At 43.5% G+C, this 113,205-nt stretch overlaps 8 protein-coding genes across 11 annotated transcripts; 4 read left to right on the top strand and 4 right to left on the bottom strand.

Annotated features, from left to right (window-relative positions):
- The first annotated feature begins 1,344 nt into the window (after positions 1-1,344).
- Positions 1,345-19,340, top strand: LOC139217325 (polyserase-2). The gene is made up of 10 exons (XM_070848652.1): positions 1,345-1,399; positions 9,923-9,943; positions 10,193-10,355; positions 11,329-11,597; positions 14,330-14,475; positions 14,558-14,813; positions 15,148-15,319; positions 15,555-15,808; positions 15,970-16,067; positions 17,393-19,340. Exons 1-10 carry the CDS (start codon positions 1,345-1,347, stop codon positions 17,705-17,707), a joined length of 1,749 nt encoding a protein of 582 aa, XP_070704753.1. The 3' UTR covers positions 17,708-19,340.
- Positions 19,341-23,716: 4,376 nt separating this feature from the next.
- Positions 23,717-27,297, bottom strand: LOC139217377 (keratin-associated protein 5-5-like). Its single transcript, XM_070848719.1, has 5 exons — positions 27,258-27,297; positions 26,482-26,522; positions 26,275-26,385; positions 24,902-25,039; positions 23,717-24,128 (listed from the first exon to the last, which is right to left on the bottom strand). The coding sequence occupies exons 2-5, from the start codon at positions 26,506-26,508 to the stop codon at positions 24,042-24,044; spliced, it is 363 nt and encodes a 120-aa protein (XP_070704820.1). The 5' UTR covers positions 26,509-26,522; positions 27,258-27,297; the 3' UTR covers positions 23,717-24,041.
- Positions 27,298-28,172: 875 nt separating this feature from the next.
- eif1 (eukaryotic translation initiation factor 1) lies at positions 28,173-31,011 on the bottom strand. The gene is made up of 4 exons (XM_070848047.1): positions 30,826-31,011; positions 29,897-30,060; positions 29,592-29,693; positions 28,173-29,471 (listed from the first exon to the last, which is right to left on the bottom strand). Exons 1-4 carry the CDS (start codon positions 30,854-30,856, stop codon positions 29,427-29,429), a joined length of 342 nt encoding a protein of 113 aa, XP_070704148.1. The 5' UTR covers positions 30,857-31,011; the 3' UTR covers positions 28,173-29,426.
- A 2,437-nt stretch (positions 31,012-33,448) lies between these two features.
- On the bottom strand, positions 33,449-38,205 carry srsf2b (serine and arginine rich splicing factor 2b). Of its 4 annotated transcripts, XM_070848301.1 has the most exons (5): positions 37,597-38,205; positions 35,918-36,218; positions 35,314-35,595; positions 34,413-35,176; positions 33,449-33,668 (listed from the first exon to the last, which is right to left on the bottom strand). In XM_070848301.1, exons 1-2 carry the CDS (start codon positions 37,956-37,958, stop codon positions 35,939-35,941), a joined length of 642 nt encoding a protein of 213 aa, XP_070704402.1. In that variant the 5' UTR covers positions 37,959-38,205; the 3' UTR covers positions 33,449-33,668; positions 34,413-35,176; positions 35,314-35,595; positions 35,918-35,938. The 4 variants fall into 4 exon arrangements, with proteins under 4 accessions (XP_070704402.1, XP_070704401.1, XP_070704404.1 ...); XM_070848300.1 differs by having other exon boundaries at positions 34,413-35,595; XM_070848303.1 differs by lacking the exon at positions 35,314-35,595 and having other exon boundaries at positions 34,413-34,485.
- A 1,597-nt stretch (positions 38,206-39,802) lies between these two features.
- On the top strand, positions 39,803-45,265 carry mfsd11 (major facilitator superfamily domain containing 11). The gene is made up of 13 exons (XM_070848174.1): positions 39,803-39,967; positions 40,067-40,122; positions 40,884-40,991; positions 41,080-41,159; positions 41,249-41,345; positions 41,450-41,508; positions 41,636-41,795; positions 42,987-43,030; positions 43,130-43,195; positions 43,618-43,743; positions 43,877-44,051; positions 44,723-44,858; positions 44,988-45,265. Exons 1-13 carry the CDS (start codon positions 39,872-39,874, stop codon positions 45,147-45,149), a joined length of 1,365 nt encoding a protein of 454 aa, XP_070704275.1. The 5' UTR covers positions 39,803-39,871; the 3' UTR covers positions 45,150-45,265.
- Positions 45,266-49,704: 4,439 nt separating this feature from the next.
- On the top strand, positions 49,705-65,512 carry LOC139216280 (glutamine-rich protein 2-like). Its single transcript, XM_070847370.1, has 16 exons — positions 49,705-50,088; positions 53,466-53,546; positions 54,325-54,402; positions 55,315-55,428; positions 56,371-56,746; positions 57,231-57,316; positions 58,267-58,389; positions 58,802-58,870; positions 59,247-59,411; positions 59,549-59,667; positions 60,793-60,861; positions 61,514-61,615; positions 62,130-62,280; positions 63,202-63,313; positions 64,307-64,438; positions 65,142-65,512. The coding sequence occupies exons 1-16, from the start codon at positions 49,705-49,707 to the stop codon at positions 65,255-65,257; spliced, it is 2,277 nt and encodes a 758-aa protein (XP_070703471.1). The 3' UTR covers positions 65,258-65,512.
- Positions 65,513-70,963: 5,451 nt separating this feature from the next.
- ubald2 (UBA-like domain containing 2) lies at positions 70,964-83,538 on the bottom strand. The gene is made up of 3 exons (XM_070848450.1): positions 83,343-83,538; positions 77,453-77,509; positions 70,964-71,332 (listed from the first exon to the last, which is right to left on the bottom strand). The coding sequence occupies exons 1-3, from the start codon at positions 83,460-83,462 to the stop codon at positions 70,973-70,975; spliced, it is 537 nt and encodes a 178-aa protein (XP_070704551.1). The 5' UTR covers positions 83,463-83,538; the 3' UTR covers positions 70,964-70,972.
- A 7,715-nt stretch (positions 83,539-91,253) lies between these two features.
- Positions 91,254-94,666, top strand: foxj1a (forkhead box J1a). The gene is made up of 2 exons (XM_070848642.1): positions 91,254-91,814; positions 93,800-94,666. Exons 1-2 carry the CDS (start codon positions 91,254-91,256, stop codon positions 94,664-94,666), a joined length of 1,428 nt encoding a protein of 475 aa, XP_070704743.1.
- The last annotated feature ends 18,539 nt before the right edge of the window (positions 94,667-113,205 follow it).

Raw genomic sequence — 113,205 nt, 5'->3', positions numbered from 1 at the left:
CAGTATCAGCAGCAACAGTGCCATATGTACTGCAGTATCAGCAGCAACAGTGCCATATGTACTGCAGTATCAGCAGCAACAGTACCATATGTACTGTAGTATCAGCAGCAACAGTACCATATGTACTGCAGTATCAGCAGCAACAGTGCCATATGTACTGCAGTATCAGCAGCAACAGTACCATATGTGCTGTAGTATCAGCAGCAACAGTACCATATGTGCTGTGGTATCAGCAGCAACAGCACCATATGTGCTGCGGTATCAGTAGCAACAGCACCATATGTGCTGCGGTATCAGTAGCAACAGTACCATATGTACTGCGGTATCAGCAGCAACAGTGCCATATGTACTGCGGTATCAGCAGCAACAGTGCCATATGTACTGCGGTATCAGTAGCAACAGTACCATATGTACTGCGGTATCAGCAGCAACAGTGCCGTATGTACTGCGGTATCAGCAGCAACAGTGCCGTATGTACTGCGGTATCAGCAGCAACAGTGCCGTATGTACTGCGGTATCAGCAGCAACAGTACCGTATGTACTGCGGTATCAGCAGCAACAGTACCGTATGTACTGCGGTATCAGCAGCAACAGTACCGTATGTACTGCAGTATCAGCAGCAACAGTACCATATGTACTGTAGTATCAGCAGCAACAGTACCGTATGTACTGCGGTATCAGCAGCAACAGTACCGTATGTACTGCGGTATCAGCAGCAACAGTACCGTATGTACTGCGGTATCAGCAGCAACAGTACCGTATGTACTGCGGTATCAGCAGCAACAGTACCGTATGTACTGCAGTATCAGCAGCAACAGTACCATATGTACTGCAGTATCAGCAGCAACAGTACCATATGTACTGCAGTATCAGCAGCAACAGTACCATATGTACTGCAGTATCAGCAGCAACAGTACCATATGTACTGTAGTATCAGCAGCAACAGTACCATACGTACTGCAGTATCAGCAGCAACAGTACCATATGTACTGCAGTATCAGCAGCAACAGTGCCATATGTACTGCGGTATCAGCAGCAACAGTACCATATGTACTGTAGTATCAGCAGCAACAGTACCATATGTACTGTAGTATCAGCAGCAACAGTACCATATGTACTGCAGTATCAGTATAGTTGCTGCAGGTGAACATGAGAGGAAGAAGTGTGAAGACACTCTAACAGTTAGTGCACAGAAGCAGTGGCGTGTGTGATGTCAGGTGGAAGAGGTGATTTGCAGTGAGGTGTTGGGCGTGTCATTGGACAGGTAAGACTGTTTGTCAGGGAGGGAGGGGGGAAGAAGGTTATTTATGCCGGAGCAACGCTGCTGATTTGGATATTACCGTCATGGTTCTCTACAAAGTGATCTGTGTGGCCTCTCTGCTGACCATCCTGACACAAGGTAAGGACCCTGCTCACTGCTCACACACCTGAACCAATCATGTCTGAGCTCTGCTGACAGCTGTGTGAACAGGAAACACTGACTGTGCTTACATGCACACTGATGTGGAACTATTTAATACGATATTTAGAACTTAATATTGGTAATGTTGGAGAGACCTCATTATTCTGAATGGAGCATTTCTGTGGGACGTGCTGATGTGATTCAGGTTTTAGCAGCATTCTTTGGACATGTATACGGTGCTTTCAGAATGTGCATCTCAGTTGCAACACACAGCTCCTCTCCTGTTTACGGTCAGCGCTGTGTGGTGGAAACAACCCAACCAGCCAACAGTTTGCAGGGCTGCGGGTCCAGATGCTACATGTCCAATAAGAAAGGCCACAATTCTGTCTGCAAGGAGAAAACATATCCACTGACAGACATCAGCAGCTTTTTATACACTAATCCTGTTCTGATGCAAAGAACACAAATGGCCCAAATGTCTCCAACCCGTCCGCCACATTTTAACGTGATGAACGTTATCTGAGTGTGTTCAGCTGCATGTGTGATACTCATCGTCATTAGCTGTGTCAACAGTTCAGTAGGAACACGGTCCTTCTTTGTTTAAGGGCAAAAATCTGAATATTCTGTCACACTGACTCAAAATGTGCATGAATGAAATGTATGTAAATGTGTGTAGAGCACAAAAACAAGCATTGAAAAAGCACCAATGTGCCCAGTGACCATAACCTGCAGCCGTCAGGTGAATGAAGAGGAATAAAAAGTACAACATTTCCCTCTGAAGTGCTGCAGAGAAAAGCAGAAAGAGCTTCAAACTGTACTGGAACAAACGTTCTCCGCAGGAAACCAGGTGTTTGTTTTCCAGTGAACTCTTCATTTAGTCTCATTTTACATAACTTTGCCTGGAGCCATGAAAGTGAAATGAGAATATCTTATTTTCTATTTAAGGCAGAGAGCAGCTGCTGCTTCAGCTCATCATACGAGCTGAGCAGTGAAATACCTGCAGCTCGTCCCGTCATTACCGCCTGTGATTCTGTCTGGGACTATAAACCACAACATCTCCACTGAGATTAGAAACCCATTCATCTGGTTTGTTTGTTAAATTATAATCCAGTTTGACCTCGTGCAGCCTGATCTATACACCCCGCCACACCTGGAACAGACGCAGAAAACTCTTAAATAAACACTGATTAGTTTGGAGTTGGTGCGGAGCTGAGATTGTTCAGTGTGCGCTGAGCCTCCTCTTCATCTAATCAGACCCATTAACGTCTATGAAACCAGCCCTGACTGTCACATTCAGCTGTGCTCCATCTAAAGTCTGTCAGAGACACCAAACCTCTTAATAACAGCATAGAATCGATGAAACAGCCTCCTGTGTGTCTGAGCTTTTCATTCCACTAGAGAGTATCAGTCCTTTAAGGGGAAACATGGTCCCACTAATGTGTCTCAGTTTGTTACTGCTTTAACCAACTGGAAGGAGGTCTGGGCTTAATTAAGGAGAACTTCAGGTAAATATTCACTTATTCTAAGGGCTCTTGAGGGTTTGAAGAGGCCACCATGTTGTTCCCTTCAGACTCAGAGGAGCCAAGGATCAGATTAAACCTTTCACCTGGACATCAAGGTGACGTGTGCACAGAAAAAGCCCCTTAATGGGTCCAGATGTGGAATTAGATGAAGCTATTTATAGACCCTTAGTGGCTATTAAGGGGTGTGAGGATGGATTAAAATGTGATGAAGGCATTTTAAAACCCTTAAAATCAGAAATGTTGTTGTTTTTCAGTTTAAGGAAGTTTCTTGTATGTCTGAGTATTCCCTCATTTTAAAGTATTGGTTGTTTAAAGTAAAGTCATATAACATTAATGTATCCTAATCCCCCTTTTATAACTCTTTTAATAACATTTCAAGGAGGTTTGGCATTCATTAAGTTATTGATGTGGTTTGGTTTATGTGGTTTAAACCTCAAAGCCGCCTTGAAAAATTCACATAAACATGAATGTTGGTGATATGCTGATTGAATAAGTCATCTTAAAGGGCATAATTATGTCATTTGATCGTTAATGGACCAAAAGGAAGTCCAGCCTGTCCTCCTAAGATTAAGGGGTTTGTGTAAGCATTATTTCTGGTTTAACTTTAAGCCACTTAAGGGCGTTTCTGCTCTCGCTGCTCAGAGGAACATGAGCAGGCTCCAACATGGAGCCACACCTCGTTGTGTCCCCGACTGAAAAACTGATTCTGATCATAAAAATGTATCACGAGTGTTTGATCAGGTGGTCACCGATCGGCAGACATGTTGGCCATTTCACCAGCTGATGAACCTTTTTTGTCATAAATAATGTTTTTGGATTTCAGTGCAAATTAATTTCAAGACTGTAGTATTGTTAGACTAATGTGATATATTAAGACTAGTATGGTTAGACTAATGTGATATATTAAGACTAGTATGGTTAGACTAATGTGATATATTAAGACTAGTATGGTTAGACTAATGTGATATATTAAGACTAGTATGGTTAGACTAATGTGATATATTAAGACTAGTATGGTTAGACTAATGTGATATATTAAGACTAGTATGGTTAGACTAATGTGATATATTAAGACCGTAGTATGGTTAGACTAATGTGATATATTAAGACTAGTATGGTTAGACTAATGTGATATATTAAGACTAGTATTGTTAGACTAATGTGATATATTAAGACTAGTATTGTTAGACTAATGTGATATATTAAGACCGTAGTATGGTTAGACTAATGTGATATATTAAGACTAGTATGGTTAGACTAATGTGATATATTAAGACTAGTATGGTTAGACTAATGTGATATATTAAGACCGTAGTATGGTTAGACTAATGTGATATATTAAGACTAGTATTGTTAGACTAATGTGATATATTAAGACTAGTATTGTTAGACTAATGTGATATATTAAGACTAGTATTGTTAGACTAATGTGATATATTAAGACTAGTATGGTTAGACTAATGTGATATATTAAGACTAGTATTGTTAGACTAATGTGATATATTAAGACTAGTATTGTTAGACTAATGTGATATATTAAGACTAGTATTGTTAGACTAATGTGATATATTAAGACTAGTATGGTTAGACTAATGTGATATATTAAGACTAGTATGGTTAGACTAATGTGATATATTAAGACTAGTATTGTTAGACTAATGTGATATATTAAGACTAGTATGGTTAGACTAATGTGATATATTAAGACTAGTATGGTTAGACTAATGTGATATATTAAGACCGTAGTATGGTTAGACTAATGTGATATATTAAGACTAGTATGGTTAGACTAATGTGATATATTAAGACCGTAGTATGGTTAGACTAATGTGATATATTAAGACTAGTATTGTTAGACTAATGTGATATATTAAGACTAGTATTGTTAGACTAATGTGATATATTAAGACTAGTATGGTTAGACTAATGTGATATATTAAGACTAGTATGGTTAGACTAATGTGATATATTAAGACCGTAGTATGGTTAGACTAATGTGATATATTAAGACTAGTATGGTTAGACTAATGTGATATATTAAGACCGTAGTATGGTTAGACTAATGTGATATATTAAGACTAGTATTGTTAGACTAATGTGATATATTAAGACTAGTATTGTTAGACTAATGTGATATATTAAGACTAGTATGGTTAGACTAATGTGATATATTAAGACCGTAGTATGGTTAGACTAATGTGATATATTAAGACTAGTATGGTTAGACTAATGTGATATATTAAGACTAGTATTGTTAGACTAATGTGATATATTAAGACTAGTATGGTTAGACTAATGTGATATATTAAGACTAGTATGGTTAGACTAATGTGATATATTAAGACCGTAGTATGGTTAGACTAATGTGATATATTAAGACTAGTATGGTTAGACTAATGTGATATATTAAGACCGTAGTATGGTTAGACTAATGTGATATATTAAGACTAGTATGGTTAGACTAATGTGATATATTAAGACCGTAGTATGGTTAGACTAATGTGATATATTAAGACTAGTATGGTTAGACTAATGTGATATATTAAGACTAGTATTGTTAGACTAATGTGATATATTAAGACTAGTATGGTTAGACTAATGTGATATATTAAGACCGTAGTATGGTTAGACTAATGTGATATATTAAGACTAGTATGGTTAGACTAATGTGATATATTAAGACTAGTATTGTTAGACTAATGTGATATATTAAGACTAGTATTGTTAGACTAATGTGATATATTAAGACTAGTATGGTTAGACTAATGTGATATATTAAGACTAGTATGGTTAGACTAATGTGATATATTAAGACCGTAGTATGGTTAGACTAATGTGATATATTAAGACTAGTATGGTTAGACTAATGTGATATATTAAGACCGTAGTATGGTTAGACTAATGTGATATATTAAGACTAGTATGGTTAGACTAATGTGATATATTAAGACCGTAGTATGGTTAGACTAATGTGATATATTAAGACTAGTATGGTTAGACTAATGTGATATATTAAGACCGTAGTATGGTTAGACTAATGTGATATATTAAGACTAGTATGGTTAGACTAATGTGATATATTAAGACTAGTATTGTTAGACTAATGTGATATATTAAGACTAGTATGGTTAGACTAATGTGATATATTAAGACTAGTATGGTTAGACTAATGTGATATATTAAGACCGTAGTATGGTTAGACTAATGTGATATATTAAGACTAGTATGGTTAGACTAATGTGATATATTAAGACCGTAGTATGGTTAGACTAATGTGATATATTAAGACTAGTATGGTTAGACTAATGTGATATATTAAGACTAGTATTGTTAGACTAATGTGATATATTAAGACCGTAGTATGGTTAGACTAATGTGATATATTAAGACCGTAGTATGGTTAGACTAATGTGATATATTAAGACTAGTATGGTTAGACTAATGTGATATATTAAGACCGTAGTATGGTTAGACTAATGTGATATATTAAGACCGTAGTATGGTTAGACTAATGTGATATATTAAGACTAGTATGGTTAGACTAATGTGATATATTAAGACCGTAGTATGGTTAGACTAATGTGATATATTAAGACTAGTATGGTTAGACTAATGTGATATATTAAGACTAGTATGGTTAGACTAATGTGATATATTAAGACCGTAGTATGGTTAGACTAATGTGATATATTAAGACTAGTATGGTTAGACTAATGTGATATATTAAGACCGTAGTATGGTTAGACTAATGTGATATATTAAGACTAGTATGGTTAGACTAATGTGATATATTAAGACCGTAGTATGGTTAGACTAATGTGATATATTAAGACTAGTATGGTTAGACTAATGTGATATATTAAGACTAGTATGGTTAGACTAATGTGATATATTAAGACCGTAGTATGGTTAGACTAATGTGATATATTAAGACTAGTATGGTTAGACTAATGTGATATATTAAGACTAGTATTGTTAGACTAATGTGATATATTAAGACTAGTATGGTTAGACTAATGTGATATATTAAGACTAGTATGGTTAGACTAATGTGATATATTAAGACCGTAGTATGGTTAGACTAATGTGATATATTAAGACTAGTATTGTTAGACTAATGTGATATATTAAGACTAGTATTGTTAGACTAATGTGATATATTAAGACTAGTATGGTTAGACTAATGTGATATATTAAGACCGTAGTATGGTTAGACTAATGTGATATATTAAGACTAGTATGGTTAGACTAATGTGATATATTAAGACTAGTATTGTTAGACTAATGTGATATATTAAGACTAGTATGGTTAGACTAATGTGATATATTAAGACTAGTATGGTTAGACTAATGTGATATATTAAGACCGTAGTATGGTTAGACTAATGTGATATATTAAGACTAGTATGGTTAGACTAATGTGATATATTAAGACCGTAGTATGGTTAGACTAATGTGATATATTAAGACTAGTATGGTTAGACTAATGTGATATATTAAGACTAGTATTGTTAGACTAATGTGATATATTAAGACTAGTATGGTTAGACTAATGTGATATATTAAGACTAGTATGGTTAGACTAATGTGATATATTAAGACCGTAGTATGGTTAGACTAATGTGATATATTAAGACTAGTATTGTTAGACTAATGTGATATATTAAGACTAGTATGGTTAGACTAATGTGATATATTAAGACCGTAGTATGGTTAGACTAATGTGATATATTAAGACCGTAGTATGGTTAGACTAATGTGATATATTAAGACTAGTATGGTTAGACTAATGTGATATATTAAGACCGTAGTATGGTTAGACTAATGTGATATATTAAGACCGTAGTATGGTTAGACTAATGTGATATATTAAGACTAGTATGGTTAGACTAATGTGATATATTAAGACCGTAGTATGGTTAGACTAATGTGATATATTAAGACTAGTATGGTTAGACTAATGTGATATATTAAGACCGTAGTATGGTTAGACTAATGTGATATATTAAGACCGTAGTATGGTTAGACTAATGTGATATATTAAGACTAGTATGGTTAGACTAATGTGATATATTAAGACTAGTATGGTTAGACTAATGTGATATATTAAGACCGTAGTATGGTTAGACTAATGTGATATATTAAGACCGTAGTATGGTTAGACTAATGTGATATATTAAGACTAGTATGGTTAGACTAATGTGATATATTAAGACCGTAGTATGGTTAGACTAATGTGATATATTAAGACTAGTATGGTTAGACTAATGTGATATATTAAGACCGTAGTATGGTTAGACTAATGTGATATATTAAGACTAGTATGGTTAGACTAATGTGATATATTAAGACTAGTATGGTTAGACTAATGTGATATATTAAGACTAGTATGGTTAGACTAATGTGATATATTAAGACCGTAGTATGGTTAGACTAATGTGATATATTAAGACTAGTATGGTTAGACTAATGTGATATATTAAGACCGTAGTATGGTTAGACTAATGTGATATATTAAGGCTAGTATGGTTAGACTAATGTGATATATTAAGACCGTAGTATGGTTAGACTAATGTGATATATTAAGACTAGTATGGTTAGACTAATGTGATATATTAAGACTAGTATGGTTAGACTAATGTGATATATTAAGACCGTAGTATGGTTAGACTAATGTGATATATTAAGACCGTAGTATCTATTTTAAGTATTTTTCATGAACAATAGAAACAAAAAGGGCCGCTAATCTGAGGTAATGAGGCAGAGACTTCTCAAACCCAGATGTTTTGTTGTGAGCTGAACCTTTAATCCATCCCTTCACACAGCGGCTTCAGCCCGCCTGTCCCCAGTCACACACGATGACGCACTCAAAGAAGAAGCTAAACTTTGCAAGTGAAATGAGTGGAGTGCCCCTTTAACTTCTGCTACTGTGCTGCTTTTATGGCGTTAAGTCATCATCATCATCTTCATCATCATCAGGGACAGAACACACCGTCTATTTTGATTGTCATGGTTGAACTGTCATTGAGCTTCCGTCTGTCTGTCTGTCTGTCTGTCTGCCTGTCTGTCTGCCTTGTCTGTCTGTCTGCCTGTCTGTCTGCCTTGTCTGTCTGTCTGTCTGTCTGTCTGTCTGCCTGTCTGTCTGCCTTGTCTGTCTGTCTGCCTGTCTGTCTGTGTAAGACACATACTATCTGAACAAAAAGGACAAAAAACTTTTGAGTCGTGCAAACGTTTTCAACATACTTGGCAGCAAAACCAGTTTGATGAGATGCCGCGTCGCCGCACAATCCGTTAAATCAGCATGACAGAGTGTAAAAGGTGTGTGATGACAGACGAAGACGTGCAGAGGCCGGAGGTGCCATCAGTGGCAGAATTAAAACACAGACCTTTATTGGGTTTGCTTTACTACTTTCTTACTACCAGACTTAATGACACTCTGAAGCCCTTTCTGGTGTGTTTCAGTGAAGCATGTGTTTGACCGCATACTGTATTTCCACTGCAAACAACCCATATGTGAAGACTGAGTAGGAGGGTGGAGGTTTGACGGTGTTAGAAACAGCAGTGCCACCAAAACTACTACAGAAACAATTATATTATTTCTTTATTAACATGAGACAGATTTTAGCCAGGGTTATTTTGTGTCATCATCATTAGTTAGAAAAGGCACATAATAAAAAGTGATGTTGTCATACATGATTGGACAAAATTATATGAAAAATTACAATATTTATGTGACATTACAGTCATTTTACATGTGTTGTGTGTGTTCCCTGATTCATGGCACTGCATGTTTACATGTGTGTGTTTCTCTGTCTGCGTCTACACACTTGGTGTTTAGACGTGTGCAGACGTCACTTTGGTCTCTGGGAAACTGACGCTCATTTTTCACGGTTCCTCCTCTGTACATGTCACATGTCAGCATGGCTCGACACACATCAGTACACATGAATGAAGAATTGTTTCAGAAGTGTTTTTGTGTTTGTTTTCTATTTTTCAGAGTCTCGTGCACAGCTGGATGGTAAGTCTGTTTTTTCTACATCCTGCCCCCCCTCATTTGTGACGTTTTAAACGTGTTGTTGCATCTATGAAACATCCAGACTGATAAGGAAATGAGATATAGACCTACATGTATTACTCAAGAATGATGGATGAGCATCCCAGGATCATAAACCTCAACAAACAGTCAAAGTTTATAATCCTGGAGGGGTGCACAGTGCAGGGAGGGGGCCGCTGCTCACTCTGTGTTTTATTGCCTGCCTCTCTCCAGTGTGTGGTCGGCCTGCGCTCAACACCAGGATAGTTGGAGGCCAGCCGGCCCCTGAAGGCAGCTGGCCCTGGCAGGCCAGTCTGCACAGATTTGGGAGGCACTTCTGTGGAGGATCCCTCATCAACAGGGAATGGGTGCTGACGGCTGCTCACTGCTTCTCAAGGTGAGCACTGAGGGCGGAGCCACGACAAAAACACAGCATGCTGCGATGCAAACAAACTCTTTGAGGCAGGGGTTTCTCAACCTGGGGGTCGGGGACCCCTCTGAGAGGCCGCACCATGAGTCTGACGGGTCTCCAGATGATGAAACAGGGCAGGAAAGAGGAAGAATGTTGTTCTGCTACTCAGATTTAGATTCTTTGTTTGGGCCTCTAACAGACATTCAGATGAAACAGTCTGAGGGTTCCAGGTTTAAATCTTTGAAGTCACTGCAGGTGCATCACACATGGTTTTTATTTGCAACTACAGATTCGCCTTTAATCTGAGCAGCTGTCTGCACCGGCTCCATGCAGGCTGTCGTCTCAGTCCCATCCGTGACCTGAGACGTTTATTTAGGCTTCAAGTCTATTTTTTATATGTTACGCAAATTCACTGAATAAATATATTTATCAACAGGACACGTGTTTCTGGCCTGCAGGTCAGATTCTGGGTCATGTGGCCCACTCAGTGTGAGCTGTAGTGTTCACCCCCTCCTGCCTCTGGCCCAGCCGGGCTGGTCATTGGCTCGTACTACATCATTCAGCAAGAAAACAACTTTTCTTGGCTTTGGGAACGTTTTGCAAAGATTAAACCCCCCTGGCTTAAAAACGTACAACAGAAGCGGTTTGTAGCTGGAGGTGTCCTGTCCTGCTCCTCTAAGTCAGCTTCGATTCCTCCTGTGTGAATGAGGACGTGATGTAAAAGCGCTCTGAGTAGTCGAAATGACTAGAAAGGTGCTACACAGACAGACCATTTAATATCTTAATCATGACTGATTTGAATAAGCAGGGAGGATATACATTTGTAGTGGTGTGTGTGTGTGTGTGATGCGTAGGTTCCCTCCATGTTGTAACATGTATGAAGCTCCAGACGCGGCCTTAAAATGGACTTGACTCTGCTTCTCATGTCTTTGCTCTGTTTCTCCTCTGATTACCTCAGCACCAGCACAAACAACCTGCTTGTGTATCTGGGTCGCCAGACTCAGGAAGGATCCAACCCCAATGAGGTGGTAGCGACAGTAACACAGATCATCAATCATCCCGACTACGACGACGCCACCAGTAACAACGACATCTCCCTGCTGAGGCTCTCCTCACCGGTGACTTTCACCAACTACATCCTGCCCGCCTGCCTGGCAGCCTCAGGCAGCACCTTCTTCAGCGGCACTGACTCCTGGGTCACCGGCTGGGGCAACATCGGATTTGGAGGTGGGTCAGAAAGCCTCTGGATTACATTTGTAGAGATAATGTGACTAATAATAAATAATAAAACAGTGTTGGACAGAACAAACAAACATCATTTAACTTTTCTTGGAGCTTTTGCAGTGAGCACTTTGTCATTAATGGTTTCCTGTAAACGTAAAGTTATGTTTCTCCTCTAGGTCTGACATACAGGCTCAATGTGTCATCTTCATCCCCAAATATGTGCAAAACTGATCTTGGAAAATGTCTAAAATATGTAATGTGTACATCTGTGTTTAGCTGCTAACAGTCTTCTTCTTCTTCTTTGCACGTTACTGCCACCAACTGTTGATCACAAGAAGAGAGTGAAACTTTCCCTTTAAAGTGCGCAGACATTGTAAAACTGATAGTGTGAATATTTCGGCATCTTTAGGCCATGCAGTTCTGGGGGCTCCCAGAGAGGAAGTGCCCACTGGGGAGCTCCTCTCAGAACTACTTCCTTTAAGGGCTTTTTGTCTGTTGACATCCACCAGAGCGCAGGAGTGGGTACAGCAGCATCACCTCTGAGTGATACATAGACAGTGGGTACAGGAAGTATTCAGACCCCTTCCCTTTTTCCACATTTTGTTATGTTACAGCCTTATTCCTAAATGGATTAAATTCTTTTTTTCCCCTCATCAATCTACACACAACACCCCATAATGACAAAGTGAAAAAAGTTTTTTAGAAATTTTTGCAAATGTATTAAAAATAAAAAACTGAAATATCACATGTACATAAGTATTCACACCCTTTATTCAGTACTTTGTTGAGGCACCTTTGGCAGCGATTACAGCCTCAAGTCTTCTTGGGTATGATGCTACAAGCTTGGCACACCTGCATTTGGGGTGTTTTTCCCATTCTTCTCTGCAGATCCTCTCAAGCTCTGTCAGGTTAGATGGGGAGCGTCGCTGCACAGCTATTTTCAGGTCTTTCCAGAGATGTTCAATGGGGTTCAAGTCTGGGCTCTGGCTGGGCCACTCAAGGACATTCACAGACTTGTCCCGAAGCCACTCCTTCGTTATCTTGGCTGTGTGCTGCGGGTCGTTGTCCTGTTGGAAGGTGAACCGTCGCCCCAGTCTGAGGTCCTGAGCGCTCTGGAGCAGGTTTTCATCCAGGATGTCTCTGTACTTTGCTGCATTCATCTTTCCCTCTATCCTGACTAGTCTCCCAGTTCCTGCCGCTGAAAAACATCCCCACAGCATGATGCTGCCACCACCATGCTTCACCGTAGGAATGGTATTTGCCAGGTGATGAGCGGTACCTGGTTTCCTCCAGACGTGACGCTCGGCATTCAGGCCAAATAGTTCTATCTTGGTTTCATCAGACCAGAGAATCTTGTTTCTCATGGTCTGAGAGTCCTTTAGGTGCCTTTTGGCAAACTCCAAGCGGGCTGTCATGTGCCTTTTACTGAGGAGAGGCTTCCGTCTGGCCACTCTACCATAAAGGCCTGATTGGTGGAGTGCTGCAGAGATGGTTGTCCTTCTGGAAGGTTCTCCCATTTCCTCAGAGTAACGCTGGAGCTCTGTCAGAGTGACCGTTGGGTTCTTGGTCACCTCCCTGACCAAGGCCCTTCTCCCCCGATTGCTCAGTTTGGACGGGCGGCCAGCTCTAGGAAGAGTCCTGGTGGTTCTGAACTTCTTCCATTTATGAATGATGGAGGCCACTGTGCTCTTCTGGACCTTCAATGCTGCAGAAATGTTTCTGTACCCTTCCCCAGATCTGTGCCTCCATACAATCCTGTCTCTGAGGTCTACAGACCCTCACAGGTCCTTTGACTTCATGGCTTGGTTTCTGCTCTGACATGCACTGTCAGCTGTGGGACCTTATATAGACAGGTGTGTGCCTTTCCAAATCAAGTCCAATCAATTGAATGTACCACAGGTGGACTCCAGTGAAGTTGTAGAAACATCTCAAGGACGATCAGTGGAAACAGGATGCACCTGAGCTCAGTTTTTAGTGTCATAGCAAAGGGTGTGAATACTTGTGTACATGTGATATTTCAGTTTTTTATTTTTAATACATTTGCAAAAATTTCTAAAAAACTTTTTTCACTTTGTCATTATGGGGTATTGTGTGTAGAGTGATGAGGAAAATACTTCTTTCCGTACCCACAGTACATATATGCTCAGTAAAGCCTGAACTTTTGCTAATTTCTCTGTGTTTTCCTCCACTTTGCTGTCTGTTGTTTACACGACTGTTTTACACTGGTTTATAAAAATAGTTTTTGACTAATCGCAGCGCACTCCTCTTGTGCTACCTGCTGTGAACCAAGATTATTATAGTTAAGCATTTTTTTCATTAGATTTTATGTTTATTTCATTTAATTTTCAATTCCAGTTTAGTTTAAATGAGCTTTTAAAGCAGTTTTGGTGGTTTAATTTCGTTTTTATTTTTTTTAAAAAGCTTAGTTTTAGTTTAGTTTTTATCAGTTTTAATGTTAAATAAAATAAAATGTAATAAAAAGACAAAAACTAATTTTCTATTTTCAGAAGTAGTAGCCAAGAAGACCCTGAAAGCAGCGTTCTGACATCCACGACTGTTCACAGCTCTTTCAGTGTGGACGCAGTAAAGGGGGGTGGGGGTCCTCCACCTGTTCCTATGAATATGAACCAGTTTCTCTGGTCCAAAACACCTTTGAATAATAGCTGAGGTGTGCCATTTTGTGTGAAACCACCACCACTCGTGTTGCTTATTAAACTGAATTTGTGTCCCTTTAGTGCCCCTTCCTTCCCCCCAAACCCTCATGGAGGTGGAGGTGCCAATAGTGGGGCAGAGACAGTGCAAATGTGACTATGGAGTGAATGTGATCACAGAAAACATGATCTGCGCCGGCTTACGTGCTGGAGGGAGGGACTCCTGTCAGGTGATCATTTTTACACCTGTGTTTCTGTCAGATCTGACTGTCAAAGACTCCTTCTGTTAAATGTTTCTTCTTCTCCTTAAAGGGGGATTCAGGCGGTCCGCTGGTGAGCAAGCTGGACACTCGCTGGGTGCAGGAGGGAGTCGTGAGTTTTGGTCGAGGTTGTGCACTGCCTGAATTCCCAGGAGTCTACACCAGAGTGTCCCGCTACCAGTCCTGGATCAACAGTCAGATCAGCAGCAGCCAGCCAGGCTTCGTCACCTTCACGTCCACTGGGACTGACAGTGACCTCGGCGTCACCTGTCCTGGCCTGCCGCCACCTCCGACCGCCACCCCCACACGTGAGCTCCCGCCATGTCCAGTGTCACATGTTCTGTATCAGCGTGCTCCAGCTCGTCAGTGAAGCTGTGTGACGTTCACACTGAGGGAAACATTCAAACCAAACACTTACGGTCTCATCAAACTGAAATATCCTACATGTTCACGCATCATTTCATTCACATGTCTATGTTTGGTATATTTGGGGACTTTTGGGATCTCCAGTACAATTAAAATAAAGCTCTGTGGGTTCATGACATTGTACCGATGGATCCACAGTATCTGGTCCAGAAGCTCACTCAGCTTTACACTCTTAAAACAACACTTTGACTGACTGCCTTTTCCTTTTCCCCCCAGCTGTGGTCTGTGGCCAAGCACCCAGGAATTCACGTATTCTGGGGGGAGCGTCTGTGGCCACCGCCGGTGTGTGGCCATGGATGGCGAGCCTACAGAAGAATGGAAGTCACATGTGTGGTGGGACTCTGGTGGCCGTGGACTCTGTGTTGAGCGACGCCAACTGCTTCTCAAGGTGAGACACCTGGAGCGGTGTCACAGATGGTATGATGGCAGCCTGTCAAAGCTGTATAATAATAATATATTAATATATACATATGTATATGAAGTTTGTAGAGGATTGGATGAAAGCACTGTCCTTTGAGCCTCACTCCAAGGATCTGTAAAGGTCCGATCCTTATCCTGAACCAATCAGATGTTTTGAAGTTCTGAATTCTCCTCAGTCCTAATTGAGTTCATGTCTCCCACAGTGCACCTGTGCCATCTGAATGGACCGTCGTGTTGGGTCGTTTGAATCAGAACGGATCCAACCCCTTTGAGGTGACACTGAATGTGATAAATATCACTCTGAGCAACCTCACTGGGTCCAATGTGGCGGTGCTGCACTTGGCGACCGAGCCCACCCTGTCCGACTACATCCAGCCCATCTGCCTGGACAACGGACGAACCTTCTCTGTGGGCTCGACGTGCTGGGCTGCTGGCTGGAGTCCCGAGCGAGGAGGGGGTGAGTCCTTAACACAGAGTGACGCAGTGATGATAACTCTGCATCATGTCACCTCATTGGGTTAAACATTTGGGCTATTGCACATTTTGGCATGCTTCTGCCACCTGGGTTTGATTCAAATGTGTCATTTCTCATTTAATGTCTTATTTTTCCCATTGTAGAGGAACAGGCTCTGCAGGAGTTCCAGACCTCGGTAGTAACTTGTGGAAACACGTCAACGAGTGACAGCATTTGTACAACATCTTTTACACTGGAGCAGGTGAGAAATGATGAGGGTAACCCGTTAGTATGCTAACGGTTAGCTGTCAGTACGCTAACGGTCAGCTGTCAGTAAGCTAACGGTCAGCTGTCAGTACGCTAACGGTCAGCTGTCAGTAAGCTAACGGTCAGCTGTCAGTATGCTAACGGTCAGCTGTCAGTACGCTAACGGCTAGCTGTCAGTACGCTAACGGTCAGCTGTCAGTACGCTAACGGTCAGCTGTCAGTACGCTAACGGTCAGCTGTCAGTACGCTAACGGCTAGCTGTCAGTACGCTAACGGTCAGCTGTCAGTACGCTAACGGCTAGCTGTCAGTACGCTAACGGTCAGCTGTCAGTACGCTAACGGTCAGCTGTCAGTATGCTAACGGTCGCTAGCTGTCAGTACGCTAATGGTCAGCTGTCAGTATGCTAACGGTCAGCTGTCAATACGCTAACGGTCAGCTGTCAGTATGCTAATGGTCAGCTGTCAGTACGCTAACGGTCAGCTGTCAGTACGCAAACGGTTAGCTGTCAGTACGCTAACGGTCAGCTGTCAGTATGCTAACGGTCAGCTGTCAGTACGCTAACGGCTAGCTGTCAGTACGCTAACGGTCAGCTAATGCTAATGGTCAGCTGTCAGTACGCTAACGGTCAGCTGTCAGTACGCTAACGGCTAGCTGTCAGTACGCTAACGGTCAGCTGTCAGTATGCTAACGGCTAGCTGTCAGTACGCTAACGGTCAGCTGTCAGTACGCTAACGGTCAGCTGTCAGTACGCTAACGGCTAGCTGTCAGTACGCTAACGGTCAGCTGTCAGTACGCTAACGGTCAGCTGTCAGTATGCTAACGGTTAGCTGAAGTCATGCTGAAGAGAAAGTCTGTCTTTTCTAAAGAGCTCCAGGAGACTTACTGCTTCTTTTCAAAGTATCCGAGAACAAGAATGCTGCGTTCATGGTGGTAAAAAGTGCACTTTGTAGGTGTGCTTAGTGCTTAAATAATTGTCCACGATCCTGCTTAAGCACATGCATGTGTGTGTGCGCATGAATGTGGCTTAAACATAAGGGAGCTGGTTTGGGCGTTTGAAAACATGGTCACACTGTGTGGGCAAAGGAAGCAATTAATAAGCCATTCCTACATGTGAATTGTTACACATAGTACCTTTAAATGTACTGTTCAGACATTAGGGAGGCACCGAACTTTTCACCCACCTCTCAGTGAGAAAGTGAAAACGCAACATATTGTCCAAAAATAGAATATTTGGTGAAAAGCGTATTATTTTCTGTGGCTTCACGGTGGTTATCAGAAAAATCCCCACCTGAACATGCCCATCCCGTCTGTTTGCTCAGGCTGATTCTGGTGGTCCGATGATGTGCAAGCAGGACGGCTCCTGGTTCCAGGCAGCAGTGTTATCAGTTGAAAACAACTCCACCAGCCAAACACGGGCGGACATGATGGTCTTCGACAAACTGAGCAAATTTGAGGCCTTCCTGGCTCGGACAGTGGGTCCCTTCTTATCTCCACCCTCCTCCACCAGCAGCCCCACGGCCGCCCCCACCCCGGCCACCACGGCCACCAACAGTGGGGACACTTTTGCTCCCCACTCACTGCTTCTCTTCTTCCATCTGCTCACCTTCTTCATGTGTCTCCACCTCTTCATATAGAAACTTTATCTGTAAATAAGCATTTAGCTGTACATGATGTGAGAAGCACAAATGAATGTAAACAACTTGAGTTTAAGAGACAATATAGGCTTTAAACCTGGGCCCTATTTTTACATATTTTAAATTTGAAATGACTGGTGGGCATAAAAATGTCAGCTGGCAGTCAAGAACAAGAGGAGAATGCTGCAACGTGATCCTTTGGCACAACTGCACCTGATCACAGTAGGTCCACTAAAAGAGCTTGTTTGATCCACTGACAGGCTCAGAGTGTTATTCTAAGTGTGTGACAGCATCATGGAAAGGATCCCTACAGAGAGAGACCTGGAAGATCCTTTTGGTTTAACCACAAACAGCACACACACCAGACTACATTCACTAAAACAGGGATTTTACATCACAGACCACAGGAGTCGCTGGTCTCCTGCTGCCTCGACTGGTTAGTTTGTTTGTGTTATTGTGTGACTTTTGGCATAGTTCATATGCAAAACAATATTTGTGTAACTCACAACAGTGCAAACAAACAAACTGATCGAGGCAGCAGTTGACTAGCCACTCCCAGGCTCTGCGAGCTAAAGTTGCTGTGTTCGTCAATGGAGTGTGGTGGGTTTGAATAGCTGGTTCTGGTTAAAAAAAGGATCTATTGGTCTGTTGGTGACCACGAGGAAAAGTGTTGTGACGTTGGTGGGGTTAGCTGTAATCTCTGCAGTCTTTTTATTAAACTTTCATTAATGCAGAACTGTTTTTTCTACTACCCAGACATCAGGTTGCATCCCTCACAGTATATACCCCATTTTGAGTGATTTTCTAGTTAGAATGAAACATTTAGGCAAACTGCCTTTAGTCTGAAATGAAGGATGTGAAATTAAGATATTTTTTAAGCTGCACTGAAATGTATGAATATATAGTCTAGCACTCTAGCATTTCATGGTTTTGAAGCATTAAGCTACATGGACCATAAGGATATCTGCAACTTGGTTTTTATTATGACTGTCAAAGCAGTACAAAGATCAAATGTGTGAAATCTGTGATTTTTCATACTTATTGAAGATTATTTTCCAGAACAGAATGATTAGTAAATGGGATCCCAGAGTGCAGTTCATTATATCATAGTCAGAGCACCTGCCCTTAAACGGTAATTTGTTATTTACATAAACCTGCCTTAAAAAGAGATGGTAGCATAAGCACAGCAGAAGAAGTGTACTTTAGGGGTCTGAGGAACACACTGACAATCAACCATCTACCTCATATTACAGCTACTGAACCATAATACACATTTCTATCTGAAGCAACACAGCACTTAATGTGAGTGCACAGCCTCTTAACTCTTAACATACTTCGGATGCACTTTAAACAAATAATTATTTTGTTTGAGAGATGAATGCCAGTCTTGTCATGCTTCGCCATGGAAAACAGTGGACATGTAACCGTGAAAGCACTGAACAGTTTTTCTGTTTGTCTTTGAAATGAAGTGAAAATCCTTTCTGTTTGCCCAGTTCACTTACATTTTCCTTTACGCTGTGTGTGCACGTGTGTGCTACTACGCTCAGATTCATTTCTGAAAAGTGGCACATTGATATTTAGTTGTTTGGACTAACAGCTACTAAATTAAAGGTATACGCAGTGATGTGTTGTATGTGTGTGTTGTTTTCTCTAATACATTTATGCAGTTGGAAAGGCATGGATGCAGCAGCTACACACACTCACTGGCCAGTTTATTAGGCACACCTAGTTAAAACTAAAGCAGTCTAATGCAACAGTCCTGCAGTAATTCCAACCACCGTGAAGGTCATTATGTTTTTAAGGTGTTAAACTGTTGTGAAACACTGGCTGCACGTGTTTTATTTTACTTTTTGTGTCAAAGATTAACACTGATATATCTTTACATATACAGTATATATACGTATATATAAGGACAACTGCACCTGATCACAGTAGGTCCACTAAAAGAGCTTGTTTGATCCACTGACAGGCTCAGAGTGTTATTCTAAGTGTGTGACAGCATCATGGAAAGGATCCCTACAGAGAGAGACCTGGAAGATCCTTTTGGTTTAACCACAAACAGCACACACACCAGACTACATTCACTAAAACAGGGATTTTAGAGAACAGGACACAGGAGCTGCTGCTCTGCTGCTGCCTCCATCAGTCAGTGTGTCTGTGTTACTGTGTGACTTTGGTGTTTCAAAGGGTTAGTTTGGATGCAATACAATATTTGTGTGACATACTACAGCACAAACAAACAGTGGACTAGCCAGTCTCTGCGGGGTTAAATTGCGGTTTTTGTCAGCTGTGACTTTGAATATGGTAATGCAACAGCTGGTTCTGCTTAAATAAAGATAAGATAAGATAAGATAAGATATTCCTTTATTTATCCCACAATGGGGAAATTTCAAGTCAGCAGCAGTTCTGATTCACACATACAAGATACAGTTCACACATACAAAGAAAGGGAATAAAAAATATAAAATATATATATGTTTACATGTACAGTATATACAAACAATAATGTATGGTGAAAGAATGAAAGAATGAGGTGATAGAAAGGCTATTACACATGGGGAAAATATAAAATATATAAATATATATGAAATATTGCACTTGGTTGTAAAGTCTGATGGCAGCAGGGAGGAAGGACCTGCGATGCCTCTCTTTGGAGCATCGTGGGTGACGAAGCCTGTCACTGATGGAGCTTTCCAGGGCTCTTACAGTCTCATGTAGGGGGTGGGAGACATTGTCCATGATTGATGACAGCTTCGCTACCATCCTCCTGTCACCCACCACCTCCACAGGATCGAGGCTACAGCCCAGGACAGAGCTGGCTTTGTCCACCAGTTTGTTCAGTCTCTTCCTCTCTGCTGCCGTGATGCTGCTGCTCCAGCAGACCACACCGTAGAAGATGGCTGATGCCACCACAGAGTCATAGAAAGTCCTCAGGAGGCCCTCCGCCACTCCGAAAGACCTCAGTCTACGCAGCAGGTGGAGTCTGCTTTGGCCTTTCTTGAAGAGTGCCTGAGTATTAACAGTCCAGTCCAGCTTCTTGTTGAGGTGAACACCCAGGTACTTGTAAGAGTCCACAGTCTCTATGTCCGTTCCCTGGATGTTCACCGTCTTTGTGCCGACGAAAGTCCACTACCAGCTCTTTGGTTTTTCCGGCATTAATCCGGAGGCAGTTCTGCTGGCACCAGTCCACAAAGTTTTTGTTCAGCTCTCTGTACTCCCCCTCGTCTCTGTTGTTGATGAGACCGACGATGGCTGAGTCGTCAGAGAATTTTTGAAGGTGGCAGTTTGTTGTATGGTGTGTGACGTCCGCTGTGTATAGGGTGAAGAGGAGAGGAGCCAAGACGGTCCCCTGTGGTGCCCCCGTACTGCAGACCACCGTATCAGACACACAGCCTTTTGTCCTCACAAACTGTGGCCTGCTGGTCAGGAAGTCCACTAGCCATGCTGTAAGTTGGTGGCCCACTCCTGCACGGTCCAGTTTGCCCCTCAGGAGTTCTGGCTGAATGGTGTTGAAAGCACTGGAGAAATCATAAAACATGATCCTCACAGTGCTTCCGGATCCCTCCAGGTGAGACAGTGATCTCTGCATGAGGAAGATGACAGCGTCCTCGACCCCAATGCTTGGTTGGTACGCAAACTGCAGCGGGTCTGCAGATGAGCTCACTAGGGGGCGCAGGTGGTGGAGGACCAACCTCTCTAGGGTCTTTGACAGGTGAGATGTCAGGGCCACTGGACGGTAGTCGTTGAAGTTACTAGGACGAGATGACTTGGGTACCGGTACCACGCAAGATGTCTTCCACTGCTGTGGCACCTTGTGCAACCTCAGGCTCATGTTGAAGATATGCTCCACGATCCTGCACAGTTGCCTAGAGCAGGATTTGAGGAGCCTGGAGGTGACGCCATCCGGACCTGTTGCCTTCTTGAGCCTGGCCAGTTCTCTCTCTACCTGGGCTGTGGAGAGCACCATGCTGGGTGGGGGGGCAGTGAGTGTGTGGGGGGGCTGTGAGGGGGCCACAGGGAGGGGGGTTTGTGGAGTAGAGGGTAGGCAGGGGGGTCGTAGAGAAGCAGCAGGTAGGGGTAAAAAGGATCTATTAGTCTGTTGTGAAGTTGGCAGGGTTTGCTGTAATCTCTGTAGTCTTTAATTAATGCACAAATATTGTGTTGGATCCAAACAGAAACAAACTGACCAATCAAGGCGGCTGTGGTGTTCTGGGAGGTAAAATGACTGTTTTAGTTAATGGAGTCTGGTGGTTTTGGAGAGAGCGATGTAATGGTAAATGTACTTGAATAGCGCCTGTCTAGTCTTTAACAGTGCACTGACACTCAACCATTCACACTTTTGAACCCCAAATGTGTATGAATAGGGCCAAGGTTAAAAATAACAGCTCCCCATTAAAGCCAACATGGAGCAGAGCCTGTAACATTAAAGCAGGGGGCATGAACTGTGGGAACAGAATAAGACAAGAAGAAAGTACAATTTAAAGCCTTTTCAAAAGTATAAAGTCATAATAATAATCAGGAATACTCAATTACAGGACCTCAAAACAATGAGGAACCACAGTAGACAGTAGTGCCAACATCGTCAGGGGAACAGGATTCTTTCTAATTATGCTAAATGATCTCTGGCCATGTTGGTAATACATGAATCTACAGACAGCTATGGGGCCGATTCATGGACAGAGCTCAGGTGTTCCAGGAGGCCAAACAGGAGACCATTTTTAAAACATTTCACATTTTAATAAAGCTTTAACAAAAGCCAGAGTGTATAAAACCAAAACGCCATTTCAGTCATTTTCACATCACATTACATCACATACATCATTCTCTAACATTAAAGTAGAAGTCTGGTGATATTCTATATTTCCATAGAATTTACACACACCAAATGTGGATTAGTCCGCTGCTGAAAATAGTCCCCAACATATGTACTATTGCTTGGCGGACTGACACGTTGCTTCCAGTCCGCACATGAGACTTTTGGAGTCAGTGAGCCCTCAGCTATATGAGCCATTCTCAAGTTATGTAATAGAAAAGGCTCTTCCAGCATCATCATCATCATCAGTTTGATCACACTGGTGTCAGACTTTCCACCTGCTGAATGCAGCACTGGGAAACAAAATCAGTCAGTCAGTTTCACCATTTCATCAAAAATAACAGCTATCATGTAAAAGGCCTTTCATGTGCTAAATGAAATGTTCTTTCTGAGTAAAGTTCTGACAGGAAAAGTGAACACGAGGGTTGGGTGACCTGACAGAACACACTGTGAGGTGACATATGTGTTATCTAAGCGATGAGTGTGTAAAACACACACACAGCTGAGTCCAAAGCTGTTACCAAAGACAGTGAGGTTAAGAAAAGGTACAACAATTCGAGCCAAGAGGGGCTCTTCATCAAGTGCAGAAGAATCAACAGTGTTGTACTTTGTCTGATGTAGTAAGATTGTGGTGCTACTGCTGCTTCGACCGGTTAGTGTGTTTGTGGTATTACTGTTACACAAATATCGTGCAATGTAACCCCTGAAAACACCAAAGTCACACAATAACACAAACTAAATGATGGAGGCAGCAGTAGACCAGAAACTCCAGTGTTCTGTGAGGTAAAATGACTGTTTTTGTGAATGGAGTCTGGTGTGTCTGAAGGCAGTGATAGAATGGCTGTTTGAGGTTTATCTCTGTGGTATCTAACGCTTTAATATCTCCTGGTGTATTAGACCAGAGCAGGAAATTAATCTTTATAAAAGTACCTTGAGTTTATACAGGCACCTTCATTTGTCAGGTATTTAATTTTCTAGATTTCCTGCCTGGATATTTCACCCATTTCCTCAATCAGTTTTCCATAAAATCACAATATGTACTGATATTTCCATACAGAATAATATAGTGCGATAGAGGGTTTTATCCATTGCCCACCGCTACTGAACGCTTTGAATTATTTGGTATAAAGCAGCCAAATGTACAGATAGTGAACAACAGCAGGACAGTATCTGCCCTCAGCAGCTGTGATTCAGAGACCCTGCTCTGTTTAGAAATGCCATCTGATGGCACTGACAGAATCATTTTCAGTCTTATTTAAAGGTAAAAGGTCGAAAGAAGAAGTAACAGAGGAGCCGTAATGTATACGCTCCCTGTAGGCCCTGGTTTAAGGTGCTGAACATGAACCGAAACACGTCCAGCTCAAGTCCGACCGGAGACGTTTGTTGCAGGTCATTCCCCATCACTCTCTTCCTGCTTCCTGTTATCTCTCCACTGTAAACTCAAACAAATAAAAGCACACATTAAAGACAAAACAGGTCAGTCAGCTGACGATGGCATCAGTGCACGCCCTTCCTCCTCTTCTACTTGATCCTGATCTCGAAGCAGAGACAGTTGCAGGAGTCACACTCAGGAGGCTGACAGGTGCAGGCACAGTCCCATTTGACACACTGAAAACAAATCAGACAATCAGAGAAGTTCACTGAGATCATGCATTTAAACTTTCTAAGGTTAGCTTTTAGCCAAGAGATGCTCCTGAATAAAACTTTATCATTTATCGTGTGTTACACAAATATTGTATTGCATCCAAACTAACCCTTTGAAACACCAAAGTCACACAGTAACGCAAACAAACTAACTAACTGAGGCAGCAGCAGAGCAGCAGCTCCTGTGTCCTGTTCTCTAAAATCCCTGTTTTAGTGAATGTAGTCTGGTGTGTGTGCTGTTTGTGGTTAAACCAAAAGGATCTTCCAGGTCTCTCTCTGTAGGGATCCTTTCCATGATGCTGTCACATACTTAGAATAACACTCTGAGCCTGTCAGTGGATCAAACAAGCTCTTATAGTGGACCTACTGTGATCAGGTGCACCTATTAGTTCACCTGTTACTCTTTGAGACATCAAAATATGTAGAAACTGGGAACAGGTTTAAAAACACTGGAGTTCTCCTTTAACATTACTGAGAGGCAGAAGCTTGAACTCCAGTTTGTCCTGCCCACCACTGCAATGAGTGAGACTGGTGTTTTCACAGACCGGTTTAGGTGGAAACCACTGGCTCAGTTTGGACAAAAGACCAAAATGGAGAGGAAAGGTGAGACAGCTGTCTTAAACGTTCTATTCTACGCTGATTCTCTGGGGACTGAAATAAATACTTTGGGAAATGCTCAGCAGGAATGTTGAGGGAACATGATTTGATGAGTGGTTCTGTGTTTGAAGGTCACTTACAGCTGGAGCAGGACACGAATGAGGCCGACAAAAGCTGAGGTTTTGCAGGTGACTGTCACACATTTCGGCCAGTCTGAAGCACTGCTCACATACTGAGATGTTTGGACAGCAGTCACCACACTCAGAGGAACAACGGCCCTTTTGGAGGAAAGCTAAAACATCAGCATCACAGACTTTCACAGACTCTATTGTTTTAAACAGTTTGTATTTTCATTCAATTATAAGCTGAACCAAAACCAACAAATACAATGCGAGCATAACGATTAAGACACTTCCAGTGACTTTATGAACTGATTCAAGGTCAGCACCTCAAACCTGGAGGAGTTTAAGATGCAGGTAAGTGTCTAAAATCATACATGTGCAGCAGGTGGATCTCTACAGACATCCCTGTATACTGATATCTGCTCTAATCCAGGAACACTGTAGGAAACTGTGTAAAATATTGTTTTAAGAGGGAACAGACAGGAATATTATTTCTCATTACTCAGCAATAGCTCCATCTCTATATAATGCATCAGATTTGTGTATTAAAATATATGTTTATCATATCTGGTCCCTTTACTTGTGAATAAAATAAAAAAATATGGTGTTCTTTTTGTATTGTTGTTTGTTTGTGTAACTTTATGTCGATGTCATTTTATATAATCGTGATATGTGACCTAAAAATATATTAAGAAGGAAATTTGCCCCCTTCAATCATCCCTGAGTTTTTAGAAATGCACTAAAAGACATTAAGCTGAATCAAATTACCAATTAAAAACATTAACAAAACATTATGTACATAAGTATTATGCAACTAAGAGATTAATCATCTATCAATTAAAAAAGGTGCAATAGATAAAGTACAGTTTGATATTTAGGGTTTATTCCATCAATAATACATTTTTAAGAAATGATCGTCCCGTATTGTCAAGACAGACGGACTATTTTGAATATAATTCTATATGACTGTAGCGTCTGTATAATGATTCTGTCAGAATCACATTGTGGTTTTAGAAGGAGACAACCCCCAGTGACCCTGATGAATGTTCCAAACACACCTGAGAATGAACCTGCATACCCTCGGACAACTTTCCTGGAGCAATGGCTTAACGACAGATCACTAAAACAGTGTAGGAAATCAATACATGTATCCCAGCAGTCCCAGAGGGCGCCAAAAACAAAGGCTTTCAAATTCCCCACATAGTGACTTGACTTGATGTTGATGGTCTGATTATGAACCGACACCTGGAGGTCAGAGCCTACATTCCTATTCTTTTTTCCTCTACATCTTTGCTTTTTGGTTTAGTGCAGGTTCCTGTAAACGACTGGTTTTTATCAGTTTTACATTTTATTAATTGTAGTAAGGAGGAGGGCCTCACTGCAGCACAGACCTTGAGGCAGGATCGGATCCACAGCCCAATCCCCAGGACGATCATGTACAGGCTCAGAGTTATCATCAGCACCGCGGGGAGGGGGATGGCAAGCCCCCATATGGGCAACACCTAGAGTACAGAGGAAACATACAGTATAACTCTGTCTAACAGAGCAGAGCAGAGCTGAGCTGGTGTTTCATCAGCGATGACAGAACGGTCTCTTACTTGCGTTGTCTCTTTCTCAGAAGACATTGAGGCTCACATCTCTGGGAATCATGACAGGGAAAATAAACAGATTCAGTCAATCATTTGAGCTTTCCAACAGCCTTGACGATCCTCTTCTTCTGTGAATGTTGTGGATATTCTGTTTAAACACATTATTTCCATGCAGAGAGTCGCACAACAAGTTATGAGTAGTATATGTTAAAATGTTGTTTAGTGTAGCCACTAGTGGAAAGAAACCAAGTCCATTTATTTGAAGTGCTGTGCTGTGTCTCCATTTTGTGCTGCTTTACTGCACTTTTTACTTTACCGGCTGTAGTTAAGCATCTCATCAGAAACATGTCATGAGCTCACAAAACATCATCAGCTCTGTAAGCAATAATCAAATATTATACATTATGTGGTAACAGAACACTCAAAAATACTAAATATGCATCAGTTCTCCTACTTTTGATACTTCTGTACTTTTAGCTTGAGTAAAACTTACCTTAACACTTAGAATGAATGAACGTTTACTAGCAGTGGTGTAATTCTAAAGTATATGAACATAAGAAAAGGACCTAGGTTCACAGCATCACAGGTACTGCTAATAAAACTAACTACAGTTAGTTCATGCTAGCTAACTCCAGCTTTGTAGGCAGAAACAGAGAAGAACTGACAGCTAACAGCGCTAGCTAACGTCTCACGGCTCCGCTCGGTCCGGTGCCTTCATGAATGGCTCTCCTGTGACACTATAAACGATTATATATCAGTAATAAAGTCACATTTTCCTGTTTTACCGTTAGCTGTGGAGAAGGAGCAGCTTCTGCCTCCTGCAGCTGGAAACAAACGGGAGATCGGATATGGCGGCAGCAGCGTTGCCATGGAGTCAGACGGGTCCCCAGAAGGGACAAAATAAGAGCCCGGAAAGGCGAACGGGTAAATAAAGGGTTTTACTTTACTGGCTGGAATAATGGAGCTATAGATATATTTAACAACAAAACCATTGGAACATATTCACAGATTTAGTCTTTGATATGGTTTGAGTTTATTTTATTTTAATTTCCAGCTACTGTGTTCTGCACAATACAACACAAAATGTAGGTACTTGTGCTTTACTTGAGTATTTTATTAAACTTTTTACTTCTATTCATCTACATTTCAAAGGCAAATGTTCTTTTTGCTTCGAATCACTGATACCAAGTAAAATCACCCAATAAATTGTTTTAATACAGATCACTTAGCCTGCAGTACATAAAGGAGTTGAAATAGGCTCCACCTTTACCAGCTGATATTAGTGATGCTTACACTTGAATGCACCACTAAATTATTAAGTAGTTTAGTATGTTATTCTGTTAAGGCCCCTTTCTGCAGGATGAGTACTTTTCGATGCCAAAACTGATGTATTTTTACATAAGACTGTGAATGGAGCACTGTTACTACTTTCTACTGCTTTCATACTGATATTGCAACTTTTATTACAAGATTGCAACGTACATGATTACCAGGCTTTGCTTAGATTCAGTTCAGCTCTTCTGAAATACGCTGGTGTTCATACTGATCCACAGTATTTATGTCACTATATCACTGTTAATATTTAAGAAAATATAACATGTAACACACAGCAGTGATTAATCATCAGTATGAACCAAATCACACCTTCTGCAAACTGAAGACAAGTAAAATCACTCACATGTACAAACACCAGGACGTGCTTATCAACTGCAGAATTTTTTATTGAACCAAATGTGGATTTTGCAAAACAGGCTTGCTCTCCATCAGCTTCAGTCACAGGAGCACAGTGTGACCTGGCCATGGCTTTGATTTTTACTGTATTAATTCAGCATCACTACTTCGTAACTCGTGTTTAGAAATTATTGCATTATAGTAATGTAAATTAAAGATTCAAGTGTCTATAACCACAGGTCCAAGACCAGATTTGTTTTAGGACCAAACCACAGAGCTGGTCAAGTACCAGAGTAGGAAACTCACATCATTTACTGGTAAATCCAAAATTAAACTCAAGTATACAAATTTACCACTTAAAAGAAGTCATACTTGAGATACATCCAACTAAACTAGAGCTAAAGATTACCGGCATTTGACGTCATTTCCCACTCTGGAGGATTCACCTGATCACATAATGAACTGACTCAGCCTCCCACAGTACAGGCCTCGCTTTGGCCAAAAGACCACCACTGAATGCCCATGTAGTTTTAATACTGGGATTGGCAGCAAAAATAAAAATAAAATAAAAATTAGAACATGTGCCATCAATCAAAAAGAGCAAAACACACATTTGCTGGATGAGGAGGTGGAGATGGTAAGGACTCTAAACCTCTGCTCTGTAACCTGAGGCAGGCAGCTGGGAATGTAAACAATACCAGAGGGATGTTGAAGCAGCTTGAAGAGACTTCTGCAGCAAAAGCCTCAACATAAACCCCCTTTAGCCTTCCTCCCATCTAAAGCCTTTGTTCTTCCTTAAAGACACCCACTTGAGCACACCCAGCCCCCACCCCATTCCCCATGACACCACTCCAACATATGGAGACTCATCGTTTTATTGAAACACCTTGAAGTACAAAACAAAAAAGTTACATGAAACGGCGCCTCCTTGATGTGGAGACAAGACCTAAAAAGAAAAAATTAAAAAAGGAAATAAACAAAGGGGAAAGGGAAGGAGGAAGTGTGTGTGGGAGGGTTATCACCACTCATCCCTGATGTTGTGTGGAGCTGCAGTGGTGTGCCTTTTTGAGAGCGAGCCTGCCCCCTGGTGTTGTAGGGGGGCGGTGGTGTTACAGAGTCCCATGTTTGTCAGAGGTAATTCACGTGTTAGCTAATAGGAGCTGGTGGGGCTGCAGGGGGGGGAAGGAAGAGCAACAGCAGCACATAGGAGGAGGGGTGGAGGGGGGGACGGGGAGTCAAATGGCCTTCCAGGAGAGAGAGGGGGAGAGGGCTGCTAGCAGCTTCTAGAAGCCGTGGACTTTGAGCTGCTCCTCCTTGGCTAGGCCAATCTGCAAAGAAGAAGCAAGAGACCGATTAATGAAAACAACCACTGACCTCCAACCCTGTAGTCAGACACCCTGGGAAAGTGTGGGCAAGTACAGACATTTTGAATGTGGCACTGGACCTACCTCAATGAGGAACTGGCAGATATTCTTGCGCTGGTCTCCCTGAAGCTGGATCACTTCACCATACTCTGGGTGCTCAATCACTGTCCCATTGCACGCAAACTTCTGTTAAGGTCAACAAGAGCAAAACAATGAGTCCGTGTCAGCAGATGTCTTGAGACAAAACAAGGACACCGCCTTAAATTAGCATCTGGTAGAGCTGGCAGCTAACCCTGTTAACCACCAACCAATGCTGCACGTTTAGGTTGAAAATGTGCCTGAAGTGCACGAGGAGCATGTAGACACCAGACCCCACCCCAGAGCAGTACCTTCTTGAAGGCCTTGACTAGCTTCTTCTTGTCATAGTCGGCAGAGATGCCCTGGACAGTGGTGAGGGTCTTCCTGCCGTTCCGCTGTTGGATTCTTATGTGGATGTAGTCCTCTGTCCCGGCTGGGAGGCGGTCATCACCCTTAGTTGCATCAGCAAAGGGGTCTGGAGGGGAACAGCCGTGCATCGGTAAGTACAATAAAAATCAAGGATTATGCTCACTGAATAAAGCTCAGTTATCTTCTACCAGCCATTTTATTTTTTTACATAATTATCGATGCCTCTCCTATTTAAAAATTTTTTTAAAAAAAGACAATACTGTGGATTTATCCTCGCCGTGCTGTCATCTGGCAGATCTTTTTGGAGGGGTCATTTTCCAGATGAACTGCGCAGCCGTGCTAAATTTACAGCTTAACAGCTTACTGGAGTCTGGCAGCGGCGGTTAGCCACTGCTAAGCGGCGCCGCTCAGCCAGCAGCCCGGACTGGGTGCGTGTGCGGGGAACAGCAGCGTCATGACACGGCAACTTTCATTTACACCCACAAGAAGTGTCGTATAGTCGAATGAAAGAAAAGCTATGTTGGGCATTTCCAGCAGTAATACGATGTCCTTCTGTACGCGGACAGATGTGAGAACTAAGCTAACGCTTTTACAGGCAGCATTTAGGCCTAATGGCGGCGGTTTTAATGTTAGCAAAGGCCTGCCAGTCGGCCATCACCGCCAGCCCAACTAGACAAAATTCGACACACTAGATATAGCTGTGGTTACACGTCAGACTGATTGTAGTGTGGAACAAGCTTTGTCATAAATAGTCAAATCAGCTACAAAACAGGTAAAACCTCGACGTGAGTTAGAAGTTCCACGTTAGCTCCGCTAGCACTCGCCCTTCCCCCACCTTGTCTCACGTTTCGCTTTGATAAAGATGACTTACCAAAAGTTTGGAGGTTCTGGATACCGGACATACGATAAGATTAGCTTTCCTTTCGGATAATAACTTGGTTAGCGAGCGGTTCGTCGGCTAACTTTGACTTTTTTTTGTCGTTTCTAGGTTTCGCCTGGCTCACTCGGACGACACGGCGCTCAGCTTCCACAGCTCTCACAAAATGGAGTCCGTCAAGCTGCTCGGGACTGCAAAAACAAGCCTATATAGCTCCGCCCCGAAAATAACGTCACCACGTCGGTGACGCACGAATGGGGCGCCGCCGGCAGCCCCGCCCCTTTATTTCTCAACACTACTGGTAAGTGTGACGCCATTACGTCGTAATTTTGAGTCATCTTTGCAACCGGAACATCAATTTAATGTTTTCACTTAAGTTACTCTCTATTTATTTATGTTGACACCCGTCATGTTTTGTCTTGTGTAATTTAATTTTATGTCCATCTCTTCATTAGCCATTTTGTATATTTGCCTAAATATCTGTTCAAAGTGGTCTTATTGATTATTTGAATCATTGTATTGTTCAGTGAATAAAAATGACAAAAACATTAATGCACTTCAGTAATGTTTGTTAACATTTATCTTGAGATAATTTATGCTAAAATGGGGTAAGAATACAATAGGATTCTCTAACAGATGTTGTTCCTAATTTATACAAAAATGCTACACTTGGTCCAGTATCCATGTTAATGTTTCGACTCATGCAGAGGGTATCAGGTTGTGCTGCTATCTATCTACTGAGCCCTCTGACAAGCGACACCATCCTGAAACCCTGATCTAATGTACCTTTAAGTCCAAGAGCACTTACTCTTATCTGCAGCTACTTCGCTTTAGCGAGCATAAAAGCTTAAATTAAGGCAGAACACTGTCTGACTTGTGATACATGTGTGTTTCAGTGTAAAAGCTGAGACAGTTAACATCCTTGTTACATTTTGCAAAAGAAGAACTGCAGTCCAGACAGCTCCAGATTATGATAACTGCAGACCGATGATTAGGAAGACTGGAGTTGGAGTGCAACATCCTGAGGAGAAAGGCTTCTCAGTCGCTGACACTTAGTTCCTCGGCCCTCCTGTTCCTGGTTGTGCTGCAGCTCGGCAGGTTCACAGAGGAAGAACAGCTAACTGTAAAAATAATGCAGACGACCTTCAGCAGAGAGGCTGCACACCTCAACGTGGCCCCATTCACAGGAGGAGATCTGAAGGCCGAGGGAAGGTCCATGGAGGAATTAATCAGAGCAGACCCAGCTGACTTCATGTGTCTCAAGCAGGATTGGATCAGATTACTTTGAAATGTGGTCAGAAACTGGACGCAAATTACATGGCAGTTTTTCTAATCACTAATATAATCCACTGAATTAGAAATATAATCTAAAATGAGTACGTCACTCAGGATTAATTCAGAACTAAACACTGAAAATATTGCACCTTATACTAAAAATGAACACAGAAAAACACAAATATTCTTAAACATTTCAGAGCAATTTTAGTTCAGATAAAGTGCTTTTTATTATATTTAGCGTTTACGGTTCGTCAGATCAAGTGGCCCTCACAGAAACAGCACAATCTAAAGATGTACTGTGTGTATTCTGCCACATGAGGGATCCTCTCTCTGTTGTCTCCCTTTGTGCTGCTGCTTTTTGGAGGAGCACTTAGGCCTCCTTGAAATGTTCATCTTCCATTTTAAGTGGGAATAAGAAGGAATAAACACTCCATTATCCATCAATCAACATCAAAACACAAAAGCGAAAATTAGTTAGGTCATCATTCTACCTCGAAATGTCCACTATGTTCCACTGCATATCAAACTACTCAAACGATCACCTGTGCTGCTCCTTTTCCTTTGTTTGGTGCACTTGTCTGAGAAACTCTGTAAATCAGACTCACTTTTCATGAGTTAACAGCATCGGTTATCATGACAAAAGATGTTTTCAAATGTAATGAAATCAAGTAACAGTGATAACTATAATCTATTATAGTCACTTGTTTTTCCAATCTGTTCATGTAAATCTGATTCCTGGTTGTAGGGACGTACAAGTGGGAACTTTAAAAACCTCCAACACCTCTCAGTAAGGTGGAAGACGTCCTGTCCTTTTGGGTTGAAACAACAAAAATGTAGACGTCACTAGTTCCTAAATGAGGAGGAAATGCCATTTTAAGAGACTTCAGTTATTGAACTTGCATGTCAGACACAAGTGATGATTCCAAGCAGAGGATTTAACATCTGTAAACTAAAATGTTTTTAAGCTGGTGGCTGAGCTGTGGGGGGCGATCGATTGATCGATCTATAAAATATTCTACTTATTTGCCATAAAACACTAAACGGGTGTGTCTCTGTATCACTTCTTATGGAGTATTCTATTTGATTTAACTGCATGTGTATGTTAGGTCACTTTCTCAATTAATCAATCAATCAAAATTACAGTTACATCCTCAAACCAAATGTATTCGGTTTAATGTCAGAGGAGTAAAGGAACCAGGAAACACTCACATTTAAGAAGCTGGACTCTGAGAATTTGGTAATGTTGCCTTTAAAAATGTCTAAAAACCATTAATTGATCAAATATCTGGCAATTAATCCAATACTTACAACAATTCAACAGCAAGAAAGACAGAGACCATTATAGACAAAACAGCAAAATCTTTATTGAAAGTCACGTTTGTCGTCCATGACCACATGGGAACAAACATTTTATTGTACAAAGGGTGAGACTGTAGCAACCGTACCACTGGCAGTCACAGGAGTCATTCTGGAGAATACTGGATACATCCAAGCACTCAGCAGAGCAACACGCCACCTTAACAGCTAACCAGCAACACTCAATCGCTACACAACTGCGCCTAGTGCACAAAAAAAGACATACAAGCAGGATTAGCATCAAAAAAACATGAACCAAAAACAAGACAGTGTGTAGAGTCCAGTAAGTGATGTCCTGTAAAATTAAACGACCTTAAAATGTGATGACCTGTCACTGAAGTCTTTTAGACCTCAGTTTACGTCACTCCAGGTGGTCACTGTACTGTACTTGTCACAGGAGTTAAAATGATCTGCTGTCCTGCTTAACAAAAGACACCCTGAGCTCTGGCAAATGCGAAAACATATCTACATTTTCACACGGATGAAAAGTACTTGTACTATCAAAAGATAAACCAGCAAACATTTGGATAATTGTTTTAGCGTTTCAAGAGAAAAGCATTGACATTTTATAGACAATAACATGGAGTTGCCTTAAAAATGTTCACACATGAGTATAAACTCTGCTTTCTGTGATAATTTGATCAGAAGATAAGAGATCTGCCGATGTTACACGTGATTGGCCTGTAATTATGCCACAGGTGATAAAAAGGATCAATGTGAGGCTGAGCCAGGCCCAGAGAGCCAAAGAAAACCAGCACACACTGGTACATAATCCTGTGTAATCATTACCAAACCAGGTCAGAACAGAAACGCCTCTAAAACACTGTAACAGGTCTTAAAAATCATAAGCACGTTATGAAAAAGAAATAAAATCTGAGCACAGCAGTGAAAGAGAAAAGCCCTTTCGTGGCTACATGAATAAAACAAAACCAAGCAACAATAATGACCTTTGACAGCGGCACACGTTGCTCACACGGGATCCAGTCTTGGACATGAAGTTCCGACGTCTTCACCTGAAAACTGTCAAAACAGAAAGTTAGGAAACTTGGACGATGTGTTTTCCAACCCTGCCCAGACACAACATCACCTAACACTGGGCCTGACCTGTCTGACTGATTATCTCCTCTGATCTGACACAGGAAGGATTCAACCTGGACTCATTCCACTCATTTTTAGAATGTGCTTGTTTTATCTATCTGCATCATCAAAGCCTCAAACATCCGTAAGTACCTTGTGTCAACTCGTACGCTCATTTCGTCCTTTGGCTGTAAACACAGAGGACTTTTTTTGCACACACCTGCAAACACTTCACACAGCTGTAGTTACCGACATGCACAGCTCCTTGCTTGTGTGTTTTCCAAGTGCTATTTGTGAACTGTAAACCTTTATGGAACCTTTTCACGGTAGATGTTTTGACTTGTTTAGGCAGAAAAAAAAAAGCACAGGAGTAATTAATAACATTAATGATGGCTGAATTCCATTTAGGTGAGTCAGTTTCAGGCTCACCACTGACATTCCTTAAAAGGGCGGAGCCATGGTTAATGTTACCACTTTCACCTGTGCTCTTCCTGCTTTGATGAGTCAAAACGTCTGCTGTGAGAAGTCACCAGGTAGAGAGATGGCAGAGAGTGGAGGAGGAGAGATGCGGGGAACGACATGCAACAAAAGGTCCTCAGCTGGGCTCGGTGACGTAGCGGTTCACCGTTACCACCTTAAACATAAAAAGGTTCTTGAGTTGGCGATGTTTAAAGCTGTGTGTTGTTTCAATCTGTACAAAAGTAGATATCAGCAGGAAAATGGAACTGAACAAACAAAGTGGGACTGACATGGGATGAGAGTGGGACAAACCTCAGTGCCCCTCCAGCACCAGCGACACCCCCCGCCCCGTCTGGGGGATGCAACCTGGAGGACTGTTTTATGTCCAGTGGCGGACAGACAGACGTACCTCAACACCAAACCCCAACACTGACTGCCTCCACCCTGCTGCACAGAAACCCTCAGCAGAGGCGGCAGCAGCAGCACCAGCAGCAGCAGCAGCAGGCGGCCTGTGGGCAGCTCACCACACACCTCCTAACTGCTCATACTGCTCAGCTCAGCTCAAACTCCACTTTAGCAAACAGGATGCCGCAGCTTGGGAAGGAGAGAATTCCAGATTTGGTTTATCATCAGAACTGTTCTCTTAAAAAAAAAAAAAAAAAAAAAACTTGTACACTCTGTATGAGAGAAAAATTGAACAATGAGTTCAAGATCTTGTATGTAAAGTCTGCAGGAAAAAAAGACCCAACGATTCATCTCTACTAGTGCAAAAAAAATGAGGTCAGAATAGCTGCTGAACTGGCTGCTGAAAGGATAACGACCCTGCCCCCCCCCTCGTCCTGGTACTAAACACACTGAAAACAGAACTTTCACAAAATAAAAGTCTGGGAAACAGACACATCTTGTCCAAACTCACCGGTTTCTGACGTGCTGAGCTCTATGGAGAGTCGCCTCCATTTTCTGCGGCTGACTTGGGCTGGCTTTTAGATCTCGACCTGGAGCCTCTTTTGGAGGACAAGGTGCGGCTTCTGGACCTGGATCTAGATCTGGAGTGAGACTTGGACTTGGCCTTGGCTTTCTTGTTCCTGGGAGAGTGGGACTTGGATCTGGAGTAGGACCGGGACCTGGATCTGCTGTAGCGGGATCGGCTCCGGGAACGAGAGCGACTCCTGCTTCGGGACCTGCTGCGCCTCCTGTGTCTCGGGCTGGGGGAAGAGCTGGATACATTCAGTAGGTTCAGTTATCGTCTGCAATGTGAAAACAGCTGGCACTGGATTGAGGACAGTGTCACAGGTATCAGACGGCACCAACACAGAGGAGAAATGTTTGGATCCGGGCTTGTTAACATTTTTACTAGAAGGTTAAACAGATCAGTAGATACTACATCCTGTAGGACACGGGCTGCTCTTACTACTTTTGTTGTGGCTGTTTGTCTCTTAACAGGAAGACGTTCAAACATTACTTCATAACCGACAGAATAGACCTGGTGTACAGTTATGGATCAGCAGGTTCTGACGGCAACTGATCCATTAAGAAGATGTTAATTTACAGGGACATACTGGAAGGTTACAGGTGTGTTACACTACTGGCACGACCCTAAAAAGTTAACTCTTTAGTAGTAAAAATGATTTTTGAAGTTTTGTCGTATTATATATTGTTAAAATCAGGCCCATCTTGTCTATAGATGATGCAGAAACATTGGTCCATGCATTTGTCACTTCTAGGTTGGACTATTGTAACTCCTTATTATCAGGCTGCCCCACTAAGTCCTTAAAGACTCTCCAGCTGGTCCAGAACGCTGCTGCTCCTGTTCTGACGAGAACTAAGAGAAGAGACCATCTTTCTCCTGTACTGGCTTCTCTTCACTGGCTTCCAGTAAAATACAGAATAGAGTTTAAAATCCTTCTCCTCACCTACAAACCTCTTAATGTTCAGGCTCCATCATATCTTAAAGAGCTCATAGTACCGTACTACCCCACTAGAGCACTGTGCTCCCAGACTGCAGGTCTACTGGTGGTTCCTAAAGTCCTCTAAAGTAGTGATGGAGCCAGAGCCTTCAGCTATCAGGCTCCTCTCCTGTGGATCCTCCTTCCAGTCTGGGTTCGGGGGGCAGACACCCTCTCTACATTTAAGAGTAGACTGAAAACCTTCCTTTGTTATAAAGTCTATAGTTCAGGACTGGCTCAGGCCTTAGACCAGCCCCTAGTTATGCTGCTATAGGCTCAGACTGCTGGGGGACTATCTGATGCTGCTCATGTGGGGATTCTTGAATCCTCCATGTTGAAGTCCTGAATCGTTGGTCTCTCTCTAATTAAAGAGTTTGGTCTGAGCTGCTCTTTATGGAAAGCGTCTTGAGATAACGCTGTTCTGAATTGGCGCTGTGTAAATAAAGATTGATTTAATCTGTGCCGAATAGTGGAGTGGAACTTGCTGGTACACAAAAATGCCGTATTTTAGTTTTACGATTAAAGTGTATTGTCCGTTAGAATAAGGACTCCCTAAAAAGGCTAATTCTTCAATGGAGTCTGGCGCAACTGCACGAGTTCGTGCAACTAATGGGGGCTTTCTAAGTCGCAGTTACGTGCTTATTCTTACCTTCTGCTTCGGCGTCCGTGGCCGCCATGCCTACTGGTCTGCCCTCCTCGCCGCCCTCCACCGTAGTGGGAGTCGGGGGGTCTGCCGTACCGGGCCATCTGGACCCGCAACTCCCGTCCATCCAGAAGCGCGCCGTCCATGGCGTCCATGGCGTCCTCGGCGTCTCGTTTGTCGTGGAAACGCACAAACGCGAAACCTCGACTTTCTTTGGTGTAGCGGTCTCGGGGAATGTAGACGTCCCCTACGCGGCCATACTTCTCAAACACACGTCTGAGGGTTTCGGGCGCTGTTCGGTACGTTAAGTTGTCCACTTTGAGGGAAGTCATGCCGTCGACGTCTGGCGGAGGCCTACCGTAATTCATGGTGGCGGTTAGCCTGAGAGGTCCTGCAGCGTCCCGCTAAACAGTTTCTATCTCGGCTACGGTGGAGCCCCGCTGTCTGTAATAGTCCACACACACGAAGGGATGATTTATATTCAATCACCTTGACTGTGGATGACTTCAAAAAAGCAAAACAACCGACTTCTTCCACCACAACTCCGCCAACGTTGTTCCCAACTGCCTCAAAACAACGAGCTGACTTACTTTTTTCTTCTTCTGCACATATTAAACGCGCTCCATGGCGGAAGTACTTTACATCTATCCTCTTCCGGCCAACAAAATAAAAGTATTACGTATTTTTCTGGGAGGTTCACATGATAATATGGATGGATAATACCAGACAAATAGTGAATTAAAAACTAAATTTACACACAATACACACTACATTCAATAAATAACATACTGGAAATACGGAATAACTGTTGTGCTTTCTATGGTCGAATGTGTAAAGACCCAAATATGTGACACACAATCAACCAATGTTATTATCAATATGTAGCCGTTAATTATTTTTTTCCTCCACCTATGAATTATTTCTCATTAGTATTATTATCTAATATTTGTATTCCCTGTTTATTCTTTAAACTTGTATTCTTGTATGCTACTGTCATCACAATTTGATTGTTGAATGCAATGAAATTGTAAAAAAAAAAAAAAAAAAAAATTTTTTGTTTTGTGTTTTTAAAACAAGAAACACTCCATACAGAGTTATAGACAGATGAATACATGTGGTTTAAAATTAGTTAGCTTCAAGTCTGATGTACAATTACGGGACAGCCGCCCGGAAGTAGAATCAATTTTCCCCAAACAAACCAAACGTGTCTGGACCGGTGGAAGCAGGTCTGCTGGCAGCGCAGCTCCTCCGCGAAGAGCGTTTGTAGATCGACGGTTTTATGCTAACAGCGTGCTAGCTAGTCACAACACCACAGTCAGCTGATTCATTCACATGACCTGTCGGAAAACTCCTGTTTACTGGGGCTGTGAACCAGGGAGGCTGTTTTACACGACCGTGACCGTCATGTTAAAGTTAGTTTAGGAGCCACACGGAGGAGCTGAATGGCTGAAGGACATCGGACGTTCTTCATAGAGCTAGCTATGTTGCTAACAACACTCTGAGTCCGCACAAAGAGGAGCAGCAAAGGGGTTAGCTTAACACCCCAGCGTGGTTGGTAAGTTGTTTCCTGTGTTAAACTACTCATTGATGTGCTCCTCTTTATCCTGTCCTCTGTCTTCGGTGTAAGAAACAACCACCCAGACAAACCTCTTTTAAAAATCTGCCAATTAATAGATTATCTGCTTATAGCCAGACACACTGTCTGCTAGATCATCTTATTTAGGTTGTTCTGTAATCCAGATGATCCACTTCATAATTCGGCATTCAATTAATTAAGCAAACAGCACTCAATTTAAGGCTAAGGCTGTCATTTCCAGGCTGCTGTCCCACAAAACACATCGAGATTGGTAGGAAACAATCATAAAAGTCTGAATAAAACTATTGTTTCATCGAAGTAAAGTTGTTGTTGTATATACGTGTGTGTGTGTGTGTGTGTGTGTGTGTGTGTGTGTGTGTGTGTGTGTGTGTGTGTGTGTGTGTGTGTGTGTGTGTGTGTGTGTGTGTGTGTGTGTGTGTGTGTGTGTGTGTGTGTGTGTGTGTGTGTGTCCCAAGTCAAAATGTCGGGAGGAACTGATGACTTGTCTTTTCAGTGCCTTCCTGTCCACACTTTGAGCATTAAAGGAATTATAAGCTACTTTTGAATGTGTTGCAGTGACTGCATCAGTTTGGCATCACACTGACTTCTGCCTGTCTTCTTCTATTCTCAGACGTGCAGATCACTCCAGTAGGTTCTTTTTTTTTATTATTCACTTCCTCAAGGAATCTACAAATATCCTGCAGAATGAGTCCAGAAGGAAAGAAGCTGTTGAACATCATTATCCTAGGCTTCGGCTTTATGTTCATGTTCACTGCTTTTCAAACATGCGGCAATATAGAGGTAGGTTGGGTTTTCACTGATGCACATTCCAGACTGATCACATCTAAGTTCAGTTTGGGTGTTTTCAGTCCTAATGGGGCTCTTTCGTCATCTTTCCAGCAAACCGTTATCAAGAGCTTCAACAGCAGTGAGTTCCATGGGAGCGGTTACACGAGGTGAACCTCACAGCCACATACACTTACTTATGCTTTATGTTTTGGCTTTTAGCTGATGTCTCAGTACACAATGTCTGTGCAGACGAAAGGTAGCATGCCGTGGGTTTGAGGACGTTCCCGGCATTGATTCAGACCTGATGGCATCCTCCATAATTAAATCTGTCGCACTCAGAAATCCTTGAGGGATAATTAAATCGTAGGTGAACTATTTCAGGGGGCAGGGTTTACTCTGAGTTCAGTGTGCACCATTTAGCCAGTCTTCATGTAAGCAAGAGGAAATCTTTGAGAGTCGTGGAGGAAAAAACACCAAAAATGCATCAGTCTTTGTCTAAATGATAAAACATCTTCTCTGAGGGAAGCTGTGCATGGTCTGGATCGTGTATACTGTATATGTTAGGGGATAACTGTGGTACTTTTTAACCTGGACCATATTTGGACATATGTTATTGTGTAAATGACTGTTAGGTACAAAAAGCGGTGGAATTGATCTAATAGATCTTCTCAGTCAGCAGCTGCAAAACATTACACAACAGTGTAATCCTGATCATAGTAGGTCCTTTTTGTTTAACCACTAACAGCTGTTATATCGCTCTCTTCAAACACACCAGACTCCACTGACAAAAACACAAATTTTACCTCACAGAACTCAGGAGCTGCTGATGCCTTGATCAGTTAGTTTAGATAGTTTGAGTTGTTGTGTGAATCTGGTGTTTTTAAAGGGTTAGTTCCTCCTTTAACTGCCCTCCATGTGTCACTTGTAGCATGGCCATCATCTATGGAGTTTTCTCTGCATCCAACCTGATTGCCCCTTCAGTGGTGACTGTCATTGGACCCCAGCTATCAATGTTTTTTAGTGGGCTTTTGTACAGGTAGGCCAGCACTGGCTAACACAGCTCTCACTCCATACTGTTCACTCAAATTCAGCCTTCTAACGTCTCTTCATGTTGTTTTCTACAGCGGCTACATTGCTATGTTCATTTACCCGTACACATGGAGCTTCTATACAGCGTCTGTGCTTGTTGGAATAGCAGCAGCAGGTACACACACGTATTCACACTCATTCTATCTGATGACCACACGTCCTCTGTGCAGTTACATTTTCTGATCTTCCCTGTCTGTGTGTCAGTCTTGTGGACGGCTCAGGGAAACGTGCTCGCCATCAACTCCACTGATAGCACCTCCGGAAGAAATAGCGGCATATTTTGGGCACTGCTGCAGTTCAGGTGAAGCCTGTTTTGCCAGCATGTACCAGAATCTAAATGAGTTTTAGGTAGGACGGTGTGTGTTTGAAGGCAGAATAATTCTAACACCCCTCATCTCTCTGCAGCTTATTCTTTGGGAATCTCTACATATACTGTGCCTGGCATGGACACGTTCACATAACAGGTAGGAAGAGAGCTGTATTTTATAAAATCTCCGCCTCAGATGCTTGTATTTAGTTGCTCTTCACAGGGCTCGGCTCCCACTTCTCATAAGCAGACGTCAAGCGTGTGACTCATGTTGTGTGTCCCAGACAAGGACCGTCGGACGGTGTTCATCTCGCTCACGGTGATCAGTCTGGTCGGCTGCTTCCTCTTCTTCCTGATCCGGAAGCCCGACCCCGAGCCCTGTCCCTCCGAGGAGTCCGAGTCAGAGCAGCAGGCTGAGTCCACGGAGAGCTGCTCCGTAGCTGCGTGAGTGTTATCAGCTTTTGTCCTTTTCAGTAGTGTTTCTTTTTTTTTTTTTTGTTTCAGTTTCGTTATTAATGTTTAAAAATGTTCAGTCTTATTTAAGGTTTTTTAGTTTCAGTATTACATTTAGTTCATTTAATTATAATATGGGGGGCAAATTTAAGGGGCAGATTTAAGAATGGTTCAAGTCCTAGTTAGTTTTAGACTTGGCTAACTTATGATCTTCTTCTTCTTCTTATCCATTTTCAGTTGCAGTTCGGTTAGATATAAGCATCAAAACTAGGAGCATGCTATAAAAAATAAATAAATAACAGCTTCGAGAGAAAAAAGGTTTCGATACATCCCAATTACCGTATGTACTTCCGGGCCTCGGGAGGATGAACACCCAGTTAGCACCTGCCAATGTTTTTTCACACCTGGTTTTAGGTTTTATTTGATAACCTTGATCAGGAGTCCTAGGAGACCTGGAAAACCTGGAATTCTGTCATTGTGATAGAGTGGATGTAAAGATGGACGATATGACGGCTCCCCAAAAGTGAAGCTGGACTAATTCCAAAATGTTTCCTACCTACCAGCCATTTAGACACCAAAAATATATTTAGAAAATACCAAAGTTATCTTTAAATAGTGCGCTTATGTTTGATACATGGATCTGACTGGTTTCACTGATGTATAATTTGTGGCTCTCCGCGGCATCCATGGATTAAAAAAACATGTTGCGCTGCGAGGGGGTGACTCCTAAATAACCCACTGTAGAGGGACCGTGGAATCATGGCTGTTGGTAGGAGGCAGTGCCCCGACTCCTCAGTCTCATCGGCAGCATCGAATAAAGCACCCTGGAAATGTCCTGGAAAAAATATGTTTTAAAAGACGGATGGGAGCCCCTGTGTTCCCACTCGGAGCAGGAGTGATAATCTTTCCTAGCAGAACAGCCCAGAATGAGACAGGTGACCTTTTAACTGTAAATGCTATCCTTTGTTGTCTTTTTCTACACGTTCTCTTTGAAACTGCCGTGATACGGTCGGCACGGCAACCAAGTCCATATTAGGGATGAGTCGGAAGGTGAAAATGTCCGAGAAAAGAAAATATGAGCCCGTGAAAGGTCAAGGGAGAGAGCGCTCCAAGACCAAGAGATCCATGCAGTTAATATCAGTGTCACGATACCTTCATCAGCTCTCGTCCTCCTCTTTGCAGCTCACTCCGACCAAGCCTCTGCTCACAGGCTCTGGACGCTTTTTGTAAGTTTGCTTAAATAACCTCCACTCCATGAGCTTTCAGCCCTCTGTGTAACAGAACTGTCTCATGTGTTGATGTGTACCATTTTTTCTTTTATGCAGTTAAAGCGTGTAAAATGTTTGTCACCAAAGAGATGCTGCTGCTGAGCGTCTCCATAGGATACACAGGTGGGTGAAACCTGTGCTGTGGACTCATTGGAGCGCCAGAGTAAAGAGTAAATCTGTAAAGGAATAAGAAAATAAATGTGGAAATACAAGGAGGAATAAATAAATGAGGAAATAAGTAATCAAAAAATAAAAATCTTTATACAATATTAAGACAAATTACAAAATAAGCATTTGCATATACAGTATTTTCACATTTTTTTGTTAATTTAGATCTGTATGTATGTATTTATATATACGTGGCTAATATAAGGTAATAGGAGAAAGACTTACAAAAGGACATAAAGAAAAAAGAATCAATTAATAGGCAATAGTTAAAATCTCTATTCTTTTACAGATGTGTTCTGTTTTTAATGACTCCAGTGTGAATGTGTGTCGTGGGAGGTGGAGGTCAAGCTAACACTCTGCTCTGTCTGCTCCGTCAGGCCTGGAGCTCACTTTCTACAGCGGCGTTTATGGGACATGCATCGGCGCCATGACGCGCTTTGGCCACGATGCAAAGAGTCTGATCGGCCTCTCTGGCATTTGTATCGGCATCGGCGAGATCTTAGGTGAGTCCTGTCTGTGTGCCTCCTGCACCTTGTTTTCTGTTACAGTTTGTCACATGACTGTGAGGAGGGAAGTCACAAGGCATTTATCATTATTGTTTTATTTGCCCTTCCTGCCTCTTCTCTGTCTGGCCAGGAGGGGGCATGTTTGGGATGCTGAACAAGTGGAACCGGTTTGGGAGGAACCCAGTGGTGCTGCTGGGCCTCATCACTCACTTTGTCGCCTTCTACCTGATTTTCCTCAACATTGCCAGCGACGCCCCCCTGGCCCCGGAGGCAGGAACAGAGCTACAGGCCTACATCACCCCCAGGTACACAATCAGGAATACCTCATTGATCCCCTTTACCGATATTTTTGAAAGTAAGAAGTTCCTCCGTCACTTGTAGCATGGCCATCATCTATGGAGTTTTCTCTGCATCCAACCTTATCGCCTCCTCGGTGGTGACTGTCCTTTTGGTTTAACCACAAACAGCCATCATATCACTTTCCTCATAGACACCAGACTAACGGATCGAGACCATGTTCTGTTCTGAATCACTGTTAGATTGACATACGTAAAAAGACTGAGCCACAAACCACCGTCATATTGCTCTCTTCAAAGCCACCAGACTCCATTGACTAAAACAGTAATTTAACTCACAGAATGCAGGTCTACTGCTGCCTCAGTCTGCTGGATGACTTTGGTGCTTTTAAAAGCTCAGTTTGGATCCAAATGAACCCTTTAACCCTTGTATGGTGTTCAGGTTTGTGGGATCCGATTTCATCCGTTTTGATGTTCTTTATCAAACGATTATTCATTTTTTCAAACTCAGACTCATCAATATGAGCCAAGGCCAATTAGTTTTTCTCTTGACAACAAAATGAACACCATACAAGGGTTAAAACCACCAGAGTGCTTTGTCCTGCGAGGTAAAATTACTGTTACGGTTTAAAAATGCCAGAATGACCCTTTAACTGTACCGTTTGTGTGTTGTGGCCCAGTGTCGGCGTCGCGTTGCTCTGCAGCTTCTTGCTCGGTTTGGGCGACAGCTGCTTCAACACTCAGCTCCTCAGCATCATCATCTTTGTGTTCCGCAACAACAGCGCTCCCGCCTTCGCTGTCTTCAAGTTCATACAGGTGAGAGAAGGAGTTCAAACAGTCACCAGCGAGTGTTACCAGAAGATATGTGGAGTGTGAAGATGTTGTTTTGCAACTACATAGAACCAGTTTCCTCCTGTTTGACGTCTTGTCGTGTCTTCTCTCCAGTCCATCATGGCCGCGCTGGCCTTCTTCTACAGTAACTACCTGCTGCTGCACTGGCAGCTGCTCATCCTGGTCCTGGTGGGGTTTCTGGGCTCCGTCACCTTCTTCATGGCTGAGTGGATGGCCGAGTCCAACAGGCGAGAATCGGACTACGACAGCATCTGATGTGCTTCTGGTGAGGATGAGGAGGACGCAGCAGGAGGAAAGATCACCGGAGGAGGAGGAGGAGGAGGATGATGATGATGATGATGAACGTATCCCAGCCTACCACAGTGGTATGTTTGGTTTTTACAGAGCCATCCTGTGGGTACGAAGCCTGGCATTGGCTGCAGGAACCAAACATTGATCTCAAACTCAACATTTATCAATATTAAATCAAAATGCATGAGGAGGTACTGTGTGTACTCACGATATACCTCATTTTGGTTAATTCCTGGCCTTGCTTCTATTATTCTGTGCACAGAAATATGAAGTTAATCTGAACTAATAGTTTTAACAGGCGTCACTGAGGCTTGATGGAGAGAGATTTGTTAATCAGATAAAAAGCACTTTTGATTCGAGGCCCATTAACAGTGGTCTTCAGACGGGTGTGTGATGGGTCCCACTGCTAGTGCCTCTAAGAAGAAATACGCTGACTTTATTGTGAATCCAGTGTCGGTTTTAGCTCAAACATTTCCCCAACACCCTGTTTGTGTGGGTGCAGCTGCTCCGGCTGCCTTTACTGACTGAAAGGAGAAGTCTGGTGTTTTTCTTCATGTGAACAAGATCCCATGAAAAGACCAACCCAACAATGAATGTATCCCACTGACTGGTATCTTGTGTGTGTATGCAAAGCCTGATATATCTTCCTCCTGCGTGCCATCGAGCTCCATCGTGGTCCAAAAACTATATAAATCACATAGATGAGCCGTACTGTTGCACTGAGGTGACATGTTGGCTTTGGCATTTTCATGGGATTTGATGACGGTAACAAATGGAATGATGCCAGCTTTACCCTTTATCCTTACACTCACAAAAGCATGTCATGCGCACAAATTCAACCTTGATCACACTGAAATGCTGACAAAAACGGCCCCACACGTCTGTTATGATATTGTTCTTTCTCATAATGTGTACGAGACGCTGTCTGAGACTGACTCACACCACATGAAGCAGTTTGTCCCTCATGCTTAGATGTAGTCACGAGGAGATCACAACCTTAAAATTAACTCCCACGACAGGTTTTCTGTCATTTCAAGTTTACCTTTACCAGCTAAGTCCTCCTCGGCTTTGGTCATCTGACTGGGAGTCTAAAGGGAAACATTATCAAGTAACTGAACTCTTTCTTTTCGTTTGTGTTTAATGTGCCATTATGCTGTTGCTTTTCTTTTCTTATTCCTTCGACATACACTAAGTGCTCTGTAATTGGTTTAGTTGTAATAAGATCTTGAGGATGACATGTGACTCTGCATTCCAGGAAACTTTCCAAATTACAAGTGGGTGACTTCTTTTAGTTTAAATGAAATTAAAGGACAACTCTGGTGTTTTTAAACCTGGGCCCTATTTTTACATATTTATATTATACATTTTGGGCTCAAATAACTAATAGGTAGTAAAAGTGTTGGAACTGGTCCAGTAGATCACCTCAGCCAGCAGCCACCAAACGGGCTGCAATGTGATCCTTTGGGACAGCTGCACCTGATCACAGTAGGTCCACTAAAAGAGCTTGTTTGATCCACTGACAGGCTCAGAGTGTTATTCTAAGTATGTGACAGCATCATGGAAAGGATCCCTACAGAGAGAGACCTGGAAGATCCTTTTGGTTTAACCACAAACAGCACACACACCAGACTACATTCACTAAAACAGGGGTTTTACCATACAGAACACAGGACTTTGTGTGACCAAATCGCACGATATCACAAACAAACTAACCGGTCGAGGCAGCAACTCCTGTATTCTGTGAGGTAAAATTACTGGTGGACTATGATGTGTAAAATGACTGAAGTATGTGAAAGTAGGTTGCAGGTTTAAAAATACCACCGTTGTGCCTAAACAGAAGCTGTTTGGTTTGGGGCAGAAAACAAATTATTAGAAAAAAAGACTTTTCCTTGCTACTTTTTCTCACCTCCTGTTGGAGAATGTTTCAAGGGGAAAAGAGGGACAAAGACATGGTAAAGGAGGATTTGAACTTTTGCCCACGTTGGTGACAACAGAGGGTTTTTAGCTACGCTAGCAGCATGGCTCTGGAGATGAGTGTCAGTCAAGTTGGTCCGTCACTTTGGTTCAGGGTTAAATATCTCGTCATCTACTGGATGAATTCTGGTTAGATTTGGTTCAGACATTCAAGTTCCCCACAGGATGAATTGTAATCATTTTGGTTGTAACATCATAAAATCTCTCAAGTGGTCTACAGGGGATCTCCAGTGATTTAGTGTGTCTAAAGTTTGGGGACTCACCAGAGTTGTAGTTTAAGATCTAATAACGCTGGTTACTACAAGTCACATAGTGCAACATGATGGTGTCTTATGTTAAACTGATCCACAGCACCGATTTGTAACACAGGCTTTCAGTTTCAGCTACCCTGAGTGGAGTTTTTAAGAAAACGGCCCTATTTTGTTTCTATCCTGTCCTATATGTACATGAGCATGCAAGGGGCCAGCAAGCATAGTAATACCCCAACAAAAGGCATATTCTGTCATGTTTGACAGGCTCAGAGTGTTATTCTAAGTGTGTGACAGCATCATGGAAAGGATCCCTACAGAGAGAGACCTGGAAGATCCTTTTGCCGTTATATCGCTCTCTGCACACACACCAGACTACATTCACTAAAACAGGGATTTTAGCTCACAGGACACAGGAGCTGCTGGTCTACTGCTGCCTCCATCAGTTAGTTTGTTTATGTTATTGTGTGACTTTTGTGTTTTAAAGACTTCATTTGGACCAAAACCAATGTGTTTAAAACACCAAAGTCACAGCAACTAGACTAGCAACTCCTCCGTTCTGCAAGGTAAAATTACTGTTTTTGTCAGTGGAGCCTGGTGGCTTTGAAGAGAGCAATATAACTGCTTGTTGTTGCTGGTTGAACTGATTTCTCAGGCTGAGTAGGACTAACCATGATGAGTAAATTAATCTTGATTAGTAAAATTAGCAGAGTGCACCTTTAACATGCTGACCTCTCTCCTTCAAATCTGGACTTTAACCTTTATGTTGCTCATGATTTGGTGCCTTTACGATGATTGTTACGGCCTCTCAAAGCTGCTAGCGTGGCCCTACACACTCAGTCTCGTTCTTGTTTTTTTATTCACTGGCGTTGTTGCACGTTTGATAATGTTCCTCACAAATCGTCACTCATATTAAACTGATCTGATGCCAAACCAACACAGTGCTAAATATATGGGCCTTAAGACACGTCGTCTTTACCAGACAGCTTTACGTAGTCTTGCAATAGGTGAAAGGAACTATATCGTTGATGCTGTAGTTTATTTTCCTTTTTGTTTAAAGTGTCAATTTATGAATTACAGCACATAATTATAGTTAATTTATTGCAAAGTCAAACATTAGGGGTTGGGTTTTCTTACAAGTCTTGTTTCAACTTGCAACTGTAATGGATGCAATCAATCTCAAGGATATTAAGGGAAATGCATGTGTATTATGAAGGTGATTTTATACTTGAATGTAGTAATTAAGACTGGCACCCAAACTTTTGCTTCCTTGTTTTTATTGTCAATAAAATATTATTTTGAACATTAGTTGTATGCTTTACCTGGATAACCTAAGAACTGTCTGAGATATTAATTGGATAATCTGAAAAGAGCTGTGATCACCTGGAATGAACTGATGGTCAAATTGAATTTAAATTGGATTACGTAGCTTTTTTTGTTGTGGACAGAAGCAGCTACAGTTTACAATAGGGTCATAAAATGTGCCTTTGTGTGGGAAAACATCCAAGCATTTACACACATGACAATTAAAGTAAAACAAACTGCATGGCCTACATCAACAAAAAGAAACGATACAATTGGGAAAAATAAATAAAGCATAACTATATTGTGCATTTGGTATTCTACAAATGACATAATGAAAATAGTATAGATTACTTTTTTCCCACTTTACGTGAACGCAGCACGAGCTCCGCTTGTTGCCTAGTAACCGATAACGCTGCTGCCAGTTGAGTCCAACGTGGGAATCCGTAGAGGGAAGTGACGCCAAGTTACAATGAATGCTAAATACTATATCCGGTCATTGGTTTGAAGATAAAAGCCTTAGTGGTGAATACCGGTGCGACAATTTCACACCTTGTGATGAAGATTATGTAGCCATTGAGCATAAAAACAGGTTTTATCATAGCCTTAACAGTTGAATCAAATACTGGTGTTGTTAAGATTGTTTTTTTGCGTCATTAAAGCTTTACTTTGAAGGGTGATCCGTTCTTCTTCCGGTAAACCCGCCTAGCTTGATTCAGAGGGTCCAGCCGAGGTTGCTATTTTCTCTAACACTTTACTAGATTGTAAGCCGGTGCAGGTGGGATGCTGGACACGATTAATAACGTTAGAGAAAGTCCATAGTCATTTTTAAGTTCATTTTTAATTCTTTACCCAGCGTATTTCCACTGTCTATAAATAGAGGGACCGCCAAAGGCTGAAATATGGATGTAGCTGTGAGGTGTTAACTTTGATAAGCTAGCTAACATTAGCTTAACTTTAGTAATTAACGGCTGTGTTCTCGCACACAAACCAAGATGTCGGAGGGGAACATCAGTCTGTATGACTTGTTAAACTTATCCATCGGGGCCCCTCAGCAGGGAGCTGTCAACTTCAGCGCCCTCCACGCCCTGCTCCACGCCGTGCTGGGGCAGCTGGGTGTCCGGGAGATGAAGACCCGGTGGACGGACACTCCTCCCGGAGAGGGGCGCCCTCCTGCTCCGGTGGGTGTCACCACCGCCGCCCAGGACCACCGCACATGGGAGCAGCTCACTCAGAGGGACATCTCCCCGGACACCAAGCTGCAGGACCCGACAGCCTCCTCTTCATCTCCCACCCCGTCCTCCTCCTCCTCCTCCTCCTCCGGCCCCGCGGGGGACGGACAGCGGAGGCTCCGGACCTGCGAGGACGGCGTGTCCCAGGTGAGAGCCCCCCCCCCGTCAGAGCCGATGTCAGGAGTTAACTCCTAGAAACAGGGTTTATTTTGAATATTGACCCAAAGTCATAATCATACTCCCCAAATGCTATGTTTGTTTTTCTACATTTAAAACTTCCCAGAATCAAATGACTAACAAGACAAACCTTTATAGTTTCAGATGAAACTTCTTTCCTAATCAGATACAGTGGTGGAGGAAAAGTACAGGTACCACAATATACTATAAAATACTTACAGTAAAAGTATTACTCCCACAATAACAATACTTACAGTAAAAGTATTGGTTTATATTATTGATCCTCATCACTGATGGAAAAGCAGGATTTCACTGTTGGAGCTGCTTGGAGCTCATTTTGAACTATTTAGTATCAGACTGCAGCTGATGATTCTTTTCATTCTGGATTCATCTGCTGCTTATTTCCTCCATCAGTCCACTGATTGATTGGTTTGGAAAAATCAAGTCAAGCAGCAAATCTTCACATGTGAGGAACCAGGAAATGTTTTTATGATCTATAACAATACAACAGTCACAGGGGACACTTTACTGCTCCCAGGACTTTTACTTTAACTCTTTAGACACTTTTTCCTCATTAGGCTCTCAGACTTTTACTGGAGGAACATTTTCAGTACTTTTACTGTAACAGAGTATTTCTACTGTGTGGCTTTAGTAGTTTTGATAATGACCTGAATACTTCCTCCACCGCTCTAGTTATGTGTATATACAGTATATGTATGTTGCACTGGTGGCCACACCCCCAGCAGTGATGTCACAGCAGGCACTTTTGTCAGGTGATGAGAACACCTGCTGTGACATCACTGATCGGGGAGTTTGAACGCAGACAGAGCAGGACAGCAGGACAGTTAATTCTGTCTGATGTAGTGTCTGTAGTTCCTCCTTCCTTCCTCGTTTTCTGAGTGTGAGCCAGCTGCACACTCTTCCTCTCCTCCTCCATCTCTGGCGGGCTGCACCGGTGAACGCTTCAGCGTTGTATTAAACCGTTGATGACAGAGCAGAGGACAATAGGAGATGGGCGCCACCCTGACATCTCAAATGACCTCTGCCTGTCTCTGTTCAGGTTTCTGTCAGGTTTCTGGCAGACGGTGGCAAACACAAACTGTCAGCTTCTTAAAAAGACGACGTAGATCTAACTGCAGTGAAGGTGAAGCCAAGAGACTGATCAGAGCAGGGAGTGTTAAAGGTGGAGGTGTTTTTCTTTTTGGGACAGAGTCCAGACGTGCCATCACCTTTTCCTATCCTATCCCTCCCTCCCTGTGCGTGATCGGGGGTAATTAGTCCCCTGCAGAGCGGACTCTGGCTGTCAGGGGATGAATGGCTCTCAGGTGAAAAGCAGGACATCGGGCAGGTGCAGGTGATGCTGCGTCTCTTTCAGAAGCCCGTCTGAATCATTCATGTCCTCCGTGGGCATCGTGCAGGTCAGCTGCCATATCCGCTGACTTCACTATGATGAGGTGACCCGGCGTGCCCTCGGCCACCGGTGTCCTCCCTCTGAAGGCACGCGGCTCATGGAGTTTCTGGAAAGTCATGGAATTCAGAGAAGTCTACTCCAGACAGGGAAAGTCAGGGGATTCAATGAATTATTGGTGAAAGTCATGGAAAGTTAGGGAATTTTGTGCATAAACGTTTGTTTATTGAGTGCTGCAGGAATGAGTCCTAAAACTCGGAAATGACGTGGCTACTAAGAATATGTTGATCAGACACCTACCCCATGGTTACATGATATTTTAGCTCTCTTTATTCTCCTCTGCTCCAGCTCTAACATTAGCTGTCGTCTGGCCATTGGATCGATGAAAAACTGAGGCAAAGTTGGCAAACATCCCCTGAAAGTGTAAATTCCAGCAGCTTTGGATACAGAATGATCGACGACAGAGATGCCGAGGAGTCTGAGGTCTCTAAAACTAAAGCGTGTCTGAAATGATTTTGCTTTGAATGCCATGTTACATTTATAGGTCACTTCATGGAAAAGTCAGGGAATCTTACATTTGACATGGAGAGGGAGCTCTGGAGCACAGTTGTTTAGCTCCACATGTCATAGGGGGTCAGGCTGTTTGGTCATGGTATTAAGCTGTCGGAGGAATTCACAAAACGTCTGTCAGGACGAGGAAGCCCTGTGAGAACAGCTCCAGTTAATGGCTCACTGTTGGAAATGAGGCAGCAGCTTAAAGAGTAACCCAGAAGCCTCTCTGGTCCTGTTTGTTTGTCAGTCAGCTGCATATCTTATAGAAACCTGCCAAGAGCACAATAGATGAATAAAGTTCAGACATGAGATGTTTCCTAACTGTATCCAGGAGCTGTTCATACTGAGTCACTAAGAGGAATGTGTTAATCTGAGGAATGAAAACAAATATGATGAACAAATTTAAAGCTGAATTTTAAAAACATCAGTATGTAAAGGATCTTCCAGGTCTCTCTCTGTAGGGATCCTTTCCATGATGCTGTCACACACTTAGAATAACACTCTGAGCCTGTCAGTGGATCAAACAAGCTCTTTTAGTGGACCTACTGTGATCAGGTGCAGCTGTCCCAAAGGATCACGTTGCAGCCCGTTAGAGGTGATCTACTGGACCAGTCTAGACACCAAAATATGTAAAAATAGGGTCCAGGTTTAAATGAAAAGAGACATAAATAGAATAAGTGGTCCCAGCCAGTAACAGGTCGTGTGTGTAATGTAGTGTGACGGCACTTATTAACAAGCTGTTAGTCATTCAGACTGTGGAGCTCTGTGGGGTCGCTATGCATCATTTCATGTCCGGGCACATTTGACAGTAAGTTAAACACCACCTCACATGCAGCTCAGGAATTTCCTTTGTTTCACTTTGGGTCAGGTTTGTGAGGCACACACACACACACACACACACACACACACACACACACACACACACACACACACATGCAATTTACAAAGAACAATTTAAACAAATTAAATGTTGACTCTGCCAACAAGTCCTGGCAGTGTCACAGGAAATTGAAATAACCTGGTTAAAAGACGGGATTATCAGCCTGAGAGAGCACATGTGAAACAAGTGTCACAGCTTGATTTGTATCTGTAGGATTGTGCTTCAGCCTCTTTGTCAGCTTCTGTTGAAATCCTGCCTGCTTGCGGCGGGGTCAAAGGTCAGATGGATGCTCCTATGAGTCTGTTTTAAATCTAAGACGTTGGAGAGAATTAAAGCTTCTCAATGAATCCTCAAATCAGTGTCCTCACATCTCTCAGGGAGCTCAAACTGAGTCATTTGAGCCATAAATCTCTGCAGTTTTTTTTAATTCTACACTGTGTGTGTGCTGAGGAAATCTAATGTTTAAACTGAATATGATCTTTAAACGTCTGTCTGTTAACATTGCAGGCCATGAAGCTCATCCAGGAGCTCCAAGACCAAAAAGACAGCCTGAGGGAAGAGATAAAGGAGCTCCGCCACCAGCAGAAGGTGAAACCAATGGGATGATCACTGGGTTTACCGACAAAGGAATCCTGTCACCGTTCTTTTATGAGCTGGCAGCAGCTGCAGCACAATAATAGGTGGAAAGTTAGTGCACTTCAAGATTAATCAGCATTTTTCAAATTCCAAACATCCCCTGCTTAACTGTGAGGGTTTGCTGCTATTCTTTGTGTTATTAATTGAATATTTTTGTGCTTCAGGCAGACGAGAGGGCTTTTGAAGAAAAATAAATTTTCACCATTTTCTGACATTTCACACACCAAAAAATGAGTCAATCAGGAAATAGTCTGCAGATTATTCAGTACAGATAAGAACTTGGGTGCAGCCATAGTGAGTATTTAAATTGGATTTAAATGTCCCAAATTCAGTCATTTGTCCACAGTTATTGTCCAGATTATATCAAACTCCCAGAGATTCCAGCGGTTTCTTCCATTTCTGCAGACAAAAATGAGTCCTTCCATCGATACGGCGTCTATTTTTTCCAGAGCTACATGCTCATTTACCGGAGCAGCTTGTGTTTTTGATTAGACATATAGATTAAGAATGCCAACCACTCTCTGCTGCTCCTGAACATTATTGCGCTGAGCGAACGCTGATAACTGACTTTGACTCAAATGTCGACATAGTGACCAGCTCCTCTCATCTGTCGTCGGCAGTGAGAGAGTCAGAGGTGCTGTTCACAGAGATTCATTGTCAGTAATATTAAGACTGTAGAAATGGAGGACGTCTGCCTATTGTAGTTGTGCTGCCTCTCTCCTGTGTCCAGATGGTCGGTGTTCATGTAGAGAGGGTCACGGCTGTGGAGGAGTGCTGCCACCGAGTGGACGTCCTGGAGGAAACTGTGGTGAGTGTGTGGACGTTCAGCTCAGCTCAGCTCAGCTCAGCTCAGCTCAGCTCAGCTCAGCTCAGCGCACTTTATTCTCAAAACAGTTCAAACACAAGTATAATCAGGAGGACGTAATGGAACTATGTGAGTTGTAACACCCTGCTAAGCCATCTAATATTTAAGATATGTGTGCTAACGTGTTGTCTAGATTGGAGTGTCTTATACAGAAACATTTATAACCCACAAAATACCAATGACAAACCAAAGACTCAAAATGGAAAGACTACACCACCACCTAAACCAAAGAAACTACTAGATGGACCCAAGGTGTTTGTTTTCATCAGTGTGGACATTAATTAAATAGGTAAGATAAGATAAATAAAGATATATGGCAAGTAGAAATAAGACAATATGGTTTGGGTGGATTTCATAGTAGAGGAAGAGTGACCACGGTGTTAAATCCATCTGTGTTACTCACTCTGGGGCTGACTGAGATTAATAGACACCTGTGCTCCAGTTTTCCTCCAGAGCTTTCTGCCAGGAAGTTGCTGTTTGTGTCCCGTGTGACACCAAAAGTCAATGTTGACCTATAATTTTAAGCCAAACCCTAAACCTAACCAAGTAGTTTTGTTGCCTAAACCTAACCAGACTGAAATTAATTTTAGAAATAAAAATAATAATCCAAGTGAGTCTAAAAATATAAAATTGATGTAAACATTTGGTTTCATGTGGGACCTGTGTTTTGACCCATTCATCCACTCTTCTTCTCTGAATAGCCAAATAGCTGCTAATAGTGTGCTAGTGTTGTCACCAGGGTGCCAACAGACACTCTATTTCTTGTTTCTTTTCCAAATTTCCAAAGTTGTTGTATCGACCTATTTCCCACAAATAATGATTCAGGTTTTATCTCCTCTGTTGTCACTGTGACAGAGATCTTTGAGGGACACATTTCAGAGGTATCCAGCCCCAGAGGAGCTGAGCCAGTGTGTGACCTGGGACGTCATGCAGTCAGCGCTGCTCACCAAGAGAGAGAGCCTTCAGCATGTAAGATCACAGGGTGGCTTCAGCATCAGACTGAGTTTGTTCATGTGTTAAACACATTCCACAGATGGCTAAAGGAAACCCTGTCCATGCTACATACTGTGTGTGATAAATCCCACATCCACCGTCAGAACTGTTGGTGCTAAGCTAACGGTTCAGACTGGCTGTAGTTTTAATGTCCTCCCTGAATTTGCTCTGGCTTCCTCCTACAGTCCAGAGACATGCAGGCCAGGTGATCTAGAGACATTTATGGATACGTTTATATTGTCTGTCTTACCTTCTTTTGTGTTTTTCTTGTTTAGCACGTAGCTGAAACACAACCTAAACTACATCAGTTGGCCCCTCAGAGTTTTTTTGGTCGTATTTGAATAAAAAGAACTGGGCCGTGCAAATGACCACATACCTTCTACATCTTGTCAACCACACAGGCAGGTCTGTTTTAAGAGGTCAAAACAGGACTCACATGCTCACTTGTACATTTAAAGAGTATTTGGTCTGCATTATTGTAAGTGATAAAATGCACTGCCCTTATTCTGTATGAGGTGCTTTCAGTCCAAAATGGTAGTCCTGGATCACATTAAGAAACACCATCAGCTATTTAGGAGCAAATATCTCCCCATCTGACTGCTGCTACGACTCCACGCTTACAAACCAACCAATCAGAATATGACACAAAATGACGCTGTATGTCCATAATACGAAGGTACCTTTAGACAAATCAGGTAAGTATCTTCCAGAGTTCCTCTTAATCATGAACTCTTCATGTTTATGTGGAAAAGCTGACAAGAATTCAGACTTTGCATAGAACTTTAATTGTTGTGTGAAAGTTGACATCAGTGAGCATTTCTAATTATCTGTTTTTAACTACAAGGCAACACTTTTACATCAAAGCCTATGAAATCAACAGTGACCTGAAATAACCCAGAAACCTGTGGATTGTCTCAGGCTCCTTCAGGCCCTGTTGATGCAGCCACAACCAGCACGCTCTCCTCCCCCCACCCTGCTGGGGATGCTGACAGACCAGCAGCTCCGACTCTCCAGGAAGTGATGACGGACTCTCGGCCAGCCATAGAGGATCCTTCACGCCTGTCAGGACCGCAACAGCAGACTCATCCTAAATCAGGCCACACGGCTGCTGGTATGAGCATGTCTCCAAAGGCCAGCGCCGCAGAGCGTTACCCAGAGACCGTGGAGGCCCTGAGGGACGTGGGCAAACTGAAGGACAAGTTCAACAAGCTGGAAGCTCATGTGGCAGCGCTAGGAGAAGGACAGGTGGACCAATCACAGCTGACACACCTGAGAGAGCTCATCGCTAACAAGGGTATGACCTGGGCTCTACTTGTACATATTCTGGTGTCTAAATGACTGGTAGGTACAAAAAGAATTGGAATAAGCTGTAATGTAATCCTTTGGGGCAACTGCACCTGATCAATATATGTTAAATGATCAAGCATCAGGGAGAAGAAGACACTGAATTTGTCAAAAAAAAGAAGCCTATTAAGAATGAGTGAAAAAAAAACATAATCCAGATAACGAATTGTAAAAGAAGTTCCTAAAAATATCAGGAAAACTCATGCGATATTCAAAGGAAATGGTTTGCTCAAACTTCATCCAAATTGCCATTTTACATTGTTATTCACACAGTTAATGTGGTTAGTATTTGGGTTATTGTTACAGTTGCTCTGTTATTGTAATACATTGAATATGATACAAAATATTCATAAAATATGTCCCTTCCTAAAGGGGTTCCTTAAAGAAAAAGGTTGGGAACCATTGTGCTAATTGATGTCCTATTATACATGTAGGTTCACAGGATGCGTCGAATAGCCTGAGGGATCAACTGGACCAGCAGAGAGCTTCACTAGACAGCCTGAAGAGTGACCGCGAAAAGGTGGGTGAGAAAAGCAAACCACTTGCTTTAGCCACAGCACACAGCAGATATCCTTCCTCAGAAAAAGACCGATGGAAACGCACGGGGACAGGAGTCGATCTCTAGAATATATATCTACAGTAACAAGCCAAACCCATGAGGCACAATTAGGTAAAAACCCATGACAGCGTTTCCTTGATAGCATCGCTTGTTTGGATTAAAAAGAGCTGAGAGGAGCGCTGTAGTGATTGTTCACAGTTTCTGGTAAAGAAGTCTGACAGAAGGTTTGTGGCTTAGGGAACATTAGATACAAGGAGGAGTTTAAATTCTGCAGATGAATTACATGCAATTTTTTTAGTTTTATTCTGCTTCCAACAAATACAATAATTGTGCTCCAGTGGAACAGCTGAGAGTTGTCCTGTCACCAGTACAGTTAATTTGTCAGAATATAAACAGTGAACTTTAAAGGATCATTTCAGTATCTTTGGGACAACTGCACCTGATCACAGTAGGTCCACTAAAAGATCTTGTTTGATCCACTGACAGGCTCAGAGTGTTATTCTAAGTGTGTGACAGCATCATGGAAAGGATCCCTACAGAGAGAGACCTGGAAGATCCTTTTGGTTTAACCACAAACAGCACACACACCAGACTACATTCACTAAAACAGGGATTTTAGAGAACAGGACACAGGAGCTGGTGGCAAACTGTGATTGCTGTTTATTTATTTATTTTTTACCAAGTATTTTATTGGGATATCTGCATCACATACATCTTTTGTACAGTACATATAACCCATTTTTATATTAATATAATAACACAGCACATCACACACCCCAAATACCCTAAATGACAATATCAAAAGTAGTAAAGAAAGCAAACAAACAAAGAGAAGGAAACAAAAAAAAAAAATAATAAATTGCTGTTTATTTGAACATGTCTGTGTGTGTATATCTGCGTGTGTGCATCAGAACGTGGAGCTGGTGAACAACGTGCAGGAGGCGATCCTGCAGCTTCAAGCAGACTGTGAAAAGCTGCATCAAACCACCAGGTGTCTGCACGAGGACAACAGACAGAAGCAGAGCCACATAGAGGTACACAGACAGACTGCGCTCAGCAGGATGCTCTTTTGTCTTTGTCTCTGTATTTTCTCAGTCACACATCGTTCCATCACTACCAGATTGTGGTAATTTTTCAAAACGTAATAAGCTGGCTCGACAGAGTAATAATACCAGTTAAGATGACCAGTCATCACATACTTTTATTACGTTAAACAAGGTGTTTGTTGGGTCTCTGGTACTGAAAATATACACAAACTTCAATTATTAGAACATCAGTCATCTTTTTAGGTTTTGACGGATTAGAACAAAGTCTGCCTGTTTTAGTTTGGTGAAATCAGTAAAGAAAAAAAGACTAGAGGAAAGTCTGAGAGAGAAAGACATGATGTCTGCTTTCCTCTCCTGTTAATTCTTGCTAAATACCACTGCTGGACTCTTGTTTCCACAGGAACTGTACAAGACGACGGAGGAGCTGGAGGAGAAGAAGGCTGATAAGCAGATGGTTGAGAGTGAAATCGTGAGTGAGGGATACTGGAGTTACAGCACAATATATTCATTGATTTCTTTAGCACACAGAATCAGTAACATGAACAGTAACAGAGACAGGAAATAAAAAGATAACTAATCAGTGAAACATATGGTACAGTTAAGTATGTGGTGGCACCGTCTGCCGTGGAGCGTCACTGGTGTCACTCAGCTGTAAGATCTTTATTGCTGTTGCTTGAAGTCTTAGACACAGACCAAACCCATGGATTACAGACTGTGCAAAGTATTATTATGTTGTTGGGGAGGTTTTTCAAATGCAGACAGCAGCTGTAAGATGCTGATCAACAGGGCAGACCTCTCCTGCGTCTTTATGTCTCAAACTTCTTCTACTCCTTCCACGCCTGAAGAAAGCAGATAAATCTGCTCTGGAGAGCAAAGTGAGCCGTCTGCAGTTTGACTCAGCGACGGAGCAACTCAACGCCATGTTCCACGAGCTGCTGAACAAGGTGACCGGCCACGAGCAGGACTGGCACAAAGTCATCGACAAACTGTCCACTGAGATGAAATGTAAGGTAGATATCGCTCTCACAGGAGCACTGCGGTGCTGTTATCCACTGTCACATGTTCTTAGTTCAGGTAACTAAAACATGCCAGTGGCAGATGTGAGGGTTTGATTATCTGTGATGTTTAACTTCTGATGTCTCTGAAGTTGAACAGGATTGAGTTAGACTCTGTGAAGAAGCAGCTGGAAGATCGCTGGAAGAACATCCATGAGAAGCTGCAGTCTCAGGGAGCTCCAGAGCATGAGGACGCTGCCGGTTTGAGGAAGTAAGTATTAGAGCTGCAGTAGGCAACATCACCAACAACATTTAATTAAAGGGCTCCTTTAAAATAATGTGTCTGTGAGCAATCAAACAGCCAATCAGGGTTAGCCAGCACGTAACCGGCCAATGACATGGCTAGCCTGTTGTTAGCCTAGCGAGGCTAACACATGTACAGAGTCACTGTGATTGGATAGCTTCATGCTGGTTAACCCTGATTGGCCGTTTGATCCAGACTAGGCCATGTGTTCTTAAACAAATCTAATTATACAAGAGAGTGATCACTCACATATTTTAACCCTTTAAATAAATGTTGCCAACCAGAACTATAATGACTATAATGACTCCAACTGCAGCTTTAACATCTTTTATTGTGATGTTCTGAGTTTGAATCAGCAGAAGAGTGTTGGATTGTGCTGCACCAGCTGCTCATGAATCCACCACTGTGTCTGTGAGTTAAGACCTAGAAACTAACTAGTGTCAAGCTAATGATTCACTAAATCAGGTTCACCATTAAAACTTAAACAGGAAGTCACTGTAGCATCACATGATGGAACATAAGGAACATTTGTAGGGTACCAAACAACATATTCAACTTAATAACAAATTAATTGTTGAAGTATTAATTTGTTTTATGTCTGTGTGAAGAAATGTGTGTTTCTGAGAGAAAATCGGAGATATCTTTTATTGTTCTTGCTAATTTATTCTGCTGAGTTTTAATCAGGTTTCTGGTCAGATACTGTATACCAGCTGTGCCCCATGTTTCCTCTTTTACTCTTCACTCTAAACAGGACAGCTAACGTTAGCGTCAGTGATAAGTTATGTTATAGCGTGGCTAAGTTTTAACAAACAGCTAAAACTGCTGCTGCTCCTTCATGGATTTAAGTCGGCTTGGATAGAACTCTAAATCCTGCTGAGGCTCCAAACATGAGGCTCTGAACGCTCCTTTGATGATGGTATTTGTACTTAATCTTTGCATCAAGCTGTAATAACGGTATTTTCTAGGTACGCTTGCTGTCAGACCATCTCTGAATGTCCTTCTCGTACTCCTCATGGAGACGTTACACACCGAAAATAAAGGACTGTTTACAGTGAGGTGTGAGGAGAAGTGACGCTTGTGTTCATTTTGCAGACAGCTCGTGGACAGATTTCACTGCCTCTCCTGTGACCGCCCTGTTGTGAAGTACACCTCCGGACCACAGTGAGTCCACGCTGACAACAGTGACTGGTTATTTCATCATGATTCATATGATTAGACTCACTCTCTGGGAGTGTAGTTGAAGATTTATAGTGTCTTCTCTTAACTGTCTTCTTATGCTAAGTAAAAACTTAATGAGCAGCATAAATGAGAGTCTTAAAAGCAAAGCTCTTTAATTTCTTCTTTAATTTTAACCTGAAGACGACCCTACACCTGTCTTAACACTGTCACAGTGAAAAGGTAAATTCATCCATTTAGCCACATCTCAGATGACCAATCAGGACTTTCAGTGTCACAAGGTTTACTTACAACATCGGACATTTATCTTAACATCTGTTAGTCGGTCACTATTGTGTTTGGTGTTCGTCTCATATCTACTGAGAACGAGCTAAATTTGACAGTTAACATTTCATAGACCTTCATCCAAAGGCAATAACTAATGTGCAAACCTTTTCCTATACTTTAAGTTACTTCTTTAAGCAAATCATGTACAATCAAGTATTTCCAAAGATTTATTGATATTGCCAATTTTATTATTTCATTGTGACAAAGTGAAATAACATTTTGGTCCTTTATATGTGGCATGAATGACACCCTGCACTCTCTAAACTAATCTATTTGTGAATGTTTGTGTCGTCTGTTTGGACGTTAAAAGGCATGCGGTGAAGCTGGCTTCCACCTCTGGATTCCCCTCACACAAGTCCATCAGGCCGTTCACTGTTTACGCTCTGGAGCAGTTTCGCCATCACTACAGGAGGTGAGATCACCTGCTCTCACCTGCTCTCACCTGCTCTCACCTGCTCTCACCACACCCACTGTGTCCTCTGTTCACCAGCAGGGGGCACAAGAGTCCTCATGCTGATGCTGATGATGCTGTTGCTCATGATAAAGATGATGATGATGCTGTTGCTGATGCTGATGCTGATGATGAAGATGATGATGATGATGCTGATGCTGATGATGCTGTTGCTGATGATAAAGATGATGATGATGCTGTTGCTGATGATGAAGATGCTGATGATGATGCTGATGATGATGCTGATGATGCTGTTGCTGATGATGATGATGCTGATGCTGCTACTGATGATGATGCTGATGCTGCTACTGATGATGATGCTGATGCTGCTACTGATGATGATGATGATGCTGCTACTGATGATGATGCTGATGATGCTGCTGCTGATGATGATGATGATCCTCCTCCTTCTCTTCCTCCTGTTGGTTGCGGCTCCTCTGTTCCAACATCCTGGCTTTTGTCTCTGACTGAGCAGCGAGCGCGTCCCTGAGGTGACGGACTATGGTCACATGTCCGTGTCGCGGAGCTGCGGGGGGAGTCACACCGTCACCTCGGCCAGCCAGCGACGCGCCGGCCTGCAGCCCATGAAGCACCACCCCCAGACGGAGGCGGACGGCACGGGTCAGGTGTGACCTCCATCTTTCTGACGTACCGTATCTAAAGATACCGGGCAGGTCACACAAAACACCCTGAAAAACATCCTTAAATATTCTCCTTAAAATGTTCACGTACTTAAGGAATCCCTTAAACTGTCGCACAAAAGAGCTCAGCAACCAAATTAGATTAAAAACAAACTAAAGGTACCCCAGACTCTGTCCTAACCGCAGCACAGCAGAGTTTATGGACATAAATGAAGAACATGGTCACAGTGGACGACCTCCTTAAACCATTTAAGGAAGCCAGGAACACTGATTCTCACTTTTGTTGTAAAGTTGTGACTCTGTCCTCTGTGGTTTTTTTCTTGTAAATTTAGGATCTTAATCTTGTTTTTTCTCATCAGAATATTACCCCCCCTCCCAGCTCCATAAGCTTTGGAAAAGTCTTAGAAAAAGTCAAGATTTGTCCAAAAAGAACCAGAATCGTTATCCGTCCGAAGGTCGAGGTCTGTAGGGACGAGCTACGGGTTAGTGGTCAGTTAGTAGGAGTCGGCCTCTCTCAGTTAGTTCTGCAGAGGACAGCAGCTGCTTGAACTCCTCCAGTCTGAGGTCTCAGACTTTACACTGCAGTCTCACTGCGCAGTAATGAACAAGCTAAATGTTTCACGTCCTCTAAAAAAGCACAACGTGAATAAAATCGAGAAAAGCCCTGCACACTGTTGAGTATTTTCATTTAAATGATCCCACAGGAATCGACAGTATGAACGTTTTAAGAACATTTCTCCTTATTTCTAAAGATTAGACTGCATCAATCCTCACCATTAACTGCCCCCTGTGTGTGTGTGTGTGTGTGTGTGTGTGTGTGTGTGTGTGTGTGTGTGTGTGTGTGTGTGTGTGTGTGTGTGTGTGTGTGTGTGTGTGTGTGTGTGTGTGTGTGTGTGGACTGGTCAGTCAGAGGAGGTGGATATCATCGGACTGGATGGGCACATTTACAAAGGTCGCCTGAACGCACCTGCCATCAGAAATACAGAAACTAAACTACCTACAATCTCTACCAAAGACGGTAAATTTATTCTACTCAATTGTCCATGAAAGTGAGACTGTGACACTTTATTCTGTAAACGTAGATAAAGTCCCTGAGAGTTTCTAACATTGTTCTCTCAGTTTTACTCTCGGTGCCTGTCGGGAGCAGTGTTTCTTTCTTAGTATTACAGTTTTATGACACGAGCTGCCGGCAGCTTTAGCCCACCCTGTGCCAGAGGCTCATTCAGCCTTGAAACCGACTAAAAACAAAAGCCTGGATGGTTTATGTGAAACATGAAAGAGTCTCTGTCTGCACTGTTCCACATGATTTATGAGAACAAATGTCATTCAGTGTATTTTGGGTGAGAGCTGGAAATGTCAAGGTAAGACAGGAGGGGGTGTGGTGCTCCAGTATTTCTAACCCTGTCTGTCCACATCCTGCTGTCTAAATGGGCGGCTGTGGCTCAGTGGTAGAGCGGGTCGTCCCTCAATCAGAAGGTTGGGGGTTCGATCCCCAGTCAACATGTCGATGTGTCCTTGGGCAAGACACTGAACCTCAACTTGCTCCTGAAGCAGCTTCAGAGTGTGAATGAGTATGAAAGAATAGACATCCCTCCTGTGTGAATGGGTGAATGAGGATGTGATGTAACATGTAATATAAAAATAAATTTACCATTTAAATGACTGGTAGGTGCAAAAAGTGTTGGAATTGGTCCAGTAGATCACCTCAAATGGGCTTGTTTGATCCACTGACAGGCTCAGAGTGTTATTCTAAGTGTGTGACAGCATCATGGAAAGGATCCCTACAGAGAGAGACCTGGAAGATCCTTTTGGTTTAACCACAAACAGCACACACACCAGACTACATTCACTAAAACAGGGATTTTAGAGAACAGGACACAGGAGCTGCTGCTCTGCTCTGAGGCGATCTACTGGAGCAGTTCCAAATCTTTTTGTACCTACAAATTGGGTCCATGTTTTAAAATACCTCCTTTAACTCCTGTCACATGTTGTTCCTTTGCTCTGATGGCAGCAGGTATGTGCAAAGCTAAAGACAAACCCAAGTGCTCCCTGGCCCACAAACCTGCTGCTTCTCCGGAGCTGGGACACAGCGCTGCGCTTCATCACCCCCACAGTGCCAAGAGTGCCCATAGCAGCCGCTCAGGTGAGTGCCACACACACAGGTACAGGTCTGACCCATCTGATGCCTATGTTCTGTTCACTTCCTGTTTAATGGCAAGAGCCTGTGTTGTGTGAAATGTGGAGAATCTCTGATACCTGTCTGAACAAGTAACCCTCCTGAACTGATCGGTGCAAGTTCAGGACCAAAGACAAAGACGTCACACTGTGTCTCAAGGGGAGTTAGTCCGGCACTACCTGCTTCACCGATCAATGACAGCTGAACTAACTCATCCTGGATAACTGAGTTCATAAAGCTGTTTGTCAGCTGGTTTGTTCATCATCAGAACCAACCAAACAGGAGTCAAGCAACTAGAATACAATATGAAGCAGTGCTCTCTTCAAAGCCACCAAACTCCATTGACAAAAGCAGTAATTTTACCCCACATGCCATCGGAGTTAGTGGTCTACTGTTGTTTGTGTTATTTTGTGTTGTGTTGGATCCAAACTAAACCTTTAAAACACCAAAATCACACAGTAACACAGACACACTGACTGATGGAGGCAGCAGCAGAGCAGCAGCTCCTGTGTCCTGTTCTCTAAAATCCCTGTTTTAGTGAATGTAGTCTGGTGTGTGTGCTGTTTGTGGTTAAACCAAAAGGATCTTCCAGGTCTCTCTCTGTAGGGATCCTTTCCAGGATGCTGTCACACACTCCCTCCTCACTCCCCTCCCCCCTCTGTGTGTCCAGCCTGCAGCAGCTCAGGCCGGGACTGGCCCGTGTCGACACTGGGCTGCACGTCTCAGAGCTCCATCACTCAGAGCAACACGGAGCCTCAGGACGACGAGCCGCCACCCCACCTGTAGGGGGCGCCGCACAGACTGTTTTTAATATGTAACTAACCTCTGCAGAGAGAAGGTAACCGGCTTCAACCTGTTCATTTGAATTTCATGCGCTACATGTCATCTGTCAAACACTACGTCCAGTATTTGTTTATTTTTGTAACTTCTGTGATCACTTTAGATGTTGTTCACACGGTAAACATGAAACCTTTCATTTCCAAAATTAAATACTTTATATGGGGTTTAAAACTTCAGGCTTTATTAACAGAGAAATCTGGTGTTTGTTGGGAACTCTTTTCACCAGCTCCAGTGTGTGTGTGTGTGGGACTGAGTCAAACTGAACTGTGCAGCACTGAGCACACAGACAACAACTATAGGAAAAATACTGAATGGCACCAAAATATCATCATGCTATTTCTGAATAATCTTCTGGGTCTTCTACATTAATCAAAGGGTGATTCCAGTATAATCAAACCTGAGCCTTGAACTGTGAAGGGTCTCATTTCACCCATAATGCATTGCGCAACAGTTTAAGTCAGTCTTACATTGGCCACTCAGAAGGAAACTTTATGCAGAAGTCTGACTTCAAGTTGTATTTAAATCAAATTCCAAAACCTTTTGCACCTTTTAGACACCAAACTATGTGAAAATGCAGCCCTGGTTTAAAAATACCAGTTATCCTTAAAAACAACCTAGAATTCAAATATAGTTCTGAATAATGCTCATTCCTGTCGTAACATTGTGGAGAAACGTGCTGCGGAGGAAAAACACCACCAAACAGCATGTATATATAAATATACACAGGCAGGCAGAGTCACTGTGTTCCCATCAGCTGTCAGCACTATGTGACCGGAGGCCAAGGACCTGTCGGTGTCACGAGGGAAAGCGCAGCAGCAGCAGCAGCAGCAGCAGCAGCAGCAGCAGCAGCAGGAAGTGAGCATCCTGTTCACAGAAACATGAGACTGAGAGCGGGAAGGACACAGTGCTGATGAGTAAAGATGAAAGAAGGAGGAAGAGTGACCTGACTGTGAAACTACAACTCCCTCAGTAGTGTTTACTGTCATTGAAGAATTGGGTTTGGTGTCACTTTTGAAGTGTGTCAGGAGTCGACGTGAGGACTCTGCTCTACGTGTACCTGACAGGCTTAGTTACTTTACAAAGACAGATGAGCACGTATAGAACTTATGAAGAGTTCATAAAAACATGTTAAAGATTAAAATAATGCATTTAAGACTGACAGTACACTTAAAGGTCCATTACTGAAGTAAAAGGAGCAAACAAACCAGTGTGAAGATACTATTAGAAGTACACAAGGTACTGCATTCAGAATCCTACCAAAGTACACAAGATTCCATGTTGTGAAAGTATCAGTAGTATTAGCATCAGTAGTATTAGTATCAGCAGTAGTATTAGTATCAGTAGTAACCGTATCAGCAGTAGTATTAGTATCAGTAGTATTAGTATCAGTAGTATTAGTATCAGTAGTAACAGTATCAGTAGTAGTATTAGTAGTAGTAACAGTATTAGTAGTATCAGTAGTAGTAGTATTAGTAACAGTATCCGTAGTAGTAGTAGTAGTAGTATTAGTAGTAGTAGTAGTAGTAGTAGTAACAGTATCCATAGTATTGGTATCAGCAGTATAAATAAAGGTTTTTAATGTTTCTGTACTTCTACCTTCTGAATGCAGGACTTTTACTTGTAATGAAGTACTTTTACACCCCTGTAGAGGTACTTTTACCTCAGATCTGAATACTGGCACACTGTGACAGACGTGCTCTGTTTTCTAACTGTTTTAGGAGCAGCTCATTGATCCACGTCGTGTCATTGACCGTACCACTCCTGTTTCTCCTTAAAGCAGCTGCGGTGCATTCGAGGGCACGCCAGTCAATCACACATCAACTGCTGAGAAACACCAGCTCGGTTTGACACTCTGCTCCGACCACATCCTTCCTCAAATCTCCAGAGCAAACATGAGTAAGTTCACAAGAGGTCCTCACGCCTCCATCAGTGTGACGACACGCCGGCAGAGATGATGGCACAGGCTGTAGCAGATCATACCTTGTTTTATTAAACATATAAATACAAATTTCAACAGAGGAAATGAACACAAAGTACTTGAGAGAAACCTCTATAAAAAGAGCCATGGATCAGAACAGAGAAAAAAAAATACCGCCATCCACTTGGTAAGAGCAGAATAAACGTAGAATGGGAGGAAAACTGTCCTTAAAGAAAGAAAAGAAAACGTCAGCCAGTCTGTAAAATCTCCAGGGAGCGTCGGACGCATCGGCTGGTTACTAATTCCAGGAGGAAGGTGGAGACGGTCGGACCTCCACGCTGCAGGAAGCTCGTAACGAGGCCCCCCCTCTGCTTTAACACACACACACACACACACACACACACACACACACGCTGCACTGTGTGATTTAAAGGAAAAATCTGCCCTCAGGTCACAGCACCTCTCTACCTGCCTCAGTTAAAGGACCATTCCGCTGCTATTTAGCACGTTTAGACCTGTTTACCTCACGTTTGATCACAGCCAAACGATGTTTTAATGTCTTATTTCTACCTTCAGGGTCTCCATTGACTCCCATTGACAGCTGCTGGAGCCATGTGTTCCATCACAGTAAATACAAACAGTCCTATTAACACTCACACTGTGCAGAACAGATTATAGGTCAAAAAGAAAGAAATAATAATGATAAATAAATATGGAGCCGGTGAAGTGACGGTCATATTGAGAGGAAACACTGAGTTTCCAGGATTAAAATTGTAAACAAAACTCAAATATTTTGAGATTACAGGGGAACATTTGAGGAAAGAGATTAAAGTAACAAATTTATGGGAAGAAAACAATGAACTGCATCAGAGAACGTGGTGTTTTTAATCATTCATTTGTTTTCTGTTTAACTGTCATTTTTTAAATCATAAACCTACAAATGTTCTCTCAGATTATTAACCCCCCCCGTCCCTTATTTATTTGTACTTTATTTATTCCCTACAATGACCCTAATATACTGTTGTTCCTTTCAGAGTGTTACATTATTATTTCATTGGTTTTCTGTTACTGATGTACATGAACGCAGCATGTTGATGTAAACTTTAAATATTGTTGAATCATATTTCATACGCAGATCATAGTTTTTGCATAATTGGTGCATTATTAGCTTAGAAGTACCTGGATGTTGTACTTATGTGCAGAACTTGAGTAAATGTACTCAGTTACTCTGCACCACTGGAGGTAATCAGAGATAACATCTGATGAGCGTTTAAAATTTCACTTTTCTTCTATGATAGTAAACAATATTTCTGAGGTTTTAGATGTTATTTGATGACATTATGATGCAGTTTTGTGATGAACTGACAGATTACTAGAAAATGAAGGTAAGGCAGTCGAGACTTTTCAGTGGTACTGTAGCGTTAACATTCACTGAGATGGTGAAAACTGATCATCATACTGTGCACAAACTAAAGAAAAACCACGACTGGCTGCAACGAGCCGAAAAGAATTTGAAAAAAATGTCACAGTCAGAAACGTTGACTAAAAAAATGATTATGGAGGCAGCAAAAACACAGGTATGGTCCTTTAAAGCAGGTAAACTGAGGTCACGTGACCATGTAAAGTCAAAGGATCTTTGGGGCGGATCTTCCCTTTATGTTCCCTCCTGGATCGGAGGTCAGAGCAGGATCCAGTCAGGTGTCTGGATGTGACCAGGATTCATTTAGCAGGTTAACGAAGGTACAAAAGTAAAAAGCCTGACGTCCCGGAGAGAAAAGAAAGCTGCCGTACGAGCGGCAGGAGGGAGGAGAACCCAGAACACAGACAACAGGAGCAGAGGGAGCGGCTGATTGTCTGTGTGGAGCTGCAAACAACTCAAATATATATTTGTTTTCTGTCTTTCTGCACCCCGTCGCTCCCTGATGTCGACGACAACAACAACAACAACAACAACAACAACGTCCTTGTCGGCCTGGTGAGGCGACGGTTTGTTTGGCTGTTCCAACAGGAGACTGAACTAGCTGTGATTCTTTCAGTGACACGTTGTCGAGCTTTGTCTTTGTGGTTTCAGGCCTCGATGAGCACGTCGGCCGTCCTGTGGAGCTCCGGCTGTGAACGTCTGATCCCGTCTGCGTGCAGTACAGATACAGATACATTCAGAGCGTGCAGGGCCCCCCCCATTCACACAGACACAGACAGAGGTAGGACTGGTTGAGCGTCGCAAAGGTTGTGTGGAAAAGTCACTGAGTTGGCCTCTAACCCCCCCCCCCCCCACACACACACACACACACACACACACACAGACATGGTGGAGGCAACGGCTGCATTTTTCTGTGAGTTCATCTGTGTGTCATCATCATCATCATCATCATCATCTTCAGCGTAACAGATCTTTTGGCCGAGGTTTTATTTACAAAAACCGCCTGGTTATCAAAGCAGAGTGAAAAGTCTCTGACAGTCGGGGGGGAAATGATTCCTAACAAAACAAAAAAACAAACCTACGTGGCGGCTGTCCGTCCTCAGTTCATCTTTAGATAACCTAATTATTGCAAACTTTACCAACCCCCCCACCCCCCCCCCCAGCTCTTCTGCTTCCTTTTGCATCTGGAGGAACAAACATTCTGTCTGCTGCAGCACCACAAAGCTTTCTCACCCCGGCTGTGACCGTTTCCTGTCCAGGCTTCTCCAGTCTGAGCCGACACACATCCACACACAGCTCACTGCAGTGTGAATATTAACTAACAACTAATGCCATTCATCAACTTCATTTACTTTTACTGTCAAAGATCTTCAGTTCACCATCGAAGGGAGGAATTATTCACATCTGTGCAGCTGGAATCAGTTTTTGTCTTTTAACCGATGAATCAATTGTGAAAATAGTTGGCGACTAATGTCGTGGTTAACAGCTTCAGTAAATATACTGAAAGAATCTGCTGATCCAGCTGTGGAAGATAACCTTACTCAACAGGATGTAGTGTGGTTCCCTCCAAGTGTTCGGATGAGGACGGAACGTGTTTGAGGCGCCCTCTAACGAACACCGTTTCCCATGAGCCCGCGGGGCATGGCGGCAGAAGAGGCGAGTCTGTGGGTGTTACACCTGGAATAACCGTGTCGAGCTACAGCAGCTAGAGGCCGGACAGGAAGTGATGTCGGATAGATAGAAATCTTTCTTAGCGAGCAGCAGACAGAATATTTTCTCGTCCAGGTTGGTGCTCCAGTCTTTGAGGATCACCAAGTGTTCAGGTGAGTGTTTCTGAACACACACTCTCTTCATCCACTCTGCTGCTTCATAGTTCAGCTGCTGGCTCTCGTCGACTTCCTGCCACATTATTTCAGAACCTCGAGGAAAGAAGAGTTTCTAAAAAAGAGAAAAAGGCTGACAAAGTTCTTGTACAGGTCACATGGCTCCTATCCTCAGTCAGTGCTCCGTGGGGTCCTGGGCTTGTTTGCATTGAAGATGAAAGAAAAAGTTTGTCAGCGAGCCTCCAGGTTCTCCGGCGGCTCCATGTGACGAAGACAGCGAGGAAGAGCGTCTCCTGCAGAGCCAAACCGCTCGTCTCCGCTTTAGAAAAACCAGAGAGGAAAGCAGCAGTATCTTTGTCTTTTTCCTCTCCTTCCACACATCAAACCCACCCCTCCTCCTCCTCCTCCCCCCCCAATCCCACCCCGTCACCCCCGCATCAGATTCATTTGGCTACACTCGAACCAGCCCCCTCCCCACCCTCGCAGCCCGCCGCCTGCTCTCATCTCTGGCCGTGGAGCGCCGATACGACGGGGGGCTGCTGGGAGCTGCTGGGCTGAGAGACGGGGGGCCACATGGGAGTCTGTTGCATGTGGTGGTGGTGGTGGTAGTGGTGGTGCATGTGGTGGCCGGTGGGTGATGACGGGGGCAGCCAGGCCGGCTGGTGGCTGGGCGGCGAGGAGGCCCAGAAGGAGCCGAAACCCGACGTGGAGGAGGGGGTCGGGGGGGAGCAGGCCATGGACACCTGGGAGGGGCCGCTGCCGGTGCTGGAGCCGCACTCGGACGCCCGCAGCTTGGAGAACATGGTGATGGCGTCCGGGAAGTTGGGCGGTGTGGCGGGAGTGTTCCTGGGAGTACACATCTGTGGGAGCGAAACAAGAGGGAGGAAGTTAACAGGAAGTAGTTTTATACTCGGTCTCTAAACATGATCTCCATGTTACCGACTCTGCTGGATGATGGTCTGTTTGACAGAAGTTATGTTTGCTCTCTTCAAACACACCAGACTCCAGTCAGAAAAAGGGTGATTCTACCTCACTGCCTCAATCGCTTAGTTTGTTTATGTGACACAAACAAACCAAACGAGGCAGCAGTAGATCAGCAACTCCTGTGTTAAGTGAGGTAAAATGACTGTTTTTCTGAATGGAGTCTGGTGTGTTTGAAGATTCCATGATGCTGTCACACACTTAGAATAACACTCTGAGCCTGTCAGTGGATCAAACAAGCTCTTTTAGTGGACCTACTGTGATCAGGTGCAGTTGTCCCAAAGGATCACGTTGCAGCCATTGCAGCCCGTTTGGTGTCTGCTGGCTGAGGTGATCTACTGGACCAGTTCCAACACTTTTACTACCTACCAGTCACTCAGACACCAGGATGAGGACACAGAGGACCAGGGTTAAAAGTAGTAGAGTTGCTCTTAAAGAAGCACTTCTCAAATAAGTAAAAATGTTGTTATTGTGGAGAAATGTGGCATCATGTCCTCGTGGTTAACCATCGATTGATTGCTAACCCGTTCAGTAAACCGTTCAGTAAAGTTTGTCAGAATGTTGCAGGTCAAAGCAACAAGGTGATGGAGGCCATTTTTAACTTTGCCTGTCTCATAAAAATGATTTACAAATCACACACGAGGGCTGAGAGTTCACCTGCAGACCAGGAGCTGATCCCAGGACGACCAACCAGCTTTGTACAAACACAACAATCCCTCAGACTGCTGCAGGACCTGAGACACACTGAGGTCAGGAGGACGAGCCCCCGAACTCTGTGCTCAGTTCACTGAGTGATTTCTCCACAGTCTCTTTCCCCACATCAGGCTCTGGAGGCTGTTACTTCTTCGCCCTGCCAGGAATTCTGGTTGAGAAATCCCATTAAGGACCGACCATCTTATTCCAACACATGCAGAGTGTCAGTCTGCACAAACATGTCTGCTGAGAAACTACTTATCTCTGGACCAGATGTTTCCTCTTTTAAATCAAGAAACTTTGGGCTATATTTAATTTAGCTGAAGGTCTTTATTTAACACGACACACTGAGCGGTTTGACGGAGATTTAAGATTTTAAAACGCCCCCCAGTGAGGTGCGGACATCCAGCCCAGAGCCTTGACACACTGATTTTTAAGTATGTGACGTCTCAACGTGTTGTAATAAGCCTTTAAAATCTGATGAATAATGTACAAACTTATTGGAATCTGGAGAGCAGACATACACTCCTGATAAACCACTGGGGGGGGGGGGGTGTTCATGGGCTGCTGATGGAGCTCGTAGTGGCTCTTTGACCGCTGGGTGACGGCAAATTAAACTTGTTTTTTTATGCATTTTCTTTTCTACAAATCATATCAACCCTCATGTGCGACACCTGGGAGGAAGAACAGGTCACTGTTCGTGGAAAAGAAGAAAAAGGGACGAAACTGTGTTTGAACGGGTCTCTTTTCTGCAGCAGGTGTGTTTTTATGCAGACATGTGAGCCGAGAGCCGCTAAATACCAAAAGTCCTCAGTGAGAACATTAATTACAGTGTAATCTGAAAACACACACACACACACACACAGATCAGTTAGCCTCCAGAAATAGAGGAGGGCTTCTCTCAGCTGTGCAGCAGGAGGACCGGTATATTTAGAACAAACACTCACACACTCACACAGACTGGTCAGACCAAAACATGCTGTGTTTGGATTATGACACACACACACACACACACACTCAGTGTAGTGTTTGTTTATACTGCCTCTTCTGCTGTGTGGGATCAATAACGTTCATCTTTGCTGCTCGTTTATCTTCAGAGAAACAGATTTGTGGACCAATATTTAGTGTTTATTTCACAAACCTCTATGCTTAAATTCTCAGTACATTTTTTATTTCTGTGGCAGACATCAAACTCTTTCCTTTCAAAGGATAGAAAAGTCTGATTCTTCACAGGTTTTATGAAAAAGTTTGTTCTCTTTCTCAAAGGGCTTGATTTGAATGATGTTTGATGGCGTCTGAAAGTGGGGAAAGGGGATTATTAGATAACAGCCAGAAAAATAAACTAGAAATATGTCTTGTACACAAACTGGACATTCTGAGACCATGAAAGTGGGGTTTTACTGGGTGGATCTAACAAACTGAGTGTAAATATCACAGCAGAAATGAACAAATCTGCACTTTCTGACCCAACAGATTAGCTTCAATCTGTGTGTGTGTGTGTTTTGGTGTAAATGAACCTTCATGTCCAATGAAACTGCTGAGAGCACAAACTCACACAATGTTTTAGTTTTAGTCTGTTTTAAACTCTAAAACATTCAAAAACACAACAGCTGCTGAGCGTTTCCTTCTAAATGTTTTTGTTAGGAGGAAGTTTAAGAGACGGCGTGAACAAGAGAAGACGTCGTCATCATCATCATCATCATCATCATCATCATCATCATCATCATCATCATCATCACCGGAGCCACATGCTGTCTGGTGCATCAACACCAACATGTGACTCTCAGCACTTCATCTGTTGCTGTTCGGCTCCTCGGGCAGCGCTGGTGTTCAGGCTGGAACTGTGTACGTTATAAACAGTAAAACACCTCATGACGGTCTCACTCACACACACACACTCACACACACAGTATTCCTGCTGTACACGCGGCCCTGCACACACTCTCTCTCACACACACACACACACACACACACACACACACACACACACACACACACACACACACACACACACACACACACACACACACACACACACACACAGTATTCCTGCTGTACACACGGCCCTGCACACACACACACACACACACACACACACACACACAGTATTCCTGCTGTACACACGGCCCTGCACACACACACTCACACACTCACACACACAGTATTCCTGCTGTACACACGGCCCTGCTGCGTTAACAGACAACACGCCACAGAACTGGTTCTCTATCAGACTCATGACCTTCAGTGTCGTCAAACCTTGAGCTCACCACACGCTGCAAACGGTTCTCTAAGTGACGCTGGTTTCTCTTTGTTTTTAGTTCTCCAACATTTGCTCTGTGGCTGCAAACATCGCAGGCTGGCCTTAAACAGGAGGTAGACAGAGCCCTGCATGAAGTACATGTTGACAGCGCAGTGTAATGGCTGTACGTAGCGTGTTGGCATGTTGCTAACACTAGCATTAGCATTAGCAGGTGAGCAGTAAATAGCACATCCTGCCTGCTTATTAAAGTCAGGATCAAATGGAAAATGTAGTCTAAACCCTTTTAGATCACATCTCTGGTCATATTGTGCATCTATTGACAACATATGCAGGAAAAACTATTTCTTTGTATTCTTCTACTAAAATCCAATCATTTTTTCTTCATCAAATCAGTTTCAACCAATAATACCCTGACATCCACCCATTAACCAACATTCAGCTTCACAGAGCTGAAGCTGCGTTCCAGACACCTTGGAAAGCAGAACAATGGGACAAATGGGAGATTTCAACTGGGAAACTCAGATCAGCATGAGATTCACGTGTTAGCTAGCTAACATTAGCGACAGCATGGTGTGTTTTGGGTGTTCGCCACCTCAAACCTTGTTCTGTTTCCCCCAAAACACCGTGGACACAATGTCTGTGTGTGTGTTACCACTGAGCCGTCGTATCTACTTCCACACTTTGTGTTGGCTTTGTCTCTCTAGAAGAGGATATGATGTCACATCACTCATAGAAAACAACAAAAGAAGCAGAAACTTCAGTGAATCATTTTGGTCCCACCCCTACTTGTCAGTGTTCAATTCAAATTCCTCCTGACGTTCTGTCCTGTCCGTCTGTCCTGTTTCACTTGGAAACACGTCTCAGTACGGTAGATAGATGAGTTAGATACTCAGCTGTTTATCACAGCATTGAGACGAGGCCTCATCATGTTGGCCTTCCTAAAATCAGCTACGCCAAAGTTACTGTTATGAATATTTGGAGACGTCGATGTGAGCGTCTTCGTGACAGACTACCAATAGCATCACTATCGTACCACTGGAAGCCCTTCACAGTGGTGGAATGAAGCTGCTGTCGTCTTTACGCCACAGGCCTGCTTCAGTTTACGGCTGACTTTTCACAATAAAAGCTGGAGTCAATACTTGACCGAAGGCTCATTATTGCTGCAACACTGACTTCTTTCTCCTCCACACAGAAGCGGTCCCAACACGGCGCCATGGTGGCCCCCCAGCCTGAGCAGAGGAGGACGTGGATGGTGGAGGTGGGAGCGGTCTGGTTGCTTCACTCTCTCTCAGACCTCAGCGGCCCTGTACTCTTCCACACACACACACACACACACCACAGCCTCAGGCAAGATGATGTCACCACACTGCACCCAAAATAATAACAAACCCAGGCCTCCACCTCTTACACACTTCCTCACCCTCACAAGCTACGACACGCTCCTCCCAGAGCGACCGGCAGGCACGTACACCAAAACGAGAGCAGTGTGGGGGAGGAGGAGGAGGAGGAGGAAGAGAGGGGAGAAAAAGCTTCAGACTGAAAACAAAACACAGCTGCAGATGCTGGCACGCTGCTCCTGCGTGATCGGGGTGGGACAAATCCCAGGATGCAGCGTGGTTGGTTGGTGGGAGAAGCCTCAGACATGCACTCAGGACAGTTAAGAAACACTGTTGCATAAGCAGCAGTGGGACCAAGGACACAGACATCTCTGTACACGGTGACGCAAGTCTGCACGGCCACAGAATAATTATTTCATTCATTCAAACAGAGTCTTGTCAAGTGAAGCGTCTCCATAAGCTGCTAAGTACCACGTTACAATGCAATTATGGATTAAACAGCTATTACAGCTGCACACACACACACACACACCCTTCCTTACAGCAGAAGGACTTTTAATGCAAGTGTTATCGGAGGCGGACACACCCGCTGTGATGTGGTTCCAGTCCAAATGAAGTACAGACGAGACAAGCTAAATGACCCATAAATCACACACACCTTTGGTTTTATAAGCTCAATGTGAAATTTTACACAAGAGGCGGCGACAGTGCAAACATTAGCCAACACAATACGTACAGATGTCCAAAGCTGCCCTCACCTTTTAAATACAATAATGTGCTCACTTAGGTTGTGTAAAAATGAAACCAGTGCAGTGTGGGTAGTTCAGAGGGCCTGGGAATCCAGAGCATTCAACAGAATCAGAGCCTTTAAACGCAGTCTAAAACGTCAGCAGCTGAGGACAACCTGTGTTACAACCTGTGCAACTTAAAGTGGACCTGCTTGGAGGCATCGGGAGCCAGTAGCACTGTCTTAGTTTAAGACTAGTCTTGGCCTTAAATCATCAGGTTAGACTAGTCTAATTTAGCCTGTCTGTTGTATAACATTAAGACTTAATTTGAGGATATAAGTTAAAAACTAAGATGGTTTATTGTTTAATCAAACAGCCGTTATATATCGCTGTCCTCAAACACACCAGACTCCATTCACAAAAACAGTAATTTTACCTCACAGAACACAGGAGCTGCTGATCTACTGCTGCCTTGATCAAGACTGTGACTTTGGTGTTTTGGTTCAAATCCGTCAGATAAAATGATGTTGTGAATGTATTCTGGTGTGTCTGCAGTTCGCTTCATATTTCTATTTAATTGATTAAAACTAGTAAATAATCCACTTTTTTAAGTGTTCACCCATAATGCATTGCACAAGAGTCCATCTAAGTCACTCAAAGAGACACTGTATGCAGCAGGTGAATGGAAGCGTCTATAGAAAGTCTGACTTGCAGCTGGCACCGATATTATGAGGACTTTAAGCAGCACTGATCCCGGTCTTTCCTCATGCAGGAAAAGCTGGACCTGCTGGGACCACCGGGAGTCCTGCTGGTGTGTGGAGCCCAGCTGTGTGCTTGAAACCCTCCAGTCGGTCCAGCAGCAGGTCAGCGGGTGCATCACACACCCAGCCCACTGTCCAGTAGCAGGGAATCAGCCCCCACTTGGCCACACAAGCCTCTAGTCTGGTGTTTTTTCTCTTTAGGGGAACCAAATGCACTTACCATCTGGTGGTGGTGACTGGGGATGTTGGCCTCCTGGAAAAAGGAGCTTAAGGCCGTCTGCAGAGAGACAGACAGAGAGAGAGAGACAGAGAGACAGACAGACAGAGAGAGAGAGACAGAAAGACAGACAGAGACAGAGAGACAGAGAGACAGACAGAGACAGAGAGACAGACAGAGAGAGTTAAGTTGTGTTATAAGTACTTGATTCATTTCAATTAAAAGCCAGCAACAAGAGGAAGTCAAACATTTGTCTCCTTTCTGCTCCAACCACAGAGAGGAAGAAGTGACCCTCCCCCCTCCACCGTCAGCCCAAGGGTCAGTTAGCACAGCCTGGTCATGTGACCTCAGGGTTAAAGCTATTATCTCCACACTGGGATCTAGAACAGGGTCTGCAGACCACAGAGAGGCTTCTTCAGATTAGCTACGAGCAACCGAAGCAACTGCTGCGGTTTCACAGGAAGAGACGAATTCAACGGAAACTTGCTCTGAATTTGCACATTTCACACCAAAGTCCCCGTCTGAAAAGTACCAACAAGCGCTCACTGTGTCGTTACCATCAAACTGAAACTGAGAGCCGAGATGATTAGTTGACTGGTTCAAATGTCAGAAAAAGGAAAAAAGGCCAAAAACTATTTCTAAACACCCACAGTGGTGTATTTAAACTGCTCTGGTTTATAGATATTTACCACAAACCACAAATATTCACATTTGAGAGGCTGGAACAAGTGTCTCAATATGAATTCTTATTATTTATTACTTATTATTATTATTATTATTATTAATAAAATAATTACAGACTAATTACCACTCGGTCGACAAAACTTCTTTCTGAGAGCTGAGATTAAATGATCAATAGAACATTGACGACTATTTTAATTCATTTTTAGGGAACTTTTTTTTAACGAAAATGCCAAAGAAAGTTTCAGCTTCTCAGATATAAATCCCTGCCCTCCTCTCCCATAGTCTGCTAAATTAAAGGTGGAAAACAGAGCTGTATAAAATGTGAGCAGCAGGTTTCATGGGTGCCTCCCTGCACAAACAAGGAAATGAGCTGGCTTCTTGTATTGTTCCTCTTTGTTGTGAGCACAGCCAAGGCCAGCGCGAACAAACACAGCCTTCATGACCTCTGAGAGACAGAAACAACAGGCCGATAACAGAGCCAGCCTAAACAAGTCGGGGGAAAACATTCCTGTGGCTGAGACTGCAGCGTGATTCATGTTGAAGAGGGCTGATGTCACTCTCCAGGGAGAAACTCATCAGTGTGTGAAGCCAACTGCCAGCCTGCTCCACTGTTTGTTGTTCAGCCTTCACAGGTTTGGTGCTCTCCCTTTAGTGTTTTTTTCCACTTTTTAAATGGCTTTAAAGGAAAACTCTGGTATTTTTAAACTTGGGCCCTATTTTTTTACGTGTTTTGGTCTAAATGACTCGTAGGTACAAAAAGTTAGTGAGGCTGCACCGTGATCCTTTGAGACAACTGCACCTGATCACAGTAGGTCCACTAAAAGAGCTTGTTTGATCCACTGACAGGCTCAGAGTGTTATTCTAAGTGTGTGACAGCATCATGGAAAGGATCCCTACAGAGAGAGACCTGGAAGATCCTTTTGGTTTAACCACAAACAGCCGTTATATCTACTTTGATCAGGTGCAGTTGCCCAAAAGTCAGTTTAAAAAGACTGAGTTCTCCTTCAAGGACAAATGGAAATCAGCCTCTGGTGTAGGATGCAAGTGAGAACTTGCTTCTCGTGGCATCTTGAGAACAAAAAGACTTCAGGTGTGTTCAGAGAGAGAAACAGACTCAGTTTAGCTTCGGAAATTTGACCACTGGGCCGTTTGTACGTCTGCATGTTTCTGAAGCAGATTCCTGACAGAATACACAAACAATGAGCAAACAAGTTGAAACATTTTCAACATCTCATGCTTCTTTCCCTCAGTTTTCTATTGCTACACCTCTAAAGGTTGCTTGTTTCTAGTCTAGTATATAATGTTTACCATGCTAACATTTACTAATTAGCGGTAAACACAAGGTACAGCTGAGACTGGTGGGAAAGTCTTCGGTTCTGCAGGTATTTGGAGCTAAAGGGAAAGTCAAAGTAGGATTCATCCTCTGGGGAACGTGAACGTCGTTGTAGAGATGTTTAGGCCTGCTAATTAAGAACAGTGGCTGCTGCTCCTCTAACCATCTGGTAAATCAAATCTAAGTGTAACAGCACAGGACTGAAGCTGAGGTTTTAACAGGACACAGAGTCACGGACAGGAGGGGTGTGAGCTTGTTTCACTGCTCAGCGTGGCCTCCATTTCCCCTTCACTGGAGGCCTCTTTCTTGCCAACACTTCAATGAATGCAGTGGTTTCCCCCACAGCCCCTCCTCCCCCACGGTCTGGTTGTTTGACAACAGCGGCGGCGGTGCAGGAATGTCTGCCGTACAACGTGACACACATATCAAAGCGTGAAAGTGCTTCACTGCTATTGTGCACAGAGCCACTGAGTCCACGCTGCTCTTTGTCTGCTCCCCGTTTGTTTTTCAGGCGAGCGTCACTCAGCGCTGTCACACTGTCACCTCACATTTCCTGCTGCTGCAAACATGTAGAAACACAGAGGAAGTCGCCCAGAGCTGAGGGCTCCTTCAGCCACTGCTTTACTGGGGAGAGAGGGCTCTTTTATTTCCTCTTATGTAATATGACCAGAGGTTCCTGTTGATGTCATGAAGCAGGGAACACCAAAAGTGACAAAACTCAGTGTTGGGCGGTGTCGCCGATTCACTGATTCAAGGGTGCCGAAGCTTTAAAATATCAAATACGCCAAGTAACAAACTTGCCGGCCAAACAGCTGACTTCTCATTTAACTATTCATTTTTGATGCAATTGTGTTGATGTACATTTTACAACAAGCCTCCTCTCCAACACAATGAGAGCGTGATGGAGTTAAACACTTTACTGTGTCTGCGGTAGCTTAGCTTGGTAACATTAGTGTAGTAGTTATCTAGTGTCTAGTCATCTTTGTAGTTAGCATGGCTGGTTTTGTTTCTTTGCTAATAGTAAAACATGTATTAATGTAAGACTAAGTTTGAGATTTAACATGTGAAGAGGCTTTCTACTTTGGAAATAATCAAAAGTGTCATCATCGATTCATCTGTGGATTATTTCCTCTAATAATACATTAGTTGTTTTGTCAGAGTTCCCATGATACTCTTTCAGAGCTGCTTGTTTTGTTATTCAAATCCAGATATTCAGTTCGTTTTGATATGTGACACAGAAAATATTAAACCGTCACACTGGAGGAGCTGCAGCCAGTCGACGTTTGTCACTTATAAATTATAAACCAGTGAGCAAAATAAATGATCAATTTATCAACCGACTGATTCAGCTCTAAAAACTGTTTGCTGGCTCCGTCCTCCGTGTTTTCACCAGTTCAGTGAGATTATTTCTGCGCCTGGAGCAGCTCTGCCATTATGAATTCTTTATATCCCCTGTTTTTGCACTACTTCTGTTACTCTCTTCTGTCTCTGGACTCTCTGCTGCTGTAACAAGTGAATTTCCCCAGTGTGGGATAAATAAAGTCTTCCTTATCTCTTTTCTTAATTATTCACAAGAACTCCAGTCAAATTATATAAACGCCACATGACACAGTCCATCCTCAGAGCCTCAGTTCAGCCGAGGTAAAAGTCTGTAAAATGAGATGGCTGAGAAGAGGGACGTCCTGTCACCACACGCTAAGCTTCACCAGTCCACCGGTCTCGTTGTTGTGCTGTCCAGGTAACATGAGGGTTGGAGAGTTATTGAAGTGACAGAATAATCATCTGGAAACACTGGCGTCAGTTACCAGACATATTCTCAGCTGCTCCAAGTAACCACCACACAGACAGGCAAACGGTCACCAACTGACAGATAAATTCATCCACTAATGGTTTCAGATAGACTTCAGCGGGGACCAAAATAAAGTAGCTCTGTGACTCACAGACTCCTTTGCAGCTCCGGAGCAACTTAGACTACTATAGAATAAAATGTTTTCGTTTTAAAACATCGTATTTTTTCTACATTTACACCCACACTACTTTGTCAACTCTCCAAAATGGAGATTTTGAGAATAATGCTGACTTCATTTTACTTTGAAAACTCTGATATTGCGAAGGAGACTTTTAAAAACAATAAACACCCGTGTTCACGTCCTGATTGGGTCTAATTGGTCACGACGTGTCCTTCAGGATCACCTCAGCATCGGTCCAAGCAAAGAAAACCCTTTTCACCATTGCTGTTGCTGCAACTAAGCAACCACCAACAGAGTAAACTCTCTGCTTCCTGTTTACAGCACTGAGCATGCCCAGTGCACGTGAAGGGTCATGTGATATGTTTTCATGTGTCAGTATGGATGGAGGTTATTTAGGGAAAGGCGCTTCAAAGAACGTATCCTAGAACGTAACGTAACCTTTTTTTTTTTAATGAGGGTGGATGTAGGCTAAAACACCAGAGTCACAATCCCAACGAGCACCTCCTCCTCTTCCTCCTCCTCCTCCTCCTCCTCCTCCTCCTCCAGTGCACCACCTGGCCTCTGGCTGCAGCACAGCCCCTGACAGATTGGACACTAAAGCAGATGGAGGTGAGGTCTGAGGAGAACCATCTGGAGGCTCAGGCCTGAAGTCAGAGATCCTTCAGGTGTCGTTCAGCTGTTCACAGGCCTGATTAACGTCACAGACCAGCAGCCACAGAAATGTTGAGATGTCATAGTGTTGGGAACAATGAACAAATGATTATTTCCCTGTTTTGATTAATCTGACAGCTATTTTCTTGATGTGTTGATTAGTTGGTTGCTCTCTAAAGTGTCTGGTGCCTTGTCTTTGTGTCCAACTGTCCAAAACTCTATATTCAATTTACACTCATACACAAACAGATCAAATCCTCTCAGTGGAGGAGCTGGAAGCAGAGAGCAGATTAATCATCTTCAGCTTTAAATAACTTGTTAATAGGAGGAAGGCTTGTATACACGAGAACAGCTGGAAGGATAATGCATCTTAATCAGTCTATATATAACCTGTGGGATCAATGTCACTCAAAGTCCAGTGAGTCTGACCTCCTTGTCCCCAGTAAAAACACCATTATTTAATGGTAGGAAGGAAAAAACCCTTCGTCCAAGCAGGAAATGTGTTTTGTAGCAGGGAATAGTTCATTCTATCACCGTCAAGACTGACAGAGACCCAAACAAGTCGAGCCTGTAGTTTAAACTGTGTGTGTGTGGAGATGACAGCATGTTGTCAGACAAAATGGCATCAGTGTCTGTACCAGTGTCTGTGTCTGTGTCTGTGTCTGTGTCTGTGTCTGTACCAGTGTCTGTGTCTGTACCAGTGTCTGTGTCTGTGTCTGTGTCTGTACCAGTGTCTGTGTCTGTGTCTGTGTCTGTATCTGTGTCTGTGTCTGTACCAGTGTCTGTGTCTGTACCAGTGTCTGTGTCTGTGTCTGTGTCTGTACCAGTGTCTGTGTCTGTGTCTGTGTCTGTCCTCGCCAGCGTGAAGAGATTTGTTTTCCTTCTTCCTTTAAACTATAAATCACCACCACTGAACAACGAGCTAGCTCGAGCCAGCATAGCAGGGTCGCCCCGCTAGCAGCGAGGCTAACAACAACTAGCTCGGCAATGACACGGAGGATTCATGTCGAGAATGTAAACAAAAAACGGCCATTGAGTGGAGCTCCACGTCCTCAGGGCTGCTAGCTTAGCTTAGCTTAGCTTAGCTCAGCTCATGCTAGCAACGGGAGCGCATGGTGGGAAGCGGCCGGAGGCAAAATACTCAACTTAAATACTTAATTTAAACCTGTCGACAGTTCACATTCATCTGGAGGATTAAACAACAGGCTACCCAGACGAGGACACTGAGTACAGGCTGATTAAAGGTCTGTCTCACCTCAAACTGCCAGTGGGCCGCTTGTAGGAGCTGCTTCGCCTGATCGGCGGCGCAACCGGCCGTCAAAACAAACTGGTTGATCATGACTTGGTGTCTCAGCTCGTCCATATTCACCGACATGACCGGGAAGCTACGTTGAAGTCGAAAATAAAACCAAAAAAAGGGGGTGAAGAGTTCCCTTGGATCGACCAACCAACGCCTGTGAAGCCTCAGACTCGGTCCACCCTGCCCGTCTCCCACCGCCGAGTCTCCGCAGCCTGCAGCAGCAACAACAACATCTTCATGTCACCACCAACAACAAAGAGGAGCGCGCCGCTGATTGGTCGGCTCCGGAGCGAGATAGTACTACACGGTCGCTGATTGGCTGTCACGGAGAAAGCGTTTCAAATTGTCGGCGGCGCTTGTTTTAAATAACAGGGACGCCGCCGACAAGTGGAGTCTAGCAGAGTGACAGTGAGTGCGAACCTCTCCGCCCGCCGGGGTTACCCCGTAGAATCACACACGCGCTTCTATCATGTCCGTTACACCGACGTAATGTGTTTGATTGGACACATGACGTGAATTCATAGAGCTGATTGGCTGCTGCGTTTGTCAGGTACATGAACTAAACACACACACACACACACACACACACACACACACACAGTAAACACAGTTTATATATTTATTATTTATATATTCATGTATTCATCTATTGTTTTAATAAATCCTACTGGTTGGGATATCATTATTATTATTATTATTATTTATGTCTAGACCTCAAAGCTGATGTGCAGCCTACTTGTTTTTTAAGGAACAATAAGACGGTTAAATTCTCCTCATGTCAGGCTCATATTGTCTCTAATGCTGGGGTAGTTATCTAACGCTTGCATTATTGAAGAATGTAATAAAAGGTTCCTCAAAAACAACTTTTTCATTGGATCACTAAATAATTAAGTCTGGTTTGGTTTAGACTAACGGCCTAATGGTTTCTGTCAGATCTGTCAGATGAATGTAGTGTACAAGTCAAAAGGCAGAGAACTGTAGTAAATGTGTGCACCGGCCTGCTGAGGACTGACTGGAGAACGGTTCTCCTGTGATAGAACCACACTGACGTTCCCATCATGCCAGTGCAGCTCTGGGCCTGAATAATTAAAAGCAGGTGAGAGCACATGTGACAGAGGAAGCCTATCTATTATGTATTGTTGCAGGGTGCTGTTACCTGTTTAACCCTTTCACCATGCCGCCCACAGAGGAGCCCAGTTATCTGTGTGGTGTATTTACACAGCTTGGCTGAGCCGCTTTGGTTTGAAATGACCACATGAGAATATTACTATATTATATAATGTTCTCTGATATGTTGGATTTAGTGATTTTACATTTGAGCTAAAATGTGGCTGCATTTCATACATTAAAGGTAAAAGCAAGTATTGTAGAGGTTAAGGTTTATAGTGTGTTAATGACATGATGTGTCAGACATTTAATGTTCTTATTCCACATCTGTATGTTAATACTGCTGCATTACTTCTTTAGATATATATAGGTACTTTTTAATCTACTGCATTCATCTGACAGCTTTAGTTACCTTCCAGATTTTGTTCATTAATACAAAAAATACTAATAAATAATGATGAATTATTAAAGGTATAGCTTGATGCCAATACTTTTGTACTTTTGAAATTGGGTTTTTTCTTGTAACAGGGTATTTCTACGCTGTGGTATTATTGCTAAAACATCTGAATACTTCTTCCACCGCTACTCAAGTACTGCATTTAAACGACACATTTGAGTTACTTTACTTGAGTATTTCCACTTCATGCAGCTTTCTACCTCCACGCCTCTACATGTCAGGGGGGAAGATTGAAGGATGAAGCTAAATAAGCTGTTTCAGACCCTCCTGGATCAGCCAGCCTCAAATTTATACTTCAGTACAGTGCTTGGTAAGAGTACTCAGTTACTGTCCACCACAAACAGTGACTATTATATTATATTATATTATATTATATTATATTATATTATATTATATTATATTATATTATATCATATCATATCATATCATATCATATCATATCATATCATATCATATCATATCATATTATATTATATTATATTATATTATATTATATTATATTATATTATATTATATTATATTATATTATATTATATCATATCATATCATATCATATCATATCATATCATAGCATATCATATCATATCATATTATATTATATTATATTATATTATATTATATTATATTATATTATATTATATTATATCATATCATATCATATCATATCATATCATATTATATTATATTATATTATATTATTTGTTTTATACAGCTGTGTTGCTTCATCTATGATAATAATAATAATAATAATAATAATAATAATAATAATAATAATAATAATACAGGTCATATCTCATTTATTGATAATACTATTTATGTGTAATTTGAATCTGTGGAGTTACTCAGTTTATCAAATAAATGTTGAGGAGGGAAAAATGTTAAGAAGCAGAAAATGGAGTCAGTTTACACGGCTGGTTTTTAATAGATCCAGTTGTCTCTCACATTACTTAGTTTGCTGACCTACAACATGTTAAAATACATAATAATTGACATAACATACATTTTATATTAATACTTGTACTTAATATACTGTAATCTGAGTACTTCCTTCACTGCTACAACCAACATGCTCACTGTCATTAAACAGTATGTGGCGCCCCCATCTGTCCAGGAGCAAACACTACAGGTCAACACCAACAGGACTGTGAGGAGCACATCCAACTCCTGTTCCCAGAGAAGAACAAATATGATCCAGTTCAACATCAAGCTTCAAATCTAATCTCTCATTTAACCCCTGAGGGCTTAAACATTTAGTGAAGAACCCCCCCGCCCCCCTGGAAGTCTGAAGACTGTGTAATAACTATAGTTTAAGATCATTTTCCTCCACATACTTAAATGTTTGGATCAAAATCCCATTTGGCGTTAGAGTCACCCTCCTCTTTTACAGTTTACACATTCACACAAATATCACAAATAATAACTGATCTTATTGTTAACACGTCTGTATACATGTCAAAAAGTTGCATAGTCTTGTATTTTGTGTCCTTCATTGACAATCCACTTTAAAAACAGCCGTGTTTCAGCTGAGGAACTTTCTCTGTAGCTTTTATTATGTATTGATCTATATTTGTAATGCCAGAGATGGATCTTGTCACTAATGACAAATACTAAATACTAATCCATGCATAGATCTGACAGACAGGACCGTTTCTGTCAGTGAAAGTGTTTTTCTCACAGTTAGACTCTCAGAGGTGAAGCTCAGAGCAAAGCAGCTGATTGTTTCTGTTCAAACACGTCTGGAGGGAGGAAAATGTGTCCCATTTATAGAAAACACACTTTTTAATGCCCCTCCACATAAATATGTGTCCTGGAGAGCAGCTGGCTGCTTCTTCTGCTCCACTGTTCAGTGAACATGTGGGCAAACACTGTGACTCCCTTTATGATGACATCAGTTGATCATGTGACTGCAGGTGGACTGTCCCCAGTCTGTCTGTCTGTCTGTCTGCCTGTCTGTCTGTCTGTCTGTCTGTCTGTCTGTCTGTCTGTCTGTCTGTCTGCCTGTCTGTCTGTCTGTCTGTCTGTCTGTCTGTCCCCAGTCTGTCTGTCTGCCTGCCTGCCTGCCTGCCTGTCTGTCTGTCTGTCTGTCTGTCTGTCTGTCTGTCTGTCCCCAGTCTGTCTGTCTGTCTGTCTGTCTGTCTGTCCCCAGTCTGTCTGTCTGTCTGTCTGTCTGTCTGTCTGTCTGCCTGCCTGCCTGCCTGCCTGTCTGTCTGTCTGTCTGTCTGTCTGTCTGCCTGTCTGTCTCTCTGTCTGTCTGCCTGCCTGCCTGCCTGCCTGCCCGTCTCTCTGCCCGCCTGTCTGCCTGTCTGTCTCTCTGTCTCTCTGCCTGTCTGTCTGCCTGTCTGTCTCTCTGTCTGTCTCTCTGCCTGCCTGTCTCTCTGCCTGTCTGTCTGCCTGCCTGTCTGTCTGTCTGTCTGTCTGCCTGTCTGTCTGTCAGACCCCTCCCTCCCCTGGCGCTCCTCTCCATCAGGTCCCTGTGGTTGGCTGCTCTGCCCTCTGACCTCTGCCCTGTCTGTCTCTCTGCCCTCTGCCCTCTGCCCTGTCTGTCTCTCTGCCTGCCTGTCTCTCTGCCGTCTGCCCTGTCTGTCTCTCTGACCTGAGGGAGGTCGTCCCAGCTGACTGGACCCAACAGTGGGTGTGAACAGTGAGGCTCCTGCAGCCCAGTGTGGAGGTCAGAGGAGGTCAGGACTCAAAGTCAGAGCAGGACCAGCGCTCCCTCCCTCCCTCCCTCCCTCCCTCCCTCCCTCCCTCCCTCCCTCCCTCCCTCCCTCCCTCTCTCCCTCCCTCCCTCACACAGCAGCAGCAGCAGCAGCCAGGAGAACCTCCTCTAATCCTCACCTGCTTTCTCTTCTCAACCCATCCTGCTTTAGTGGTGGAAAGTAACTCAATACATTTACTCAGGTACTGTGCTTCAGTACTTTTATCTGACTGGTTACTAAAGATTGTAGGTACTGTGTGAAATCCTTATTATTACCCTTTGTCTTAGTCGCTTTGTAAAACCCCTGTTTTAGTGAATGTAGTCTGGTGTGTGTGCTGTTTGTGGTTAAACCAAAAGGATCTTCCAGGTCTCTCTCTGTAGGGATCCTTTCCATGATGCTGTCACACACTTAGAATAACACTCTGAGCCTGTCAGTGGATCAAACAAGCTCTTTTAGTGGACCTACTGTGATCAGGTGCAGTTGTCCCAAAGGATCACGTTGCAGCCATTGCAGCCCGTTTGGTGTCTGCTGGCTGAGGTGATCTACTGGACCAGTTCCAACACTCAAAGCTGCTGGACTAATTCCCATACTTTTTGTATCTACTAGTCACTCTGAAATCCAAATCATGTTAAAGTTGGGACGTTTGGTTAGGTTTAGGCACCAAAGCTACTGGGCTAGATTTGGGAAAAGGTGGTGGTTTGTGTTGAAATAATAATGTTATGTACGAGACATAAAGTAAACAAGTTAGAATAAGTCATCGTGGACACAAAGTGCATAAGATAAATACAGATGTGTGTATCAGAGCTGTGCTTCTTCTTCGTCCCTCCCCCATGAATCACGTGGTGACCCTCAGATTTATCTAGCGGCCCACTGCGGGGGCCCGACCCCTAGGTTGGGAACCACTGGACTGGACCTGCTTACCTGGAGCTACAGTGGTTCGTCCCTCAGGTCGTCTCTGAGATATGAACCCCCCCCCGTCTGCCTCTGAAGAGATGAGGAAGACTTTTTATTGCTTTACAGTTGCCTTTGTGAGGCGCCTCAGGAAACCACTCAGCCACACTAATAGAGCGTCCAAGGGGCCAAACCTTTTTGTTTCGCCTTTCTCTCTCTGTCTGTCTTATGAACAAAAGTACATTCCTTCACACACACACACACACACACACACACACACACACACACACACACACACACACACAGACGACTCTTAAGGTCCCATTTCTGGGTCCAACTTTGGGTGTTTAACTGATTAAATACAGTCAGCGATGACGCTTTAACTGTCGTTTTACTTTCTGTTGTCAGAGCTGCAGCTTCAGTGAAGGTACCAACGCTGCAGTTTAAAAGTAATCCATTACAAGTGAAAGTCCACCATTCAAAGTCCTGCTTCAGTTGATCCTGGACACTTTTATAGTGATGATAGTCTAGACCCCCAACCAGGACTACCCCCCCCCCCCCCCCCGGGGGCACCTCTGTAGTTTCCTTGGGGTCCAAAGAAAACGTAAACAGTAGCTCGACTAATGTGACATAAAACAGAAAGTATGAGTCTGCTGTGACACCTGAGAGCACAGGTCTGAAAAGTCAGCTAGAAAATGGATGAAAGTAACGGATGGATGGCTTCTGCCTCTCCAAGTGAACAGATGCAGGCTCGGCCAAACCAACCAAACAGTGACGGTTCAACTGTGGCAAGAAACACATGTTAAAGAGTCCACTTTAATATGATGGATACTGTGGAGTCTAGTTTAAGACCTGTGAGTGAGCTCGTCCTTGATCTATCGCTCACAAAGACAACCACCTGCACTTCTGATCACTGCCTTAAATGGGACTTTTAGGACTTGGGATGGATATTTTCTATATTTCTAGAAACTTCTCAAACACACCAGGAGCTCCTGCCTCACTCCGATGACACGTTACAACAGGTACAAAGGGGACAAATAAGGTTTTAGATCTTTGAATGGTAGCAGCCAGTCACTAAAGGTGTCCTTTATGTGAAACAATCAATCAAATCAGCAAAGAGTCCAGATTAAAAAGCTTTGAGTGACTGTCCCATTAAAAAACAGAACTAAAGTGACACACTTGACTCACTGAATCTTCTTTAACATTTGAAGTGACAAATAAACTAAAACCAGTCACACTCATGATTTTATGGCATTTAATTCATCCTTTGAAGTGTAAAATGTTAATAATCAGTACAGTAACTGAAGCTGTCAGTAAAGAACAGTAGAAACATCAAGTGTCTTAAAATGGAAAACAGACAGTGAAGTATCTCAAAGCTCTGATGGGTATATTTAGGCCACAGCCCCCTCTTATGCCCTGAGATATCACCACTTCACATGCAGTGCTCAGTATTACACTTTTAGAGTTTAATTACTGTAGAATTAGTGTGCGGTCCCCTGGTGTGTCCCCGGGCCTCAGTTTGAGCCTCAGCCTCAGTTGACTTGAGAGTGATTAAAAATGGAGCGCTATAGAAACCAGCAGGCCAATGGAGGAGCGGGAAGCTGTTTACAGGGGGGGTGTACCGTTTCTATGGTTGCTGGACAAACCTCCTGCACCACCAGGTATTAAACTGCCTCCCCGACGGATCCTGCAGCCCGCTGACACCCGTTACAAAGACCTCCGCAGAGGAGGAGGAGGAGGAGGAGAAGAAGAAGCGCCCAGCGCAGCGCCAAACACTCACACGGTCCACAGGAATTTCTCTTTTCTGTCCTTTCGCTCAGAAGTTGACAACAGGTGCGCTGCAAGCAGGCTGAGGCTGAACACTCATTAAGAGCTGCTCCTTTGGGATTTAAAAGGTCTCCACTCAGCAGAGCAGCAGGCAGAAGGTCAGTTTTCTTTTATCTATTTATTCTAAATGAGATCATTCCTCCCCTGAGTCTCTTCCACCTGCGAACTGTTTAAGGTGACTTTGTCAGGAGGCCTCAAATATCCACGTTTATCAGCTCTTTCCAAATGGCTTAATTACTCATAATTACAAAATATGCAGAGCATTGCGCTGTATTTATAAACATATACTTTTCTATAATTTGACTTTGGTAGTTTTAGTAAATCAAACCATGTTCTTTGTGTCTCAGAACGGAAAAATGTGGATTTTACGCGCAAAAACTATGTAAATATGCAGATTTCCTTAACGACGACGGCACATATTCCACCTGAATTATTATTATTATTATTTAGGATAAATGTATTGGATTGAGTAAAAGTAAAGTATTCCTCAGGATTTAGTACATTTGTGTGTGTTTTAAAGGCCGACAGGTGCCGTTAGTAATGACGTGCGCTCTCTCCTGCGCTGCGCGTCAAGTGCGCAACTGAGTTTTTCAGGAAAGTTCTGGGACAAAGATCGGGGAGTGTAGATTTCCAGAATATTCTTCTCTGTCTCTCACCGCCCCAGACATCCAGGTGACAGATTTGCCACTGAATTTAAATGGGAATTGGGAATCTGGAAGTCTTTACGCACGCACACACACACAGGGGCTCTGTTTTCAAATAGGGCCGTCATTGTCCTGCCTTTTCGCACTTAGTTGAAGCTGGGTGTATATTTTCGGTCCTGACAGGCGGTGGCAGGGGGAGGAGGAGGAGAAGGAGCTGGGTGACAGAGAGGTGTTGGAGAGAGCCATGCTGTCTCTGAGCTGCGCCGACCCCTGGCCTGAAGGCTCGGTGGGGCTGGAGGAGGAGGTGGTGACCGCCGCAGCCCAGGCTGAGGAGCGGGACAACAGCATCAACAGCAGCATCAGCGGCTGCTGCAGCTCCGTCAACCTGGACGACAGCTTGACCAGCCTGCAGTGGCTGCAGGAGTTCTCCATCCTCGGTGCCAACGTGCCGCAGCAGGCCCACCACCAGGCGCACCTGTTCGGCCACCAGCCGCTGGGCTCCGACGCCCCGGCCTCCCCTCTGGCCGGGGACCCCGCCTCCATCGGCATGCCCCTGACCCCGGGGAAGCCCACGGCGGCGGCCTACAGCAGGATGCAGACCCTCCCCGGCATCGTGGCTCACGGTCACTGCCCCGATGAGGTGGACTACAAGACCAACGCGCACATCAAGCCGCCCTACTCGTACGCGACGCTCATCTGCATGGCCATGCAGGCCAGCAAGAAGAGCAAGATCACCCTGTCCTGCATCTACAAGTGGATCACCGACAACTTCTGCTACTACCGACATGCTGATCCCACCTGGCAGGTAGAGGACCACACACACACACACACACACACACACACACACACACACACACACACAAACAGTTATTTCACACTTCCCATTGTATGAAAATGGGTCTCTGGTTTGCTTTCTGCACTGGGGTCAAATCACAGCCGGGAAGGAGGCTGTTTTCTATTTAAAGATTGGTACAAAAAGTCCATTTCAGAGGAACTCACACACACACACACACACACACACACACACACACACAGGGAGAGGCCTGGGCCTGTTGCCACTCTCTGATTAGAGTATTAGTGCCTTAGCCTTGTGGGTAATTAATCACTCCTGAAGCCGGCAACACTTCCCTCAAAACCTTTGCAGAAAACATGATTAAACACTGAATTCACTTCTCATTTTTTTGCTTTTGCTCGTTGCTCAGTGGTTTTTCTGCTTGAGCACAAACAAGTGATGGAGGTGGGGAGGGGCAGGAATTTCCAAGAAAAGTTTAATTTTGCTGGATAAATGATTGATGAAGCTGTTAGCTGTTCTCCCGTGTTTCAGCGTCTGGCTCAGACTTTTCAGAGCATCTTGTTATTGTAAGGCCGTACATGGGGCAGATAATATTTAACAAAGGTCAGTGGGTCGCTGCTCTATTTAGACTTCAGTGAAGGTGGGGAGGGGGGGCAGGATGAATGCAAGGGTACACAGTGCATTAGTGTGATGTATGGTGCTCTGTCACCTGTAGTTCCTGCTTCACTACAGGCTGATGCTTTCCTGCAGAGAGTCAGATGTTCAGATCCACTCTCATGTCTGTACACTAAACATGTAGCTACAGCTGGCTGCCTGTTAGCTTAGCTTAGCATAAAGACTGGAAACAGAGGGAAACAGCTAGCCTGGCTTCGACTAAAGGGAACAAAACCCTCCAGCCAACGGCTCACTGACTAACGTGTTATATCACGACTGTCTAATCGTACACTTACATTTGGTGTTGGGTGAATTTTTGTGTAATAATATTTTCACTATGGATCATTTTTAGATACAGTTATTTTTAAAGTTGCTCCAAGCTTTGGGGTATTTAAAAATAACTTGTAAAAATCTTATTTCAATCTTTAACAAAATAGAAAGAAGAGTGCCTGAAGAATCTCTGAATTACTTTAGTTTTATTTTGATTAATTCTCCCTTAAAGCTCTATATCATTGATTTTTTCTTTTCTAAGTATGCTGCTTGGAATTATTATTGAGTGTCTAATAATAATAACAATGCCTGTTTCTTATTTGATGATGTTTAATACAGGTTTTCAAAAAAATCTGTGCAAAAACTATCCAGACTATTTCATTTCCAAGAGCAGTGACTTCCTGGATTATCCGCTGGTTGCCTGGCAACCTCTGGGTCATAGGCGGCGCTAATGTGTAGCTGGATGGGGCAATAACCCCACCACAGCCCCACTGAGAAATTACCAGACTTTGACAAAAAATCTTGCCTAAATTCCTAAATTTACTCGGTTGTTGTGTCCCCATTTTTCAGTGAGCGGGTCCAACAGCATCCAGTTGCCATAGTAACCGTCTATGTATTGGTATAACCCAGGCGAGTTGGCGCCGCAGCTAGTTTCTTCACGTTTGTTCCTGTGGTATTTTTGAATCCTCAGACGTGACTTTCAAAGCCCTCATGTCTGTGAGAAGTATTGTTCGTGTTTCATCTGCAATATTAACAATGAACCCTCTGGTTCCACCTCTGCTGTTCATGATGACAACACTCAGCACAAAACCTCCCGTGAAACCATAACTCCTCATTTTTACACCTGTTGTACTGGTTAAATAAATGAGATCTAACGTGTTAGTCAGTGAGCTTTAGAGCTGCTCATACCTTCGGAGCCAGGCTAGCTGTTTCCCTCCGTTTCTAGTCATTATGCTAAGCTACATTACGCTCTCACCAGAAAAGCCAATGATTTCCCAAAACATTGAACAATTTCTTGAAGGTGGCATCCAGTATGTGAGCTATAACCTGAAAATATGCATCTCTGTTTTCAGAACTCCATCCGACACAACCTGTCGCTCAACAAGTGCTTCATCAAGGTGCCGCGGCAGAAGGACGAGCCAGGGAAGGGAGGTTTCTGGAAGATCGACCCACAGTATGCTGAGCGTCTCTTGAGCGGCGCTTATAAGAAGAGGCGAATGCCGCCGGTCCAGATCAACCCGGCGCTGCAGAACAGGCTCCGGATCAACCTCCAGCCCCAGTCCAGAGGCCTCCACAGCCCCACAGGGGGTCAGAGCAGCCTGTGCATCAACCCCGAGTCCCAGCGGCTCCTCAGGGAGTTTGAAGAGGCAACCGGCGCCGACCAGAACTGGGACCCTCATCTGGCTGAAGGGACCATGCTGGGGTCCTGGCCGGTGGTCAGGGGGAGAAGTGGACACAAGAGGAAACAGTCACAGGGCTTCAGATATGGCGCCGCCAAAGGCCCCCGACGCTCCAGCTCCCCACTGCTCTCCGTGGACGAACAGAAGGAGATCGGACCTCTGAAGGGCGACTTTGACTGGGACGCTCTGCTGGACTCGGCCCTCAATGGGGAGCTCAGTTTAGACGGAGGAGAGCCTCTGAGTCCCATAATGAAGGAGGAGGACCTGACAGTGCGGGGGACCCACATCTCCCCCGTTGAAGCCCCTACGGGGACAGCGGACATCCACGTGTTGGTGGAGACCCAAAGGAATAATGACGTGTCAGACTTCGATGAGGAGACCTTCCTCGCCACAGCCTTCCTGGAGAGCCCCTGGCCAGAGGAGGAGGAGCAAGGCCGCAATGATTTCCTCTGCAGCTCCACCGTCAACCTGGACCAGCTGTTTGACCTCGGAGACTCATTAGGCGGAGACCCGAGCACCCGGATTGACACCCTCCTTTGAGGAATAGTTGCTTTCCAGGTCCTTTTTTTTCACACTGAAAACTCTTGGCTACACTACTGGAGAATAACAGACTCTTTTTTTATACTCAAACAACCTTTATTGTCTTTTGCAAGATGTTTAAAGTGTTTTTAGAATCACATTTTGAAGCTGAGTCATGCAGGATCTACATTCCCAATGCCTAATGAACAAAGATGCCACAATATACAGCAGTTCACATCATGATGGGAAAACAAAGCTTTGGGAATAACTTCTGGTGAACCATGAAATGGCTTGATTTCAGAATTAGGGCCTTGTCATCAGAAATTGCGACGCGCCTTTATAAAATATTTAGTTATAGAAGCTTAATGACGTAGCGACTAGTAGGTGAACTACTGTAGCAGGTAAAATGCTAAAAAGCCAGGACATGCTAGTGCTAGCCTATCAAGCTTTTCCAGCCTTTATTTCCTCTGTATTGGGCTGTTTAGCCCCCCGTGACGACTTGTTGTCAGGACCACGCATCATTTAGTTCAATAAAGTTTTACTGAAGAGCTGTAAGCCTTGCTCACTGTCAGTTAGCGTCATCGATGCCACTTGCTGTTCCCAGTGGTCAACTGTGGTACTACAATGAAATAACAACCCTGCAGCCCAAAAAGCATCAAGCAGGACAGCTTGACCTGCAAAACAAGGTTTTTATGCCATTCAGAAAGGCTTGGTATTTGTAGAACTTACTACAAATACACTTTGAAGTGTTTTTATAGAGATTTTTAAGTGCTATAGAGAGGTGGAGTCCCTCCTCCTCCCTAATACCTTACCTTTATTTCGGGAAAACGGTAGTCAACGGCAAGAGACAAATATGTTTTGATCCTGTGTGAATTGTGCCGTGACACACATGAGGTTTAGTAACCTTAGAAAGCTACGATACCTTGCTATATTATTTGAGACCAGAGGATATAGATTTAAATGGTACTTGACCATCTTTATAACAAACTACAGCTTTCTTGCAAAATGATCTTTTGAACTGACAAACATCACGTGTGTGTAATTCATGGCAGAATTCAAACAGGCTCAAACATTTATTTTTTCCCTCGCCGTCGACTACTGTAGATATTTTTTTCCTGAATAAGGTCCCACGGGACTCACCGGACGAGGATGGACTTCGCCCCTCTATGAGCCAGCAGGAGAAACACTAATGAGCATGTGCAGTGGGCTGCTCAACGGATGTTAGAAAAACATCTTTTGCATTCAGTTGCATGGGCGCCATCTTGGGTACACAGTTCTTATGACACATCCACGGTTAGCACCTTTGTTAGCTCTTTGCTAACAGTAAAATAAGTGCTGTACTAACATAGCGTCCTCCTGTCTCCTGGACTTCACGTGGACCATTTGGGCTAGTCTACTTATCGTGGCGACTCCATTTCAGTGGACAGATGTTGGGTGTGAACGGGCCTTTAGGATGACACATCACGGTCTCTGTTTACATCGTAAAAAGTGTGTGTTCATGTCGTCACTGTACCTACATGAGCCTCGACTGAAGACGACAACTGATCCAGAGGTCTTCGTGTTTTTAAAGGGGAAGAAACAGCCGAGTGTGTCAGCAGGTTTAAAGCCAAGGCTGTGATTGACAGAGATGCCTTTTCTTCCTTTGAATATGACTGTAAATACCGTGACAGCAGCACTACGATGATGAATAATGAGATAATTGCCAAATGATGTTTGGTGTAGGAGTGATTAACTGTATGAATTTTTTTGTGTGGGGTTTCTGATACTAACTATTCTCTGTATGCATTTCTCAAAAATAAACGGGACCAGTTTAACTTGATTAATAACAATTATGCAGCATGCGTTGCTTTTTTCAAGAGAAAGGGAAACGTAGATGTCAGTTGTGCTTCATATCAGACTGAAATATTCCTCGTAGATGTACTTAGTTTCTTTGATCCTGTGACTTAGTAGAGGACACATCTGAGCTTCACGGCGTTAAAGTGAAAATGGACACGAAACAGCTCGAGGCAAAAATTCTCCAACAAAGAACTATTAAGACCTCAAAATGGTCACTTCAGAAAGGCCACGGTGTAAATGAATACCTGACCTCCTACGTGCCAAGAACAACACTTGGGACTCAACAGGGTGGCTGTGTTTTTTTTTTTTTTATTACAAAGAGGAAATGTCTTTTTATTTCTAAAGGCGTATGTGACGAGATGCAGAGATCTGTCGGTACATGAAGATCTGTGTCCTTGGATATGTACTAACCAAACCAAATCACTCCATATGAATACAAGAAGTCTCAACTTTGAAGATACAGTCTTTGCTCCTGTTTTCCTCGGAAATGTGTGAAAGTGCAATCAATGTACAGCGATACTTGTTATATTTTACATTCAGTGGTAGGAGCCCATTCATGCAGTTTACTGTAGAGAGACCAGTTCCACCATGTGGTGTGTTAAGGGGTGTGAACACACTCTGACAGGAGGAAGAACTCCTTTTAAAAACAAAGCATGCATGAAGCGTTTGTGTATTAGCTCTTCTCGATCAAATAACACTTTGAAAGCGTAACAATGGCATCTTACCTCATGATTGGTTCTGTAAAGTCAGAGACACTGTATGCATTCTTTTACTGTCCTGTTTTTTACTTTATTTTCCACTTTTCTTTGACAATAAAAAATACATTTTACTGCATCTTGCTTGTCTAAATTTCACCTTTTACTTATTCTTAGGCTTTGGGCCAGACTGAAATATTTCGACAACAATCAGATGAAATTTTATGTCCCCTAGAGTCTGAGTCTTGCTGACTTTTGTGGTTCAGACTGAAATATCTTGACAACTACGAAACAGACTGCCATGACCTTTGGTGCAGATGTTCATGCTCCCCAGAAGATAAATTCTCCTGACTGTGGTGACTCTTCCTGTAGCTCCACTATCAGATCAAAATGTTCATGTATTCAGTATTGGAATAAACTTTTGAAAAGACGTTCATGTTTCCCAGAGGATGCATCCGGCTGACTTTAGAGATCATCTGACTTTAGCTGTTTTCACGTCTGAACTCCAAACAGTGTGTGAGTGTGTGTGTGTGTGTGGAGTTACCCTCTCATGTTCACACTAACTGGAAATACCATGTTCGGAGTAGGCGAGGGCTCCTGAGTCCAGCCTGCTGGAGGAGGAGGGACGACTGTTTGTGCACCATTCGGCCTTAATACATGTATATGAACGTATCTACAATATCAGCAAGAGTGGAAGGTAACACACATGCAGGCAGACAAGAGCGTGAAGCTACACTTTGTGCAACCTCAGTGAATTCTCCGGACACATCGGGCGTTACACAGACTTTGTACCAGGAAGCTGGCAGGGCAGTGTCACGTTAAATTCCAGGACAACTGATTCGAACATTTGAGTTCACACATTCAGCTCCTCTAAGAGATGTCAAGATGAGTTCAGGGTCGCAGTGTGTGTGTGTGTGAAAGGGGCTTTTCTCTCGAGTGCCATCACGGGACTCACATTTTTATCTATTGAAATATTTCAACAACTACGAGATCGATGCAGAAAAGTTTCATTCACACATTTCTGTTTCCACAAAAGATGAGTGAACTAAGAAGGTGAACACGGTTAGCACTGGTGGCGCTGTAAACATTGTTATTGTGCCAGCATGCTGATGTTATCATGTAGTTCAAAGCACTGCTGCATCTAAGTGCAGCCTCACGGAGCTGCTAGCATGGCTGCAGACTCTCGGGGTTGTTTTCTTCTGCTTGCTGTCTTACTCTTTCTCCCCCGTCTCACCCCCCCTGGCTTTAGTGTGCCTGTACGTGAGATTTACGCTGCTCTTTCCCTGCTCATCTCTTTTGGGACTCTTGCTGTGATCAGGCAGTGGATGGGTAATAGTAGCAGGGGGTGGCTGGGTTTCTCTTTCAGGGCTTTGTCTGTGCTCAGTCAGACTCTTGTTCCCCATAGCGCTTGGATCTGTGGTCCCTCATTGGGTCGGTGTGGGGTCTAACGGGGACAAGTGTCCCACGGCCCCATATATCACCGCCTGTCTGCCCCGCTGTAGACCACACCGTCTCTCTCTGACCCTGCTGCAGATTAGCAAGGTGGCTCGCGTTCGCAGAGTCAGATGAATAGCCGCAGTAATCAAATGCAAATACGTAGAATTTAAGAAGCCTGCGTCCCCCCGGGGTCGTGGACAGACGGGCTCTCTGTCAGCAAGCGTGTCTGTCTGTGGTCACTGATGAGGTAATGATGGCTCGCAGATGAAGGGCAAAGATAAAGTGCTGTAACGCTACACCTCTGTATGATGGACACCCAACACTCTGCTGGAAGGCCAGGATCCTGCATCTTCATGCCCAGCGCGACTGCTTTTTTCCTGGAAAGGAGAGCTGACGTTTCCCCTTCCCCCCGAGCCCGAGCTCCCTTTAGGCCCCCCTGGACAGCTATTACCTGCTGGACTTAGCTCTCCAGCTGGATTGCAGGGCTCATAATTATAATGCAGCAGGCTGGTTAGATGAGAGGCCCGTGGTAACCTGATGCAGGTATTATTCCCGGGCCCTGCTGACGGCTGCAGGTAAGAGGAGCCTCCCGGTGAAACGCTAACCCTTACTGCTTGTTCCAACCCAGAAACGCTGCGAACTGAAAGTGCTAAACGCCAACACCCAATGTGGCCAGGATGATGGTGCAGCCATTCACAGCAGAGTTCAGCTCGATGTGGGCTTTGGATGGATGGTACTAACACAAATACTGCGACATTCTGTGCCCACATTTGATGTTGATCATATCTGAATATTTTCATGCCACGAATCCACAAATTCTCCCTCTAAAACTGCTTTTAACAGCTGCCACATAAACCACAGCTCTGAGGGTAGAAGGAGTCACATGTGCTGCACAGACTGCAAAGACAAACAAGATCTGCTTACAAGCTGTTTTGATCGCATCACATGATCGTAGATTATAAATGTTGATGATCAAATTTACTAAAAGGACTTCTCTTCCATGTTGGCTTGAATCAAGACGCAGTAACGCTTGCACAGAAAGCCACTGTGGCCACTAGTAACAACAGTGGTCCTGCCACACCATGTGAGGCTGTAGCAGAAAAACTAGTGCATTAGACTGAGCGAGGTTGTGTTTTATTGCTTTTGGATCTAACTTCCAAGTGGTCCAGTTTAAATATCTACAGCTCAGTGACGACTGGCCAGTTCCACCTGCTGAGGAAGTGTGATTGCGTTATATGTGTTCAGAGCTCCAGTACAGCTTCTGAGAGAATGGACTTTAAGCTCCTGGGTAAACTGGGAGAGGACTACAGGTCAACTCTGGGACTGAAATATCTGAAGTCAACAGCAGTCTGCAGGAATTACATTGACTGAAACCTTTAGAAACCTGGGCCTTACTTTTACACATCCTGGTCTCTAAATGACTGGTAGGTGCTAAAAGTGTTGGAACTGGTCCAGTAGATCACCTCAGCCAGCAGCCACCAAACGGGCTGCAATGGCTGCAACGTGATCCTTTGGGACAACTGCACCTGATCACAGTAGGTCCACTAAAAGAGCTTGTTTGATCCACTGACAGGCTCAGAGTGTTATTCTAAGTGTGTGACAGCATCATGGAAAGGATCCCTACAGAGAGAGACCTGGAAGATCCTTTTGGTTTAACCACAAACAGCACACACACCAGACTACATTCACTAAAACAGGGATTTTAGAGAACAGGACACAGGAGCTGCTGCTCTGCTGCTGCACTGATCGGTTTGTTTTGATTGTGTTATTGTGTGTTACACAAATATTGTTCAAATTGACCCTATAAAAGACCAAAATCACACACTAAAAAAAGGGAAAGGCATCATATTTGTCAAAAAAGAATAAATAAACAGACAAAGACATAATCTGAGTGTCTGGTGTGTGACTGGATTCAACAAAAGGCTTGAATCCTAAAACCCTAATTTACGCTCTTCCATAGCTGAGACGTCTATCCTGGAAATAGAAATAAGAGCGAAGGTGAGAGAAAAGCCTGTCGTGTTAAAGTTCAGACAGATAACTCAAAGATACGGGCACTGGGATGTCTGAGACTGGTGAGACTATGAGCTCTGAGGAGCAGCCGCTGCAGTCAGGACTCTCCCTGCCGGTCGCCCCACGGCTCCGCTGTTATTCCTGTGCAGAAAGTGTTAGAAAATGAAGGTTGGTGGTGGTGAGCTGGGCTGCAGCTTATCTACACATCCCCAAAACAGAAAAAAAAACACAAGACGTGGAAAAGTGGACGTAGACGAGCCGGGGAATACATCTTTTTTATCACACAGCTAATGAAAGGCCCGTCTCCTGGGTAACTGCTGGTACCATTGTCATGTAGGGCTGGGGGGGCGGGAGCGGGTGAGGGTCTCTCACTTACTGGTCTCACCGAAGCTCTGGGGTTGGTGAGGGCTGGAGAGAGGCTGGATGGAGCCCCAGATTTATTACAGTGCTGCTTCTGTGAAAGTTCACTTACCTTCTTACCAAAGTGAGGCTCCACTCATGGAGGGGAAGCATTCAGCACCACCTTACAGTGAGACTGATTTAAAAAAGGCTTATTAATTTGACTTTGTTAGGTTGTTAAGTGAGGGATGAAGGGATTTAGTAAGTACGGGATGGATGTGAAGAGGCTACTTACTAAACACATGGAGACTTACTAAGAACTAAGGGAACATTTTGACCCAGAATGTGGTGTTTTTTTGGTGGAGTACTGTTTTTGTCAACTAAGTTTACTGTAATTATGGTCACCCAGAGTCATCAGACCTGTGTCCATGGCAACGGCCTGCTATAGAGAGGCAAAGTCCCAGTGGGCGCCATGGGATGTTATTTCAGAAAAAATATGTACGCCGAGGTTTGAATTGCACCATGAATCACACACATGGTGTTCACACACACACACACACACACACACACACACACACACACATCTGGGTGTGTCTTCTTTCTAATGACGTATTTTCAAGGTGTGATACTGAAACAGTTCAACCACAAACTGAGACTTTACTGACCTGCTAAATGATCTCAGGTTGAGTTATCTCACTGAGAAATGGTGACGAGTTTACGTGTCATTAAACTAGTAGCTTGCTGGAACTTGCCAACAACTGAAACTACAAAAAGTACATTTACTACAAACTATTTAACCATTTCTAATGTTTTGAATCTGAACTTGGGAAACTAGATGAACATATTAGATAGTTAATGATGAGCATGAATTATTGCTCCAACAGAAGGTGTTATCTGTCCTGCTTGGTGTAATACACCCATGTGGGCTCTATCTAACGAATGGATTTCCCCATTAAAAGTCCAGTAATCTATTTTTTGCTTGATGTATTGTATTGTATTGTATAATTTGATATCACATGAACATTGTCAAACTATTTTACCCAGTAGTTTGAACTACTTCATCTAAGTAGCTTTAATTAATTCCTCCTTTGCCGTAGTTCAACCTGTTCCAGTGTGAAAATAACTGCTTCCATAAAAGTGCTAATACCACACTGTAAAAATAATCCTGGACTCTGGGGTTTATAGTTATTAGTGCCTCAGTGGAAGAATGTAACAGAGTACATTTACTAAAGAACTAAAGACAAGTGTGACGTACTTGTTCTGTACTTGAGTCTTCTCTTCTGCCTCGGCCCCACCACAGCTCAGAGGGAAATATTTACTATATTATATATTTTACTGCCCTACATTTATCTGACAGCACTTGTTCCTTTACAAATGAAGAGGTTAACACACCAAACACCTGAGAGACAGACAGTATAAGTAATATATGATGTAATATATGAAGCTCATGTGTATTGTGATGAGTGTTTTTGGTGGATTCTAACAACTTAAGTTACACTTTAGTTCATATTTGAGGTTCTTGTACTTACATCTTTTGGTTTCATTAAGAGTTTACCATGTTGAATTATCAGTGTTGTGACTGAAACCTGGCTGTGAAATGACCTCTGATACACTTTGAAACGGTTTGGCTGTGAGTTCAACAGGTTTCTAAACACTTTAGAGATCATATCAATCAGCTGCTGTAAACATTAACTTCTGGTGACACTTTCCCTCCAGTGTGGAAGCTTGTTTCTGCCACTGAGATGAAAAACATCCTTTAAATCATTAGCAGAAACTTCCTCAAAATAAGGCTTTAGTATCTCCAAATGATAAGAAACTTCCTCAACATGATAACAAACTTTCTCAAAACTATAGTGTGAAAATATAGTGTAAACTTCCTCCAAATGATGGGAATTATTATCATTTATTTGGTTGTTGTTATTATTATTATTAGTCATTATTCCTCATTATACTGACTTGTAGGATCTTTTACTTCATTACAGTGGAGGAAACTCTGGAGGCTTCCAGACTTGTCTTACGTGCCTTATGAGGAGCCCTTTGTACAAATATCTATCAAAATGCAGTCAAACACAACAGAAAAATGTAAATGTCCTGTCAGTGCCATATGGGTGCTGATGTGTTCGGGGTGTCGGGGTCAGGACAAAGATTTGTAGATCATTGTATGCAGGATCTTAAGGATGACGGTGGGTGTGTGTTTGGGGAGTGCATGAGTGTGTGTTTGCATGTTTGCCTCTGTGTGTGTGTGTGTGTGTGTGTGTCTGTCCTCTTTGTCAGGAAGACACAGGCAGAGGGGTAATCCGACATCCATCACAGGCTTAGTGAGCAATACACACTCTGTGTAACAACAAGGAAACAATACCCAGGGAAACAGTGGGAGGGCCTCTTTATTCATCGTGCAGGGCTCAAGGGGGGGGACGCTCTTTTGTAGGTGTTTCAGAGGACTGAATGAGGCGGCAGAAGACCAGCATGACAAAGCCAGTTCTGGAGGCACCAGTAAACGTCCACAGCAAGCTGGGAAACCACTGGGAACTGTGGGAGAAGCAGTGCAGTCACAGGTATACAGTCAGCGACGCTCCACCGCCATCTAACATGTGCCTTTTGGAGTAGGACACTCCTCCTGCGGGCATGAGAGGTCGCTGCAAACGTTTTCTGTTTGCTTGTTGGCAGAGGACAGCAGATGGTGGTCGTTTCACTGGATACCACCTGCACATTTATCCCCCAAAATCTGAAGCAATAATCCACTTCTCCTCCGTCCCTGTGTCCCCTGTAAGGTCCAAACACTAAGTGCACACTTCTGCTCTGTCGACTTTCTGCATGTGTTTGATCACCCTGTTCTGACATGTACTGTCTCAGTTTATTCTGCAAACTCTTTAAACTAGTATTCATACTCTCTTGGCTGTTTGGGCGAAACTACTTGATGATGATGAATATAAGCGACTTTATAAGTTCACAAAAACCTACAAAGTCTTTCTGGGCGTGAAATATTCTGTTTATGGAGGAGGGACCGGCTCAGCCTCTGTGGTGGTAGATGACCACAGTGGGACACATCCACGGCCATCACGTCCCTCTTCAGTGACACTTTGTTCAGTTACATACCCACAAACAGAAGTGTAGCTTCCTGTCGTCATGTTTCCATCAGTCTATCTTTAGTCTCAGTTTGGAGTATCGCGTCAGAAATGGTTCATGGAAAAAGCAAAACTCAGAAAAGTTTAACGCTCACTCGATGTCCCGAAAGAGAGCAAATAAGTTCTGGTGTTAGTGAACATTCAACTAACACGACTGATCAGCTTTAAGAGCAACGCTGTTGGCTGTAGAAAACTATTCGTTTGATTAATAGAAGACACACACACACACTCATTACTGTACCAACACCTCTCTGCCACAACAGAGGAAGCTGTAACTGTCCTCATTCATGAAACATCTGGTTTCATGAACATGTGGAGTGTGAACATGTGTGAGGAGACATCATTGGAAACACTATTTCTGTGATGTTTTTAATCTCTTTAAATGTACTACTGTGTGTAATTTCTGTACTTTGTGCTCTACGTCTGTAGAACGTCAGCATAGAAATGACGTGTCATTGTGGAAGGACAGGTATTTATCAGAGTCAGAGTTTGACCAGTGTTTGCTCAGATGTTTTTCCTCTCTGTTGTCTTCGAGGACTCTGCTGTGTTGTGCTGTCCAGGTAACGTAAAGGTTAGTGAGTCACTGCAGCGACAGAACAATGGTCTCTAAATACTAGAGTCAGTTACCAAACATATTCTCAGCTTACACTCCTGTCTGCGGCACTTCACACCAGCTATGTGCATTGTTTCCTTCAAATACAGCTGCTCGTTCCCTTTTCACGCCATGACGTGTCTGAACGATGGCACCTGAAATAACCGTCACAGGATTCTGCAGGAAGGTAAACAGGTTACCAGGGACATTATGGCTTTGGTAACACATACTGATGGCCTTTATTCAGTGTGATACTGAGACTGAAACTGAGGGGAGCTGTGCAGCAGCAGCAGCAGCAGCAGCAGCAGCAGCAGCACCTCACCTCGGCCACATCGTCCTGGAGGAAGAGTCACCTGATACCTGACGCCGAAGCCTCCAGAGAGGCTGAGCGGCTGAGGCGGTCCCCGAGGAGGCTGAAAAAACAAACATAAACAGAGCCGTGGCAGCTGGGGGCAGGCCGAGCCGTGTGGGCGCGTTCTTGGCGGTCACAGTTTGACCTTGGCCGGGCATGCCCAGGCCTGCCTCTCAATGCCGGGTGGGAGACTCACCAAGCCGCCTGCAGAACTTGGAGCGGCTCAATGAGAAAAGAAAATACCACTCTGGGCAAACAAGGGCATAGTAGTCCCCCTCCACCTCGCTCCGTCTTTTTAATGATTGCTTTCTTTTTCCATTTCTCAACACTCATCGGATTCCAGCACACGGCTTGGCCCGGTGCATAAGCATTTACCACAGAGGATACTTTCTCTCTTCTCCGTCTCTTATTCCCACTCTTTACTCACTGCCTTCCAAACTTTAATTTGATTTCTTTATGTCTTTGTTTGTTCCACAGCGGAGGGAGAGCTTTGAAACGCTGCTGCTTTACATATCTTAGCCTCTACCCTCAATAGGTGAGCTGCCGTGGCGACAACGGCGACAAAGGCCTCCTCCGCGTGCACCCGGTCAGGCCTGGTCCAAGCCGCGGACCCCCTCGCTGCTCAGCACAGCCAGGCATTTCTCCCAGCAGCCCTCCTCCAGTCTGAAGCCGTCCCATTCACTGGTGCGGCCTCGCACCCCCAGCAAAGAGGCGCACAGCTTCTCTGTTGTGTTTTAGTGCAGCCACAGAATGATTTGATGAGAGTGGACGAGGGACCGAGCGAGAGAGCGACCCTCCAGCACGGTTCCCAAACAGCTCACAGTCGGGATGTTTCTGGCACTGCTCTTTAACATCTCGCTCTTTCTGCCTCTGCTATCAGCCTGCAGCAGTGGGACCTTTTCAGGGCAGCTGGCTGATTTGTGATTTCACAGAGACCAGAGCCAACGAGACCAGAGTCAGGGTTTGTGAAGGGCTTCCCCCCGTCTTTCACCATCCACCTGTTTCTGTGCACATTTTCTACTTGTACATCAAAAACAAAAAATATTACAAAAATGTCATCATGAAAGTGATGACAGCAGCTCTCTGCATTCACTGAATCGTTCAGCTCTGACCAGCTATTCCCACTTTGTGAGACACACCAAACTCCCTTCATAATTCTTGATATTTTAAAAGCGTCCTCACTGAATATCGGAGCTTAACGCTGGCGTTTGATGACTCCTGAGTCTTTTTAACTGATCTACAGTTCGGCGCTACTCTTGAACTTGCTGGGCCTGATTTTAGCAGTTTGAGCTGATGTTCACTGTGTCACCCAGTGAACAAACCACCTGGTGCAGCAGGAAAGGATTCAGTTTGGTTTGTTCACCCGAAAGATTTGTTCTCTTGCGTGGATGGTATTGAATTATAAACATCAAGATGCTAACGCTTAAATTAAATTAAGTATTGTTATGCAAATACTGTGATGAATTTGTTGGTCTAATAAGATAAATTACCCATCAGGCAGCAGGGTAAGTCCTGCTCTGGTGCTCACTGGTGTTTAGAAAGTCATCACTCTTCTTGTCTCCTGTCCCGCTAACAGCCTGAAGATGTGTCTCGTGTCACAGTGACTCATGACAGCAGGCGTGGGAGGCGTGTTTGTTTGTCTGTACAGATTAACAACGTGTTTCAGAGTGACTCACTAACATAAAGTATGCCAGGGTGCATTTATTTGTGTCGGGGTAAAATATGTTCCTGACTGGGAAAATTCATGTGAGCACCCCCTCAAGTCTGAACAACTCAGAGGGTCTGTGGAGATTTTTACGTTTGGTGACGTCACATGTGCAGAAACATGCTCAAACACAAAAGTAAATGTTTGGTTGGTGGTAATAAAGCTTTTATTAATTACCGTAGTAACCGCTACCTGCTGTCCACGCTGAGTGACCCAGATTACACAGTAAAGTTAATGCCCTGATAACAGGACAGGTAATTCAATATTTCAAACATTAGATACTGGAAACAGCCATAAACGTGTTGGTTAAACGCTCTGAGCGATAAATCAGAACACATCCATGGTGCTCCTGAACACACCAGAGGCCTGTACCTGTCTCACACACCTGACGGAGCTGCTGGGGTGTTGCAGCGTGTGTTTTTCTTACAAACTTTACCTGATCTTCCCTAAATAAGGTTAAATAAAAACACTGCTGGGGGGCTCCAGGTTTGGGTTTAATATGTGATCTAATAACCTCTGCGGTCGGGGAATGATTGACTTCACAGGAGGGAAGAAGAACACATTTCCCCTGGACGTTACTGAGCTCAGATTAACGGTCTTATAGCTCAGCTCCAGAGAGAGAGAGAGCCTGATCCCACTCTGACATCTCCACAGAGCCTGATCCCACTCTGACATCTCCACAGAGCCTGATCCCACTCTGACATCTCCACAGAGCCTGATCCCACTCTGACATCTCCACAGCAACACCTGCACGTAAACCTTCTGTGTGTGTGTTGGACTATTTCATTGTTTTGCTCCTCAGAATTCAATCATCTCTAAATAAGATTCTGATGGGACGAAGAAAAGTCAGCAGTGTTTCCCTGTGGGGAGCTTCCAGAGCAGCCCTCAGCTCTGTGAGTGTGTGTGAGTGAGTGTGTGTGTGTGTGAGGGTGTGTGTGTGTGTGTGTGTGTGTGTGTGTGTGTGTGTGTGTGTGTGTGAGTGTGTGAGTGTGTGTGCGAGTGAGTGTGTGTGTGAGTGTGTGTGTGTGAGTGTGTGTGTGAGTGTGTGAGTGTGTGAGTGTGTGAGTGTGAGTGTGTGTGTGTGTGTGTGTGTGTGTGTGTGTGTGGAGTGTGTGTGTGTGTGTGTGTGAGTGTGTGTGTGTGTGTGAGTGTGTGTGTGTGAGTGTGTGAGTGTGTGTGCGAGTGAGTGTGTGTGTGAGTGTGTGTGTGTGAGTGTGTGTGTGTGTGCGAGTGAGTGTGTGTGTGAGTGTGTGTGTGTGTGTGTGTGTGTGTGTGTGTGTGTGAGTGTGTGTGTGTGTGCGAGTGAGTGTGTGTGTGAGTGTGTGTGTGTGAGTGTGTGTGTGAGTGTGTGTGTGAGTGTGTGAGTGTGTGAGTGTGTGAGTGTGAGTGTGTGTGTGTGTGTGTGTGTGTGTGTGTGTGTGTGTGTGTGTGTGTGTGTGTGTGTGTGTGTGTGTGTGTGTGTCTCGTCCAGCTGGTTATTATAGTAAAAGTTAATGGCTGAACAGTGTGTCTATGAAATTTATGACACCTCTCTCCCCCTCCTCCCCCTCAGGGTGGGGTGGGGCCGCTGTGTTTGTGTGTGTGGTGGGGGGGTCTTTACACACTCCACACACCCCCCTCCCCCCGCCAGGGATCAGACAAACACTTATTAACTGAGAGGAATGCAAACAGGCCGGAGCTGCTGGGACACAGGACGGCACAGGGTGGAGGGTGGAGGGTGGGGTGGAGGGTGGAGGGTGGGGGAGGACGGAGGCAGAAGAAAGGGAAAGGAGAAAAAGGAGAAGACACCCCCCCCCCTCCTCCTCCTCCTCCTCCTCCTCCTCCTTTTACCTCTTGTAAACTTCCCAGACTGATCCAGAGTTTTCCAGAACAATGCAGCTCCTGCAGCAGAGGAGGTCCAGGCATGAGGTGGCGTCTGGGTGTCAGAGAGCCGTGGACCCCCCCCCCACCACGACATCAGGACTAAATCATCTTCTCCTCTAGAGATTATTCACAGATTTCTTCTGCAATATTACTTTTCTTTTTCTAGTTAGTAGTCTTTATGGTACCACAGTTCATCCACTGTCCTCAGCATGACTCACCTTCATTAAACAAAGACCAGATGATGATTTAGACCAGATTCAGGGCGGGTCCACACAGACCTTCATCACGCCAACAGATAAATGACCACGTGGACACCAACACATCCACCCAGTGCAGTCTGTAAACTGACAATCAGCATCCAAAGTGGGACTCACCTTCAAATTAATGATAAATAAGAGGAAGCAAAATACCAAAATAATGTTTTTATTCTTATGGTTTGTCTGTTTTGAGCAAACTGTCATGACATTTTCCTCCAGCTTCTTATCTTGTTTTATCTCATCAGTAAACACACACACACACACCTTTAGGATACATAAGGAGCAAAAGAATGAATCATTCCAAGACTAAAATAAGTTCATAAGTAGATCTTGTTGTTGTTTAGCCTCTTTTGTTGATAGGAATGAGAGTTTCTCTCATTTATGAGCCAGTCAGGTTTTCTTTTGGATGCTGCTGTTGTTTCAGACAAATAAAGCTCAGTGCAGGGAGATTTTAGGATCTTTGGATCAGACTGAGAGGCTTTTTCTGAGGAACTGAGTTTAAAAAGTGAATATTCATACAAATATAATATAATATTTGTATAATATACATATTCATGTTAAATGAGCTCTGCTATGTTACACTTCCTGTTCCTGTTCTATAATAGAAATATGGATATAAGCACAGAGAAATGATAAGAAAAATGTATGGATCATATGACAATATATAAGAACATTACAACAATGACAAAATAAGAATGTAAGAATATGTACATTATACTACATTATTAAATTATTAAAGAATGATTTAATTCCACACTCTGCTACTTCTGTATAATAAACTGTTGTTATGGATAGGGGAAGCAATAAAATCATTTTTAAATCAATATTCTATGTCAAAATATAGATGTTTTAGTACAATGCAGAATAATAAGCAGGATATTGCACATTATTACAAAACAACCCCGCTGGATAATTCAAGTCACCCTGTCAGGGTTCGTTTTGCAGTAATGACATTACCCCGTTATCCTTCACATGTTATAATAGAGAGAGAGAAAATAGAAACGCACAAAATAAGAAACATGTAAAAATAAATACATATTCTTTGATTTATTGAACTCCACAGGGCACAGGGGAAATAAAGGCTCCTCTCCTCATCCACTTAGTCCACATGCAAACAAGTGGAGGACATGGGTTCTCCAGAGGGCTAATAGGTGGCTGTGGGGGGGTCGTTAACGGGGACAAATGACAACAGATTTAGCAGATTAGAGAGTGTGAAGCTGCAGCGGCGAGGGGAGGAAAGAGAGGGCGCACCATCAGTCAGGATGTCAGGTGCTGGTGCTCCCACTGGGGCTTTGTTTGCTAATGGATCTCCCTTTTTCCCAACGCTCCAGATCGGTTTGCAGACGCAGCAGGCCTCTCCGATGTCAGCCGATGTGGGGGGGGGCACTCAGTGGGCTGAGCAGGAGGATGAAGTGGAGCATCAGATCCTTTATTGAATGAATGTAGGATACAACAAAATACTAATCCTTACTTCTGTAAAAACACAGAACTACAATCAGTGAAGTGTCCTAAAGGATAAAGGATCTATCGCTCCTAAAAGCTGTGTGATGGTGTTGTAAAGCTAAAACCACGAGCCTGTAGTGATGCATGGTTTTTAAATAACTGCACCCACCCGAACCGTTACGAGAACCAACCCGACCCAACGCTGTGCATTATAGAAGCACCGGGACTGAGGACTGAGGACTGAGGACTGAGGACTGAGAGCCACCTCAGCGCTCTACAACAGCACCTTAGTTATCTTAACCAAAACCACGATTTCTTCTTTGAATCTAACGGCAAAGTTTGGGTTAACCACATGTTTGTCATTGTTACCATGGCGATGAAGGTCCAGTGTTGATGATAATAGATGATAATGCACCTTGTTGCCTACATGAGGTGCTGCTGGCCCTTCTGAAGAACTCTAATGGCAGCGACAAAGAGTGATAACGGACCGTATTATGGTCATATAACATCTGTAAGCAGGTGCTGATATCAGCTGATAATCTCAGCTGGTCCATCTGTCGGTTTTAGTTTGAGCTCAACAACTGAAACAAAAGTCCCACCAGCTCCTGTGTCCTGTTCTCTAAAATCTCTGTTTTAGTGAATGTAGTCTGGTGTGTGTGCTGTTTGTGGTTAAACCAAAAGGATCTTCCAGGTCTCTCTCTGTAGGGATCCTTTCCATGATGCTGTCACACACTTAGAATAACACTCTGAGCCTGTCAGTGGATCAAACAAGCTCTTTTAGTGGACCTACTGTGATCAGGTGCAGTTGTCCCAAAGGATCACGTTGCAGCCATTGCAGCCCGTTTGGTGTCTGCTGGCTGAGGTGATCTACTGGACCAGTTCCAACACTTTTACCACCTACCAGTAGTACTCAGACACCAGGATGAGGACACAGAGGACCCCAGGGTTAAAACTACAGACATTCTCCTTTAACGGGGCGCTCTTGTCTCTCTGCACTCTCCACATGTGAGCTCCACCACTGACCCTTCACCATGACCTTGCTAGCAGTCGCCCTCTCAGAGGATCAGTCACTTGGTGTCCTCAGGGCTTGTTTTGCAAGTCAACAATTCCCATAAAGCAGAAGCACCCCGCCGCCCCTGGACTGAGCATACAAACGGCTGCTTATTCAGTGCCTTAAAAACCAGCGGATTAGGGAATCAGGGATCCTGAAAGGCCGCGGCGCAGCCCCCGGACTCTGGAGTTAAGCGGCCGTGAATGAGATGTGGCGACTCCAAAACAAAGATACTGTGTCACTCAGGCAGCACTGAGGGGGGACTGCTGACGTCACAGCTCACAAAAGAGGGGACACTGAGGCTGTAAAGTATCGCAGCCACCTCCTCCACCTCTGTTTTCTCTCTGTTTGAGTCCCGCTTCTCCGCTCAGATCTGCTCCAGAGCTGCTGCCAAGTGGCTCCTTTGTGTGCACACAGAGAGGAGCTTCTACTCTGAGGTCCAGGCTACGTTTTGATCCATATTGGGGGAGAAATATGGGCTCTCCCTCCTCATGGGTGGGCTGGTTTGGCCGGAGGACACAGGCCTGTGGACTCTCGTAGTGGTCTCCATGGGGATGAGCAGGACTTGGGGAGGTATCCGGCTTACTGGAAACGTGGTTTATTGTTGACTTTCAGGAATGGGGAGGGGGGGTGCTGCTCAGAAGGGGAGGGGTGGGTGGGTGGGTGGTGTGGTGTGGGTGGTGTGGTGTGGGTGGGGGTTAGTTGGTGCTGTACTTCCTGGTGGTGTGACCGTTGGCTCAGCGGGGTCTTTACTCCGTCCAGCTCACCTCACGGGACAGGTGAGTGTGGCAGTGTGTGTGTGTGTGTGTGTGTGTGTGTGTGGGGGGGGGGGGGGGGGGGGGGGGTACATTTACCCAAATACTGTATTTAGGTCACTGTAGTATTTCCATCAGATGCTACTTTACACTTCAACTCCACCACAGCTCAGAGGCAGTATTTGACTTTTTACCCCACTACTTTTATTCAGTAACTTCAGATTCAGCTCGATAAGACAAAACACAGTTAAAACATAGATTATATGATAAAACTTATGTATGTGTGTTATTTTAAGTATAATACTATTATATAGTCACTAGTTTCATGCATTGTCACCACTACAGGTTGAATTTATGCTCTTGAGTAATAATGTTGATAACATGTTGTATATGTTAGTATGAGTAATGTGGTATATATGTAATAATATGTTATATATGTGATCATTGCTATATCTGACTGAAAAATGTGAAATAAACTGATATTATTATTACTATGTGCATCATTTTTGCTACAGCAGATTTGCTTGTGCGTGTGTGTATTTTTTATTTTCCTTTTTTCTGAATATGTTTAGTCGTGTAAGACTGGAGGTGTGTGTGTGTGTGTGTGTGTGTGTGTGTGTGTGTGTGTGTGTGTGTGTGTGTGTGTGTGTCTTTCATGCAACAAATCCTTACAAAAAGAAATGAGCTCCACATTCACAAGCTTCAGCATCAATAAACCCAATAAAATTACAAACATGCACATGTATTTGCACGAGTACTTGTACTTTTACTACTTTAACCCTTTCATGCACAGAGGTCACTGCAGTGTGCAGCTCTTCAAAAGCTGTTTTCTTGTATATGCATGAGTTTTGATGGCGTAGCTGCACATCAGCCTCTACAGTGAAGCTGCTGCATCATCTCATCCACTGACTGCTGCCCAGTGGAGCCAAGATGGCCGACAGACAGCCAGAAACACCAAGTTGCTCATTTGTTTCTGTTCAAACCTTCTAGAAAAAGAAACCATGCAGGTAAGAAACATATGGTGACATCAAGTAACATCTAAGGAGTCATGCAATTGCTAAATTTTCCAAATATTGATTTTATATTGGGAGGAAATTATG

The sequence above is a fragment of the Pempheris klunzingeri genome, chromosome 17 (assembly GCF_042242105.1).
Source record: "Pempheris klunzingeri isolate RE-2024b chromosome 17, fPemKlu1.hap1, whole genome shotgun sequence".
NCBI classification, from domain to species: Eukaryota; Metazoa; Chordata; class Actinopteri; order Acropomatiformes; family Pempheridae; genus Pempheris; species Pempheris klunzingeri.
The sequence above is the reverse complement of the archived record's forward strand: the minus strand, read 5'-3'. Positions and strand labels throughout refer to the sequence as shown.

Coding starts and splice junctions, on each gene's coding strand:
- LOC139217325 (XM_070848652.1), top strand. CDS start 1,345: ATGGTTCTCTACAAAGTGATCTGTGTGGCCTCTCTGCTGACCATCCTG. Junction 1,400..9,922: donor GCTGACCATCCTGACACAAG/GTAAGGACCCTG, acceptor TCTATTTTTCAG/AGTCTCGTGCACAGCTGGAT. Junction 14,814..15,147: donor TCCGACCGCCACCCCCACAC/GTGAGCTCCCGC, acceptor TTTTCCCCCCAG/CTGTGGTCTGTGGCCAAGCA.
- LOC139217377 (XM_070848719.1), bottom strand. CDS start 26,508: ATGTCTTCTGAGAAAGAGACAACGCAA. Junction 26,386..26,481: donor CTGAGAAAGAGACAACGCAA/GTAAGAGACCGT, acceptor TCTGTACTCTAG/GTGTTGCCCATATGGGGGCT. Junction 25,040..26,274: donor GGATCCGATCCTGCCTCAAG/GTCTGTGCTGCA, acceptor TTCCTCCAAAAG/GGCCGTTGTTCCTCTGAGTG.
- eif1 (XM_070848047.1), bottom strand. CDS start 30,856: ATGTCCGGTATCCAGAACCTCCAAACTTTTG. Junction 29,694..29,896: donor TAGTCAAGGCCTTCAAGAAG/GTACTGCTCTGG, acceptor TGACCTTAACAG/AAGTTTGCGTGCAATGGGAC. Junction 29,472..29,591: donor TCTGCCAGTTCCTCATTGAG/GTAGGTCCAGTG, acceptor TCTTCTTTGCAG/ATTGGCCTAGCCAAGGAGGA.
- srsf2b (XM_070848300.1), bottom strand. CDS start 37,958: ATGAATTACGGTAGGCCTCCGCCAGACGTCGACGGCATGACTTCCCTC. Junction 36,219..37,596: donor CACGGACGCCGAAGCAGAAG/GTAAGAATAAGC, acceptor GAATGTATCCAG/CTCTTCCCCCAGCCCGAGAC.
- mfsd11 (XM_070848174.1), top strand. CDS start 39,872: ATGAGTCCAGAAGGAAAGAAGCTGTTGAACATCATTATCCTAGGCTTC. Junction 43,196..43,617: donor CGTCTCCATAGGATACACAG/GTGGGTGAAACC, acceptor CTGCTCCGTCAG/GCCTGGAGCTCACTTTCTAC. Junction 44,859..44,987: donor CTGTCTTCAAGTTCATACAG/GTGAGAGAAGGA, acceptor TCTTCTCTCCAG/TCCATCATGGCCGCGCTGGC.
- LOC139216280 (XM_070847370.1), top strand. CDS start 49,705: ATGTCGGAGGGGAACATCAGTCTGTATGACTTGTTAAACTTATCCATC. Junction 50,089..53,465: donor GCGAGGACGGCGTGTCCCAG/GTGAGAGCCCCC, acceptor TTAACATTGCAG/GCCATGAAGCTCATCCAGGA. Junction 61,616..62,129: donor TTTCGCCATCACTACAGGAG/GTGAGATCACCT, acceptor CTGACTGAGCAG/CGAGCGCGTCCCTGAGGTGA.
- ubald2 (XM_070848450.1), bottom strand. CDS start 83,462: ATGTCGGTGAATATGGACGAGCTGAGACACCAAGTCATGATCAACCAG. Junction 77,510..83,342: donor CGGCCCACTGGCAGTTTGAG/GTGAGACAGACC, acceptor GTCTCTCTGCAG/ACGGCCTTAAGCTCCTTTTT. Junction 71,333..77,452: donor CCAGTCACCACCACCAGATG/GTAAGTGCATTT, acceptor TCGCTCCCACAG/ATGTGTACTCCCAGGAACAC.
- foxj1a (XM_070848642.1), top strand. CDS start 91,254: ATGCTGTCTCTGAGCTGCGCCGACCCCTGGCCTGAAGGCTCGGTGGGG. Junction 91,815..93,799: donor ATGCTGATCCCACCTGGCAG/GTAGAGGACCAC, acceptor CTCTGTTTTCAG/AACTCCATCCGACACAACCT.